Consider the following 142,627-nt stretch of genomic DNA (forward strand, 5'->3'; position numbering starts at 1 on the left):
GGCCATGCGCATATATATGTGTACTGAACAATATATACTACATATTCAATATATATTATATATTCAATATATATTTTATATTCAACATATATTATATATTGAACAATATATATTATATATGTGCATATATAGATATCATATATATATGTATCTACAATAACAGAAAAATAAAAATTAGAAAAGAAAAAAATTAGATGCCTCCTGTCACAGGAAAAGTTACATAAACAAATTTTGTCAATTTATATGATATTTAAAATTTTTGAAAGCTTAAAAAATCATGTTTATCTATAATGTTTGCTCATAACACCAGGAGAAAGAAGAAGAATGCAAAGTTATAAGAACAGAACAACTACTTTGTGGAAGAAAAAAGCCTCTAAGGAAATAAACCAAAATAGTAACTACGGTATGCCTAGGTGGTAAGATCCTGGATGGTTTCTATTTTATGCTGTGGTTTTCAAACGGCCTGTAATGAATCTGAATTGCTTTTATAATCAGAAAAAGGGAGGAACATCTTTTCAGTCTCAGCACCGCAGAGCCCTCTGAGCTGCCCTGCCCTGCAAGCCCTGTAAACGCCCTGGCTCTGCCCCTCCCTTACCTGGGGGCTCCATTCTGGGTGGGTTTTTTATTTTGGTTTTTTTTTTTTTTGTTCTTTTGGCCATACCTTGTGGGATCTTCGTTTCCTGACCAGGGATCAAACCCGGGGAACTCCCAGTGGCCCCATTCTGAATTTACGTCTGACATCTCCTCTGATCTTGGGCCCGGCCCCGTTTTCACTCCAGCTCCTTCAATGCTGTCTTCTACTTGACATGTAACCTTGAACCACTTAGAGCCTCAGTTTCCACATCAGTGAAACGACCACACCCAGCTAATCTCAATTCCCCACCCTCTGTGTCTTAAGATCCTGGCTGTTCCCAGCCTCCGTCAAAGGAGGACCACTCCATAATGGCCCAAGGGGTCCCAGCCTGGGTGACCTCCCGGAGCCACTCTGATGTTCTGTGACTCACATTTCCAAGTGACCATGGCCGCAAGGGGCAGCCAGGATGCCAGCAGATCCCCGGAGGGCTTCTGAATGTGTTTGCTGTAACCCAAGTCAGCTCTTCCTTCATCTGAGTGAACTCCTGCTTCAGCCTCTTGCCTGGGATGCAGAAGCCATCCCTTTACAAACCTCCAACAGAAATGCACTCACCCCATGTGGGTTGGCCAGAGTCCCGGCAGGAAACAGCCAGCATGCTCAAATTAGGATCATTTAGGGAATGTTTAATTGAGGGAAATTTTACAACGGTGTGGGCAGGGTGCAAAGACACCCCCAGGGACCATGTGCTTCTCTGTCATTAGCAACAGCCCACCCAAGGTGATGAGGATGTAGGAAAACAAATATCCCCCCTTATCGCTCTCCTCCTTCCCCCTGATGCCCTGACCAGATGTAAATGGGGACGCCCCACTGGCCGAACCCAAACCTCCCTGTTGGCCAAACCCAAAGGAAGCCAGAGGGCAAGGAGCCCATGCAGGCTGGCCTCCCGGGGCGAGGGGAGCAAAGAGAAGAGATGCTGCCCACCAAGCATTAGGAGATTTCTTAATAATTTCTAACGGCAGCGTGTGTGTTCACAGGGAAGGCCCACGTCAGCCAGCACACCCTGAGCTTCCCTTGGGAAGTTCCCCACCTGGCAGTCTACGTTCCTTAGGCCCCTCTCACCTCAGCAACGCTATTTCTCTCCCTCTCTCCTGCCCTTCCTCCACCTGGTGGCCAGCTTTGTAAACCAGTCGCTCCCTCCCCAGCTGCAAACCCCTCCCTCCTTCATCATGCAGAGCAGTTTAGAGAGCATCCTGCCCTCTGGTCCAAGGGGTCACCACGCCTGTCTTCCTGACCATACAGCGCTCTCCTCAGGAGGCAACCTGGCAAACTATCTTCTCGTCTCATTTCACGTTGCTGTCATTCGCGCTGCACAGCTCAAACTCCTTATTCGCTGCAAAGCCTTATCTGGGGAGTGTTGCAAAACGTATTTTTCCCTAATTGATCTGGATAAACATGTGTCTGTCGATACAGATCCCATCCCTTCATGGATCATTTGCTGCGTCTCCAGCTATACACCCCAGGGCAACGCCAAGCAGGCTCAGTGGATCTGTCTTTGAGAAAGTCCTCTCCGAGACAAGCTGGAGGAACGAGAAAAATAAGCAGGTGCTTGGAGCTGGAAGGAGTTTCATGCTGGTATCATCAGATCTGGTCTGTCCCTGCAAGAATCTAGATCCCCTGGCACCCACCAAGAGACACAGCCCCGGAGCCACCTGCCCGGCGCCACGCCACACTGGCTCTGCAGCCCAGCTTGACCTCATTCTAAGTGACAGCTGTCCTCTGCGCACCCTCCTCTTTCATCTCTGGGTATCCGGCCTTGATCTACAGGCAGTGGGACGTGATGGGCACGAGTCTGAGCTCAGCCACACGGTGGACAGGTGACAGCAAGCTGGGGGCTCCGGGACGAGAGCACGGAAGCTGGACCCAGGGATGGTCGGGGGTCAGACACCAGGAAACGAGGCTGGGGATGTCCAAAGGGGTCCGTGCCCTGAGAAGTGAGGCGAGTCTGGGCTCTAGGTCATGGCTGGCTCACCAGGAGTCATCAGTTACAAGAGCGGACAGAGCTAGAATCAGAGGCAGTGACCTCACGGGCAATCGGAGCGGCCAGGGTGGCCAGGGAGGCAAAGACGGGGAAGGAAGCACTATGCTCCATGGAGGGAGGAGCTTCTTGGAACACGCAAGCCTTTTGTTTTTGTGGCCATGCTGCGCGGCATGTGGGATCTTAGTTCCCCGACCAGGGATCGAACCCGCGCCCCCTGCAGCGGAAGCGTGGAGTCTTAACCTCCGGACCACCAGGGAAGTCCCAAGCCTCCTCTGGGCTTAAAGGAGCTCCCTTCAAATCCACACAAGGGAACTAGAAACCAGAAGACCTGGCCCCAGTCCGACCTGCCACATGACTGCAGGCAGGAAGCTCAACCTCTGTGAACCTGTTTTCTCATCTTTGAAATGGGTCTTAAAGTAAATGGGCTTCAGAGGACTAAAAAGTGAATCAGACTGAGACGGCAGACAGAAAAACGTTTTGCAAATAGGCAGTTGGTAGCTCATATGGTTTAAAACGTTCTTTCCCGCCTAACAGGAGGGCCCCTCGAAGGAGCCGTCAATGCTTTATCCCAAAGTAGGAATGCATGGCGGTTGGGAGGAGGGACGAAGGATTCTGAGCCTGAGTACTGTGAATTTTAGATGTGACTGTGACCCTTACTCTTTAGGAAACCTGGAACAAGACATTTTGGGTTTCTCTGCATCTGTTTCAACATTTTTCGAGTGAGAAAAAGAATTCCAGCTTTCCCTCAGATCTAGAGTGAGGACCAAATGAAGACAAAAGAATTCAGTAAAATACAGTAACAGAAAGAGAGTAGTACCTACCCCTTAATAAGCACTTGCTCTGGGCCAAGCACTGTCTCACCTACGGCCCACAGCAACGCTCCCAGATGTAACGGTAGTAACAACGACAATCGCTGACGCTGGACTGATGACAGTACTCGTTACTGAGCACTCACCATGCACTAGGCCCCGTTCTAAGGGCTTTCCAGGTAATTCCTACCTCTAGCTCCCCCAGTGGCTCTAGGAGGAGTAGGTACTAATTAGCTCCCCATCCTGTAGCTGGACAGGCTGAGTTCACAGGCATTGATAAGCCAAGGTCACAGGGCCAAGCACGGCACAGCTGGGATTCACTCAGATGCAGGGCTGGTTCTCCAATGTATCATAAGTACATTGTGAGCGTGTGTGCTACAGCTATCATACACTGTCTGATACCTAAGTAATTCTAGTCCCGAGAATGATGGGCAAGAGAAGGATGACACGGGTTCTGTCAGTCACCTCGCCCGGGACAATGACACCAACAGGAAGCCACAGACAGGACCCTTATGTGCGTTCCAAAATGAAGCTCTGTTCCTGTGTAGCTGAAGAGGTGACCTGGAACCAACCCACCTGGAGAAACTTGGGGCCCAACCCTCTACCCAAGAAGAACAACTCACTTCCACTCAGCAGCTGCCCCCAGTCACCCTCGGGCTGCTCTGCCCACCCAGCCGAGGGCGGGCCCTAGACGGGGAGCCTGCTGTCGCATTGGCTGCTTTGCACATTTATCCCCAGGAGTGCCGGGGGCTCGCCCCTTCTCACACCCACACAGAAGCATACCAGCTACACCGGCACACTGCATGTGTACCCAGGATCAAAAGACAGCCTGGCTCTACGCCCGTGCTCTGTGACTTTGGGAGAGTGATTTAAACTCTCTGTGCCTCAATCTGCTCACCTGTAAGATGGGGATAAAGAAAGTCCCTCCTTGTAGAGAAAAGGGAACCGTCCTACACTGTTGGTAGGAATGTAAATTGGTGCAGCCACTATGGAGAATAGTACGGAAGTTCCTTAAAAAACTAAAAATAGAGCTACCATATGACCCAGCAATCCCACTGCTGGGTGTATATCCAGAAAAGACAAAAACTCTAATTCGAAAATATACATGCACCCTAATGTTCACAGCCGCACTGTTTACAATTAAACAACACATGGAAGCAACCTAAATGTCCATGAACAGATGAATGGATAAAGAAGACATGGTACATATATACAATGGAGTATTACTCAGCCATAAAAAAGAATGAAATAATGCCATTTGCAGCAACATGTATGGACCTAGAGATGATCATACTAAGTGAAGTAAATTAGACAGAGAAAGATAAATATCATATAATATCACTTATATGTGGAATCTTAAAAAATGATGCAAATGAACTTATTTACAAAACAGAAATAGACTCAGACATGGAAAACAAACTTATGGTTACTAAAGGGGAAAGGGGGGTACAGATAAACTAGGAGTTTGGGGTTAACAGATACACACTACTGTATATAAAATAAACAACAAGGACCTGTTGTATAGCACAGGGAATTCTACCCAATATCTTGTAATATCCTACAATACAGCAGAATCTGAAAAAGAACAGATATATGTATATAGGTATAACTGAATCACCTTGCTATACACCTGAAACTAACACAACCATACTTCAACAATAAGTAATCAACTTATTTCTGAAGTCAGTCAACTATACTTCAACAATAGTAATAATAATAATAAAGTTAGAGTTAAGGCTTTGAACAAGAGGACTGGTTTTCCTAAACAAACAGTACAGTTTAGGAATACCTTAAATAATCAATAGAGAGTGTTGGAGGATTACATTAATCATGATAAAGAAAAAAAAAACTCCCTCCTTCCTAGAACTGTTGAGAAGATTTAGAGTCTAACACGTATAAAATGGTTACAGCAGCACATGATAAGCTTAGTAAAGTCTTATATTTGCCATAATTACTCCCGGTTGCAATCAGTAAAAAAGCGAAACAGGAACTGGGAGGGGTTGCACCACCTCCCAAGGCTAGATTAGAGGAATCTCACAGAGCTTTGTAATATGACTGAGGTGGGAAGAGACAACAGTTCTGTCAGTATAACAAGGTTCAGACACTGGGCTGGGTCTCCTGCATGGAACTGCGATGACTGGCCACAAGCCCCTAAGGTGAGAGGCTTGGATTTCTACCAGGTACCTGGGGGCAGCCGAAAAAAAAAGAAACGAATGGGACTTCCCTGGCGGTCCAGTGGTTAAGACTTCACCTTCCAATGCAGGGGGTGTGGGTTCGATCGCTGATCAGGCAGCTAAGATCCCACATGCCTCGTGGCCAAAATACCAAAACATAAAACAGAAGCAATATTGCAACAAATTCCATAAAGACTTTAAAAAATGGTCCACATCAAAAAAAAAACAACAACAAGCAAGAAGCAGCGTCTCTCTCCTTCTGATCTCTTGCAGGAACCCGCAGCGCCACAGGGAGGGCAAGGATCAGACTGAAGGGTTACCCGGCACCCAGGGAGGGGGGTGAAGGTGGGCAGCTAGTCACCGAGCTACCTTCCTTCACAAGATGAGGGCCCCACTGTCTAGCTCAGGAAGCCGTCAGGAGCAGGCCTGGGGACAAGGAGTGACAAAGGCATGAGTCTCCCATCATGCTTATCGCTAAGTCACGGTCACATCTCCCTCCCCACCAAACAAGACAGAGCATGGGCTCTGGAGCCAGACTGCCCCCATCCAAATGTCCAAATCCCTGCTTCTCCCCTCGATGTGGGACTCTGACTTAACTCCTCTGGGCCTTAGTCGTTCCTCTCTCAAGTGGAGGTCCGGTTCATACTTCCCTTGCAGTACTGACATCAGACGACACGTCAGGAGCCCAGAGAGCATCTGACACGTGGGCAGTACTCCCGAAACGTTCACCACCATTTTGAACACCGAGGGTCCTTAAGGCGAGATCAGGGCCTGATCCACCTCTGCTTGCCCTGTCCCTTAGATTCGAGAGCTAATGTGTTGACCTGAAGTCCTAACTTCCAGTCCGGCATCTCAAGTCTGCCTTCCTAAGCGTCACTATTGACTTCCATGGTGTCTTTTTGGAAGGATAAAGCAGTTTTAACTGCAACCAATGAATAATGGAAGATATACTAAATACACCTCTGAAGAAACTTCCTGGAGCCACCCTGAGTTCCCTGAGATGACCCGATAGCCCAAGGACCGCTGAGAGTGAGGGGCCCTCACAGGTTCTGATTTTACCGGATAAGGCGCTCCTCCCGCGTGCGGGAGAAACGCTCTGAGGTTTCATGCGTGTGCACCTGTGGCACCCTGGTGGAGAGAGTCGAAGGCAGCAGGAAGCCTTGGAAACCGTGGAGGTTGTCTTTCCCACTCCTAACATGAAACATACGTGTGCAGTGCTGTCGTCTGCAAAGCTCTTTCCCATTCCCTGTCTTATATGAGCCTTCAAACAACCCTGCAAGGGAGGTAGGACAGGGATTCTCCCCACTTCACAGATGAAGAAACAGGTTTAGAGAAGGTCAACCCACGGTGAGCTAGGAACTGAAATTTCAGGCTCCAAGTTCTGATTCCAAAGCTGTTTTTTGACTCCAAGTGTCAATTTCCTGTTCTAGCCATTTGTAAGAATCATCTTGGGACGCTGGGTAAAACTACAGAGTCTCAGCCACTAAAACCCCAAATACCTAGGGCTGGGACTGGGAATCTGCATTTTCGACAAACTTTCTAGGTGACACTAAGTGCAGTCAGGTCCAGATACTCGGCCTGCCTTTTGGAAAACACTGCCTGATATCACACCACCTCAGACTCTGTGCTTAGACACCTTCCGAGTTTGTGTGGGTTGCTAGAACAGAGTATCATAGACAGGGCGGCTTACAAACAAAAGAAATGCATGTCTCACAGCTCTAAAGACTGGAAGTCCAAGACCAAAGGGCCAGCAAGTCGGCGTGTGGTGAGGGTCTGCTTCTTAGTTCAGAAACAGCCATCTTCTAGCTTTAACCTCACATGACAAGGGAGCTCCCTGGGGTCTCTTTGATAAGGGCACTGATCCCATAAATGGCAGCTCTGCCCTCATGACCTAAGCATCTCCCCAAGGCCCCACCTCCAAATACCATCACATTAGGGGGTTAGGATTTCAACATATGAATCTGGGGGGAACATTCAGTTTACAGCACCCTCCTTCTGCTCTACCCCCAATGCTAAGGGTCTAATCTCTTCCTCCCAACACGCGCCTCTCCCCGGATCCCCTCATACTACTAACAGCCCAAATCCCTTGAGAACTCGTGTGCCATGCATACCCTGCACACTATTCACTTAGTCTCCCCACAGCCCTAATGGTCAGTACTCCCGTCTTACAGATGGAGGCCTCTGGGCAAGCACGAGTGAGCTGCAAGCTGTGAACCCCAGGCCGTGACCACGGAGACCACACTGTGTGGCTTTGTGCCACCCTGTATCGCCCCATCCTGTGTCCCAGCCCCCTTAAAGTTCTGCCAGATTTTCTGATCATGGGACAAAAACAGATTGTCACTAAAATGACAGTGACTTATTCTGGCCTCAAAGATGAGCTCCCCATGTCCAGGTCCCATCTTTCTTTTAGCAGGAAATCCCAATTCCATTAGCTGATGGGGAAAAAGCAAAGACATGCCCCAGACTTGAAGACATAAAGACCAGCAGCAACACGCTCCTACAGCTTGGGGACCAGGCTAGAGGGAGGGGACCCCCAGTCTGAATGCCCCAGGGCCATTCTGCTCCAAAGTACAGGAAAATTATCAACTGCTTAGAGCACCGCTAGACAGAACATTCTATGGTGCCTTCCTCTACGCATGTTTCACTCTGAGGAACATACAATCAGAACATAAGCTCAGGTCAAAGGTTTAATTCTTTGAAGAAAAAAAAAAAAGACAGAAATTTCTCAGGATTGGCCTGTGGTCTGTTAGAGATGCAGCCCACCTCCCAGAACAGGAGCGAGAGGCTTGCCTGGCCGTGTCCCGTGGGCTCCCAGACGCCGGAGGTTGGAGGCGAGGAGGGGGCAGGTTTCTGGGAGGCCGCTGGGCCCCCCCCCCACCAACCACAGCAGCCCCACTTGATCTGTGAGCCGGGTGTATGTATCTGGGTCCCACAGATTTGCGGGAGAAAAGGTGAAATTTTAAAAGGAAAACTGGGATCAGATGCAACTCTCCAAAGTACACAATGAAAACTGAAGCCCCAGAGGGGCCTGAACGACTCGTCCAGGGCCACACAGCTGACAGGCCAGACTGGAATTAAAATCCGGTATTTTTTGTGTTAAATCAACGTGCGGCACCTCCTCCTAGCCCTTGGGTCACGCTTGGCGGTCATCACTGACACGCACCACTCTCACGTAAGGCAGTGACGAGCAAAAACCCAGCCGCCGGCCGGCCGGTGGTCCAGCGGAGGCCGAGACAAGGCAAATCAGGGACCAGTGCACGCGCACGTGCCCCGAGACATGAGCGCAGAGGAGGGGTCGCTGGATGCCGCCCACCCGAGGGCAAGGTGAAGACGCGGGGAAGTAGTGCGTGTGAGCTGAGCTGAAGGATGAAGAAGGGGAGCTGGCGGAATAGAGGTCACTCGCACTCACTCTGGTGCACGAGGGCCTGCTCACGGGTCACCTGGAGAGGCGCTGTGACAAGCATTCAGGCCCTGCCCGTAGCCACAAAGGAGTTTCCTTCTGGGAGGAGATGGCCTTTCCAGGTACTGAGCACCTACTGAGGCTGAGCTCTGCCCGCCTGATGTCTCTTGAACCCGCCCTGCAAAGCAAGTGGTATCATCCCATCTCACAGAGGAGGTAACTGAGGCTCAGCAAGGTTAAGAGAACTGCCCAGTGTCACACAGCTGATTAGCGGGCAGGGCCAGAATTTGAACCAGAATGTATATGCTCTTTCCACAATCCCTGACTATGAAATGTCAGCAAAAGGAGACTGGAATTCAAGCTGAACGTCCCAGCCACTGAATCTAGAAGGGTCTTTCCTGCTGAGAAACGTAATGCCACAGTCCTGACTGAGAAAACACAATTCTCTCATCACGCTCCGTATCAAGGGTTGCACATGAACTAGAAATTCAAGTTGGCTGTGGTACAACAAGCTGATAGGTGTTGAAGGCCAGGGACAGGGACCAGGAGAGAAGGGAGGAAAACCAGGTGGGGGAGGAAGTCCCTCCTGCCTTCTAAGCAGTGATCCTCTCCCCCTGGCAAGCAAACACACACACACACACACACACACACACACACACACACACACACACACCATGCACATGCGACATGCAATACACACAAATACACACACATCGTGCATGCATACACACCATGTGCACACACATATACACATGTGCACATGCTCATGCACAACTGCATGCACACATACACACACACAGGCACATTCACACACATGCTTGTAACCACTACCGCCATCCTGCCTCTTAGGCATCCTCATCTTGTAAAGCCACCTGACTCCCATGGATTCTTTCCTTATCCTCTGCTTACAGACAGCCTCTCCTCCCATCCTGTAGTCTCAGGGCAGAGACATCAGATCCGCGGGAAACCCTCACCAAGGCCTGAGCGGCTCCGGCCGCCAGGCAGAGGCCCAGCGTCTGCCAGTGACTGGTAAAGAACAGAGCTGGTGTTGTCCTTCGGCAGGGCCACAAAGAAACAGCCAGCCGCTTGAGGCTCACATCCTTCTACAGCAAAACTGAATCGGGACCAGAGCCACCCTGTGCAGTGGCCAGTTTGGGGGTTACAGCTGCCCTTGCATTCTGTTCTCCGCCCTCCAGGGACTTCAGCTGGGTCTGGGCTTACCAGCAACAGCCAACTCAGCCCTAGGATAACAGGCAGAAAGAGCAAATTAAGTCAGATCCTGGCTGCAGCAAAGGTCATAAAAACAGACAACACTGCAGGGGAAACCACGCAACAGTTATCAAACAACCGGAGGACCCAGTAACCATCTGGGATTTTGCCAGAACCACCAGAACTAAGGGGCCCTACGGCTGGTGGCTCACTGAGGCTCAATTAGAACAGTGTCCCCATGACCCACTTTATTCCAGCCAGATTTTCTTGCTGGGTCCAGTTCACATGCCAACAGCGTGTACGGGCCACGTGGCCTCAACCCTAACATACGTGAGGCTCCCTTTTTATCCTAAAATGACATTTAGACATAACCCACTTACAGACCATTTTTAAAAAGCAATTTAATGCCCAAACGGAAACATAAAGGAGAAGTAAGAAGAAAGCAGTGTTTTAATACATGTAGTTCAATCTGTGAGGCTCAAGCACGGCGGCCCGCGGAACCCCAACAAAGGCGCCAGAGGTCCACGTTTGTACGTGAGAGAAGGGGGAGGATCAGAAGCCGTTCCAAACAAGACACACCAGAAAATCAAAGAACAGAGGCGAACACCACATAAAAATCCGCACTGCATTCAGTAATAACCGATGAGACCTCGTAGAAGTAATTCCTCCGTGAGTGTCCGCGGTGTATCTGCTAGCCACGTAACACGTGGAATGCCACTCCACTGCGCTGACGTCCCCGAGCACTGCTGGATGGCCCGCTTTCCTGGGCTCCGTCCACCAATGATGGCAACAGCCAAAAACCGTCCCCTCCATTTGTACGAGGCCCCAGGGGAATGGCCTCAGACCACCCCTCCCCCACCTGAGCCTCCCCCAACCAGGCCTCTTATGTCCACGTGCTTCTACCCTATGGGGGACGAGGGCTGCAGGCCAGCAGGAGCTTGGGGATCAAGAGGGTACGGACTGGCCCTCCTGGGGTGCAGCACTCCCCTTCTGGGTGGGGGCAGGCATTGTGAGATGACAGGGACATCCGGTTACTCACAATCAGGTACACGGTGGCTCACGCAGCCCCCGAACCACCCCTCCAAAGCCAACCGGGCATTCAGTGTGCAGGGTGTCCCCTCCACCCACCCAGCCTCACTGCACCAGGTGGGAGTTCCTGCCTGGGACTGGGTACACAGGGTACCAGGTCACCTTCTACTCGGTGCGCAGGTTCTAAGGTCAGCACGTGATGTAAGAACCTGCATATACCCAAAACCACTCTCTAAAATTTACCCATGCACAGGCACCACGTTAGAGATTAGCATACAGACCCTTGGTCTATCCAACACAGCGGGTTTGTTCTCCAGTCTGGGAACAGATCTCTGTCTCTTTAATTGGGGCACACGTGTGGGGTGCTTACCCTGAGAGCCGCCATGCTGTGAGGAAGCCCACGCCGCATGCGGAGGCCCCATGTAGGTGTTCCAGCCGAAAGCCGCCATCGACCACCAGGCATCTGGGTGAACCAGCCTTCAGCGCCCCTGCCCTTGAGCCACCCCAGCCTTTGATACTTCCAGGTGAGGCACCAGATGTCATGGAACAGAGATAAGCCATCCCACCATGGCTATGTCTGAATTCCTGACCCACAGAATGAGGAGTAAAATGGTGTACATTTTTGCCTAAGTGCACTATTTGGTGTGCATAAGAGGCAGCTAATTTCTGTCTATCTTTCAACATTTCAGAATCACTCAGCTCCACAAAAGGCCCAGACTAGCAGAGACACACCAGAACTGAGACTGACCGAGGGAAAAGTAAAATCAACCCCACGCTCAATCAGGGCTTTAGTTCACAGGCCAGAGGCAAAGCCCCCACTGCTTAAGTTATTTCTCCTAAAGCAATGTGTGTAGATGAATTCTTGTAGCTTAGACACGTGATAGATTCTACCAGACGGGCTCCAGAAGGACTTGTAGCTTGACAGAGGAGCTGAATTCTCTGGAAGGACACACCCGGGTTTGCATGCAATTGTCCAGAGGAGCCAACAGTGAGTCAACTCAGAGACCTCAGCCAATCTCCTGGGCAAACGTAAGTGGCGGGCTCTGGGGGCAGATGTGCGACGTCAGATGATGGTGCAGCCACAGCAGTACCTCTCGGGGTAATCCACCACGTACACTTTGTGGTCGGTGCCGTAGATGTAGTAGACGTACGTCTTTCCTTGGTACCAGTAACGAACTTCCGTGAGGGGGACCAGTTCAATGGTCTGGCGCTGAGGAAACAATTGGCCAAGAAAAACCTCAGGGTTCTGTTCAAGTCACTCGCCTGCTCAAGAACCTTCAGTAGCTCCCTACTACCTGTGGAATGAAGTTCAGGCTCTGGACTTGGCGTTTTGCCTCCAACCTGCTTCCCAGATGTATCTCTTACTACGCCTCTTCACATACCCTAAGCTCTGGCCCAAACCGACTTCTCGTCTTTAACCACCACCTCATTCTAAGTTTCATGAAGCGGTGGGGTGGGGGGAGGGGGCGCACAGGCAATCCCCAGGGGAGTTGCAGGATGTATGGAACTCCACCAGCCAAACAGGACATCTTCCAGAAGCGGTAATTTTTAGATGGGAGGGTGGACAGAGTGGAGTGGAGAAAAGTGGAGGACAAAGTCATTTTAAAAATTTTTCTATTAAAACAACCATGGAGATGTTAGGGAATGTATTATGCAATTTGAATTAAATTTTAAGATAAAATGTTGACACCAAAGAAATTCCAAAGTTTGGTGGGCTGCTTCAGGCTATTTTCTCAGACGCTTCCCTCCCTGCACCAGAGTTTTGCATCAACCCTCCTTTGAGAAAAGTCTTTCTCAAGTTTTCCCCTCCTTTCACACATGGGGAAACTGAGGCCCATGGAATTTCAAGCTTGCAAGATCATCCAGGTCAAGCCCCACCTCCTGGCTGGACCTATTTCAGGCTCAAACCTCCTCCCTGGCATCCCTGTCTACTCGAGAGCCCGGGGCACTCACTCCCCCCATGAAGAGGGGTCCTAAATCCCTTGTTCTCTAGCCCCTTCTCGGAGCACTTACTCAACAATCTTCCAGAATCACGGGGCAGTGAACGGGATGCCCTGCCGCCTCGGAGCTGACACTGACTCCTGCTGAGACACCAGGTCATTGGCTTTGGCACTGATTTGTTACGGAAAACTACGGGTGCAACCCACAGAGCAAAGTGACTCCTCAGCCCCAGCAAAGCTTTCTCGGGACGTACCGTGGGCCAGGCTCGGTGCCCAAACCCTAAGTTCTTGTGCACAAGCTGCTCGCCTGTCCCAGACTCAGATGTGGGGACCCCAACCCCGGAGGGAGGTGGTGTGCTTGGCCCAGGGTCAGACCCTCCTACTTGCAGGAAGATCCCCTCCTTGGGAAAAGAGCCCAAGTCCTCTTGTGGGAGATGATGGTCCTGAGGCCCCTGGGGAAAGTGGGGAACAGGCCGGGAGAGGATGTTGAGCAGAGGGCTCCCTACGCTGGGAGGTGCGGGTGGGAGGGGTGGCAGAGGGAGTGACACTGTAGCAGGAGGCGGGGGACTCAGGGTCAGGGCACGCACTTCCCATGAAGCCGTCTGCGTGACCTCCCACTTCCTCTCTCTGGGCCTCCGTTTGTTCATCTGTGAAATGGGTACAAAAACGTCTATGTCACGGAGTTGTTGAGAAAACCAAATGAGACGGTGAGTTTTCTCCGTGTGCCGGAGAGCGGCCTCCAAGGGGGATAACTACGGAACGAAAAGGTAGACGATCCCTCTTGCCATGTTGGCACAGGAGACCCAACATGGGAACCACGGGGCAAGAGGGGAGGGGAGCCAACCTCTGCTCAGAAAGCCTGGGCCGCGGGTCAGACCACTCTTGTTTCCAAACTCTTCTACTACCCGACACAGAGCAAAACCACAGCAGCCCCACCCCACGTGCCTCCATTTGGATTCTAAAAGTCTCCAGGTTGGGGACCACAGGTTGCCCAGGACATCAACGGCCATCCAGTGGTCATCTCGTAATCAGACGTGTATCTGCTGGAACCCCTTGACTGTGCCCCTGGGACGAGCAGATTCCAGGTCTGAGAGGAGGGGCCGGGGCCCCTCCCTGGATTCTACTCGCTAACTTCCCAACCCTGAACAAGATATCGGTATGAACCTTTGTCTGTAGATCCTGGGCCCAAGGACGATTTAGGACAAAGAGTCACAGAAATGGCCTCTTCTCCCTTTATGCTCCCTTTTAAAGAAACATGCACGTCTGCCCCTGGTGCACCCCTCCCCGCTCCAGGTCTGGTCCACAGATGGCTTGTGTCGCCCGAGACGGGGCTGTACCATCAGGGAAAGCCCAGGAGCCCCAGGGTCTAGACGGAGGCCTGCCGCCAACATGCAGTGTGATCTTGGGCAGGCACTGCCCCTCTGCCAAATGAAGGGTCCAAAAAGGACTCAAAATTGTCAGCCTCAGCAGCAGAAACGTCCCAGGAGAGCACCTGTGTCCGCAAGCTGCTGCAATCCTGCCTCGTCCTCCGGCCAGTCCTACAGTAGTCCTACAGGACACAGCTCACTACTGGGCGGTCTTCACTGTAATGCCCACCAGACTGTACCAGGGCTGCAGAAGCAAGGCCCCTTAGAGACCGGGCTGGGTCCTCCGTGGATGGGGCTGAAGAACAAACGTCAGCTCCAGGCAAACAGCCGTTGAGGTATGGCTGACACTCAGAGCGTCACTACCCTCACCGCCCCCTTGTCTGACCCTCTTCCTGTTCCGGCTCCCCCACCCCTTTACCTGTTTCCCCTGGGAGCCCTTCCTTAACAAATGTCTTGGGCTTCCCTGGTGGCACAGTGGTTAGGGAGCCGCCTGCCAATGCAGGGGACACAGATTCGAGCGCTGGTCCAGGAAGATCCCACACACCGTGGAGCAACTAAGCTCTGAGCCTGTGCTCTAGAGCTCATGAGCCACAACTACTGAGCCCATATGCCACAACTACTGAAGCCCGCACACCTAGAGCCCATGCTCCACAACGAGAAGCCACCGCAATGAGAAGCCCGCGCACCACAAAGACCCAACGCAGCCAAAAATAAAATAAATTGATAAAAAATAAAACAAACGGGCTTTGCTGGTGGCACAGTGGTTGAGAGTCCGCCTGCCGATGCAGGGGACGCGGGTTCGTGCCCCGGTCTGGGAAGATCCCACATGCCGCAGAGCGGCTGGGCCCGTGAGCCATGGCCGCTGAGCCTGCGCGTCCGGAGCCTGTGCTCCGCAACGGGAGAGGCCACAGCAGTGAGAGGCCCGCGTACCGCAAAAAAAATAAATAAATAAACAAAAAATGACTTGCACACGGATCCTCGTCTCAGAGCTGCTTCTGCGGAGCCCAACCTAACGTAAGGTCCAACCGCGCCCCTTTTACAGATGAGGACATCGAGGCCCGTGAATGGAAGGGCCAGGAGCCATGACTATGTGCCAGAGCTGGGAAGCAGGACATAACCTGGGAAGTGACTCGCCCCTGCAGTGTCTGCCAGGCGGAAAGGGCGCTGCCTCGTCCGGCTGATAGCCCTGCAAACCTACGCTGGCTTTCACAGTCGCTTGTGTGCCTTGAGTGCGGCAGATAATAACACTTCCCTTGGAGTTGGGAAATCTGAGTTCTACTCTTGGGCTCTTCCACTGAAAAGCTGTGTGACCTTGCCTAAATTACTTCCACTGTCTGGGCTTCCTCTGATTTATCGGCAAAGTCATGGGTTTGGACTAGACCAGGGGTAGCCGAGGATGCCCACAGGCCAAAGCTGGCCCAGCAGCCCATACAGTGCTCTTAGCATTTTTTAAATTTTGCTTTCAATATTGAAAAACTGGAAGATTTCATGTAAAAATGTGTATTTCAGAAGGTCTGAAATCTCTGCCCCTGCACTGCACAGAGCTGAGGAGAGGCGGGGCCCTTTGGATAAGGGGGCCTCCTACCCACAGCACCCCCCACCGAGGACTTTCAGTTTGCAGTGCCCCCGTTTCATCCTCTCTGAGGTGCATTCCAGCTCCAAGACGGTCATTATTAATTTTAAATTAAATGCATCCTTTTCTCTCCTGCAAACAGGGTAAGCGTGCAGGAAAAGAAGCGGAATACTCATTGCAAAGGGAACGGAAGGCACAGGGACATTTTGAGCACCGGGTTCCACGCACTTAAAGCAAATGATCTCATCCCTACCAAGCCCTCTGAGGCGGTAGTAATATCTTTTTCACGGGTGAGAAACTGAACTTCAGGAAGGCGTTTGTAGCTGGCCCGGGACCACTCTGGGACGTGGAAGAGCCAGGATCTGCGCCCAGTTTGTAAGACTCGGACCCCCGACAGAGCCCTCACGGAGTTGAGGCGCTGGGCTTTCCCTTGCCAACCCCCCGCCCCATCTTCCATCCCAGTTTCCTTTAACCCCGACCCCTGCCGCACACGCCCCGCCCACCGCGGCTCCTGGGGACGCGACGGGCACCACCGCCACCTAGTGGCCAGCAGGATAACAGCCGCACAGCAGCGCGGGCCGTCAGCCCTGCCCTTGGGGGCCTGGGATTTGGGAAGTGCCCCGGGGGGCCGGACGCTGGGTTCCAAACCTGCCTTGCACCCTATATCTCGAGCTTTCCCTCCCCTTCCCTGAATACCGGGGGGGTGAGAATCGAAACGACACTGAGCCACATTCCTGCGTGAAACCCTGTAAGCTCCCTGTCGCTCGCAGGATATAACAGTCCAAACTTCTCCCCGTGGCCTTATGTCTGACCAGCCCTGCTCTCTGACCTCCGGTCACTCTGGCCCCACGTCAGTGCCTAGTACCTCTGTGCTCCTCCGACTGGGGCTCCCCCCTCCCCCCCTTCCTTCTGCCCTGCCACTCTCAAGAAGGAACCTCCCCACAAAGGGAGGGGCCCGTTCCCTCCTTTACGTCCACGGGGACAGTGTCCTGGAGCCCCAGCAGACCGGGCACCTCACCTTCCACCAGCCCCGGTCCCCACCCCACCCCCCTCAGCTCACCTGCTGCAGGACGCGGGCTCGGGAGGCCAGCGCAGCGCTGTGCTCGGCGATACCCCGCTGGGAGGCCAGAGAGATTTCCCGCAGGGGGAAGTCCACGATGGGGTACACCTGGGGGGAGACGCAGACCACCTGACCCGGAGCCTCAGCACCTGGAGCCTTGGAGGGCTGATGGGAGCACGAGGCCGGAAAGGGACGGGCCCGGGCCAGGGGCGAGCGGGATGGGTGGGGCTTGTTAAACCCAAGCGGACCATTGATCATCCACCTTATAGCGTCGGGAACTCCAGCCAATAAACGAGGGCCGTAGACAGACTACCCGCCCACCCGGCGCGCCTTCCCTGCTGCCTAACTCAGGCTAGGATTGGGCGCAGGGTTTCCTAAAGGGGTGATGCCTGAAGTGAGCCTTTAGAGAGCCTAGTGATTGGGGCAAAGAAAGGAAGCTGAGGACTATTATGAAGCCATAAAGAAGGAATTCCTGCCATTTTCAACAACGTGGATGGAAGAGGGCATTATGTTAAGTGAGATAAGTCAGAGAAAGATACACACGCTATGATCTCACTTACATGTGGAATTAAACACAAACTCCTAGATACAGAGAAGAGATTGATGGTTTCCAGAGATGGGGATTGGAGGGGTGGGCAAAACGGGTGAAAGGGGGTCAATTGGTACAAACTTCCAATTATGAGATAAATAAGTCTTGGGAGTGTGAAGTACAGAATGGTAACTACAGTTGATAATACTGGATTGGATATTTGAAAGTTGCTGAGAGTAGCTCATAAAAATGTCTCATCACAAGAAAAATCATTTTAACTGTGTGGTGATGGACGTGAACTGGATTTATTGTGGTGATGATTTCACAGCAATATACAAATACCAAATCATGATATACACCTGAAACTAATAAGCCAATCTGAAACAGCTACATACTGTTAAAAAAAAAAAAGAAGGAAGGAAGGGTGGGAAGAAGAAAGGGAAGAAAGCAAAACCAAAAAAAACTGTCTTAGGATGTCCCAAAAGGCCAAATTCCCTTCCCAGGCCGACAGCAGGGAGCCACAGGGCCAGAGTAAATACTCACGTTTGAAGGCCATAGGGTCTCTGTCTCGACTACTCAACTCTGCCCTCGAAGCACGATAGCAGCCACAGACAATACATAAACAAGTGGGCTGTGCTCCAATAAAACTTTATTTATAAAAGCAGGCCAAGGGCCGGAATTTGCCAACTGCTAGTGTACAAGACCCTCCCTGATCTGGCTGCTGGCACCTGTCATGTCTTAGCTCCTTGCTCCGCCCAGCTCGCTGCCCTCCAGCCCCCTGCCCTCTGCCGCTCCTCAAGGCCTCTGTCGTGCTGCTTCCTCTGCTGGACACCCTGACTCCCATACTGTCACACCATCCACTCCCCCAAGGCACCGCTCTCCACCACCGACACCCTGCCCCTTCCTCTCTACCTTGCTTGTGTATTTCTCAATGGCTGACGGTGTGGTGAAAATGCTCTTATTACCCTCTCCCTCACCGACTGTGAGATCGGAGGGCAGAGATTCTGTTTTATGGTATCCCCATGGCCTAGAATGGTGCCTGGTATAGGAGGAGCGTCTCAAGATTTGTCCAAGGGAAGGAGGGAGGAAAAGAGGGAGAGAAAATGAACAGGGGAAGAAAGGAGGGTTGAATATGTAAAATTCAAGACAAACTGCCCCATGGGGTCCCAGCAGCCTCTGTCCCCGCCCAGCCTTTCTGAATGAATGCATCGCCTGCAGAACCAGAAGACCCGGCCTCACAGGTGGAGGAGGGACCCAGCTCCCTTTAGGGCGGTAGCAAAGCCCTCCTTACCATCGTGTTTTCATCCTTAAAGAGCGTCTCTCCTCTGGCTTTAGCAAGCAGGTCCCCAGGGCAGGCCAGCTGGTGCTCAGACACAAACTCAAACAGGCTGTTCTTCCTGGAAGTGAAGAGGATGAGAGACAGAGCCCGGGGGTCGGGTTAAGCCCTGGGTTTGGAGTCAGGCAGATAGGGCTGGACGGCTTGCCGTGCTACCGGTGGGACCTTGGGAAAGTGCTTTAGCCTCTCTGGGCCTCAGCATTCTCACGCACAAGATGGAAAACTAGTGAAGTACAGACAGTTCTGTTCTAGCAAGGTACCCGATAGGAGAAACCCTTAATGCGTGGGAGCTTCCCTGACGTGGGGCCTTAGGACCCTGGGACTCCGTCTCTCCCAGCAGATCCCTGCACTGTGAAAGCCCCAACCAAGTGGAGCTTCTCTGCAGAAACCAATCCAGGCCACGTCCCCCCCGGCCACCCCGCCAGGCCATGGCATTGAGAGGTGCCACGTACCACACGATGACCAGCTGGAGGAAGTGCAGCAGTTTCTTCTCGCCCTTGCAGGTGGCACAGGTCTTGTTCCCCCTCCCTGAGCATGTGCTGCATCTGAGAGGGGCCCCATCAGTACCACTCAGATGGTCGTGGTGTCCCAGTGGCTCCGGAGGCCCCTGCCTCACATCCTTCCTCGTAGAGGTGCACTGTGGTGGGCACGGATTGCTTCCGCGTGCCCACCATCTAGACCTCCCGCTCCTCGTAGCAGGGCCCCAATCTCCCTTTGGAGACATGGTTTGTGGGCTTGGCCCCATCCCTTCTATGACCAGCTTGGGACCTCAGCCTGGCCAATCAGAGCATTCCATCTCTCTGGCCATAGTGGCTGATACAGAGATTGACACATGACCCAGGGGAGTGCACTGAGATCCACCCCACACTTTTGCTGGAACTATCAGGAAAGGGCCATCCTTTTCCACTGAGGTCACCAAGCTTGGAGCTGCTGGTGGCCTCCTCTGCCACCACAGGAGACAGCCTGCCTGAGGATGAAGCCAACATGAAGGAAAGCAGAGTGAGGGACAGAGACAGATTCCTGGTGACACTGTTTAAGCACCTGGATCCAGCTGTACCTGAAGTCATCCCAGAAATCTATTCCTCGACTTTTCCATCACATGGGCCTATAAATTTACTCTTTTGCTAAAGCCAGTTTGAACTGGAGTTCTTTTACTTGTAAGTGAAAGAAATCTAAGTTTCTTTCCAAATCAAAGAGCTCCTTTACCAACCACAGGTGGCAGGTCCACCAAAGCTTCGCCATCTGGCTTGTTAGAAGGATGGCCTGGGCCTGGATGAGCCACAGGTATCATTAACCCAACACAACTTTGAAGAGTTTCACTCCTCATGGTTTCTTGTTTCCCTTTAAAGATTTATAAATACATGAAAGGACGTCAAGCCCAAAAGGCAGCAACCCACTGTTTGCAAAGCCCTGTGAACAGGCACTTTGTTTAGTCAATCAACCAACCTTCCTTCACTCTTCCTCCATTTAGTCCCTGCAATGGATTATAAATAAGGGTTTGCCCGGGCCCGGATCCTCAGAGAGATAAGAATCTCACCTTGGTGCTCTTCTGTATTCACTTCCCCTCCACGTGAGCACGAAGCGGTCTCCTCTCTTAACCCATGGCCTCCCTTCCTCCCTGCAGACCCTCGTACCTCCCCCCGCCCCCGACCCACAGATTGCTTGATGGGCTCCACTTGGTCTCGAGAAACACTCACTGAGGTGACAGGGCACCTACAATGCACAGAGCTCTGGGGACACAGGGGTGACGAGACAGCGCACCCGCTTGCCTTCCTGAGGGCAGGCAGTAAAAAGCAAGAACGCCCGTGAGAGCACTCAGCTCGGGGCCGGGGAGCCCCGTCTTACCTCTGCCTGCCGGACCCCGAGCACATCTGACACCGCCGGGCGGGCCTGGCTCTGCGCTTGGCCCGGCTGCATGAGGGGCACCGCACCTGCGGACACACGTGGCCTCAGCCCTCGCCCGCCTCCCGGGGAGCAGGCAAAGGGCAACCTGAGACCTGGCTCCAACCCAGCCCGTGACCTTCCCCAAGCTGTCACTTCCCTACTTGCTCTCCCTGGGCCTCGCCCCTTGTCTGTAAAATGCAGTGTATCTTTGGACCCCTCCAGTTGTAGCTTCAGAGACTCTGCATCCTCACATCCCTGTTTCTCCTGAGACCTCAGCCTCTCCTGCTCTTCTCTCAACCCCATGACCCTTGGGACCGTCCCCTGACCAAACAACCACGGCCGGGGCGGGGAGAGGGGGGCAGGCTGGCCCTCCCTGGTGCTGGAGAAGCCCCCAGGGATGGACCAGGCTATGCCCTCACAGCGGGCTCGGGGTGCGCTCCGGAGACATTCCAGGGAAAGCCTGAGGGACAAGGGGGTAAGAGGAGGAGGGGCGGGAGGGAGCAGCAAAGGCCACCAGCGAAGGCCACCGGAGGACACAGAGCAGGTGCAGCCACCGCGGAGCCCCACGGTGCGTGCGGAGCGGGTAGAGGGACGAGCACGCGGCAGGCGGAAGGTGGGTGCAAGGGCGCGTGGGCAGAGAGAGGACAGAGGAGGCCGGTTTACTGCAGCAAGTAGTCAGTGTGTGTCCAAGGGGTTAGGCACAAACGGGGAGGTGGGGAGAGCTGAGAACACGTGAGGGGCGTGGACTTACTGCCGGGAAGGCTAGTAGCCTAGAGGATCCTGCAAAGAACGCTGAGGCCACGAGGGCCTGGCTGGCGCTTAGGGGCCCGCGCGGGGCTGAATAGTATACGTGGTCGTCCTCGCCCGGATTTACATCTTCCAGAACCTCAGAATGTGACCTTATTTGGAATTCATCTTTGCAGATGTAATTAGTAAAGGTGAGGTCATACTGCAGAAGGGTGGGCCCTACATCCAATGACTCGTGTCCCTATGGGAAGCCCGTGAGGAGACAGAGACACACACAGAGAAGCCAGGAAGCAACACGGAGGCAGCGATGGGGGTGAGGCAGCTATAAGCCAAGGACTGCCAGCCGCTGCCAGAAGCCAGGAGGAAGGCATGAGATGGCTCTTAACCCTGCCGACACCTTGGTATTGGACATCCAGCCTCCAGAACTCTTAGGGGATAAATTTGTTGCTTTAAGCCACCCAGTTTGTGGTCATTTATTACGGCAGCCCCAGGAAGCTAATCCAAGGCCGAGTCTATTGTGTCCCTCAAAGGCCCTGAACTTCACTTCTCGGCCGGCACTGGCCCCTGCACTACAAGTGCTGGTCACTTGCCAGTCTGCCCCTCGGACAGAGGGTCCCTGTGAGAAGGACCCCAGGTCTCAGTCCTCCTGCACCCAGCAGGTACTCAATAAATGTTTGTAGGTGGAGCAGAAAAGGAGAGAAGAATGAAAATCATAAACCATCAAAGGGAAATAAGGTCAACAGAGACCACCCACTCCAACATTCCCATTTTACAGGTAGGAAGATGGAGGCCCGGAGAGGGAGGATGACTTGTCGGAGGGCCCACTGTTGGCGCAGGGAGCCCCAGGCTGCCAGCCCAGCCCTCCATCCCCACGTGGCCCTGCTCCACATCACATACTCACCAACGGCCACATGTGACTCACCGTGCCGGCCCCGTGGCAGCTGCTGCACTTGTAGCGCCCATGCCCGTGGCATTTGTGGCATTCCTGAGAGTGAACGCTCTCCTTGGTCTGGTTTTCCAAGTACCAGCAGCTCCTGATTTCACCAACCCCACCCCCATGATGTCAGCATCCCAGGTCGAGGTATAACAATTCAGGCCATGGTGGGAAGACGACCATTTGTGACTAGGCTTCCAAAGGGCCTTGAACACCAAGCCAAGGAGATCACATTACCATCTCCCCGGAGCCTCAGCCCAGTCGGCCCTGGATGCTAAGACGGGGAGACCAGGTCTCCGACTCCCATGTCCTAACTCACACTCCCAGGCGAAACCACAAAAGCCAGTATCCTTTGCCCATTAGGTGGCTAAAGTGGTCTTTGGGAATAGAAGCCATAAAAAAACAAAGGGTGTTTTTGCAAAAGGCAGCGAGCGAGCTACTGGAATTCAATGGCTGAATCAAAACAGCTTTTCCACCCTGGAGAACAGAATGAAACACTTTCTTGATCTCTCAAAGTCCTCTTCGTCTTATGATGCTATGAAAACTCAGAGGGTAAAATGACACGCTTGAATCAAGCTCTAAAGTGAAAACAAGGCAGTTAATTAGATGAGCACAGAACATAAAACATCCCAGCTGTGGTTCTGTAACACATTAGGTTACCCTCACTACCTGTCCTGATTATATTTCTGTAAAACAGCGTGGATGTCAAATTCTACTCCCCTAATGACTTCCATAAAAAAAAATCCCAGGGATGCTTTAACTTTATTTTATATGTTTCATTCAGTTGTTTCCCAACAGGTCAAAAAAATAAAAAAGACAAAAACCCTCAGATGGTCTAGGAATGTGAATGCTCGCTATTTGAATCTGGTGACAATTTCGTACCATCCTGTTGCTATGTGAACGTTCCCTAATTTGCACGGAATTTCGCAGGGGACTACATCCCATACGCTGGGTTTTCTTAGAATTCTGCTTATTTGATGGGCAAGGAATAAACCACCAGCCTGGATTTTGGGTTTCCTTTTCAAAAGGATAAAGTTTGAAGAAACTACGGTACCGGAAAACCAGCTCTGAGAGAAGGGCAGAGACTCCAATGAACACATTACCTTGACCAACGATGAGTGAGGGACTTGGAACTTCCTGGTATCTTCCTGAAACATCGGGGGAACCTGGACCTTGATGTCCCAAAGCCTGGGGGAGGTCCCTCTTTGTGGTCCATCCACGGAGTGGTCTGACAGAGAAAGGGGCTGTTCAAAGAGCAGCAAATGGCTGCAAGGACCAGCCTTCATTTATTCACCAAATAGTACGGAGCCTTCACCTGGTGCAGGCGTTAAGCTAGAACCTGGGGCCGAGGGACTGGTAGGTAAGGGTCCCCTTAGAGCCTGTGGCTAGGCAGCCAAGCGTCGGAGTTGAACAGACCTGGCTGCCTCCCGCTTCTTGTACTTCCTGGCTGCGGAACTCGACACCAGTTCTTCCACCTATATATACCTCTCTGCCCTGCAATCCTCTCCTCTCTAACCAGGGATAACTGTGGCACCTACCATGGAGGACGGTAGTAAAACTGAACAGCAGAAGGCGTATCAAAGCTTAGCCCAGGGCTGGTACATGCCGAGGGAGCAATAAACCAGGATTGTCATCACTACTGTCACCATCCCCACCATCTTCTTTCTCCTCCTCCGTTCAAGGAGAGAGACTACATCACAATACAACAGAGTATGACATGGGAAGTGCTTTGGACAAGAGCTGCATAAGGCGTTCTGAAAAACTCAGAAGACTGACTCATTCTGCTGGGGAGGGGACAGCAGGGAAGAAATCCTCAAAGGCTGCATAAAAGAGGGGACCCTTGAGCTAAGTCTCGAAGGATGAACCAGAAAACAGATAGGGCACAGAGCTTCCCAGAAAGAGAGCCTTAAGCCTCTAGGGGGTCCAGCAGAGGTGACACAGCACACTGAATGGGGTGGGGATCCAGAGACTCGGGGAGGCGCTGGGGGTGGCCCAGGAGGCAGGAAGATGCCTGAGCACACTGGCTGCCTTTGCAGTCTGGCCCCGTGTGGCAGCACCAGCCTGTGGCCAAACGCAAACACTAGACTTTTGCAGGACCTCCTGCAAGCCACTTCCTGGACAGGAAGCGTCTGCTAACGTCAGCCCTGGAAGGTCTCCAGGAGGAAAGGCCACCCTCTCTTTTGATGGGGGATGGGAAACTGAGGCTCCGAGCAGCAGAGCATCTTCCTCGGGGTTGGCGGCTAAGCCACAAGTCCTGACATTCTCCACCAATCCCGGCCATATTCACTCCGAATCAAACTGATTTCAGACAACTCACTTACTGGTAAAGGGCTGAAAAGTCCATTCACTTATCCTGGATTCACTGAAGGTTTCTAGTCGATACTACAAAGGAATAATAGTGTGTTCACACGTGCCCTTAGGAAGACAGAGCCTCATGAGAAAGGATGAAGCTCCCCACCCCTGGGCTCAGCAGGGAGAACAGAAGTTCCCAAGCACGGCCAGCGCCCGAGGGCTGCTCAGAACAGGCTGGCAGCAGCAAGGACTCGCGTCGCAGATGCCCTGGGACATATCTGCCAGGGGTCATTCAGCCCCAGGAAACCTCCCCTGACAGACACACCACTGGGCACCTTCAGGATAATGTGTATAATTTCTTTATACACAGAAATGGTCTATGAGGCAAGTTTTGAAGCAAAAATTGCCCTCTGACAGATGGAGGCTGCTGGAATCAGCCACTCCGAGCACCCCTGGGGGAATGTATCTGCCTGAGGTCGAGATCCTCCTTCTTGATCCTCATCCACGGGATCTCGGACATCGCCTGGCTCCTCCTTTTCCATGTGAGGAAAGGGATGCTCAGAGAGGTCAGGTGACTTTCCCAAGGTCACACAGCTACACAGAGACCTCGTACCTCAAATCCCTGCTCTGACCACTCCCTGCGAGGCTGATTTCTGCAACTGTGTGCCCTCCAGGGGACGGCTATGCCAGTGACACTAGGAAATGTGAACTTCAACTTGTCCCTGTCAAGGCAGAAGGTGACACAGGTGGGGTCACCTTGTGTGGTCTTGGTACCAAGCACAGGACCTCCCTGGAGCCTCCGGCTTGGGGGTGATGAATAAATACCCCTGGCACAGATGAAACTTGGGGGAGGCAGAGGGAGCTGGGATCAGGGGAGGAGACGGCCCGTTCCAGGCCACCCCTCCAGGAAGCAGGTAAGTTGTGTCTTTAAAAACAGGGCTTCGGTGCCCGCAAACCTGTGTTTGAATCCCAGCTCGGTCACTTCTAGCTGCGTGTTTGGGGGCAAGTAACTCCACCTCTCTAAATGTCCAATTCCTCCTCACTGGTGACGATGATACCTACCATGAAGGGTAGCTATGAGGATTCAGTGAGACATATAGGTAATGCGCTATCCATGACGCCTAGGGCATTCGAGCTCTTCTCTGGTGATTGACAACCGTGATTCCTTGTATTATAACTCACTACAATGTCACCGCTATTCACACGCACTGTTCCCCAAGTCTCCTTTCTCCCCGGCCTCGCCAGGCGCCCTCCGGCCAGCCCTCACCCTGCGCAGGACCTGCTGCTTCAGCTCCAGGATGACGAGGTCACCGGCGGCCGCACTGCCGTAGCAGCACTTGGAGTCCACGAAGCTGAGGAGGGCTTCCCGGGCCACCTCCTCTGTCACCACGGGGACTCTGGTGGGGACCGAGCAGAGGGGCGGTGGGTCGGGGAGAGCCTGCGGGCTCACCCAGGCCAGCCAGCCCCCTCACGGTGCCGATGGAAACCAAGGCCCGGAGACAGGGGTCCCCCGGCCGTGTCCACAGCAGTGGTAGAGCCCTCGGACATCCAGCTGGTGAGCGCATCTCCGGCATCAGGAACTGTGTGAACAGATGCCCAGTGGGAAAGTGGCAGGTCCTTCTAGAGGACAGCAAAACCACTTTAGCTGAGGTCTGGAGCTGCGGAGAAGGGCTGATGGGGTCTTAGAACTCAAATGAAAAAACAGAAACAAAACACTGAAAGATGAATTATGCCACTTTACAGATAAGGAAAACTGAGGTCCAGAGAAGGTTTCACACAGCTAGGAGGAGGCAGAGTTAGGACTAGACGAGGTTCCTGCCCTCTGGGACCTTGACTTCAGCCAGAGGAATTGTGAGTAATGCCCAGGGGAAGACCCCAGCCGAGAACCTTCTGACAGTGGCGCCCACAGAGACCCGCCGTGAGCCTGCTGGACGGCAGTGGTGCAGGCTGGGAGGGCAGACTAGGAAGGACCCTTTCTCGGCCCCCTCTCGGGACACCTCTCCTCCTCCTGGAAGACTCCCCTGAGGCCCAACTGCCCTGTCCCTCCTCGGCAAAGCCCTCCCGCCAATGCCATGAGCTGAGGCCCCTTCCTCCGCCCTGCCCCCCATCTTCACATTCTTCTCCACGGCAGCCTGCCTCCAAATGTAAGCCCTCACCAACGCACGCTGTGTCGCCGACACCCCCGGCCCAGCGCACAGAGGGCCCGTGTGCCCACAGACAGTGCCCAGCAGATGCAGGGCGTGGGCGCAGCAGTGGCCGGGACGACTCCACGGAAGAAGGGGCGTCTGCAGGCACGCAGGGAGGGCGGCCAGGGAGGAGAAGGGAGGGGGTCCAGGCAGCAGCGGGGCCAGAAGCACCAGGAAGGCACCCTCGACGGCAGGACACGGCCACCCTGGACCCAGCATGGGCACGGCTCCTCCTCCTGTCCGCCCAAAGCTGGCCGGACAGCCGGAGCTCTGTCTCCAATCAAGCAGACTTTCGGTAAAGGGCGAGATAGGAAATACTTTAGGCTTTGCGGGCCATGTGGCCTCTGTGTCACCACTCAGCTCCTCTGTCACGGGGTAAAAGCAGCCACAGACAGTAAGGAAACAAAAACACACGGCCGTGTACCAATAAAACCTGACAGGCAAAAGGAGGCAGTGAGCTGGACCTGGCCCAGGGGCCGTAGTTTGCAACCCCTGATCTAGACTAGAGTTTTCAACCCTGGCTTGGTAGCCCAACAACCTGAAGAGCTTGGAAAGATACACACTCCCAGGCTCCATCCCTGGAGACTCTGGTCCACTGGGTCTGGAGTCCTGATGCACTGTCTGGGTTGAAATCTGTGGCCCCTGAGATCCCCGAGGAGGGCTGTCGGGGGACAGAGGTGACCTGAGGATCATCGCGCGTGACCCCGCGCAATGGCTCCGTGGGGGCTGTCGGGGCTCACCTGTGCTCCAGAAACGAAGACCAGCACCTTTGTTCCCGGGGCCTCCCCGGGGCCTCCGAAGGTGGGAAAAATATCTGGCATCCTGGGTTCCAAGACCGGCAGCATCCTGGTCGTAGGTGGAGATGGACGTGGTCACGGAATGTCCATGGACACAGGGCCTATGCCCCGTCCTCCCGTTCCCTCCCGATGGCGACAAGGGGCTTCCCAGGGCCCCCAGGGGACAGGGGAGCTCTCCCAGCCCGGCCTGTTCCAGAGATGCCCGCTCAACAGCATAAGCCCCGGGAAGAGGCTGTGGGACCCAAGCCCCCAGGGACACAGACTCACTGTCCCCTTGAAGAAGGCAGTCACAGCTGGGCAGCCTCTCCAGGAGTTCAGCCGGGGGCGCCAGAGGACTCTCGGCCTCGAAGCTGAGGTCCATCACACCTGGGGAAGAACGGGCAGTGCTGAGCCTTGGGGAGGAGGGGGTCGAAGGCGACTCCTGTCAGCTACCTGACGGGTGAGGGCAGGTGCGTCGTAGAGAGGCTCACGGTTTCAGTCAGTCTCACTCCGGCCCCCTCACGACACACAACATACTTGTAGGGCGGCCAGCAATGGGGTTGGGGGTATGACAGTAGCAGTGGTAGTAATAACGATGAGACAAACATTCGGAAGGGCAGCTCCTATCTGCTGGGCACCTACTCTGTGCCAGTCAGCGGGACAGGTGCGGTATAAACAGTATCATATTCCCCAGCCCTAGGAGACAGACACTGAAGGAGACAGAACAACAGATGGGCACACTTCTTTGCTGCTCCTCTCATCAACAGACAGGTCTCCGTTTCCTCCCCTTGAACCTGGGCAGGCTTGTGACCGCTTCACCAAGGGAACACAGCAAGCAAAGAAGAGACTGCAGCTCCTACTTCTGGCCTCCTGAAGCCGTCCCTCTTGATGCCTGAGAACATTCATGGCCGAGAACAGTGAGGGAGGAGGCGGTGTCATTGAAACAAATTAACAACCCTGCTCTACCACCCCTCCCCCATGAGGGGTGCACTTGTCCTCTGATAATAAGCACTACATATGCGTCTCTACGGTTCTGTCTCCTTGCAGGAAACTTCCAAAGGAAGCTGAAATAGAAGAATGTCTGTGGATATAGAGAGTACCTTGCTTATCTTTGTAAGCAAATGATTCTGCCAAGAAGCAGGTGAGAGGCCTGGGACGCATGCAAGTGCGATGTAAAGTGACGTCATCCCAAAGCGGCAATGCCTGCCAATGTGTCCTGAAATCCCCAGGATGAGATTTCCCCCGGAATTATTCTTCGAGCCTAGGTTCTCAATATTGTTTCGCTTCTAATAAGTTTATTAGCATTCTCTGCTACTCCAGCCACCAGGGACCCAGGGATCAGCAAACATTTTCTACAAATAGCCAGGTGGTAAACAGTTCAGACTATGGGCTGTACAGTCTGTCTTAGTTACTCACCTCGGCCGCAGTGCCCTGAAAGCAGCTATAGACAACAGACAACTGAGTAAGTGTGGCTCGTTCCAGTTCAACTACAAAACAGGCGGTGGGTCAGCTTTGGTCCGTGAGGCGTATTTTGCCCACCCTGACCTGACACCCACCTGTGCGGGGGCACTCTGAGGGGATCCGGAAGGTGGTGGCTGGAATTTGAACCTGTCTGGGGCAGGGTCCATGCAGTGTCTGTGAGCGCAGTTAAAAGAATTACAGGTGAGGGGCAGGGTTGGACTGCAGCCAGGGTGGGGATGGGGGTGGCTGCACTCAGAATCCCTGGGCATTGTGTTGAGGAACCCGGGCTCCGATATGCTGCCGTCTGAGCCAGGTAACACATGGCACTGTGCCGGACACTCACCCTCCCAGCGCTCAGCTCCTCCAGCTGGGAAAGAGAGCGGGTGGCATTAGGGCCCACCTAACGAGACAACGTGGATACAGCTCTCAGCCCCGAGCCTGGCATGGAATAAATGTTCGGTCAGTGCCTTGGACCGAGGAGGGCGGGTCTTCCTCTTTCCCGGTGCTCCTTTAAGCCAGTGCACAAGAGTGAAAATGTCAAGCGTGGAAAGAAAGGCAAGGCCATCACAGCCCCCTCCCCTGGGAGGGCCCCCGCCTGCCCGGAAGTCTTGTCTCCGCTGGGGCATCAGTACTCCCCTGGACGAGAAGACGCCACGTGGCTGCTCTGTCCTGCTGGAAACCCAACAACAGTGCAGGAAGACGGGAAGAATGAGAGGTGGGGCGCTCAGAGCTCCATCCATCAACTGGGAGCCACAATGACCTCTGGCAACTCATCAGAGCTAAATTAAACTCCCCATTATGTTGTGGACGAAAATAAAGGCCTCCAGGCTGAAGCACGGGCAGACACGTCATTTCCTGGGCAGATCTCAGCGGGCACAACAGGAATGCGGACGTCACGGGACATTGGGTGGCGCCCAGCGTGGGGTGCTCCGATGGGGGCCACCAGCCGCGTCACCATTTCCATAGTGTTGGGCTGAGTTCCAGGGTGGCCGTCCAGCTGGATCACTGCCCCCTAATTCACGCACTGCCTCGGTGAGGGACGCTCCATGATCTCTCTTGCACCTCATGACAACCACTATTTTCCCCATTTAGTAGAAGGACGAGATGAGGCTCAGAGATGTGATTTGAGACAGCAAAAGCTCACAGGCGCATAGCAGAGACAGAAACAGTACTTAGAACTCAGAGCCTGACTCCAAGCCCCAAGGCCTTTCTACTCAGGTGAATACCCCAGTGCTCCAGGCACACACGTCGAGGGGTTGCCGAGAGAGCTTTGCAAAGTGCCACCCAGGTCGTGTTTCTGCTCACCAGACGCCAGCTATTTTTCTTTTGCATAGGAAGGAATTTTTCTGGTGGAGAAAGGCACAATTCGTGGATAACCCCCTTATCTTTCTCTTTTTTTTTTGGCGGTACACGGGCCTCTCACTGTTGTGGCCTCTCCCATTGCGGAGCACAGGCTCCGGACGCGCAGGCTCAGCGGCCATGGCTCACGGGCCCAGCCGCTCCGTGGCATGTGGGATCTTCCCAGACCGGGGCGTGAACCCACATCCCCTGCATCGGCAGGCGGATTCTCAACCACTGCGCCACCAGGGACGCCCTATCTTTCCCTTTTTAAAATGCCATTCCCTTGATTTCAGGTGATCAAAGGAGTGCACGTCTCCTGCCCCTGATTAATCATTGTTAAAGCACTGAAATCTGACAGAGGTGGTGCTGAAAGTGACTTCCAAGTGGATGCGACACCCAGAATGTCCCTATCCGTGCCTACTTTGGTACCAAACTATGTTACTGGAGGAAGATATTCTCTCTCTGAAGCTTCCCCACACTGTAGACTCAAAAACTAAGGGGACAACACTTTAGTGACTGGGAAGGGTAACTCAACTGGCTAAAGTGGACAACCATCTCTCACCTAAGAAGAGACATTTAAATTACAGAAGTCAGGCTTCCCTGGTGGCGCAGTGGTTAAGAATCCACCTGCCAATGCAGGGGACACGGATTCAAGCCCTGGTCCAGGAAGATCCCACATGCCGTGGAGCAACTAAGCCCATGCGCCACAACTACTGAGCCTGTGTTCTAGAGCCCGTGAGCCACAACTGTTGACCCTTTGTGCCACAACTACTGAAGCCCACACACCGCAACTACTGAAGCCCATATGCCACAACTACGGAAGCCTGTGAGCCTAGAGCCTGAGCTCTGCAACAGAAGCCACCGCAATGAGAAGCCCACGCACCACAACGAAGAGTAGCCCCTGCTCACTGCAACTAGAGAAAGCCTGCACACAGCAACAAAGACCCAATGCAGTCAAAAATAAACAATAAATAAAATAAATTTATTTTAAAAAAAAAGAAAGAAAAAGCTTTAAAAATAAATAAATAAATTACAGAAGTCCCATAGCAGGCTCCCTTTCTGAAACCAGGAGAAAACTTTACTTAGTTTCAGATTTCGTCAATCTTGTTTCTAAAAACTTTCTGGACAATCTCACATCTTGCAGTAGACCCTAAATGCCGGCCTGAGGTTTGATTATGTTGGAAACCAGCACATAGGGTGACCCTACGGCAGAATCAGAGTTTTTAGAATTTTAAGGGAACTAAAAAGAGTTCACCTTCCTCTTACCTTGCTTACCAAAAAGCTTGATGCCAAAACAGAAACACCATGGTGGTAATATTTTCCATTAATAGCAGTTTAATTTTAAAGCTCTCGGGGACATAATCTGATAATTCTCTAGAGTCAACATTTACTCCATGCCTACGCTGGGCTGAGTGATATATTAGGCACTTTACATCCAATTAATCTTTTACCAGTTCTGCAAGATGACACCATCTCTATTTTTATTGGGGGAAATAAAGCTCAGAGAGGTCAAGTGACTTAGGCGAAGTCACCCAGCAATTAGGAGGCAGAGCTTGGATTTGAATCCAGATCTGACATAGCCCATGTCTACTACAACAAACTCCAAGGATAAACTGAAAGAATGCTAATGAGCAGTATTTTTTAAGAGGAAAGACTGCATTCGACTGTTAGTAGAAGCTTATTAGAATAAGACTATGGATACACAATTTCCAATATATTAGAGATATATATCAGAGAGTCCAATATATCAGAGAGTCGGTCCTCCTCAAATACATGCTAAAATATCTAGGTACAGTCTCTCACTTCAATATGAAAAAGGACTCCAACAAAATTTAAACTGAGCTCTCTCAGATTAGCATAGGTTCATTTCATATCCCACTGCAGCTCTGAGGCTTAAAGCTCAGACACCCCAACATTAAGGGCAGGAAAGAGTGTTGGGCCTGCAAAGGACCTTCAAAGTCACCAAGTTCGGTAACTCTGAAAATGTACTAGGGTCACGGGCCTCTCTGGGATTCAAGTGAAAGTTGTGGATGCCTTCCCCTCCCCCTCCCCCTCCCCTCCCCCTCCCCCTCCCCTCCCCCTTCCCCTCCCCCTCCCCTCCCCTCCCCCTTCCCCTCCCCCTCCCCTCCCCTCCCCCTTCCCCTCCCCCTCCCCTCCCCTCCCCCTTCCCCTCCCCCTCCCCTCCCCTCCCCCTCCCCCCTCCCCCTCCTCCCCCCCCACAAAGCCCACATACAGTATTTTGCCTTCACCTTCATGGTCCTCAAATTAAGAACTCCTGACCAATCTCCTTTTACAGATGGGGAAACTGAAGCTCAGAGAGGTTAAGTGACTTGACCAAGATCACAGAGCCAACTCACAGCAGGGCTAGGACTGGAACCCTAGCCTGCCAATTCCCAACCTGATACTCCCCACGTTGTCCATTCCAAACTCACTCTCCAACTTTCTTGTTTTAAAACACAGCACATTTCTTCTTAAAATACCACTTCCTTCTTCATCTCTTTAATTAGTTCTTAGATTCCATTGTATTTCTGTCCCACTAATGACAAGATGGGGTCACCTGGACTATGTTTCCTGAGCAGTAATGAACAAGTGAGCTTTTTGCTAGAGGGAGATCGTGCGTAAAGACCTTTCACTGACATTGCTTTAAAATTAACCTCATCTGGGCTTCCCTGGTGGCGCAGTGGTTGAGAGTCCGCCTGCCGATGCAGGGGACACGGGTTCGTGCCCCGGTCCGGGAAGATCCCACATGCCGCAGAGCGGCTGGGCCCGTGAGCCATGGCCGCTGAGCCTGCGCGTCCGGAGCCTGTGCTCCGCAACGGGAGAGGCCACAACGGTGAGAGGCCCGCGTACCGCAAAAAAAAAAAAAAAAAAAAAAATTAACCTCATCTAAGAACTGATGCAACTCTGACTGAAATAAGAAGCCTGATATCCAGGCTCACATTTGGCTTGGGCGGGGGAGGGGTGACTATCAATCGGAGAAGGAAGGATAGAGAATCTAAGATTTGGACAGTGTTCCGTGGTTAGGGAGGAAAGTCCTCACCCGAGGCACCTAATGGAAGAACAGCCTGCAGGCTGCAAACGGGCTTTACGTGTGAAAGGAAGGAAGGAAGGAAGGGATGCTCTAGCAGCACAGACGCAGAACCAAGACAGCGCTGAGGGCAGTGGGGAGATTTCAGCTCAGCGACCCACGGAGGCGGGCGCCCCTCGCCCTGACAGGTTGTACTTACTGTCACCGTCACTGAGATCCCTGTCCATCGTCGAGACGTCCAGCCAGGGAAGCGTCTGCCCTCCCAGTGGGCTCAGGCTGCTGGGATCTGAGGGACCACCCCAGGCCCCGCCCAGAACAGCGGGCCCATTGTTACCTGATCTGAATACAACAGAGGGAAACATCTGTGGGGAAGCCCCGAGGCCATCAGAGCGGCTGCTCTGGCCCCCGTCTACGGGTTCTTGGGGCTCCTCCTCACAAGACCCTCTACTTGCCGGGCTCGGCTGGCGCCCCTGATCGCCTGCATCCTCACGCAGCCCTGAGAGATGGGCACTTTCATGGAACCCATCTTCCCGAGCTGGGATTCAGACTCTCGTCTGCTTGGCTCTCAGGTCAGAGCTCTCGACCCCCGTGCCACATGGCTCGTCTATAGGGAGGCAGGTTCCAGAGCGCTGGGCAGGCGGGGTGGGGGAGGGGGCAGAGAACGATGTAAAATGCAATAACCGCAGGGAGGTTACCTCCCCAACGGCAAGGGGAGAGGCAGGTGGGAGCTCTCAAGTCGTGAGTGTCAACCTCCCGGGCTCGCTGGGGGAGAGCCGAGGCCGGGATGAAGAGGTGATGCTCCCAAGCTGCTCAGCACAACATGGGCAGAGCCGGCTCCCAACCCAGGCTGCGTGGGCCGCTGATGTCACCACACCAGCCCAGCTCTCTGGGAGACATCTGTGGGTTTCTAAAGGCCTCTTCCTGAGCCTTCTGCATCAGGGCTTGAAACACCTGCAATCCCGACCCTTGCAAGACGACGCAAGATCACCCCTCTCCTCTAGAGGAGTCTAAACCATGAACACCTGGACCTGGGTCACCTGCTGGTGGAGGCAGAGGGCCCTGAGCTGGTACCACCTGCACCGCATCCTTGGCAGTGACGTTCACAGCCGGGCCTGGAGTTCTCTAGCCAGGACAGCCTCGCTCCGTAGGGCAAAGCATGTACCCTATGCCCTGCCTGCCCAGCCCAGCGATGCCCATGGGATGTGTCACGACGCCCACAGTGAAGACTGGCTGTCGCCTTCACCTGGGGAGTGCTGTGACTGATGTGTCCATGGCCTGGCTTCAATGGTCACACTGGGCACAGAGAGGGCTCCGAGGCGGCCACAAAGCGCCCTCGGTCTCCCTCTGCTGCGCTAACCCTCCTCATTGACCGCCCGCCCTCAACAGAATGCTGGTGACAACCGTGAAAGCAGTAGTGATAATTTAACAAACGCTTCTTAAATACAGTCAGATGCTTCAACGCCCACAAATAGGTTTTTACGGTTGATCGGAGCACTAAATTCCTTAAACTTGAGAGTTATATAAGTTTCATTACTGCATGTTCACGACAAAGACCGAGATCCTAATACAGCCTTTAATACCTTTAGACATTAAGCAATGATTTGAAGCCCTTGTAGAACTGTCCCAGGGTAACAGGATCACCATGGATGTGTATGCCTGGGTGTGTATTTTACTCTAAACATAACATGTGTGTGTGTCTATGTCTACGTCTGTGTCTGTGTGTATGTATAGCTGAGCCTAAACACGGTAGATGATAGATAAATACATAGATACATACATGGATAGACGAACTACCTGTGGCTTAACTAAAACAATATACCACTATTACACGTTGAGTACTTTTTAAGAAACAATATATGCATGCCCAAAACCCTCCTCAGCATTTGAAAGAAAGAATCGTAGGAAATTATTAAATGGCAAATAGAAGCACAGAATGTTAAACAGAGCTGAGCACTAAGGGGTCCGGAAGCCTTGAGGCTGCAAAAAGGCAGACAACCATGAGTTGTATCTTAGGAACCAGGGAGTGTTGATCAAAGGCAGTGAAAGTCCCTTGCTGCACACTAGTTAGATCACATAGTAATGGGATCATAAATATCTCTAAAAATACATGGAAAGTGAACAAACCAACTGCTAGACCTTTCTAATCTTGCTTAGGCATCAAGACAGGAATGCTGTCTGCAACTACAATGGCACGCGTGAGTGACTCGGGCCAAACAATGTAACCATCGCCACCTAGTATTCAGATGTCAGGAGAAACGAGCATCATTCATTCTAGGCTCCAGGCCAGCATGAAGCTAACACTGGTTCCCACTTCCTGCTACTATCAGAGGGGCTTCGGGGAGGGAAGGAGAAGCATCAGATGCGTTCTGGACATTTTACAGTCATTCTGTATCTGTGCTATTGGTATCAAGAAGGGGGCGCTTCGAGCTCTTCTTCCTGAACCGGTCCAGGGTAGTCCACGGATATGATCCATCATCACACTCTTCAGGTCTTACACATGGTTAAATACTCATGAGACATTTGTTGAATGAACATAACTGTCTAAGAGCTAACTCTATCCATTTACTGCTGTCTGAGAATCTCGTTTGTTCTTGGAAATAAAGGCTATTTGATCTCATAGTTTGGTCTCTGAGTCCTGAGGGTACCTCATGGCTGTGGGAATCATGTCAGGGCAGTATAGGGCTTTAGAAGAGAAACCAGACATCACAGTGCCTGGCTACAGCTGAATACGATGCTGAGAGACATTCCTAGAGGCAGGGCTCAGCCAGTGCCTGCAAGTATTTACAGGGCTGTCATGAGGAGGTGAGTCTCAGGACGCTCATCCTACGAGCAGGCATGCTGGGAGCCGATCCAGGATGGGGGACCATTTCAACTTATCAGAGAGAAGATCTGTCTAGTGACAGATCCTTCCACTGGGTTGAGCCTCTCCAAAGAATATTAAAGCGGAAGCTTGCCGATGAAACCAAGTGGGCAGTAGTAGAACCCAACGGTTTATGACTTCAGAATCAATGTAAACTGGGTTCAAAATTCAAAGGTGGGTGCTGCAGCACTACAGTCCCTTTCTGGAGCATCCCCAGAGGACAGTGGAAGGAAATCCTCCTGGTGGGGAAAATTCTGAACAGCGCACCTGGTTGTGCATTTTGCCTGAAGGAAGAAATGGCCACAGATAACAGTCTATACCCCTGTTGTATAGCACAGGGAACTCTACTTCACTTCGCTATACAGCAGAAACCAACACAACACTGTAAAACAACTATACTCCAATTAAAAAAAAAAAAGAGTCTATACCAATTTATAGGCTATGGAAAATGGTTTTGCTGGATGGCCAGGAACTTTGGAAGGAATATCACTGGAACACTGATGACAAGGAGGTCTGGGAAACCGGTATATTGATAGATTTCTCTGAATGGGCAAAGAATACGAAAACATTTGTATCTCATGTTAATGCTCATCAAAGGGTAACTTCAGCAGAGGAGGATTTCAATCATCCTTTAAAGTTGAGGTGTGACCCATCCCACGGGGACCAGTCAGGCTCCCTCTGCAGCCACTTCTGCCATTGCCTAGTGGGTCACAGTGGAAGGGATGCAGGTCATGCGTGGGCTCAGCAACATGGGCTTCCAATCACCAAGGCTGGCCTGGCTACTGCTGAGCGCCCAGTCAGCCAGGAGCAGAGACCAACACGGAATCCCAATATGGTGACCAACCAGTTACCTGGTGGCAGGTTGATTACACTGAACAGCTTCCATCAGGGAAGAGGTAGTGCTTTGTTCTTCTGAAACAGACACTCTGAATATAAACGTGCCTTCCCTACACACCATACTTCTATCATCTCCAGACTCTAGCAAAAAGAGCAGAGGCTGCATCCTCTAAGATGAAAGAAATCATCAGACCAGTCTGGATGAGGGACAGAGGTTTCTGGCAAGTAGGTCTCATGTTTAAGTCACCAGGAAGTTCACCAGATGCTCCTTCAACAGTTCAGGAAGTGCTTACTGTGTGCCCAGCCCTGAGAGGTAAACCAGGTAATTCCTGCCCTTGAGGAACTCCTGGTATTAAGTGGGAGACAAATTCATAACCAGGTACTTAAAATTCAGAGGCCCAAAGGCGGCAGCAGAGGAGCAGACAAGATGTTCTGGAACATCGAGGATCAGGTATTACGTGGGATACACACATTGGCACGGTAGTGGCAGAAAATGCACCGCCCACTAGGCACTCGTAACACCTCAACTGTCGGATGAGTACTGGGTGAACTTCCTGGTTACTTAAACATCAGACCTCCCTGTGGGGGACCCTTGCCCCTCAGCCAGTCTGGGCGGTTGATCGCTTTGTATCAGAGGAGGCCGCTTCTGACAAGCACTGGCCCCTGCTTGCCTCCCCCTGTGACTACACCTCAGACCCCCGGAGGCCGTGGCTGGTTTTTCTCCCATCAACATGGCAGCCACCCAGCATGGTGTTTGTCCCTGGCTTCCCAATTAATCTGCTGGGGCTGGTCCCAGGCTCTCGCTTCTCAGTCAATCAACAGGAATCACCAAGGGGTTGTCAATATTACACATCCCCAGGCTCTGTCCCCAGAAATCCTGAGGTGGAAGCCTGGACTGTGTTTCCTTTTATAAGATCTCTTGATGATTCCAACTCAGGTGGTCTACACTTTAAAAACCGCTGACTTAAGCAACAGCAGAATTCAGCATCTTAACTTCCTTCTTACGAGTGTCATTTCAAGATACAATCAGTAGCAGATTAATGAGGCTACCCACCATCTACCTGTCTAAGATATTTTTCCTTTTGATGGGAGGCAGTTTCTTGGCCTCAAGATGAAGACATAATATGGGGTTAAGTTCTTTAGTGAGATCATTCTCCTATCAACCCCCAGGTTTTCATTTTCCTCCCTCAAGGGCACAAATCTTGGGACTCCCCTGGTGGCGCTGTGGTTAAGAATCCGCCTGCTAATGCAGGGGACACGGATTTGAGCCCTGGTCCGGGAGGATCCCACATGCCGCGGAGCAACTAAACCCGTGCGCCGCAACTACTGAAGCCCGCGCTCCTAGAGCCCGTGCTCCACAACAAGAGAAGCCACGGCAACGAGAAGCCTGCACACTGCAACAAAGACCCAACACAGCCCCAAAAATTAATTAATTACTTTTTTTTAAAAAGGCACAGATCTTACAGGGGTAACAGCAAGCACCACAGTGAGAACAGGCGAAGCTTTTTAGAATCACGGAGCGTTTTCAGATGTTCTCTCATTTGGTGGCAGCCTCAACCTGAGGCATCCTAGGACATTCAAATGCAGAAGCCCTATCTATTTCATGTCTCCTCTCCTCTTCTGAGCCCAGAGAGCCGCCATAACCACATGGTGAGTTGATGGCATCAAGAATTCACCCAGAAATTCAAATTACTCAGGATTCAGCCATTCTACACGTAGATAAACAGAAAGGCTCAATTCCAGTCAAAGCAAATTGTTTTCATGAAGGTGGTGGTGGTTATACAGCACTTTAACTTTTTTATTGTGCACGTAACATAAAATTTACCATCTGAACTTTTTTTTTTTTTTTTTTTTTTTTTGCAGTACGCGGGCCTCCCACCGCTGCGGCCTCTCCCGCTGCGGAGCACAGCCTCCGGACGCGCAGGCTCAGCGGCCATGGCTCACGGGACCAGCCGCCCTGCGGCACGTGGGATCTTCCCGGACCGAAGCACGAACCCGCGCCCCCCGCATCGGCAGGTGGACTCCCAACCACTGCGCCACCAGGGAAGCCCCCATCTGAACCATTTTTAAGTGTACAAGTTCAGTGGTATGAAGTACATTCACATTGTACAACCGTCACCACCATCCAGCCACAGAATTTTTTCTTCATCCCCAGCTGGAACTTTGTACCCATTAAGCAGTAACTCCCCAATCCCTGTTCCCCACAGGGCCTGGTAATTACCATTCAGCTTTCCATCTCTATGAATCTGACTACTATAGGTATCTCACAGAAGTGGAATTGTACAGTATTTGTCATTTGGGGACGGGCTTATTTCACTTATCACGTAGGGTCTTTTTATTAAAATTTATTTATTTATTTATATTTGGCTGCATTGGGTCTTCGTTGCAGCGCATGTGCTTTCTCTAGTTGCGGCGAGCAGGGGCTACTCTTCATGGTGGCGCGCGGCCTTCTCACTGTGGTGGCTTCTCTCGTTGCGGAGCATGGGCTGAGGCGCGGGGGCTTCAGTAGTTGCAGCATGCGGCTCATTAGTTGTGGCGCACGGGCTTAGTTGCTCCGCAGCATGGGGGATCTTCCCGGACCAGGGCTCAAACCCATGTCCCCTGCATTGGCAGGTGGATTCTTAACCACTGCACCACCAGGGAAGCCCCTCATATAGGGTCTTTAAGGTTCACCTATATTGTAGCATGTATTAGAATTTCCTTCCTTTTTAAGGCTGAACAGTATTCCTTTGTATGTTTACACTACAATAATATTCCTCTGTATGTTTATATCACCCTTCCATGGACAATTGGGCTGCTTCCACCTTTTGGCTACAGCAAATCATGCTGTTAGGACCATGGGTGGACAAATATCTCTTCAAGACCCCACTTTCAATTCTTTTGGGTATATACCAAGCAGTGGAATTGCTGGATTGTACGGTAATACTATGCTTAATGCTTTAAGGAACTGCCATGTGATTTTCCACAGCAACTGTAACATTCCCACCAACAGTGCACAAGGGTTCCAATTTCTCCACATCCTCACCAACACTTGCTTTCTGTTTATACAGTACTTTACAGTTTACAAATTATTATTACCTCCACTTGACAGATATTTTTAAAAGGCTCAGAGATGTGACGTGACCTGCCCAGGATCACACAGTAAGGAGCCAGGCCGGAGCCTCCTAACTCCTGGTGCTACATTGTCCCCCTGCCACACAGCTACATGTGAGCACTGGTTCCAAATCCAGTCTCACTCTTTCCAGATGTGGGTCTTGCCCCACCATCTACAGAGCTCTCACCACTCACTCACTTGTCCATCCAGTGAATACTCCCTGAGCATCTACTAGGAGCCAGGCCCTGCCCCAGACCCTCTCAACAGCCCATGTAAATAAACCTGAATCCGCCCAGAACCCCCGAGGGAGCCAAGACTGCCCAACAAAGGAACTCTACCCCACAGGGCCTGGCAGCTGCGATAACATTGTTCCTGGCTTATCGGCAGGCTGGGTGGATGGAGACCAGTGGTGCCCATGGCAGGAATTGAGGATGGAGGGGAAGAGAATGGTCTTGACACAAATAAGAAATTTGCCCACGTGGGAGGTTCCTGGAACACTGCACCCGAGCACCCTCCTCTCCCTGGGAGCCAGGGAAATTGGCACATCCCTTCAGGGTCAAATCACGAGCTCCCAGCTGCAGGGACAGAAAAGGGACTGAGATCTTCTGAAGCCTCCCAAATGCCAAGGATGAAGGGAGATGCTTTCATAGGTGTCTTCCCACCTAAACCCTTACAGAAACATGTTAGGTAGATAGTGTTCTCTTTATAGGTGAAGAAGCAAGGGCTCAGAGAGGGTGAGTGACTTACCCAAGGTCACACAGCTCAAGTATGGCAGAGGCAGGATTTGAACAAGATCTGTTGGCACCAAGGCCCTCATGTAGACTACCAACAATTCCACGCATTACTACCTGTCATTGTTAGCATCTGGGGCAAGAGAGAATGATGTGGTTTTCACTGACCTGGCTAGAAAATGGCTCCATCCTTGTAAGCCTGGCTACCCAATCAACCAAACAAGTAAACTACAGAGGAAAGTTTTCATGGAAGAAAGTGAAACTCTGAGGCTGTCAATTCCCTGGCCTTCAGAAGGTCACTCTTCCACCTTCCCTTTTCTCACGGAGTGATGATAACCTGAACCTCTGTCTCCCTGACAACAGAAGAGCCGTACTTCAACAAGTGTCCCTCCCTGGTCTTCCTGCAGGTTCCCGAGGATCACCCACGACGCACTAATCCTCGCTGTGTGCTGCCCCTCGGCACCTTGGCCGGATGCCCCTGGGTTCTCCCTTCCACGTCCTCCGGGTCTCTGCTCACCATCCCTTACCATCTTGACTTAAGTGAGACCCCTCCTTCAAGTCTCTAGAACCGGGCTGTCTCACTTTACAAAATTCAGCTGCAGAAACTATGGAACACAAAGGAAAACCTAACCCGGAAGTCGGACGCATCACAGCTGCTGGGTTCCATCAACCTTGACTCTCCAGGGAACCCCAAACTCGCCAACTCTTGTAACAGACCCTGGCGTGCCACTGTCTTACAAGGCCCTGGCCACGTCCCCCAGTGGATGGGGGGTGGGGGTCGCTGCGCCGCAACCCCAGGTCCCTCAGGACTTACTCCCCAGCCCGGGAGCATCCCCGCTCAATGCCCAGAGGGGGCCCTTCTGGAATGGCCCTGGGCAGAAGGGAGCTGCCCGGCCCCAGGGCATGCCCCACCCTCCGGAGGGGCCCAGGTCCAAGGACCGGTCCATGCAAGGCCGGCTTGCCCCGAAATCGGGGCAACTCTGAAGGGCCCCCCGACCGCGGCCCCTGAGGGAATCAGCTGAGGCCTTCGCTGTGACTGCCCTGCAGCTCCAATCCCCCGCCCCCACGGGCCTGCCGCCTTTGCTCCCTCCCAGGACCTATGGGATCCCCAGAGCACCGCCCTCCATCCGCACACCACCACCCCCTGACCCCCTCCCCCACCCGTCTCTAACTCTGGGGGCCTGGACTCACCTTGTGTCCGTCAGCACTCACTCCTGGGTGACCTCATGTCGCTCCCTGACCACAACCGACTTCCAACCTTGCACCCTCCTCTGAGCTCCAGGCCCCTCTCCAGCTGGGACATGTCCGCTCAATGTAACAGACTCTCCAGCTGAACTCCTGACCTCTGTCCCCCCCACTCCCCGCCTGCAACTCCCCTCTGCTCCCCACGCAGCACGTCACATCTACTGTCTGGGTCGCGTCACCGTGTGGCCACTTGCTCCCACTGTGTACACTGCGCCCCTCCCCCTCCTCCCGGGGTCCTGCTGCTGCTGATGCCTCCCTGCACCTCTCCGAGCCTCTGCTAGACACAGCCCTCAGACGCATCCTTCTATACCTGCAAGTCACGTGACGGCCCTCCTCTGTTCAACACGCCCCTGGCCGCCATCTCACAGGTCCCGAAAGCCAAGCCCTTGCCGTGGCCTGTGAGGGGCACCCTGCACCCCTCCATCGTCCCTGCCCTGGTCCCCACTGTTCAGTCTCCTCCTTGCTCCAAAGCCACACCAAGCACAGTCCCACCTCAGGGCCTTTGCACTGGCTGTGCCCTCTGGCTGGAATTCCAGATCCCACAACTCGCTCCGTCACCTCTTTTAGGCCTTGGCTCAAATGTCACTTTCCCAATGAGGCCATCCCTGGCCTGCTACTTAAAATTGGACACCCCCTGGGGCTTCCCTGGTGGCACAGCAGTTAAGAACCCGCCTGCCAAGGCAGGGGACATGGGTTCGAGCCCTGGTCTGGGAAGATCCCACATGCCGCGGAGCAACTAAGCCCGTGCGCCACAACTACTGAGCCTGCGAGCCACAACTACTGAAGCCCACGAGCCTAGAGCCCGTGCCCCACAACAAGAGAAGCCACCGCAACGAGAAGCTCACGCACCGCAATGAAGAGTAGCCCCTGCTCACCACAGCCTGAGAAAGCCCACGCGCAGCAATGAAGGCCCATTGCAGCCATAAATAAATAAGTTTATTAAAAAAAAAAAACTGGACACCCTGACGCCACCCTCACCAACTCTGCAGCTCCCCAGTCCTACTTCCTGCTTTTGTGTTTCTTCACAGCACCTATTACAATCCAGCACTTTAACTATCTTACTGTTTTAACATCTGTCTCACCACCCTATAATCAGGATATAGGATCCATGAGGACAGATTTTTGTCTATTTTGCTCCCTGCTGCATGCTTAGCACGCTGAACAGAGCCTGGCGAATACCAGGTGCTCCACGAATGAATGAATAAATAAAGGAATGAATGAATGAATACACAGTCAATATTATTACGCAGTAACTTCATCATCCCATTGTTCTGGGCTCTGAGAAGATTTCTCAGATGAGTCTGTTTCATCTATGGAGCAATAGCAAGACAAGGAAAGGAAAGACGACTAGTAATTTTAAAATATCAGTTTGTATGACTTTCTAGACTATGACACTTTGAAAAACAGAGGACCCTGGTCTCACAGTGCCTCGTTACAAGGACAGCAGGAGGAAATTCACTGTGACCCTGAGGCTTCAATGCGCAACTAAGGATGTTTCCCCAGAAGCTGGGAATGAGGAAAGCTCTGTCCCCACGGGGTCGGAACACAGACGGGTGACAGCTCGAGAGCCATCCCATGGCTACAACTCCAAAGGACATTTCTCACGGAGCTCTTTAGCAGGTCCAAGCAGATACGCCACCTGGGTGCTTCATATTCCACCAGCCAGAACCGGCTTCTGCGGCCTGGTTGCCATATGCTCTCTGGGCTAGAACCTGGGGGAGGTTTTCACCCCTGCCTCCTGGCAGGCAAGGAGGACAGAGTGGTGTGTTCCCAGCAGAAGTCCCAGAATCTAATCTCATAGCACAAGGCTGCTGCTGCCAGCAGTTCCCTCCCTTCCTCCTTCCTTCCCACCTATCCAATCCATCTGTCTCCACGACCAATTTGGAATTTTTAAAGGCCAATCTATTTGGTCACTTACATTTTCAAACACAAATTCAATTTGCCCTGTGAGGCGCCGCCAGCGTCCCAGGCCTCAGGACAGCTCCTCCCCCAGCCCGTGTGACCACAGAAGGGGCTTCCACCGTCAAGGCTCCAGGTCCCGCCTGCACCTCCCTGCACGGCCCTGGGTAACAGCTTGGGGGTGGGGGGCGGTGGTCGTCATCGTTGGGGGTGAACACGTGTTGGCATCTCAGAAATCCTCTGGTCCTACCTCCCCACTGTACATGTGGGAAAACTGAGACCAAGAGAAGGGAAGGGACTTGCCCAGGGTCACGTGGCAGGGAGAAGCAAGCCAGTGACCAGGATTTCTTCCACGACAGATACGCCTCGCAATTCGCCCTGTGGTCCCCCAGACATGAAGTGGCTTCTGCAGGCCATGCGGGGAGCTGGGAGCAGGGTGAGGCGCTGGAATCAGGTAGGTACCTTCCACTCATCATCAGTAACAAGCTCCGACCCTCACAGAGACCTTGGCAGGTGCTGGAGCCATTAAGTAACAGCAGACACATCCAGCTGCCTCCCGCAAAGCCGAAAGTGGCAGAAATGATTTCTCCTCCACCCCCTGATGTTGGGCTCCCATCTTAAGTCAGCTGGAGACACAGTCCTGAGGAAGGACAGACGTGCGGCCACGACTCTAATCTAATTGCCTTCCTCCCCAGGCCAGTCCCTCCCTCCTTGGCCTCTTCTGGCCCCATTGCTCCACCATGCCCCCCACCCCACGCCCACCCCCCAGCCACACACACTGGAAACCTCTAGCTTTCCTCATCTCCTGCCTCTCTTCGCCCCCGACGCCTCCTGCCCATCTCTCCTGCCCCATCTCGGCCGCACCTTCCTCATCCTGGCCGTCACCACCCCTCCTCCCTGGGGCCTGGGCCCCCGCTCACCTGCTCTGCAGCGCCAGCCCAGGAGCCCGTCTAAACCATGCGCATGTGCTCCGCGGTGACCCCAAGGGTGGAGGTAACCGGTCCACCGCCAGATTCTGGAAGGGAAACCGAGTGATCAGACGACCCTGAGTAGTTTAGGGTCTGGAGAATGCGACACAAGACTCTTCCCTTTTCTTGCTGAGTCACCCAACCAGCCCACCTCAGCCCCTTCTCCCTGGTCTCCTCCCCAGCCCCGCACCACTACCTCCCTGACACCCGGCGGTCTCAGGTGCTCTGGGAAGGGCTAGGCAACCTTCTGGATCTGGAATGTAAATGACTTCACCGGCTCTACATTCCTCCAAATAAAACCACCACAAGGCCAGCAAACCTTTGCGTCACTAGTAGCGGCCGCGTTCCATAGCATAAGCTCCACGCTTGTAGCATCTCCCAAGACTCTGTCTTTTTCTCCTATTGATGGGAGTCCCTCTCCCCGAAAGGAAGGATGGGAGAAAGGGGGGAAAGAGGGGGAAGGATTAGAAGTTCCTTTCTGCCACACTTCAGTCTGAATACGTTTCCGGCTTCAAATCTTCTATGGCTCCATGTCACCCACAGAATAGAGTCCAAATTTTCAGTCTGGCTCCCAAGAGCTCTCCCAGCTTTATCCCTCACACTTTGCCCGGACCCCCTCACGCCCTGAGTTCTCGGGCACGTTACACTCCTACATGCCCCCAGCAGCCAAGTCAGTCACAACACCAAGACTTTGTGCATGCAGATCCTTCCATTCCTAACGTTCTCCTCCTCCACTCTCTGCCTGTCAAACACCTGCTCATCCTCCAAGGACCATCTCAGATGCCCCCTCCTCCAGGAAGTCACCCTGATTTCCATGGGCAGAACCAACTGTTCTATCCTCTGTGTCTCCACAGGGCCATTATTTATGGATAGGAGCATGTGACTGCCTCCCTGACACCCCGGGACATCTCCCTGAGGGTGTGTGTGTGGGGTGCCAAACTGGGTATCACTTCCAGAATGGCCATCCTGAGTCTCGTCCATGGCGCCTTGCTTCCAAACATCAAACCTGACTTAGAGAAAGAATCCACAAAGAAAATTCAGGACAACAGCCACAGGAATGGACAAGGCTGAACACATTTGTGGGTCTAAATTGAGAACCACAAATGGAGATTTAGGGCCATACAATTCAAAACCTGGACCCCTGGAGGGGTTCAGCCTTAATCACAGACCCCAGAGCAGGAAGGGGGAACTTCAGATATCATCTGCTCCAAACTTCTCACTTATTTGCCCCTTTTATTTACCTTCCCTATCTATCTATCTATCTATCTATAAAGGAAATACCCTGATGCTGTGGAAAAAAATCAAACCTACAAAAGATTAAAAGTTAAAAATTAATAGACCCGCCCCACACATGAAAAAATGCTCAACACCACTAATCATCAGGGAAAAGCAAACCAAAACCACAAAGAGATATCACTTCACACCTGTCAGAATGGCCATTATTAAAAAGACAATAAATAACAAGCATTGGCGAGGATGTGGGGAAAAAGAAACCCTTGTGCACTGTTGGTAGGAATGGAAATAGGTGCAGTCACTGTGGAAAATGGTACGGAGATTGCTCAAAATATGAAAAATAGAACCACCATATGATCCAGCAATTCCATCCCTGGGCATTTATCCAAAGAAAATGAAAACATTAATTAGAAAAGATATATGCACTCTACGTTCATGTCAGCATTTTATACAATAGCTCAGATATGGAAGCAACCTAAGTGTCCACTGATAGATGAATGGATAAAGAAGACGTGGTAAACATATACAATGGAATATTACTCAGCCATAAAAGAGAATAAAACCTTGGCATTTGCAGCAACATGGATGGACCTAGAGGGTATTACACTAAGTGAAATACGTCAGACAGAGAAAGACAGATACTGTATTCTTTCACTTATATGTAGAATCTAAAAAACAAAAGAAATGAGCAAACATAACAAAACAGAAACAATTATAGATACAGAGAACAAACAGGTGGTTGCCAGAGGAGAGGTAGTTGAAATAGGTGAGGAAGATTAAGAGGTACAAACTTCCGGCTGCAAAATAAATGAGTCACACGAGTCACGGTATGAAATGTACAGTGAGGGGAACATAGTCAATTACTAAGTAATGTCTGTAATATCCTAACTAGACTTATGGTGGTGATCATTTTGAAATGTATAAGAAAAAAATCACATGTTGTGTAACAGGAACTAACATAGTGTTGTAAGTCGATTATACCTGAAAAACAAACAAGCAAACTCATAGAGGAAGAGATCAGATTTGTGGTTACCACAGGCAGGGGAAGGGCGGAGGGGGAGCTGGATGAAGGTGATCAAAAGATACGAACTCCCAGTGATAAGTACTAGGGATGTAATGTACGACATGATAAATACAATTACCACTGCTGTATGTTAAATATGAAAGCGGTTAAGAGAGTGTTAAGAATCCCATGAGTTCTCATCAAAAAAATTTTTTTCTTTAATTCTGTATTTGTATGAGATGATGTATGTTCACTATGCTTATTATAATAATCATTTCACGGTGTAAGTAAGTCAAATCATTATTCTGTACACCTTAAACAGTGCTGTATGTCAATTATATCTCAACAAAACTGGAAGAAAAACAAAGAAAAAATTAATGGTCCCCACCTCCAATGTCCATATATAATTTATATATAGATCTGCATATAAATGTACGTGACCTTAGAGCTTTTATTATATTTTTACTAAATGAGATACTATCAATATTGCTCAGCACCTTTTATTAAAAACAAAATATATCATGGATCTCCTTCTGGGTCAGCACACATAGTTTTACCCTGTTCACTTTTTTACTGTTGTAGCAAATTTTACATTTATGTACACTTACCAGGGTTAAGTCCAGGCACCGGGCTTGATACCAATAACAGAGAAATGACTGAAATATTGTTCATGAGTCTTTTGCTTTTATTGTTAATCATTTTTAGTTGGGCAGGTTTTTTTCTTGCTGTTTTATTGAAATAGAACATGCGCCATAATAATGCACAAATTTAAAACACACAGCTCAGTGAATTTTCACAAAGTAAAGGCACCCACGTGATCAACCGTCCGTTCAAGGACAGAATGTGACCAGATCCCAAAGCCCTCTCGCGCCTCTTTTTGGTAACCACTCCCCTGACTTGTAACACCAAAGCTCAGTTGGCCTGTTATTGAACTTTACACACTTGAATTTATACGATAGGGACTTAGCGCTGGTCATCTCAGGCTGCCGTCACACTAGCCTGGTGGCTTACACAACAGACATTTATCTCCCACAGTTCTGGAGGCTGGCAGTCCGAGATGCGGGTGCCAGCATGGTGGGCTCTGGTGAGGACTCTCTCCCTGGTGTGCAGACATCTCCGCTGTATATTCACATGGTGGAGAGAGAAGGGGGGCAAGCTCTCTGGTCTCATCTTTCAAGGGCACTAATCCCATCACGGGAGCTCTAACCTCATGACCTCATTGAATACTAATCACCTCCTCAAGGCCCCACCTCCAAATACCATCACATGAGCATGGCTGGTGCTTCCATGAACGGATCTGGGCCTCTTTTGCGTCTGGCTTTTTAAAAATTAATTATTTATTTATTTGGCTGCATCCGGTCTTAGTTGTGGCGCTCGGTATCTTCGTTGCCGTGCAGGGGCTTCTCTCTAGCTGTGTTGTGCTAGAACACCCGAGCTTAGTTATCCCGCGGCATGTGGGATCTTAGTTCCCCGACCAGGGATAGAACCCGTGTCCCCTGCATTGGAAAGCGGATTCTCAACCACTGGACCACCAGGGAAGTCCGTGTCTGGCTTCTTTTACACAACATTATACTTGTAAGAATTATCGCTGGTATCTCAGCCCCATCCATTTTTAACATTTCATTGCATCCCGTTGTAGGGATGTACTGTGATGTATTCAACCATTCTCCTCTTGATGGACTCCCAAACTGTTTCCTATTTTTTTTTTTTTTGCGGTACGCGGGCCTCTCACTGTTGTGGCCTCTCCCGTTGCGGAGCACAGGTTCCAGACGCGCAGGCTCAGCGGCCATGGCTCACGGGCCCAGCCGCTCTGCAGCATGTGGGATCTTCCCGGACCGGGGCACAAACTCGTGTCCCCTGCATGGGCAGGCGGACTCTCAACCACTGCGCCACCAGGGAAGCCCTGTTTCCTATTTTTTGCAATTATGAAAAGCATTGTGATTTTTTAAAAATCCTTATACATACGCCTGCACTGGCGTGTTTCCACATGTTAAATGATTAGAAATAGAACTGTTGTAACTACCTCATTTCACACACAGATGCCGGGACTCAGGGGGAAAACGTGAACACCTCAATGTTTCAGTGGGTGACCCCCCCAGGTTCACTGTGGGTGACCTCTCCAAGGTCACACTGAGTGAGTAGTCTGTCCAAGGTCACAGTGAGTGGTGTCCCCAAGGTCACAGTGAGGGAACGGCAGAGGCAGGGCTCGCAGCACACTTCCCTAACCTCCCATGCCTGCCCCATGGACTCCACACAGTCTCCGTGGACTTCATTTCATTGAAAATATTCACTTGGAATTATTTATGCACACAACTTCTTGGAATCCCAAACATGCCTCAGGCCAGTTTCCTGACTGACACTAGAGCTGACAGCGCAGAGAGAAAACACTGCTGTTCCTTTATTAAAAGCAAATCAGGCAGCCGAACAGTACAGCCTCTTAACCATTTTGCGTTTGTCCGACTTAATGCCTGACAGGATCTAAAGCAAAAGACTTGGATCTCTGGTTAATGGTAGGGGTTGAGGAGACAAACAGACATAGATGGAGATTCTGAAAGTTCACTGTGTTCCTTTGCAAGGTCAGGACATTGGGGATTTTTCAGATTTCTCCACTGTTTTTCCTTCGCCTCGCACCACTGTGGAGTAAGAGAAATTGAATTTCCAAGGGATATTTTTCTAACTAAACATAAACCTGTGCCACTATAAAAACAGGGTTGTTGGTTTTTGTTTCTTATTTTAATAATAATTTATGTCCCATTTCAGCAATGGTCAAGGGAATAAGACTTTAAGAGAGAGAGAGAGAAAGACTGGATTAGTGCAAATCTCAAACCAAGCACACAACTCAGAAGGCTTCATATTCAGACTCAGAACTGAGAAGCTCACATCTCTGGCAACACACACCCTCACCCCTTCTCATCTGCTACAGCTCATTTCCCATCAACAAGTCTAATGGGAAAGGGAACAAAAGGTCCGGCCCAGGACAAATGTTAGTTAGTATTTATTCCAACAACACCTGGGAAACCTCTTGGAACTCACTGCCACCATCCCTGTCCTGAGTCCCAGGGTCCCTCTGTTCAGGCAGCAGGGCTCTGCTGCTCAAGAGAGAAGGCATCTTCCCTCCATTCACTGGGAAGACACCATTCCAAAGCTTCCAAGGAAAACGAACTGGTTCCGGGAGCTGTGGAATGGTGCACGCAGACCAAGGTGGTAGGGAGTCTCCTGTGGAAAATACGGGGAATCAGGGGATGCAAAGAGCCGGCCCCATGGTGACCTTGCCATCCTCCGCCTCCTTGCAAGAGCAAAAGCAAGTAGGTGAGCCAAAGTTTGGATCTGAACTTTAAATGTGACCCCAGCAGGTTCTGTCCTCCTGCTCTGGGCTTCAGTTTCTCTGCTTGTGAGGTCAGGCTTAGCTAGTTCAGGCAAAGGGGACCTCCAGAAACTGCCCCCTCTCTCCCTAAAAATGTATTATACAGACCAGGGGTAGGAGAGAAATAAAAAAGACTGATCAAGCTGAAGTTTGATGCAGAGGGTCTTTGGGACCATTCTGGCAAAAAGCCTGCTTGCGGATGGATCATTTCAACTCCCAGGCTCTCAGCTCCCCTGGACCAGCCACAGGCAGCCACTGCCTGGGACTCAGGGATGGAGAAACAGCTTCTCCACAAACAGTGATCACGCCCCCACCATGTCCCTGCCTGTGAGGAACGAATGTGATAGAAAGGAGTGGGGGCCAGGTGCCTCACATGCATCAGCTCACTGAGTCCTCACTACACCCTAGTGAGGTGGGAACTACCATTATCCCCATTTTAGAGATAAGGAAACTGAGGCACAGGGAGAGAACTGACTTGATCAAGTCCTGCCGGTGGGAAGTGGCAGAGTATGACTCGAATATGGGTTTCTCTGACTCTCACAACCTTCTCATTCTTAGGATTTACCATCCTGTTTTATCTTTTTATAAATTTATTTATTATTTTTGGCTGTGTTGGGTCTTCATTGCTGCGTAGGCTTTCTCTAGTTGCGGGGAGCGGGGTCTACTCTTCATCGCGTTGCGCAGGCTTCTCGTTGCAGTGCCTTCTCTTGTTGCGGAGCACGGGCTCTAGGCACGCAGGCTCAGTAGTTGTGGCTCACGGGCTTAGCTGCTCCGCGGCATGTGGGATCTTTCCGGACCAGGGCTCGAACCCATGTCCCCTGCATTGGCAGGCGGATTCTTAACCACTGCGCCACCAGGGAAGCCCCACCATCCTGTTTTACAATTGCTTCCCTCATTACCAAGATCCTTTGGTACAGGCTAATGTCTCCCCACATCTCTAACACTGCACTCAGTAAGTATTTATTGAATGGGTGCATGGATAGATGGGTGGATGAGTGGGTGGTGAGTGGGCTACATGGGTGGACAGATGGATGGATGGGTGGATGGGTGGGTAGATGGATGGATGGATAGATGGGTGGACAGCTAGGTGGGTGGATGGGTGGGTGGGTGGATGGATGGATGGATGGATGGGTGGGTAGATGCATGGATGGGTGGATGGATGGGTGGGTAGATGGGTGGATGATGGGTGGATGGGTGGATGGATAAATGCATGGATGGGTGGGTGGGTGGATGGATGATGGTTGGATGGGTGGGTGGACAGATGAATACTTGACTCTGGTGCAGTAAGAAATCACTGAAAGTTGGAGGGCAGGGGAGTGATGTAAAGTGACATGTGACATAAAGAAGCACAAGATTCAGCTTCTACCCTCAAGCAGCCTTTAATCGAGTTGGGAAGACATGGCATGGACACTTGAAATGTCTCTTAACACTGAGAGGCCACTTTCACTGAGGTGCTCTATACTTACAGACAGTGGATGTGACAGGAGATCAGATGGGAGGGACCCCATACTGCTCTGGGTAGGGATGAAATCAGAGGAGGCTGCCTGGAGGAGGAGGGGCTGAAGCTGGGCACTGAAGGATGAGAAGAATTAGATGGATGGGGAGGACGAGGGAACAAGGGAAGACTCCAAAGACCAGGCTGCTACAGATGTCTGTATGCTGGCAGACCATCCAGCTACATCCTACCAGGAGGTGGGTCAAGAAGGGAGGGAGCAAGGGGAAGGGAAAGAGGGAGGGAAGAAAAGAAAAAGAGAGGGAAAGAGAGAGAGGGAGAGAGAAAAGGTTATGAGGAAGGGAAAAAGAGAAGAGGGAGGGAGAAAGAAAGGCAAGACTTCTCTAGGGTAACCCAGAGGATTCAGCTCTGCAGGTTTCTGACCCCAGGCCACCCCTCCCACAACTCGAGCTCATTGGAGATTCAGGCATGGTGACTTGCTCACCCTCGCGTGTGCAGGGGTTCTGGGCCGACATCAACATGCTGCCGGCACTAGCTAAATCTCTGTCCATCCACCCTGCTTTCACGGCCCTCCGCGGCCAGGAGCACAAGCATTAGTTTCTCTGTAAAAACTCCCAGGCACGAAGGAGCCACTAACGTGAGGTCTGGGTCAAGGGAAGACCAGGACAAAGGCCAGCTCCCCGGCTCCTTCCCATCCTCGTCCCCTGAAGTGTGGACCGGCAGTGAGGGAGGCAAGAGGGGCACCCGGCATGCAGCCGGCCGCCTGGGGCCAAACAGCTTCCTAGCTGATTAACCCTGGGCAAGTGACTTAATCTCTCTGAGCCTTGGTTTCCACATCTTGAAAAATGGGGCTATTCCTCATAGAAGTATGACAGGATACCTCTATGATATTACAAGATAAGACATGCCGCGTGTAAAGCAGTCGGCACAGTGCCTGAGACCCAGAAGAATCTAAGTGGAAGACGTTGCTATTTGCAGTAGTATTGCTTTTATTCATATTAGATTAGGGGATGAAACTAAAGCCTATTGCTTCTTGCCTGATGCCTTCAGAAACCCTCTGAGTGAGAATCCTGGTCTCCTAGTTCCGGCTGAGAGAAGGTTGGGGTGGGCCACTCTGGGACCTTCTGGGACACCTGGCCTCCCTGCCAGGGAAACTGGTCCCCAAGGGGCCCAGTGGTTTGCTTCCCACTGACGCCTACAGGAGACCAGCCAGCCTGCGCTGGCGACTGTCTCGGGCTGCCAGGCTGGGTGGGGCTGGCTCGAGGCCTGTGTGATGCATTCTTGGACCCCCCAAGGTAAAAATAGTTTTGCTTTGTTAGACTGGGTGGTTACACACTCTCTGGCCTGACGGCCTGGCAGCCTGCCTGCTGGAAAGGCAAATGCCAGACTATTTCAGGCTGTATAAACAAGCCCCCAGAGAACGGTAATAACAGCCCACTAGCTCATTCTTTCAGGCCAGAAAAAAAAAGGAAAAGAAAGCTCTATGGCTGCATGATTCCTCCTTCTGTTACCCACAATCACAGCAGCCAAAACCACTACAGACAATGCACATGACCTTCAAAGCCATGTTCCCCAAACAAAATGAAACACAAAAAGGTAGCAGCAGGAATCATCATCTTCATCATCTTCCAGCAATTTCTACACACAAAGCACTACAATAGGAATGTTGCTTTCATTCCATCATCCTTTCACGGCAGCCCTGGGGGGTACCTATTACAAGCCCCATTTTCTAGAAAAGAAAAAGGAGGCTCAGAGAGGTGAAGCAACTTGTGGAAGGTCACACAGTGAATAATCAGCGAGGCTGGATTCAGGTCTGCCTGACTTGGAAATCTATGCTCCTTCCTTCAGCCTGACTTTCATTGGTTTTCTGTGTTTTAAGTAAGAAACTCCACTGAGACATTTTCAAAGGCTTTCTGGCGCCTTCGAGATAAATTCCAAACTCCTTAGTGTGGCCTTCAAGGCCCCATGAAGTCTGGCCCCTCCTACTTAGCAGCATTTGTGTTCCCCCCCAACTCATATGTTGAAATCTGAAGCCCCAATGTGATAGTGATAGGAGGTGGAGCCTTCGGAAAATGATTAGGTCACGAAGGTGGAGCCCCCCTGATGGGATCAGCGTCCCATTAGGAGACACCAGAAAGTATCCTATTCCTAGTGAGGACACAGCTAGGAAGAGGGCCTCACCAGACACCAGATCGGCCGGTGCCTTGATCTTGGACTTCCCAGCTTCCAGAACTGTGAGAAATAAATGTTAGTTGTTTAAGCCACCCAGTCTGTGGTATTCTGTCATAGCAGGCTGAGCTAAGACACAGTCCTTCACTGCCCAGCTCCAGCCCACCTCCTCCAGGCAGCCTTCTCTGATTTCTCCCAGCCCAGAGCAGGGTGAGCCTCTTCCTGTCTGACCGCCTATCATAGCTGCTGTGTGTGTACTGGGCACCTCTACAGAGGTGGTCTTTGGGGGTTAGAGATGTCACATGTCCAAGTCCTGTATTCCCAGGTGGACTGGGAGCTGTTGTAAGGCAGAGGTTGCATCTGTGCTTCTGTTCCCATCACTCCCCTGTCCCAAAACTTCAATGGCATAGGGCTTTATATTCACCCCTCTGTCCATGCATCATCCAGCCATACATTTATCCATTCACTCAACAAATATCTATTGTGTGCAGTGTGAGAGAAACGGAAATCAACTAGACACCTACAGTCAGAGGGGAGAGTGGGGGTAAGGAGGTAAGGGAAATGCAGCCTATCAAGGCCACGGAAGGGGAAGCACAGGGGTCCTGGGAGACTTTCCAGGGATGGGTTACCTGAGTGGACTTTACAGGAAGAATGGAGATTGACTAGGTGAGACTAGGAGACCATTCTCGGGCAGGCCTCACGACAGTCCCTCCAGGGTATGACCAGAAGTCCTCATCCCTGTCAGCCACTATATCAGTCACGTCCCAGCAGGGAAGACAGGCTCACTCGAGGGGGACAGTTAACCACACAGGGGCAGATGGGGGAACCACGTGGTCGGTGCGGTCACCTGGCTAGTTGTCATGGAGCAGTTACCACCCGCTAGGCCTGAAAGGGTGAAGACGAGGAGAGTCTAGAGAAATCCAGGAGCAGACAGGTGGATAGAGGCCCCAGGAGAAGAACAGTGACTTATGCCAAGAAGATCCGTACCAACCTCACTCTCCTTTCACCTCCTGATCTCCCACTGGAAGCTCACATCGGCCAACCCGGCTAGAGCAAGGGAACTGGCCTGCCTCCCAAGGCACACAGCAGGGTGGAGAAGGGCAGAGGCTGACTCCAGAAGGGCAGAGGAAGCTGTCCAGCCCAGCCGGCCAAGCATCCCTGATGGCTGTCCCCTGAACCCACCTTGGCCTTCACACCTCCATCCCTTTGCTCACTCTGTCCCCTCTGCCTGGAACGCCCTTGCCCAGCTTCCAAGCCCATCAAATCCTCTGCCTTCTTCAAGCCACACTCACAGCCTGTATCCTCTGAAAGTCTTTTCCTTTCCTACTCAGAAAGCATCCATTTTTCAGTGCTTGTATTATTCTCTCAGGGGTCTTTTTCCCTCCACCCCCTGTAAGGGCAGGGGCTGCAGCTGATTTGTCTGTAAAACCCTGAATCTTTGCCTCCTCTAAGTCATGAGCCTAGAATCTCTCAAGAACTGTGAAAGGCCTGAGATTTGCCCTACTTGCCAGCTCACAGGTTAGCCTGCCAGTTTCGCGGATGCTGGCAAAAGACAGGAGACTCCTGGATCAGAGACAAAGAACTGTATCACTCACAGCAATAGCGGTAGCTGGACAATAAGTCTTTTTGCCCCAGTTTCCTGAGCCCCAATTCCCACAGGACCACATAAAGAGAACGATGTAACTCCTGTACACGTGGTGGGTTACATTATAGGAGAACAACGCTGAGCTAAGGGAACCCAAATATTTTATAGTGGGCAGTAAGCTCTCTGTTCCAGAGGAAGACTCTCTCTCTTCTCGCAAGGATGTCTGCTATACAAACATCCTGGTAAAGGTGGTCCAGAATAAAGAACAGACAGGGAAGCACCAGACATGGGGAAACACCAGAGTCCATTGGAGAATCATCCCCCAACAGAACCTGAGACGTACCCACTGACTGTGATACGCCTGCCCTTGGTCTCACTCTGCCTTCCTGAGAGCAAACATCAGGACTGAGTATCCATCAGAGCCCTGACCTGGTCCTTTCTAGGGATCCCTTCCAGTGGACGCCAGGACTCGCAGTGATATTACCAAGAGAAACTGGGAAGGAGTTGGTGGGTAATAAGGAAGCTTACTGGTTCCCCCAAACCCATGGGACCCTCAGGCATGCATGGGGGTGGGGAAGAGAGGCAGGATCAAGGAGAAGCACGAGAGCAGGCTGGGTCCAGTCCTGCCTCTTACCAGCTGGTGCCTATGCAAGTCCCAGAATTCCCTTCTGGGCCTCCTCTTTCCCATCTGTAAGAGGGGAACAATAATAGGAACTAGTTCACTGGGTGGTTAGAAGGATGAAATGACTTCGTTCCTGTGAAGTACTTAGGCCAGCACATAGTAAGTACTATATGTCTCAGCAAAACAGAAAGAAGGAAAGAAGCCCAGAAAAGCAGAAGCAGGAGAAGGCTGGGCACAGGGACCAGACTGCCTGGCTCTGCTCTGGAACAGGAAGCAGAATCACAGCTGTGATGTGAAAGGTAAAGAACGTGATTACCCACCGACCCTCTTCCCCAGGCTCTGACCGGCACTCAGGTGGATGTAATTTCCAACATCACTGAATCTGGTCTCCATCCGCATCTTCACTCGCAGATGGGACGTGATGTGACAACATGTGATAACACCCATGTGGCGTCCACGAGGACAGATGGATCCAGGCTCCATTGCTTGGGACAAATTACTACCCACTGGAAAACAGAAATGAATAAATCATGTTGGAATCTTCCAACACAAAATAAGTACTGTGCTACTATTCCTATTCTCATTCAGAAATTGATTTGCTCCCTTCAGCAGCCAAGCTATGGACCAAATCATTGGAAGATCATAATGGCATGAAAGAAAACAGCCACTAGCGCAAACACAGTATGCTAACGAACATGCCAGGCCCTGAGCCGGGGCTTTGCAGTGCATCTCCTATCTGACATTTCCCAAGGACCCCAGGGACGGCCATGATCATCATTTGACAGATCAGAAAGCTAAAGCTCATGGAGGTGAAATAACTTGAACTCAAGTTCTAAGCTCAGATGTAAACCCAGGCCTCCCGGCAGGGCCACACTATTACACTGCTACAAGGAGCCATGGGAAGCACCGCTCCCCGCACTTTTGACGTACAGAGGAGCAGCGGTCTGCAGAATAGCAATGCCACATGCTGAGTCGGAGAAAGCGCCTGCAACCAAAACGCATAACTCTGGGTCCAAACTTCTGTCCCCCTGCTCCCATTCTTTGCTCTCTGATAGCTTCATCGGTAATTTATGAGAAACAAACACAAAACAACATAAAATGCAGAGAAAATTACGAAGGTGGGGATGGAGCAGGAAAACCACAGCAGTGTGGCCGCAAGGGCCATTTCCAATTCGGTCAAGTCCAAGAATTCCGCGGTCAATTAGAGCAGTGATGTCCACCAGGGGGCGCTATGACTCTGAACTGATTAGAGGCTCAATGCAAAGTCACAGGGATGCCCTCGCCTTAACAAGGGTTTCCCAAGGAGTACCGCTGGAGATAACACGACGTAACTGTAAAAGGCACACAGATGAACTCGTAAAAATTCTTAATAATTATGTATCTTCTAAGAACATTTCGTTTTCTTCTAAACGCACTTGGCAAAGGAGGGATTTGCTTTCTGCCTGCGTATCAATATTTTCCTTGATTAGAAAGTGAGCGGGGCTTCCCTGGTGGCGCAGTGGTTGAGAGTCCGCCTGCCAATGCAGGGGACACGGGTTCGTGCCCCGGTCCGGGAAGATCCCACGTACCGCGGAGCGGCTGGGCCTGTGAGCCATGGCCGCTGAGCCTGCGCGTCCAGAGCCTGTGCTCCGCCACGGGAGACGCCACAACAGTGAGAGGCCCGCGTACCGCAAAAAAAAAAACAAAAAAAACTGCTACCCCAGAAAGCACTCCCAGGTCTGCGTTTCTATAAGGTGAGAGAGATGGAGAGCCCATGTGGGTTGTTTTGCAGCTCCTGAAAAATGAACCTAGGCAGAGGGGCGTGAGGCATGTTACATCTTCTAAGAGCCTCACATTTTTCTCGGCAATTTTGGGTCATGGAATGCTTGTCCATCGGGAGCAGGCCGCCATGTTGCACAATTCCAGGGGCACGATTCCCATCACGGTCTTCATGAACTAAGGGTCCCCCTCCCCCTGCAGTTGTGGATAGCACAGCCATATTTGGGGGCCCTGATTATAAGTATTCATTCATCCAACCACTCATTCATTAAACAATATTTCTGAGCACCTACTTTTTGCCAGATGCTATGGTCAGCCCTGCTTTTAAAACAACATAGAGCCAAAAGCGCCAAGTGCCAGGGGCAGGAGCATGGAGAAGGGGGGAAACAGTTCTGAATGGGGTTAATGCAACCCATTTTGAGAAACCAAACATTCCCATTTCATGGATGAGGAAACTGAGATCTTCAGAAGCAATTTGCACATTAAGGATGACACACCTAGAAAACAGCAGAGCTGGACTATAGCCCATTTGTCCCAGCTCCTCCCCATGCTGTGGCCTCCATCCCAGGTTGCCCCCCAGTTGGCCACTGATTCTCACAATGTCTCTAACCTGCAGGAAGGAGCCAAGATCATCGCTCCCATTTCACAGAAGAGCAAACTAAGTCATCCAGAAGACAACCTAGACAGGTTATCAAGATCAACATCCATCCAACTCTGAAACATTTCTCAAGAAAGACACCTCCACCAGTCCTCTCCCCACTCCTCGGATTTTCTGCTCCATGTTCAACTGCGGGAATTCTTCTGTGTCAACGCTCTGGACCATTTATTGTCAAAAAGGTGAGACGCTGACTGCAAGCACTTCAGTTTGGGTGCATTTCAGTTGCCACAACAGGAAGAGGAAAAAAAGAAGAAAGAAAGAAAGAGGAACAAGAAAAAGGCATTGGAGGGGAGGGAAGATGATGAAGATGAAGGAAAGGGGGTGAAGGGGGGGAGAAGAAAGGAGAAGCAAGGGAGGGGGAGGAAGCGGGAGGGAGGGTGTTCCGCTAACAAGGACCACGGTCGTCTATCAATTCCCCATCCTAAGGATCCAGAACTGCCAGAGACGCTGTGTCCATCAGCACCGTCTGTTCACACAGGAGGGTTTTCACTCTGCAGTTTCCATCCTTCAAGCCTTGGCCTGAAATCGAAGTTCAATGCGGCTTTCACAACATTCCCCAGTTAAGGGAAAAGCCACTCTGACTTAGAGACAAATCTTAGCTAAGAAAACAAAAAAAGAATCTTACTATCAAAGCATGTCAGAGTAGGGCAAGATCACAGAGATCCCTACCGGAGCCCTCTCAGCTTCCAATCCATATGCCCTTTCCATTACACAACCCCCCGAAAAACAAACCCAAAACCACCTGGTTCCTTTAACGGCACTTGAAATCTCTAAACAGATTAAATATCATTACTAAAAACAAAACAAGGCTATGGCGATTGTAGATCAAAACTATTTTTCCCTGCAAGGGAAACAGAGTCTTTATTTTATTCACATGCTATCAATCTGCTTGCCTGCTCCAGCTTTTCTCTCTTGGGTCAAAAGTGGCAACTAAGACTTCACCAAGATCCTTTTCAACATCCAGGCTGTTGCATGCCATTTTTTATGTTGACAAAAATGGGAAACAACATACACCAATTGCTGACTTGTTTCCAGAAAATGAGAGAGAAAATTTCCCCCACCACACAAAATCTTTAAAGTCAATTTGATGTACGTTGTCTTGGCCACTAAGTGTCAAGCCTGAGTTCTAATAACACCTCTGGGAGCCCTGGTAAAGACTGAATGCTTTTGAGAATGGGGCTCCTTATAGAGTTTCGAATGTGCTCTTCAACCACAGTATCAGAAAAGAAGTGTAGAGTTGGTCCTTCATATCTGCAAAACAACCACGGATCAAAAAATTTTTTTTTATTTCCAGAAAGTTCCAAAAAGCAAAACTTGAATATGTCACACACTGGCAACTAAATTGTAGCATTTTAAGTTGCATTCGGTATTATAACTAATCTAGAGACGATTTAAAAGATGATTTATGGGAGGATGTGCACAGGTTATATGCAAATACTATGCCATTTTATATAAGGGACTTGAGCATCGGTAGATTTTGGTATCGGCCAGGGATCCTGGAACAAATGCCTTGTAGATATCAAGGGACAACTGTATAAACTGAATTCACCCTGCAGACACATTCCATGAAATGTTTTCTTTTTCCTTAAAAGCAAGAACGTCACCAAATTTAAACACTAAGAAGAAAATTTTACCACCAATATACCTGCAGACAAATTTTGGCTATAATTTCTTGACATACGAAATACTAAGAAATGAGGTGGATGTTTATTTCCTAAAGTTTCACAGATCAAAGTATTCAGAGCTTCAAGTACGCCAAGTATCTAAGGTGGGGCTCCCAAGAAGCAGACCCTCGGTGAGGAGGCAGGGCCAAGGGGTTTATTAACGAGAAGCTGTCATGGGGTGAGGAAATCAGGACAGGAAAAGGGGCTATTCAAGCAGGACCTGACCTTGGCCTGGTCCCTTAGGGACCTCTAGAAGATATTACACTTCAGAATTTGTCCCCCTGGCCACCTCCCACAATGAGAGAGCTGGACTTTTATACCCAGCCCTGCAGTCACCCAGCCCCTACGGCCACCCCAGGGGCTATAAATCCCTAGGAGGCACTTCTGCTCTGTGCCTGCGGGCAGAGGGCCCCCGCAGCCCGAGGGTGGTTCTGGAGGAAAACAGCAGGTGTGAGCGAAAGAAGGAAGCATGCAGAAGCTGTGAACCCGTGAATGTTGTGAACCCCTAAAAGAGACCCGGGGCCCCAGGCGAAGCACTGAGAGTGTCCGCTCTACCGAGCTATGTGGCAGGTGAACACTTTGGGAAGTTTGAAGACATTTCCCTGGTTATTCCAAAAACAGAGCGACTGTGACCATTCATTCCAACCAGGTTAATTTCCCTTTGGCAATAAACGAACCTCAGTGTTCTGGGATCAGAACTCAAATCTTCACACAGAAAGGTAAGTGATGACCTGATGCTCTAACACATTCTCTTTTACCAACTGGCTACCTGGACAGCCAGAAGGAGCTGCCCTCACAGAGTTTTCCACTCCCATGCTTGGCTGGGTTTAGACATCCTAAAATACGACTCTTCCCTTGGATTTTTGTCCCAAATGCTGGTCTTGAACCTAGCACTGCTGAAAGAGCATCAGCAGGCGCCCAATTTTATTTATTTTTTTTAGCTAAGCTCATTACCTCAAAGAATTCTGACAATGCTTCAGAGAGAGCATCAATTTAAGGGGCTGTCTCCAGGGCTAAGGACCACAGAACTGCATGTGTAAGCAAGCAACGAGCACAGTTTCCCTTTATTGATGATGAATTAACCTGAAATTTGATTTTCTCAGCAAAGCCCTCTTTTCAGCCTTTGACTATAAAATCAGACACAACAATACTCTGGAATTTAGTCATAATTTTCTCTCCAAATGAAGTTTTGGCAACACTCAGGATTCATGGTTTTCATGATCCTCTTCAACAACATTAAGTTCTTGTCATTCTCTGTTTACATTTAAAAAAAACCATCACCGCCATCTATCTCATCATGAGAAAACATCAAACCCAAATTGAGGGATATTCTACAAAATACCTGACCAGTACCCTTCAACACTGTTAAGGTCGTAAAAGACCAGTAAAGACTGAGGAACGGTCACCCACTGGAGACCAAGGAGAGGTGAGAAGCAGATGTGGTGTGGAATCCTGGATGGGGGGTCCTGGGTCAGAACAAGGACGTTAGTGGGAAAACGGGGGGAATCTGAGTCACGTCTGTATTCTCCTCAGGAGCCTTGCACTAGTATTCTTAGTTTTCATAAATGTGCCATGTTAACATCGGGGGAGGCTGAGTGGTGGGTGTATCAGAGCTCTCGTTGCAACTCTCCCGTAAGTCTACAATTATTTCACCATTAAAAATTTTTAAAAGAAGAAAAAAGTAGAACATGGTATTGTAACAAGTCGAACCAAGTAAGAGGTAGAAAGAAAAACTTCGCCCTCCCCTCCCCACCTAGCCCACCCCTTGAAGTAACCAGTTTGCTATTAACTTTATGGTGACTTTCGCTCATAAGAATATACACACACACACACACACACACACACACACACACACGCATATATATAATGTATATCCATATATACATTTATTGAGGTTTTCCCTTTGCTTTTTATTTGTTTTTAGAAGTGGGTTGCTGGGGAACTCCCTGGTGGTGCAGTGTTTAGGACCTGGCGCTTTCACTGCCAGGGGCCTTGGGTTCAATCCCTGGTCAGGGAACTATGATCCTGCAAGCATGGTGCAGCCAAAAAAAAAAAAAAAAAAAGGGTTTGTTATGAACAGGTTAATACTTACTAATTTAACCTTTACAGAAATCTCTTTAAAAAGCTCCAAATGGACTTTCTGTTGTAGGATGTCCATCAAAGCACAAGGGAACCCCTCTTCACCCTGATTTATTTCGGGAGCTCTTACAGTCCCTGTTCAAAAACCTTCCCTCTATCTCTCCACCATATGCTCACCTCCAAGTTTCTAACCTGCGGTGATTTCCTTCCCTGTTTATTCATCTCACCACCATTGCCCCCTCCCCAGCCCAATAAACCACTTAATTTATGCCAGTCTTCCATGGCTATTCCCTTCTCTTCCCAAAGGAGCCAACTCCTGGCTCCTGCAAATGCCCCAGTCCACTCAGTGGCATGAGCTCCATCACCAGAGTCCAAAGCAAGCAGCAAAGGATCCTTGGAGGCGGCGGGGAAGCTGTGACTTTATCAATATCTTGGTCCTGCCACACTATATTTGACTCAAATGGTTTTCAAGTCAAGAGGGCTATACGGTGACATTGCTCAGTATTCTTAGACATAATCCAACCCGAAGAAATTATATCCCATTCTTTGCGATAAACATGGATCCGTAGTTGATACAAGCCTTAGAAATTTAGGGGAAAGGGGCATTTCCTGCCGTAGTCTGCAGGCAGCACCCCCAAGAGAAGAAGGGACGGAGGTAACAATGAGGAGAGGGCTGGCTGCACTTTGGGGGTGAAGAGTGGTGTCGGTGATGACCTGTGGGGGGCAGAGCGGTCCCAGGAATCCAGCTATCCTTGGGACCAATTCCTCTCAGTCTCCCTGTACACAGAGAGCCGCAGCCTGCGTTCCCGTCCCGCTGTTTAATGGAACCTAAAGGCAGATCCGTGCGCCCTTATTCTGATTTCTTTTGAGGTAGAAGTAGGGGGGATTCTAACTCCTGAGAGGATGTCATCAAAATAACTGTTTTTGATACTCTGTTGCAGCAACCACACACGCACACACAAAATTAGCTTTATCCGGCACCAATCAGCCCTGGCTCTGAATCTCAATCTTCCCACTTACTTGCTGAGCCTATTGTCCTCATATGTAAAAAGGGGGCTAATAATATTATCCACCTAACGTGGTTGCTGTGAGGGTTAAAGAGCTAATGTAGGTAAAGTACCTACACTAGAGAGTGGCATTTTAAAAAGCCTCCATCTTAAAAGGATAAATTACACAAACTATTTACTGAAATTCAATGGATAGACAGACAGACAGAAATAGGTAGATGGATCCGTATGGATTTGGCATTTAGAGATATTTTGGTGATCTGACAAGGTCATATATGTGAAAGTGCTCACCACCCAGTTCTGCTAGAAAAGCAAGCAGATACTACTGCACCGCAAAGCTTCCGCAGGGGCTAAGCAGCGGCTGTAGAAAGTGGCGGGTGGCGCTGGGCTTTTCTCAGGGGACACCTGGAGCAATTCTCCAAAGACAGAATACGGACTGGACGTCACTTCCCATTTCTAAACCACCCCAGTGAGAGCTTCTTTTCCTTAAGAAACCGAGACAGGGAAAAAATACATATTTTGAATAAATATTAGGGGAAATTACGTATTTTGAATAAGTAATCTGTCGCGCTCGGACTCATCCATTCAGTCTCCTTGAATTAGTGGGAACAGGTGAAATGACACAGATCCTACCAATGGTGAAACCCAGCCCAGGACTAAAAGGGAATTGCTGTGTGTTGAGTTCTGTCTTCCACCTGCTACTTGGATTATCTGAATTAATCCTCACAAGGACACTTGGAAGTAAGGACTATGATTATCCCCCTTTTTTAATGAGAAATGAGGCTCAGAAAGGTACAATGCATAGAAATTGCCCAACAAAGAGTGTTAGCACGTAGTTAATAGATATAATGACGACTATTTAACAAGGTGTCACCGCTACTTTGTGGCAGAGCCAAGCTATGTCGAACACACACGTTTGCCTCCTCAGGCCACGTGCTTCCCAAGACTTCGCAGAGTTTACCAGACCCCCTCCTTCCCTTCCCCCTACATTCATGTGACAAATCTTTTCTGAGCACCTACTGCGTCGCATTCCCTACACGCCTGATTATTTGCAGGGCTTTCTCAATTTGACACCTCCTTTGAGTCTCAATCTTGGAAGGTTAGCAGAGCAGAAACTGCTCTCCTCATTATACACGTGAGGAAACTGAAGCTTGGGAAGGTTCTGGGAGGTGCCCAGAATTCTTAGGTACTCACGTGCGCCCACACACACACATCCCAACCCCCTGAACCAAGGGTCAGTGATTTTTTTCTTTAATTTTAGAAATACTATGTATTGATTTACAAAATTGGAAAATCACCAAAGCTCTGATAAAGAAAAATTAAATTTCCAATAAACGTGCTCCTCAGAGAGAGCAGGTGTTGGCATTTTGGTGACTTCAAAAGTGGCAGGTTGGTGGATCAAAGGCCAAAGCCGAACGACCAACATTTTCATTTGGCCAAAACAGTATTTTAAAAAGCATAAATTAGTTGCTAACATTGAAAAATTAAAGGATTTCACAGAAATACCACCATTTCCAGCTTCTTTTTAAAAATCTGAAGAGCTAGCAATCGTTGGCTAGGAGCCTCTTTTCCAGAGGACATGTTCTACACAATTTGCCTCAGTCTCCACCACTCCCTATTGTTTTACACCTGCTCTGAGCCACTAGTTTCGGGGTTTTTTTGGCCTCACCACACGGCATGCAGGATCTTAGTTCCCCCACCAGGGATCAAACCCATGGCCCCTGCAGTGGCAGTGTGGAGTCTTAACCCCTGGACCACCAGGGAAGTCCCAAGCCACTAGTTTCTGTTAACCACAGGCTCCTGTAGTCATCAAAGTTATAATTACTGAGCACACCTTTCCTGCCCTTCATCTATGCAAATAATATTTTACATTTGAGATCACCCTATATTAACAATTTTTCACTTGCTTTTTCAGTTGACCATCAGCAGTTTCCCACATCATTAGAAATTCTCTAAATATTACCACGTTGTACAGTTTTCCATTATAAATATATGTGTCCCTTAATTTATGTCTGACTTTTTGCCGTTATAAATGTGATGATTTTTCAGAAGATATAAATTTGGATTTATTTTTAAACATGTGTGCGCATCGGATGATTGGACCATCTCCCGTTTCAAGTCTCCAATTCTGGGATTCATCATTTTGGTCCCCTTTCAACGCCACCCATGACCTATGACCTTGGAGACAGTGGTTACTGCTTCTGAATAACCCACCACTAAGTGTCAGGACTCAGTTCATGGCCTGAAGAGGTTCTCCATGGAGTGAAGGTATGTACTTGCCGGTGGATGTGAAAGGGGGAATCACCCGGGCCCAGTGCTGCGGGGAAGCCAGGGAGCCAGCGTGGGCCTCCAGGGCCGCCCAGTCCCCGTGCACCAGGCCTCCAGGAACACGGGCAGCCCTGCAAGGGCCCATCTCAGCTGCCGTTCCTTCCCCCGCTTGGAGCCACACTTTTACACTTACCCCCTATGGTGAAGTGTCACTTAATCTGGGAATTTCACCTTTCAGAATATGACTCAGAATACAGAAAAGAGCCAAAAGGGCCTTGGCAAAGTCAACGCCATTGTCATCACCGAGCATGTGCACCAAAGCCGCGCTCGCCGCCACGACTCATACTCGAGACAGAATTTTAACAAGGTTAGTTATCTGATAGCCCAGATCCAGAGGATTAGAAACAGTGACTTCAGAGGGGGCAGACACTAGAGGCAGCCGACAGCAACAAGAAGTGGCAGTTGAAAGTGAGGAAAGAAATGGAAAAGCTATGAAAAGCAGCCAAGAGCTTCAAACACCACAGCAATCTGGGGTCCAGGGATATTAGAAGCATCATCTGGAGGGAGACAGGGCAGAAAGGAACGTGGAAAGGGGTGAGGGCCACCGGCAAGCTCAATGCAGAGCACAAGTTCACTTAGCACAAGTCTGAGCAGGATCTCACTGCCCACGGCCTGAGGAGACACCATCAGCAGGACAGACAGAAGACCAGGGGCCGACCCCTAGGTCCCCAACCACTGGCTACGGCACCCTGACCCTCTCCCCACACTCAGGGTCCTGTGGGAGGTGCAAATGGCCTGGGGCAGCCCGAGAGGGAGAAGCATGTGGAAGAGAGAGATGACATCCCAACCAGATGACCCTGTGGTCTGGGGGTCAGAACTTCCGCAGAATCTGAACATGTCTCGGCCACGCTGAGCCAGCCACAAACCCTGGCTCTGCCCCCAGACATGGGCTTCACCCACAGCCTGATTTGGAGGAATTTCTTAACCCTCTAACCCCCATTCAGCTGTCAAGTGAAGATTTTCGTCCCTGTCCTACCTGTCTCGTGGGCCATCTCAATGGTTGAATTTGTTAAGATGTGAGAGAGCGTTAGAAGCTGTTACTGCCGTGTGTCCACCGCACAATGGTGGGGAGAGGACTGGAACCTGCTGGCTCCGGAGAGCGAGATCACGTTCCACACGGCACTTAGTCGCCCAGCCAGCCTGTGGATTAGCCGGGAAGTTAGCACAGTGACAAACGGATGTGAGAGAAGCTCTGTTCTAGAACAGACCAAAAGAAAAACTACAAAATATACACTCGATCAAATAGGAAGCCTGGAGTTATCATTTTTGCCAGGCACTTCTACGATAAAATATATTACTTTTGCACTTACGCATCTCTTCTGAGAGTTGTAATCTTTATCAACGTTGCAATGAGATTTTAACTTAGTTTATGTTCAACCCAATGGACCCCAGTGGAGTTACTTTTGCTTTAACACTAATGAGGGCTGCCCATGAATGCCATCCCCTCTCTGTTACGACGGGTCAACTGAGGACTGGATATGAAAACTGAGGTCCAAAGAGGTGAAGGGATTTGCCCACCAGGTGACTGGGTGACAAAGATGAGATTCAGACCCAAACTCTCTTTACTTCAAAGACTTTGTAAGCATGATGGAGGCCAGGGGCCTGAAGACTTGGGCAGTTTAACTGACACTGTCCAGCTAAAGGGAGGTGAAGATTGTACCTTCTTAATGAAGACCTAACTTTTTTGGGGAAAATACCCCGATGAGACATTTGGGGAGAAGAGGAGTCACATGAGGCCACGAGGGTAGAAAAAAGGGAGAATCAAACACCATTCCTTGGAATTACCCACGAACGTGCAGACAAGGAAGAAGGGGAAAGAGAAATGGAGATGAGATGGCTGAAAGTGGGACTCTAGAAATGTAGGACACACTCTGTACAGTGCTGCAGGGGGCCGCCCAGGGGCTCGCGCAGAGATGCCCACCACCCACTTCAAAGTCAGGATACAGGAATCCAAGCCCTCCCCTCTCCTCACTCCTTCCACATCTTCACAGGGGAACGCCTACCACATTCCCAAACTGCCGCGCGTGCACGGGATTTTGATTGGGAGAGAAATGTAAGAAGTTTTACTTCCAGGCACATGAAGTGCAAAATAGAGAAAGCAGGATGACCTATACATTAAAGTAGGAGCTCAGAACTGAAAGTCACCGTAAGAAGGAATCCCTCCTGGGAACTCACTAAGACTGAGGAGTTCAGGCTTCCACAGGGAATGATGGAGGTGGGGTTCCAAGTTAATATCACCTCCACGACAAGAGACGGGGTCCCCACCTGACACCGGGGCACAAGGCATTCTACAAAGAATGTGCTCGTCAACTCCCTGGATGATTTCAACATGCCGTAGAGGAAGCAAACACGTAAACCATCAAGTGAAATGGTCTCCCTAAGCATTGCGGACCCACACCAGCCTCACCAGTCAACATGACTCCTTTTCAATTCAGTCAACGACTAGAATGTCTATGCTCTATGAATCGCTCTGAAAATACTGATGTAAAAGTCATTATGCAAGAGGTAAGGCGGAGCCGACATTCAGCCAGTTTGCACTACGCTCCCGTTCCGATTGCTTTTCTTAACCTCTCTGAGGCCGAGTCACCTCCACTGTAAACTGGGGATCAGACATAGAAAGCAGCTTCCTAGGGTGATAGTGTGACTTCAGTGGGATAGTACATGGGACATCCTTCCAGCGGGAGCACCTGAGGACTTTGCTATCATCCACACTCCTGAGATGAGGGGCAGGGGACCAGAGAGGTCGTCAGTGGCCCTCTCAGGATGCACAGCTAGTAAACACGGGTAGGAGTCGCAGCCAGGCTACAGACTCCAAGTGCAGTGTTCCTTCTGCTCCAGCACAAGCTCAAAGAAGGAAGGAGGGGGCTTCCCTGGTGGCGCAGTGGTTCAGAGTCCGCCTGCCGATGCAGGGGACAGGGGTTCGTGCCCCTGCAGGAGGATCCCACATGCCGCGGAGCAGCTGGGCCCGTGAGCCATGGCCGCTGAGCCTGCGCATCCGGAGCCTGCCGTGGAAGAAGGAATTGACAAATTGCCAAGAGGCACAAGCCAGAGAGTGATCGTTCTGAAAGCTCCCCGCTAAGGGTTGTTGTTTGCCTGACTCCCCACGTTCCTTGACCAAACAGATAATGGTGAGTAGACAGAGCCGGCCTTGCCTGGGGCCCTCGGAACCAGGAAGGACGCCTTGGGGAGGCATGGAAGTGTCCCAACAGGTGGTGAAGGGGATCGGGCCCCCAGGGTCATTTCTTTGGCAGTGACCGATGGCGGCAGCGAAGCTCACTGTCAACTTGAGGCTGTGCTTGTTTGGCTCCTCTTCAGCTAAAGAGTTAGAAGAGCTGAGAGGCAAAGGGGAAAACAGGGCAAGGGAGACAGAAAGCCCAGCTGCACAGGTGGCACCCACCCTGAGACATCAGGCACCCAGAAACCCATTCTTGCCTAGACTGAACCTTAAGCCAGTTCATTTCACTGCAAATTAAACTTGCAGTATTCCAAGTCTCTGGCAACACCATGAATTTACCAAGCATCCTAAGTTAGAGGTACACAGAGGTACATGAGTATAGGTCGAGCCGGGGGGTCAATGTGAACCATCAATAAACAGACAGACCTATCAGAGAGTTAATATCTACATAAACAGCCGACACAAATCATTAAAATGTGAAGATGAATGGGAAGAAGGCATGCGGAGGAAATTTCCCAAGGAAAGAACAGAAATAATAAAATACCATAGAAAAAGTTGTTTGGTAACTGCATCACCAGTTACCAAAGAAATGTAAGTACAAACTATGATGTGTCACATGACATCTATTAAATTAGCAAAAATAAAGAATAACAGTAAAGCCCAATGATGGCAAGGTTGCAGGAAAACTGCTAAGTTCAAATATTGCTAGTGGCGGAGTATTTTGGAAAATAATTTGGAAACATATCTTGAGACAGAAAATTATTGATACCTTGTGACCGAATGATCACACTCCATGGAGTTTTTGCTAAAAGAATCCAAAAGTGGAAGGTCCAAAGATGCTAGTACAACAACGAGAAGTTTAAAAGCAATCGAAACGTCCACAGTATGGAAATAGGACAACAAATAACAACGTGTTCACCTAATGGAATATTCTGGAGCCATTTAAGATGACAATTGCGAGGACTGTGTAACAACTTAGAAAATACTTTTAATATACCTAGTGTGCAAAAAGAAAGATATACATTTGACCCTTAAGCAACATGGTTTGAATGGTGTGAGTCCACTTTCACACAGACTTTTTTTCAATAGCAAATATGATCCGAGGAATCCTATACAGAGGAATGCATAGACTGAGGGTATAAATTATACTCAGATTTTCAACTGTGCAGAGGGTTGGCTCCCCTGACCCCCGTGTTATTCAAGGGTCAACTGTATAGAGGTAGGGTTACAATTATGGAAAATTTCTATTTCTAGGGATACAAAAATAAAATAGGTTCAGAATAATGAAAAGTGCTCTTAACTCAGTAGGGTCATGGGAAGTGGCTGATTTTCAGTGCCAGTTTCCTCATCTAGGAATTTCAGCAGCCTCTCTCTGCCTTCCCCTCCCCCTCCCCCAAATAAGGAGGGAGGCCTCTGGCCAGCACCGCTCACACCCCACGTGCTTCTGTCTTCAAGCCCAGTTTCCCAACACACCCTGCTTCCCTCTCCCCACACTGTTCTGGTCAATAAGGGACTCAGGCTTTCAGCACCCAGAGGTTGGTTCAAAAGAAAGAGAAACCACCAGAGCCCCCAGCAGGGAGGAAGCCTGGAAGCCACGAGGTGACACACACTCTCTGAGTTTCCAGTTTATAAAGCAGCTCTGAAGTTCTGATCTCCCCCAAGACTCACCAGAATTCCCTGGGAGGAGGTACAATCGGAGGATATCATTTGAGTTAGAAACTGAGGCTCAGAGAGGTGAACCACCCTTTCCAGGGTTTCACAGCTTGTCAGTGGCACAGATGGCAGAACCCAGGCCTGAGGACTCCAAAGCCCATGTTCTGTTGGCTAAATAGGGAGGTTACTGGCAGAAGCTCAGCTGCCCTTGAAACCTTCATAGCAAGAAGAAATTTTGCTTCACCAGAAACCTCCCAAGAGAAAGAACACTGGTTGTCCAGAGGTTCCTGAACTTGAGCTTGTGTCAGGATCACGTGGAAGGCATCTGAATACGGATCACTGGGCCCATGCTGGTCTGGGGTGAAGCCCAAGAACTCGCATGTCTGACAAGCTTCCAAGGGATGCTCACGCTGCGGGTCCACAGACCACACCTGGAGAACCACTGGTCTGGAAGTCTCGATACGGGCTTGAGATTAGAGGTGTATTTGGGGCAGCAGAGGAGAAACGGTCTCCATAAAAACCAAGGAGAAAAATGCATCCTTCTGCTCCCACGAGGGAAGTGAAATGAGAAAAGAAGATGGGAGGGAGGCTGTGGGTCTGAGACATAACCTCGCTTGCAACTCCACCACCAACTTCCAATAGAGCCACCGGAACCACGCGTGCTCAGTGTTAGTGGTTTAGTGCGTTGGAGGGTATGGAAATTGAGGGGGTGAGTGACTGAGTGTCGTGTGGGAATAGGGGTGAGACACACGGCCAAAGACAGCCAGATGGACAGGCTGGCTGTCTGGATTCCAGCCACCTGGAAATTAGGGGAAGGGCTTTCAACATCCGAGGCTGTGGTATCAGAGGACAAAACTCCTGTGGACAGAGCCAGCTGACATATAAATCTGCTGAACTCATGATGGGGCTGGCCTATTGTGGCCTCTATCATGCGCCGGCATGAGATTCCTGTCGTGCATTTATGAATGTGATATGAATGCAATGGTCTCATTCAGTGGCTGCACCCCTCCAAGGTGGGGGAGGAGCCTGGGCATGGCGACATGAGGATGCAGAAACCGGGCGATCACCCTGAATCACAGCGGCTGGCGTGAAACCCAAGATCCTACCACCAGAGATTAATGCCTTCACGGAAGGCTCTGGCATCTTCCAGAATACTCTGCTAAAATGTCCTTGGAAAGTTGACTCACCCGGTTAGCTCAACAAATATTTACAGAGTTTCAGGCAGATGCCGGGCGATATAAAACCTTTAGACAGTCATGAGCTAATGCTTTAGTGGGTGTTAATTGGCAACCAGCCCGTCTCGTTTTCAGGTAAAATGGTCAGCAGACTGGGGCGGGAGGGCGGTGAGAAGCAACCTGGTGACTTGGGATTTACATTCCAGGTGTCAGCAGGCCGACGCTGTTATTATGATCAGGGCACCTATCAGAGCAGCCAGCGTGCTCCAGGGCAGTCCATGGGCTCCTGACTCATCCCAAGTGTCAAGCCGGAGGATGGAGGAGTGTATCAGCGGAAAGGGTGGGTGAGAGACAAATTGGGAGTTTGGGATTAACATATACACACTACTATATTTAAAACAGATAACCAACCAGGACCTACTGTATAGCACAGGGAACTCGACTCAACACTCTGGTAACCTATATGGGAAAAGAATCTGAAAACGAATGGATACATGTAGATGTATAACTGAATCACTTTGCTCTACACCTGAAACTAACACAACATCGTTAATCAACTATACTCCAATATAAAATCAAAATTTAAAAAAAAGAAAAAGAAAAGAAAATGCTCACTCTGACAAGCGCTCCAGAGAAGTGCATGTAGGATGAACTCCAAGGTGGTGGTGGCGGATTGGGGTGGGTTCTTCTGGAAGCCCACCCAAGACATCCCAGAGGCCTCCACTGTGAAAGAAAGCACGTTTGCAATCAGTTTGAGAGTAGTTCTGTATGTCTCATTGTGCTTAAAGGAATTCAGAAGCCAACCTATAACCCCGAGGGAAGAGCTCTAGGCTTGGAGTCACGAGCCCCAGGTTAGAATGTGGGCTCTGCCACCTATGGGTTGTGAAAACTCAGCTAAGTCATTTCCCCTTTTGAGCCTTATTTTCCTCACTCATGAGAGAAGCGCTCACACCTACATCCTAGTCTCTGAGAGGCCACGGAGAACAGTGGTTAGAGGCCGTGACTCTAGAGCCCGGCTGCTGGGATTCAAACAGTAGCTCTGACACGTACAAGCTGTGTGACTTCTGGCAGGTTACCTAACTTCTCTGTGCCTCCACTGCCTCCTCTGTAAAATGAGGCTAATTATCATTTCTAACAAGATTCCTTGTAAGAATTAAACAAGATAATATGTGTAAAGCACCTAGAACAACTTCTGGTATTTACTGAGGGCTACGTAAGTGTTTGTTTCAAAAGCGGTCAAATAGGATATTTAATTGTCAAACCCATCACCTGCCACTACCTATGGAAGGGAAGGGTGGCGATTTCTGAAGGGAATTTGCTGCAGGTGCAGGTACCATGGGATCCTTTCCAAGCCCAGTGCGGGGAGCCTGGGAGAACCATTTGGGTATGCTCAGGAAGGCTAGCAGGATGAGCACAGACAACCCCTCCCTGGATGATCTCTGCTGAGCTGCAGAAGCTCAAAGGCCACCCTGAGCATTAATGGAGTTCTCCGTGGCACCTGAGGGGAGGTCCCAGAACTTTGGGTGGTATGCAAGGACAGGCCTGGTGCTGGCCCCTCAGAGAAGCCTAAGGTGTGAGCTGGCAGAAACACCCTACAATAGCAAAGCAAGAACAGCCTGCATGCATGGTGGGCCCAGGGCTCTGGACTGAGTTGTGTCCCCCACCCTCAAATTCATATGTTGAAATCCTAACCCCCAATGTGACTATTTCAAGTAAGGATGCAATAAAGGTTAAATGAGGTCATAAGGGTGGGGCCCTGCTCTAAGAGAACCAGTGTCCTTTTAAGAGGAGACACCAGAGAGCTCACTCTCTCACTTCTCTATATAAGGACACAGGAAGAAGGCGGCTGTCTGCAAGCCAGGAAGAGAGCCCTCACCTGAAACCAAAACAGCCAGCACCTTGATCTTGGACTTACAGTCTCCATAACTATGAGAAATAAATGTCTGTTGTTAAACCACCCAGTCTATGGCATTGTGTTACGGCAGCCCAAGCGAAGGCACCCAGGATGCCTGCATGTCCCCAGGTACCCAGGGGACTCTGGAGGGCTGCCTCCAAAGTGCAAAGTGCACACCCCAAGGGGTGTATGCCGGGGCAGGACCAAAGGCAAGGCAAGGAGTGCAGCTGGTGAGACCAGGTCAGAGGCCCCTACCAAGCATTCTGCAGAGAAAGCATAGGTTAGGGATCTGCCATTTGTCCACCCAGAGGGACAGCTATATATAGCACTAGAAGGGGCATGGGCATCACCTGGGCGCTTCCTCAGTGAAAGGAGCCACTAACATCTCCCAGGTGTCTCTGATATTGCCTGGTATTGCTGGATGCCAGCCCACCTACCTCCATCCCCAAATTTCTGGGACTCACCTGAGGAAATCTGACCTATGTCCCCCAAAATGTTACCATCAACCAACACCCGGGCTCTGCAGGGCTGGTTGTTGTTATGGTTGTTTAAAGTTTAACTCCAGACACCCACTGGCCACTGCTGCTGCTCTATCCCATGTCTCTCCCCAGCCCCAGGCTCACCCACCAGAGTCTCCCTCCCCAGAGTTTGATACGCACACAGCTCCGACACAGTGTGCAGCCTCCCATGCTGCTGACCATGTTGGTGTCAGCCCCACCCATCAGGACATCTCCCCAGCACCTCCCCTCCTGGCTGCAGCCCCAAGGCAAGCCTCATGATCTCCCCACCCACAAGAGGGATTGACTCATTAAGGTGAAGGTCTAGAAGGAGCTCACACAATCAGACCCAGGATCTCCTATGTCACACTCCAAGCCAGGACCCTCCAACCCACTTGCAGAAATAGTCCCAGAATCCATGCGTAGCATCTCTGCAGAGGCGGCTCCCCACTCTCCACCAAAAGTCCATCTTCAGTTGCAAACCATAGGTTATCCTATTCTCTTTCAAAGCACCCTGTAACTAGAGGGAAAGCTTTGACATCACCGAGTTCAAATCAGCACCACCACTCAGCAGCTGTGTGACCTCGGGCACATTACTGCACCTCTCTGAACCTCAGTAGCTCCCACCTTCTGAGTTATGATGGAGATCCAATGAGAACTAACAAATGTTACCCCTCCCTCCGTTTGGAAAAGCATTACTACTATTGATTAGCAGTAACAATAACTAATATATCAAGCTCTCTCCATGTACAAGGCACTACGGTGCTTTTCCATGCCTTAATTCATATGTTCACTCGCTTAATCCTAGGAGTTAGAAAACACAATTACGCCATTTTACAGAGGAGCCAACTGAGACATGGTGAGATTAAGTAACTTGCCTGAAGTCACTCTGGGTATGTAGCAGAGCCAGGATGAACCTGAATTTATACAGCCCAATTTATATCTCCTCTTCTCAAAAACACACATCTCAAGATTTCCTGTGCTTGATATTAAATGTCAATTCAAAACTACTCGGAAGCCAGGTGAAAGCTGCTCAGATATCTTGACTCAGCTGTGACATGAGTCATTCTGTGCGCATAACAAGAGCCACTACTAACAGCTTCCGGAACTACGTAAAGCCTTGATTTGCTGTCAGCTGCTTCCCTCCTGGTGGAGCAGACATTCAGCTTGACTGGAGCTGGACCCTCATTCACAATCCTCCCCTTCTGTCCATGGAAAGCCAGCCCAGAGATGCCAGGGTCCTAGACCTGTGTACATCACATTAACATTTTTAACAAAGTTTTTTTTCTATCATCTGTGAAAATTCATTCGCAGAATTTTCTGGCTGAGCATTTCTGCTCTTCTTCTCTCCCCAGACATGAATCTGCGTGGTACTACTTCCATTTATTCGCTCAACAAATATCTAGACAGCTCCTGCTGGGTGCCAGGCGCTATGCTCCAAACAGTTAAATTCAAAACAACAACTTATTCCCAGTTCCTATTCATTTCCCATGAATCAATTTCTCAGTTAATTCCTTAGAATCTACGTTCAGAAACCTTGAAAGTCCTGTAGGCTCCACAACTCCAGGTAACCTGACTTGATTAAAAGAAAGATTGTCCTGTTCCAACCCCTTTAGATAAATCCACCCCCCAACCCCCCCCGACCATCCCCAACACACCCGTCCCGGGCAGCGTACGTGCATGTGTACCAGGCCACTGCTTCCCCTCCACACTTCTCTCCCTCTCTGGCTCCATCCTCCTCTCTGAGTTTGCAAGCTCTCTCCCCCCATCTCCCTGGGTCTCCTGCCCCACCTCCAGAGCCGCTTTCTCCTCAGCACCGCTCCAGGGCAAGATGCCGAGTCCCTCCCTCCAGTGTGTATTTTGCCCCCAACACCAAGCAGTTCTGCAACCCCAGCTGGGTGTCCGACAATTCAACTGGGCTTCTGATCAACTGGCTATAGACCGGAGGTCCCCACGACCCCATCCTCGCGTTTGGTTAATTGGCTAGAGCGGCTCACAGAACTCAAAGAAACATTTTACTTACTAGATTACCAGGTTTTTGGTTTATTATAAAGAGAGAGAACTCAGGAACAGCCAGATGGAAGAGGTGCACAGGGCAAGGCACGGGGGAAAGGGGGCACGTGGGCTTCCATGCCTTCTCTGGGGCACCTCTCTCCTGGGACCTCCCCGCGTTCAACAACCCGGAAGCTCTCCCAGCTCCACTCTTTGGGTTTTTATGGAGGCATCATTACACAGGCATGACTGACCATCACTGGCCACTGACCACTGCTCAATGCTCCCCTCCAGGGAGGCCGGGCTGTGGGATTACGCCAAGAAGGGGGACAAAGGCCACATATGTATTTGTTATTATACATCACAGCGTCACGCTGTGCTGTGTGCCCCTTTCCCACATCCCAGCCACCGCCTTCTTCCCCAGCTTCGTTGGCTCCAGGAACCAACCAGATGAACCACTCTTTGCCTGGTCCACTAAATGGGATAACACTGAGGTCTATAGAAAGGACGTCCCATTTTCCCAAATTAGACTAGCTCTGCCTATGCTACGGTACACAAACTGTGGATGGAAATATGCACGTTGCCTAAAAGTTCTCCTTACAAGCCCATGCCAGCACCGTAGCACATGAAAATGAAATACTATAGGGCCATCCTCACATGACTGAGCGAAACAAAGCCCTTGTCTACCTGAACACAGTCAGGCCAGTCTCTAACCTCAAAAGTTCTATTCCAGTAAGAATGGCTTTTATTTACCTGGCAGAAGTGCCAAGTTCATCAGATAAATGCAATCTAATGAATCCGTCTCCTTGGCTGCCTCAGTTTAATGATCCTATTAAATGTCCCCAAATGTTTTTTCCAGGGGTGATCAAGGACATTTTTTTTTTTAACACTCCATTAAACTTCTGACAGTCATTTCCCAAACAGCCTATTATCTCTGTCTCCTTTGAGCCAGTCAAGGTTAAATTTTAAGCCAGAGTTTACCAAGCTCATAGCGGATGGGACATTTTATTTCACGTTGGATCCTCAGCAACTAACCCTGCGCTTCTAATGCTGACACCGGCCACTTGCTCCGTAACTCCTGAAGCCTGTCTTCCTAATTTCCAATCTATCAAGATCCTTTCTCACTGTAAACATACATTGTATCTGAGTTTTGAAAAAGTTTATACTGTTTCCCGTAAACGACCAGCCACAGCTAAGCAATTTCACAAGAATGCTGGCCTTTCGTCCTCGGGCAGCTGCCCTTCTTATCTGCAAGAGCCGTTTTAGCCCACATCATTTTAATACTGAACTCGGCCACTTCCTCCAAAGCCCACGATAACAGGCACGTTGGGACATGTGAGGCTTTATAAAGACAGTGAGGGGTCACAGGGGAAATCACACAGCCGACAGCACTCACCCCCAAATCCCCACCACAGACCCCTTCTCTCCCCCAGTCTCTCTCCCTGGCCCCAGTCACCAGGGGGCCCCATGGCCTTGTCCTCTCCCTCCCCACTGCCAGACTGCTGGTTATGAAACTGGGAACCACTGACCTCAGTGTTCATAGCAGCACTATTTACAACAGCCAAGGTATGGAAGCCACCTAAGTGTCCATCAACAGATGAATGGATGAAGAAGATGTGATATATATATATATATATATATACACACACACACACACACACACACACATATACATACAATGGAATACTACGCAGCCATAAAAAAGAACAAACTTTTGCCATTTGCGGCAACATGGATAGACTTGGAGGGCATTATGCTAAGTGAAATAAGGCAGACAGAGAAAGACAAATACTGTATGATATCACTTGTTTGTGGGACCTAAAACATATAACAAACTAGTGAATATAACAAAAAAGAAGCAGACTCACAGATACAGAGAACAAACTAGTGGTTATGAGTGGGGAGGGGGGAGGGGCAGTATGAAGTGGGGGACTGAGAGGCACAAACTACTCGGTATAAGAGAGGCTTGAGGATATATTGTACATGGGGAATAGAGCCAATATTTTGTAATAACTGTAAATGGAAAGTAACCTTTAAAAACTGTATAAAAATTTAAAATAATAAAATAAAAATAAAGATTAAACGTATGTTAAAAAATAAAATAAAACTGGGAATCACTGAGAGAAGAGCTCTAAAAAATGACTGGTGCCAGGTTCTAACCTAGAGATACTGACATAACTGGTCTGGGTGTGCTCTGGGCATTGATTCTTCACAGCCCAGGACTATAGCCCCAGACCGCGTCCACTCAGCCCCTCCTCACTTAGCCTGAGCCATTCAGCTCCATCCTCAAGCTTGAACACCCGCCTCCTCTGTGAGGCAGTGGGGCCCGTGAGCTCCAGTTTTCACAGTCCCCACCACCCCCTATCAAACCCCACACTGAAGCTGAGCTTCCCTTGGGTAATCATTAATGTTTGCCCCATTAGTTTCCCTACAGCTAAAAAAGAAAAGGGTGTGTTTCTTGTCCCCAGGTCTTATCAAAAGAGAGATGTCCACCAAAGCCCTGCGTTTTTTCCACCTGGCCTGCTTTGCTCACTTCTCTTGAGGACATTTAAGTCTGGGACCCTGGTGTTGTCCTCGTTTCATCCTATTATCACCATTCCTATGTTCTAGGGGAGAAAACTAAGGCTCAGACTCATACAACTGGTAGATCCTCTCAGATCAACTTGACTCAGAAGCCCAGGATCTTAAGATCTACAGGATTCTGCCATCTCTGGATGAGCTGTCTTGGTACACCACCCTACTCTATCCCCAGAGAGCTCTGGCTGTTGGAAAGTCCCTCCTTATGTAGAGTCCCAAATCTGCTTTTCATCTGCAAATATTAACATGCATATAAAAAAAGAGGGACGGCAGGAGAGTCTCATATAAAAAAGAGGCAGGGAAGCAGAGTCTGGGAGCTAGATGCATTTTGGCTGACGGGTAGGTTCTGCTCAGCTCGGGGCCAGCTGAGCCTCTGCTGTCTGGAAAGACTGCCCTGGGCTGGGGGGCCCAGAATGCCCATAGAGCCAGATGCTGAGGGCTCCAGAGGGATCTAGGTGCTCATACGCTAACAGGCGAGAAGCAAAGCGTTCCAGGAGACCAGAGTGTGGGGTTGGAGGGGGGCACTGGGTGGAGGCAGCACAGAGGGGAGGAGAGGGCCTGGCACACAGGCTCTGATTTGGAGCCAAGGTTGAAGGGATGCAGGGGCTCAAAATCAAGGAACACGTGGGGCTTCTAGAAGCTAGAAAAGGCAAAAAAAAGGACATTCTCCCCTATGGCCTCCAAAAGGGATATTGGCCAGCTGACCCCTTGATGTTAGGAATTCTGACCCCCAGAACGGTAAGAGAGAAATTTCTGTGTTATTTTAAAATAAGTTGTGGTCATTTGTTACAGCAGCAAAAAGAAAGTAATACAGTTAAAGGTTCGGGTCCTTCTACCCCACTAGTTGCCTAGGGCTGCCGCAGCAAAGTACCACAAACAGAATGGCTTACACAGCAGAAGTTTATTGTCTCACAGTTCTGGACTCTACAAGTCTGAGATCAATGTGCCTGCAAGGCCACATTCCCGCTGAGGGCACAGGGGAGGATCTGTTCCAGGCCACTCTCCCAGCTTCTGCTAGGTCCTTGGCTTGTAGCAACATAACTCGTAGCTTCACATCACATCCTCCCTGTGTGCACATCTGTTCCTGTGCCCATATTTCCTTTGTATGAGGACACAGTCCTTCAGGATGGGGGCCCACCCTAACGGGCTTATCTTACCCTGATCATCTGCAAAGACTATTTCTAAATAAGGTCACATTCACAGGTACTGGGGGTGATGCCTTCCACATCTTTCAGGGGGGGCACAGCTCAACCCATACACAATATTACTCCTAAAAGCTGCCCTGCTTTAAAAGAAAACCCGGGGCAGGAGGGCAATGATTCCTTCCCGGCGAAAACAAGCCGTCCTCACTTCCTCCAGCTGCTCTGCCGAGCCCACAGCAATGGCCCAGGAGCAGAGGCCGGATGCTCAGGTAGAGTGTCCACCCTCAGCTCCCTGCAAGTTCATCACACTCCGCGGGGTCTGCAGTGCTGCGGGGCCTCCCGCATCCCCTACCAGGCAGCAAACTCCTCCAGGCGGGGACCACGTGGATCCCCACCCCCCACAGCCCCCAGGACCCGCCGCCTGCTGCCACGTGCCGCTTTAGGCCGGACCCTGCATTGGTCACTGGCTTTTCGTGTCTACCTCTCACGGGAACTGTGCAGTCGGCTCCGGCTCCTGGGCTCTTCCCCGCTGCGTCCTCAGCACTGGCCATGAGCCAACACACCCAGTAAACGTTTGCTGAGATAGCGGGTCACTCATCTGCGGTCACCATCCACTGGGCACAGCCACCCCAGCACCAAGTCGCTCCGTGTTGAACGAAGAAATGGCCCCAGGAAAGCTCCCCTAGATACAGAGGAGCTGAGCTGGCCCGGTTTTAAACGCTGTCCATGAGGTGGGGGCATTCTCTGAATCACCAGGGCTTGCCATGCAGCTCGCTTCCCAAGCTCAGGTGGAAATTACGGCGGGGTGGATTCTTTCCGGAGCAGAGACCTGATCCTATAGGAGACAAAGCAGAGATGGGGCGAGCAGAGGGTCTCTCTCTCTCATCTTAGCCCCTTGTGATGTTCCAGATGGAAACATCTTCAGGGCATCCAGTCAATGGAACATCAGAGGGGCTCTGGACCAGCCACCACACAGCTCCAAGGCAGATGCAGAAATCCCTGCCTGCAGAATCCCCTCTGGACAGCAGGCCTCTCTATTAATGAAGCCACAAGGCCCAAGGCCGAAGCTCCGGCTGCTCTAGGGTATCAGGGCCTGCTCTGGGTCCGAAAGAAAACGGTGACTGCTGTTCCCACCACGTGCACGCAAACCCTCCCCCAGAGCCGCTCCAGAGTGGTTTCTGAACAGCGCTGTCACTGCTGGTCCTTGAGGCCGGCAAAGGTTCATCTCTTTTCTCTCACCTGGAAGCCAGGTGGGCATCACCTGAGCAACGGCAGGGGCCAGTCTCCCTTATTTTGGTAACTACCCTTGCAAAGGAACAGGGCGGCTTATTTTTATAAATAAAGTTTCACACAAACATGCTCCTTGATTTACGTACTGTCTGTGGCTGCTTCCAGGCTTCGCATTGCAGAGTTGAATCAGTGTGACAGAGACTGTATGACCCACAGAGCCTGAAACCCGGGTCAACTTCCTGGAAACGCAACCCACAGGATCCCAGCTTCGAAGATGCCACGAGCTCGGTTTAATGTTCCGCTGCCACCACCTTGAAATTAGGAATCTCTTTTTAACGAGGGGCGCTGCATTTTTGTTTTTCACCGGATCCTGTAAATTCTGTAGCCAGTCCTGCCTAAGTGTTTACTAGCCGGCCCCGAAGTCTGCCCAGCTCTCTACTTTTCCAATCCTTGACTCCCTTTCACTCTCTGACTTAACAAGTCTGACCTCGCGAAGCTCAGCCCTTTCTGGAGCAGCCTATCAGCTGAGAGTCAGTTCTTCCTTAAGAGTAACCCTCCCAGCTATCACTATCAAGAGAGCCTACAACGAGCCAGGCACTGGGCTGAATGAAGCCAGAGTGCGGCAGTGTGCCACTTATGTACCCGTCCTTGGGACCACCCAGGACAAGTCTCATTCCTTAAGTCTTCAGGGACTTAAGTAAAGTTCATCTGTTTCTCCCTGCTGAGCCTTCTCTTCTCCAATCCAAAATTGTTCTGTTTCTCATTAAGACATGTTTCAAGCTCTTACACCATCTTACTCACCCTCTCTAGATATCATCTAGTTTCCCAAGGCCCCAAACAAGGCTCCAAGTGTAGTCTGACCAGTGCAGAGTTTGGTAGCTTGGTCACCTCCATTATTCTAGACGATATATCTCTAATAATGCATCCTGAAATCACACTGCCCTTTTTGGAAATGATTCCAAAAAATCCCCAAGATCTCTGGCAGGAGAATAGCAGAACAGAAAGATGGAGGGCTGGTGCCTGATGACGTCATGCAGCCACCACCATAGTTCTGAACTACCTATTTGTGTTATGTGAGAGAGAGAAAAAAAAAGCCCCTAACTTGGACAAGCCACTACTATTTCACATCTTTATTATAAGTAGCCAAGTATAGTTACTGAAAGAGCCTTTATCACCTCCAGCTTTTCGATTAGTCTTCCTGCCTCAAACCTCACACAGCTCCAATCAAATCAGCTCCAATCAGCTTCCTCACATGCAAATCTACTGAAGACCCTCTGCTGTTTTGAAGTCTTCAATGGCTTCCCAGCACTTCTAGATAAAATCTATACTCTTTAGTATGACATTTGAGATCCTTCACACCCAGGCCAGAGTCAAGACTTATCCCCTGCCTCACCCCCAGACAGCATGTGCTTGAGCCACTACACAATTCTTAGCATTCTGGCTCCTACCAGCCCTCTGACACCTGAAATGTTCCATGTGGTGAACTCCTGCTTGTCTTTCAACACCTTACTCTAAAGCTACCTCCTCCAGGAAGCCTTCCCTGATGTTCTCAGAGTAAGTCATTGCCTCCTACGGACTTCTCAGGCAAGTTCTTTGTAACATAACTCTGATGCAGCACTTGCCACACAGTATTACAATTCCTTATTTTCTGATCATTCTGTCCCCCTAGGCTGTGGGCTCCCCCAGGCAGGGAGGGACCTAACCTGATGGGTCTGTTTATCCCTAGCTGTTGGCAAATCCTAAAGAGATGAGTCTGTCAGTGATGAATGGATGCACAGACCCTGGAGACTCAGAGTCGTCACCCTTCATGCGGCGGGGGCCTTGGGTGATGGCTGACCTGGAAGAGGACGCAGGGAAGCTAAGCAGATACCTAAGAGAGGGCAACCCCACCGATGCCCGTGCTGTATCTGGGGCCCATGGATATCTGGGAAGCTGTCACTAAGCTGTCCCTGGGGACAGGGTGAAGGGTGGCAGAAACGTGGACTCCAGGTCCCCTCCACGTGGTATCAAAAGGCAGAGGAGGGTGGTCTGCGTCCGGTCTCAGCCCCAGACCTACCCCACACCACAGTCCATCAACCCCTCCGGGGAAAACCCTAGAAGTGGGAAAACCTCAGCCCTGCTTCAGGCCATCAAACAGCAGGGCAGGTACCAACTGCTCCAACGAGAATCCCCACCAGAGAGCATTTCCGTTCTGAAGCATTTTCTCCCACGAGCTCACCTCCTCCTTTCCACGAGGGTAGGCAGAGCCCCGATCGTTATTATTATGGCCCCATTTTACAGGTGGGGACATGATAGCCCAGAGAGGCGAGGTGTGCCCAAGCTCACACACCCAGCAAGAGGTTGAGCTGGGGGCTGAGCCCACCTCCTTCCCACAGGAGCCCAAACGCAAATACCAGGGTCCCACAGCAGCAGCCAACCGCGGGGGCACCAGGAGACACCAGGCCCTTGGCTCGCGCATGAGGCCCAGCGCCCGTGCAGCCCCCTTTAAGGAGCGCTGGGCCTTCCTGCAGGTCTCCAGTCTTAATTTTAGCTTGGAGGCCTGCCACCGGAGCCTTCAGCCAGCAGCAGGCTGAAGTTATGCGGGACAGCTGTCAGCCGGCACGCTGGGTGGGGCCTATTTAGCCACCAGCGGCACAAGTCTGGGGACACTGTTGTCCCTGCCCTGGGTCTTTTCAGCCCCGCTGGCCACACGGCTCCGATCTCCTCTCGCAGGTCACCCAGCTCCACGATGATGGCCGAGGAGCACACAGACCTGGAGGCCCAGATCGTCAAGGACATTCACTTCAAGGAGATCGACCTGGTGAACCGGGACCCCAAGAACATTAACGAGGACATAGTGAAGGTAGGCTCGAGGGCCTGCCCCGGCGCCCCCCGCCTGGAGGGTGTCAGGTTGGGTGCTGGAAGGGGCAGGCTCTGCTCCCGCGCGATCGGCTTCCCTGAAAAGAGACCTGTTCCTCTGTCTTCTCCAAATCCCACCCACCCACCCCCGTCCCGCAAACCAGCTTGTACCCCCAAAGAGCCTTTAGTGTCAACAAGAGCAAAGAATCAGCTGCACATACAGGACCATCGACCGGGGCGGGGCAGGCGAGTCGCAAAGGAAACTTTACAACTCTGTAGCTCTTCCCGTGTGCTCTTGGCCCTCGGCTGGGGACAGACGAGGCGGCCAAGTTGGGCCCTTTCCATGCCAGGGGCATTTTGCGGTCTCCACAGTGGGTGTGGGGTTAATCCCCAGAGGGCGGTTTCCAGCAGGGCTGCTGGCCCCTTGCAGGGGCCCCCACTGCCCCAGGCTGGGGGGCTGTACCCAGCACTCATGCCTGCTCCTGGCACGTGCAGCATCCAGGCCAGGCCAGAGGCCACTCAGAGGGCACCGGGACCCCTGTATGAGGGTTACCCTGCCTTCAGGGAGTCTCCTTCGCGGCCAGGCCTGAGTCAGGCCTCTTTCCTCACCCGATGCCATCAGCAGCCCGGCTGCCTCCAGGGCCACCCCTCAGTCCAGCCTCCACCTGGTAGCCACAGGGATCTTACTACAGCAGAATTCCTGGGAGAAGGGTACCCACCAACCAGCATCAAAGTCACTGGAAGGGCCTTTAAAAGGGCAGGTGCGGGGGCCTCCCGGGTGCTCTGTATACATCAGAACCACAGACCAGTGGTGTCCAGTAGAAATATAATGCGACCCATTATACAATCACCCTATGTCATTTTAAGTTTTCTAGCAGCCATGACTTTAAAAAGGAAAAACAAACAGGTAAAATTAATTTTCAAGATATTTCTCATTTAAGCCAGTATGTCCAAAATAGTATCATTTCAACGTGTAATCACTACAAAACAATTACTGGTGAACAATTGTATAATCTTTCTTCATCTTCAAAATCTAGTGTGTATCTGAGACGTGGGATGCATCTCAGTTCAGACTCCAAAGTTTTTATGAGAAACCCTTCTGTCTTTAGATTTCATATAATAAACAGTCGAAAACTGATTCACAAACCCAAACTGTGCCAGACATTCTTACAAGTTTCCCAGTCACAGAATTAACTATCAGTTTTTACATTTTAATTAAAATTAAACACAATTTAGAATCCTTCAGTTGCACTAGCCACAGGTCAAGTGCTCGTACATAGCTCAAGGCCACTGGATTAGACAGCGGGGTTAAGGGCTTGTTCTAAAGGACAGCCCTGCGTGGTCACCTTCAGTGGGACACCTCCCGTGCTGCATGAGTCTAACTTCCCCCCATGGCATTCGAACCCCAGCACATCTGGCCCCCACCTTCCCCTTCCACCTCCAGCTCCCATGCCTGCTGTGTCTTTGCCAGCAGCCAGCCTCCTCTCCTCCACGTGGTGGACGCCCACTCAGCCTTCGAGACCTGATTGAAATGTCACCTGCCCAGGAGGCCTTCCCCAACTCCTCCAAGCAACCAGGAGCTCCTTCCTCTGTGCCCTTACCTCACTCAGGGCATTTCCCTGTAACAGCTCATATTATGCTATTATTGTATTTATAAATATCATCTGTGGTGCAGAGAGGGCCATCACAGCACAGTTGGGGAAGTGCGGCAAAATTAGGGAATGAACGTTCCGAACTGAAAAGCACCATACGCACGTCAAACAGTATTTGTCGTGGTTTGTGCAGTGTGATCTAGACGCAACGGTCCCAGACTTGACACTAACAGATGTGGTTTGAAATCCAGACTCCTCTACTTAAAAGCAATGACACTGGCCCCCCTGTAAAATGAGCACAATTTATTCCCCCAGGGTAAATGGATCTCAGAGCAGCGCTGTGCAATAGAAATAGACCGAGAGGATTGCATGAGATAAGAGGTTTGAAAGTGCCTACGAGAGTCCCTGGCACACAGCAAGGGTGTGCAAATGTGAGCTGATTAGGAGCCTGCAGGACAAGAGAGCTAAGCCAGGGCCGGCGTTGACACTCAGGCTCCCCTCTGGTGGGCCCTGGCGGCTGCGGGAATGCAAAAGAGGACCCTTAGGGAGCATGTGTTTTCTGAAGGATCCCGCAGCAGGTGACAAGTGGAGAGGGGCTCTCGGGTCCCAGTGAGCCAGGAGGGAGCTGGCTCCAGGCTCGAGGCCCAGATTATAATCCAAGGCAGGGATGGGGGCGGCCACACGGATGCAGCTGCTTACGCAGCCTCCCAGGGGGCTGGGAGCTACCCTCTCCTGGAGGCCCTGAGCCCCAGAAAACCATGCCTCCAAGGTGAAGCAAGAGGCCCACAAATGTTCTTGTCGAGAGGAGATGATTATTTGGTGTATTTACTGGACATTCCCTGGTTTGGGAACTTATTTGACTTTTCCTTTCATTTTTAATGAGAGATGAAAACGTTTTGAAATTTAGAACAGGGATTCTAAAACTGAACCAGATAAATACCACAGACAGGTTCAAGAAGACTTCAGGTTGGTGTAATGGGATGTGAAAGAATGAAGAAAAGGAAGAAATAGGAGAGAGTGTGGCTGAAAGAGAGACGTCCATCTGAACAGGCTGGCCTTTGGGTCACTTGGATGTCTTTCATCGACCAGGGAAAGGACCGGGGGGTGGGGGGGAGGACAAGGGACCGAGAGGGTGAGGGGGACAGAGATGGAGAGAAAGAGAAACAAGGTCAGGCCAAGATGAAGGCTGGAAAGGCTCCCGTCGGGGTGGTGTCACATGTGGGAACAGGCTCCACGTGTGTGAGGATGACGCCGTAAGACGGTAGAATAAGACAGGCTACAGAGACCCAAGTCTAGTCCCAGCCCTGACTCTAGCTTGCTGTGTGACCCTGGGCAAATCCCTTTCCCTCTCTGGGCCTGAGTCCCTAGTGTAGACAGAGGCCGGGTGGAGAAAAGGGAGACCCGTCCCCTCCACCGACAGCTGCTGAGGCTTCACACAGAAAAGACCAGGGTGAAGAACAGGAGACGCACCCACCGGGCCCTTGGATTTGACCCTCAGCAGAAGGAGGTGCTCCCTCTGGATTTCTAGAGTCAAAACGTCCCCAAACTTCCCTGAGCAAGGCCTGGTGCTACCCTTGAACCCAGGCTGGAAAGTGAGTGCCAACAGCTGAGGGAGAGCTCCGCACAGCCCAGCAGTCTTGACTGTAATCTCCCAGCTCCGGGCTGGGCCTGGGCAGAGGAGAGGCTCACCTCATTCCCCTCACCCCCACCATCACCACCATTCATGGAACATCGATTCCACGAGTCATTCCTGAGCACCTGCTCCGTTCCAGGCTCTGTGCTGTGGCAGAGGACGTGGCAATGAGCAAGTGAGACCCACTGCGTGTAGGGCCCATGCTAGGCTCTTGGGGGGCGGGAAAGGAGGCCAGCGGTCCCTGGCACTCCAGCCGGTCAGCGAGGACACCATTCCCTTCAGACCCAGATTGCAAAGCCTCCAGCCCCTTCCTCGTGCATTCCTGCAGGCCCCCAGTCCCACCCCAAAGTCCACCAGTTATTTGTGAGAGGTCTCGGGGCTTTCTCATCAACACCCCTCCCCCTCCCCAACTCACACTTAGGCAGCCAGGCCCTAGAGCAGGGACATATGAACCCCTCGGCAGGCAGGTCCTTCAGCTTCTGGTTTCAACCACTCCCCTCAGGCACTCAGGGCCAGCCCTTCAACCAGGGCCGAGGGAGAGACCTGACCCCAGCCCATCACACTAGTTCCCACCTACCTCCAACCCACATCTGCCACAAGACCCTCCCCCTTCAGAAAAGCACACAGACAGCACCTTCTGCCTCTCAGCTTAGGCTAACAAACACCCAGAGGACCCAGTAACCCTCCTTCCCCCAAGGTCTCCAAACTCTGCTCCCACTGTGGGCCCATCTGGACACCCTGTTTCACAAAGATGAAACTGACCTGGTGCTTCCTCTTGAGAAGAATCCAACAGATTCCAAGAATCCAAGAATTCCAACAGACAGAGAAGATGAGACTAAAAACAATGAGAATGCACAGGTGGAGGTGATAAATGCCTTAAATCAGTGCCAGATGAAGGGTCACAGGAAGGAGGAAGACATCACTTTCATCTGGGAAAGTCAGGCACCAGCTTCATGGAGAGGTGGTATCCAAGGTGCATAAATAATAAGAAAAAAGTAAAATGTGGAAAGGGGGCATCAGGCTTTCCAAGAAGAGGGAACAAAATAAGCAAAGGCCACAACATAGAGGAGAGTGATGGGCAGAATCAGAAAACGTGAGGAACGGGTATTGCCACTCCCCTGCCTATGTCCGTGGCGGACTTTACTAATGGATCACAGCACGTTTCCAGGAAGCCATGGACCATCAGCTAGGCTGAGTTGGCCCACAGGCGAAACCTCTTTGCTACGCTGTCTGCAGGCGAAAAATGGGACTAGGAGAATCTGAAAGGGAATTTGTGGGATAGGAGGCAGAAAGGGCAGGTTGAGGCTGAATTAGGAAAGGTCATGACCTGCCAGGCATACCACACTGGCAATTCCTTCATTTTGGAAAGTACCCCTGGCAAGTACCTCTAAGAAGGGCTATACCCTGGATTAACTCACACTGAGGTATTTACAACACAGTGTTGGAGGGACTCCTGTGTATCAACTAGAGTTTTTAAAAACATCCACTTTCTTGGGGAGCTTGTGAAAATGCAGATTTCTGGGCCCTGCCACCAGAAATTTTATGAGGCAGGGCCAGTGAATGCTTTGTACTTTAAAGTACAAACAAGTTCCCCTTGTCCTATAGAAGATAACCCTGCAGTCCAGAGTTGTCACCAGTTTCCCCTAAAGACACAGCGTATCAGTTATCCACTGCTGTGTGACAATCACCCTAAAACTCCATGCTTAAAGCACCAAGGCTTTGAGGCTCTCTCGGTTCTGTGGGCTGAGCAGCCTCAGCTGGGCAGCTCTGCTGGTCTCACTGGCGGCCTCTCATGAGTTGCAGCAGCATCTCCTCTGCAGCATTCTGGCGGTTAAAGCGAGTCACAGGGCAAGCCCAGACTCCCTATGGTCTGAGACTGTGTGCTGAGAGGCATGACCAATCTGGGGTCATCTTTGGAGACTAGCTAACTTCCCCCCAGAAGCTGGTGCACAGCTAACCTACAGCTCAACCCAGGGCCATTCCTACTACTCTCCAGTCCACCGCACCAGCCTTCCCGAAGGCAGAGACTAAGGGGGCAGGGAGGGAAGGGAAGAGACGGGCAAGGACAGGGCTCTGAGATCTGATGAGGGCTCCTCTGGTGGATCCCTTCTCTTCACACACCCCCCACCCCGGTCACCCTCTGTTATCTTGGTCTCTTCACAGTTCCTTTATATGAACCCAAGTGTCCTTACCTCCAGGCCAGGTGCCCCAGGCACCCCCTGTAGGATGCCCTGGACCCCAAGATCCCACTAATCCCTGGCCCCCCTCTTCCTGCCCTCAGAACCAGTCTGTGTTGCATTCTTGCCTCACCTCCTGCTGAGGTACCTGGTCCTGCGATGACCCTGATCAGGGAGACAGCAGGAGAAATTCAGGCTCAGGCTTTGATGTCAGGCCAGCGTGGGCTCCACCCCTGCTCGTCCCTTACAGGCTGGGCGAAATGCTGGATGTAAGACACATGGCCAGAAACAGACACCTACAAGGGCCAAATTGTGGGCGCTACTATGGTTATCCCAGATTGTATAGAATTCTATTTTTTAATTAATTTTTTTGGAGTACAGTTGATTTACAATGTTGTGTTCGTTTCCGGTGTACAGCAAAGTGAATCAGTTATACATATACATGTATCCACTCTTTTTTAGATTCCTTTCCCATATAGGTCATTACAGAGTATTGAGTAGAGTTCCCTGTGCTATACAGGAGGTCCTTATCAGTCATCTATTTTATATATAGTAGTGTGTATGTGTCAATCCCAACCTCCCAATTTATCCCTTGCCCCCTTTCCCCCTTGGTAACCATAAGATTGTTTTCTACATCTGTGACTCTAGTTCTGTTTTGTAAATAGGTTCATTTGTGCCATCTTTTTACATTCCACATATAAGCGATATCATATGGTATTTGTCTTTCTGGGTCTGACTTACTTCCCTCAGTATGACAATCTCTAGGTCCATCCATGTTGCTGCAGATGGCATCGTTTTGTTCTTTTCTATGGCTGAGTAATATACCATTGTATCAATATACAGGTACCACATCTTCTTTATCCATTCCCCTGTTGATCGGCATTTACGTTGCTTCCATGTCCTGCCTATTGTAAACAGTGCTTCAGTGAACACTGGGGTACATGTATCTTTTCAAATTATGGTTTTCTCCAGATATATGCCCAGGAGTGGGACTGCTGGGTCATAAGGTAGCACTATTTTTAGTTTTTAAGGGACTACCATACTGTTCTCCATAGCGGCTGTTACCAATTCACATTCCCACCAGCAGGGTAGGAGGGTTCCCTTTTCTCCACACCCTCTCCAGCATTTATTGTTCGTAGACTTTTTGATGATGGCCATTTTGACTGGTGTGAGGTGACACGTCATTGTGCTTTTGATTTGCATTTCTCTGATAATTAGTGATGCTGAGCATCTTTTCACGTTATTGCCAATTATAACACGTGAAGCAGAGCTTTGCCGTTTCTCAGCTATTCTGCAGCTAAAGCTTTAACTTTACAGGCCAGTGCTTCTCAGGCTATCTGGGTGAAAGGTCAGTTTTATTATTATTATTCCAATCTGTTGTACACGAATCGTAAAAGTCAATAAAAATTAACTACTAGAGAGATGAACGGAAAAATAGGCATTGACAATGTAAGCTCCAATTTTTATTATTAGTAGAATCAACAGACATAAAATTATTGGCTCACATCACTGTGACTATTTCCAAATGCCTACTCTCAACTTCTGTACTTGCCTTGTTGGGAAGGGGGCAGTGACTGTGGACCACTCTTTAAATAGCAAGGTAATAGGTGAGAAAACCAAGACCCAACAAAGCTAAGCCACTCCTTTGGGTCTTGACTCCCGAAACTAACTCCGTGTCACTAGGGATGTTGGTCCAATCCTCTCGGCAGAGTTAAAACAAACAAACAAAAAACTGAAAACAAACAAAAAACACAGGCCCAGAGAGGGCAAGTACCAGGTCTCAAATCACACAGTGATACGCTGAACAAGTGGAAACTGGTCCCAGATATCTGTCCCCCTGCCGAGAGCCGTTCCCCCCACCCACAGAGCGCCTGTCTGAACTGCGCAGGGCCCTGGATGCCCAAGGACTGAGTCACGCAGGAATGCGGGGGAGGCATTTTTGAAGTGGGTGTGGCGTCTGGCCTCCCCCTCAACCGCCGCCCCAGCTCTGCTGTCCTGCACCTTCCCCACCCTGTTGGGGACGGCGGGAGCGGCGCTGGCCGGTTCCGATGAATCAACTGGCTGTCTTGCTGTTCCAAAAATAAATATGCCAGAGAAGGGGACACCAACCTTACGAGCAGCCCCTTTCTCCCCTTCCCACAGCCAGCCCCGCCTCCTGAGGCTCCGCCCACGGCCCGAGCCCCCTGCCAGCAGCCATCTCCCCTCCACTTCCAGAAACGAATTAAGAAATGAAGTCACCGTGCGCCTCTGATACACTGGCGCGTCTGCCCGGGGCTGCCTGAGCCGGCCTTATAAATATCTCCCCAAACTAGCGCGGTGACCAGAGAGCGGTCTCAGTGCTCAGTCCTGATTAGGAACGGCCTCCTCCTCCCAGGACTACCTGTCCCTCTGAGAGCATATTTTCGCATTCACAGACAACGGAGCTGTTGCCCTGTGCACAGTGCCTAAGGCAATTACTTGAAATAATTCAAATGCCAGCAACAACAGCTTCTACCTTGTGCAAAAAAAAAAAAAAAATCATTAACAGGCAGAGAGATCCTTGGGGGCAGGATTATTACCATAGCAGAAAAGGAGGGAAAAGAGGACCCCATCCATCTTACCTGCGCAGGCTGAGTACCCACGCACACACACATTTATGACCAGGTAGGTTGGAGAACTGTCGTATTTACGATCTGGGTGTCAGCAGCTTTTCTGAGATATATTTTCATAGGAACTTCAGAGCAATTGAACAAACGATTACTGTCACTGGGCAGCTACCGTGTATTGTACTAAGCACTGCCCAAGAGGAGGTGTGCCTAGCACAAGGCGGGTGCTTAATAAATAGTTGTTTGGATGGATGGATGGATGGGTATGAATTGGTGGATGATGGATGGATGGATGGATGGATAGACAGGCTGATAAATAGGTAGATGGATATGAACGGATGGATGCATATGGATAGACTGATGGATCCATGGATGGATGGATAGGTGGGTGGATGGATGGGAGAATGGATAGATAGATGGATGGGTAAATGAACAGATGGGGGGAAATGGATGGATGGAAAAGAAATTACTTCTGTTCTTCATAACAGAGTTGTAAGAAGTAGCAAACACATTTTACAGTTGAGGAAATGAAGCTCAAAGAGGTTATCTGCCAAGGTCACTCATCAGATCAGCAGCTGCGCTGGTGTGCAAACCCACCTTTGGGACCCTAGCTTCCTGTTGAGGAAAGCGCTCTGTAACGGCCACCAGCAGCTAACAATTAGTGATCAGGGATTCTGTGCCAGGCCATGTTCTGAGTATTTACATGTCGTATCTTATTCAATCCTCCGATAAACCTAATGAAATCAATCTAGGAAAGCGAGGCATATGAAAGCTAAGACACTTGCTGAAGGTCACAGAGCCAATAAGAGGCAGAGCTGGACTCAAACCTCAGCACTGCGACTTCAGTCAAGGGCTCTTTTCCACTTTGCCGCCTCTTAGAGGCCAGACACAAATCATCAAACGTGTTGAATGGAGGAATAAGTGAACAAAGCAGGCTGGGCTGCCGAGGGGCAGGGGAATTGCTGCCTGCTTGGAGCAGAGTGGGCGGCTGCGAAGAAGGGGCTGGGGGCCCTGCCCTGGGGCAGGTCTCTCTGGCCAACAAGGACCAGACCTCAGAGGGGACAGTCACCCTCCCTGAGAGCCAGCAACTGCCTCGGGGTCTGACCCTGGCTGGGGCCGCGTGAAGAGCTTAGATTAGAATCAGGACGCCCAGATGCACCTGTCTGCCCAGCTGGACGTGAGGAGGCAGGGCTGGGTCATCTGTGAGTGGGGAGACACGGTCCTAAGGAACAGTCGCAGGAGGGGCAGTAGCGGCCCCAGGCGCTGAATGGGAGAGAGGAGGAAGGAGGGAGAGCCTGCTGGATAAAGGCGGGGAGCACGCCTCCACCCAAAGGCCTCCCTCTGCTACCCAAGTTCCTGGGGGCACACCAGGATCCAGAGCCCAGCCCGGGGGCTAGGAGGCAACAGGCACAGGCCGGGCACGGCCATGATAGGGGAGGGGCGGGCTTCAGAGGTCAGAACACCTCAGTCGGCAGGATCCAGGCCCTGGGGGTTTGACTGAATCTCCACAATCATGGTGCATGTACCAGGTCAACGTTGGGATGGTCCCCCAGGGCCTATAGTCCCCAGCTTCTTGGATCTGCAAGCAACAGCAACTCTGGATTTCTGCCCATATAGACCAGATGTAGAAAGATGCCAGCCCTTTCCATCCACTCTCCAAAGCCATGGGACGTTCCCCAAGCAACTTGGGCCTTCTTTTACAAACATCCAGCACACTACTCCTGCTCTTGCCTCCAAACCCCCAGCCCCCCAAACTCCCAGCCAGACACCACCTCCACCTCCAAGAAGGCCTCCAGGAAGCAGTGCCACCCTTTCCAAGGAGATGAGGACCATATTCATATTCCTCCTTCCAGCCCTTCCCTTCCATCCAGGGGCCATCTGAGAGGTTATGTGACCTCTGCTAAACCCCTTCAGAGAGAAAGCTGGAGGTTGAGATGTACGAGCGGGTCCCGGAAGGACCTCTGCCCACCCAAGTCAGCTTCTGAACATCGCCTGCAGCCTGAAATCTCACCCCGTGAACTTTGCTCCACAACAACGTACCATCCCCAGGGTGGGGCTGCATCCTCAGCTGTCTCCAGGGGAACCCAGGGATCTGAGGCCTGGCACAGGAGCTCAGAATCCAGCCACACGAGAAAAACAGGCCTCAACACTGGACATACAACATGGTCATGTCCACTCCCCCCCACCAAAAGAGTTACACTGGAAAGAAAAACACCAAAGCAATAATAATTTTAGTACTAGAGAAATACAAATGGGAGATGCTTGTGTTTTGTTTTTGCTATTCCCTTAATTTTCTGCAATGTGGCTATGTTATAAGAAAAAGTAATTTTAATAATAACTTTAGGCATAGAGGGGATCCCCTTCCCCTCAAAAAGTAGGAAAACGGTTCACTTGGGAGTTGAAGTTTGAGCTCTGGCATCACTGGTCCCCACTCCCCCCGCCAATTAGTCTGATCCATCATGCATTCATTCAACCAACTACTATGAAAACAGCCCAGGAACACACTGCCCCCATGTTACAGACAAGACAGCTAAGGCTCAGTGCCACTAAATGAAATCACATATGAGAAAGTAGCTATGACGGTGCTTAATGCACAGCGGGGATTAGCGAAAAGTTAAGTGACTTGGCTGAAAGCAATCTTTTGTATTTCTTCCGTCTTCCCAAATGGGGCCTCAGTCACCATTTCAGTGGGATGCGTGAGCAGGATTCTCGCAGCTGCAAAGGAGGGATGGGGTGGGCAGCGGCAGAGGAAGGTCTGAGGTCGCTGCAGGACCAGCGTGGGGAGAGCAAAGCCTGTGTCCTCCACGGGTGCTGCGCTCAGACACCAGATGCCTCCACCAGCCAGGACGCCGCGGCCCTCACCTCACCACGTGCTGGATCCTAACACAGCTCTCAGGCCGCTGCACCTCCCTCTAAACACCTCCATGACCCCAAACCGGGCGGGATTCGGCGACGGCTCCCAACTCGCCCCCCACGTGCATCCTCACAGCTGCGGCAGCCAGAATGAGCCACTCAGAACTCAGATCAGAGATGCAGAGGACAGGCGGGTGGTTTCCAGAGGCGGGGAGAGGGGTGGTGAAATGGGTGAAGGGGCTCAACGGGTGCAAACTTCCAGTTATAAGTAAGTCCTGGGGATGTAAAGTGGAGCATGGTGACTACAGTTAACAACACTGTACGCAGCGTCTATTTAAAAGGTGCCAAGAGAGTAGTCCTAAAAGGTCTCATCACACACACAAATACGTAACTATGTGTGGCGACACACGTTAACTACACTCAGCGCAGTGATCATTTCCCAACATATACAAAATCAAATTATGTTGAACACCTGAAATGAATATAATGTTAGATGTCAATTATACCTCAACTGAAAAAAAGCTCAGATCCAGCCGAGCCACACCCTGTTCAAAAGCCCTGAGTGGCTCTCATTGCACTCAAGCCCCCATGCGTGCCCCGCCTGGCCTCTCCAGCCTCCCTCCGGCCTGGGCCTGTGCTTGGCCTTCCAGAAGCACCTACATCTCCCCAGGAGCACACACTGTCTATCCCACTGGGTCGCAGCAGCTGGTGCCCCAAACGCTCTTTTCCAGCCCACAACTCCTCCCTCCCCCTGGCTACCTCTAGGTATCCGCTTAGCTAGATGTCACCTCCTCCAGGAAGCCTGACACCCAGGCTAAGTTAAATGTCACCCTGTGGGTGCACACGGCCTGTCCTTCCCTTACCGGAGCACTGGTCACTGTGGTGTAACTGCCTGCCGCAAGCTCCAGGAGGGCAGGAACCTTCGCCTGTTCATCATCCTATCGGCAGGCACCCGGTACATTTTTTCAGGATGACTGTCCAATTCCCTAGGATCACAAAATAATAGAATTTCAGAGCCACGGCTCGTGGCCTGTCTCTAACTTAGTTTCTTTTAGTAAGTTACTCAACTCCTGGGGGCCTCTGATCCATCCATGAGAGAGAGAAGTGGACCGGCTCTTGTTCCTCTCTGCTCTGGGACAGCACTGGCATCACCTGGGACTTGTCAGAAATGCAGGATCTCAGGCCCCACCCTGGACTCACCGGGGTCAGAATCCCAGGGGGTGGGGCCCAGCCACCTGGTTTAACAAGCCCCCCAGGGGGTTCTGACGCTTGAGAAGTGGGTGGCTGCTGTGACTTGAGGGTTCCCCCTCCCACCCCTGCAGGTGGATTTCGAAGACGTGATCGCGGAGCCCGTGGGCACCTACAGTTTTGATGGCGTGTGGAAGGTGAGCTACACCACCTTCACCGTCTCCAAGTACTGGTGCTACCGCCTGCTGTCCACACTGCTGGGGGTCCCGCTGGCCCTGCTCTGGGGCTTCCTGTTCGCCTGCATCTCCTTCTGCCACATCTGGGCGGTGGTGCCCTGCATCAAGAGCTACCTGATCGAGATCCAGTGCATCAGCCACATCTACTCGCTCTGCATCCGCACCTTCTGCAACCCGCTCTTCGCTGCCCTGGGCCAGGTCTGCAGCAACATCAAGGTGATGCTGCGGAAAGAAGTATGAGGCTGGGTGGGCAGCAGGGGTGGCGGGGCAGGGGAGCCCCGCTGGGCTGGCCCCACCATCAGGCTCTGCGGGGCTGCCGGCAAGCTCTTTCTCCTTGGGGACCGCTGCTTCCCCCCAAGACGGGAGCACACAGAGCAGGGAAGCCGGAGAGAAAAGACAGCCCGCCACAGAAGCGCAGTGGCCTTCCCTCCGCCCCCTGCCCCACCACAACACCCCCCATGACCGGGTGCCAGGAAGATCATTGGCTAAGAGGCAGCTACCGCAAATCTTTGCATTCACTTGTACTGTAACGGCACAATCCAGCCCTCAGCTCCCACCTGGACACACCCCCTCCCCCCCAGGAAACCACCAGTGACTGCTGGCGTTAGCAGGGTGGCTCCAATAAAGGGTTTCCGGCTGCATCTGGGAAATGCTGTGTTTTGCATGTGTCCATAAGGTGGGTGCGCGTCCTGACCAGCTCCAGAAATATATTTCTCTGCCCTGAGAAACAGGAGGGGCAAGCTGGTCGGCCCTTCTCTTGGCCAAATGCAACAACCAGATTTTGGTTTCTCTGGGAATTCTTGTTTGCTGGGTATCTGTTCCTTGGGAGATTATTTCCCGTTGATTTCTGTTGCCCCTGGGCCAGCCAGGGGTCACCCACAGAAGAAAATGGCCGCTGGGTTAGAAGGGGAAGGTGATACTCCCTGGGCACCACTGAGGGCAGGGCCTGGGTTCAAAGCTCCCCTTTGGCTCAGACACTGAGCCCCTGGCACTGCCTCTTGGCATGTACACCCTCAGCCCCGCAGATGTGGTGATGGCATAAGGCCCTATTCAAGCATATGTGGACTCACCATGGAAGTAAAATGGAAATAAACGGCAGTGGAAAGGATATGTCCCACCTCCTGCCCACCTACACTCAGCAGCAACAAAACAACAACAAAACCCCCAGAAATCTTACATTCTTTAGGGATGCTTTTCCCAAGGGTGTTTCCAGAACTAAGTCCTCAGAAAAAGGAGGGGGGTGGCTTTTGCGCTTAAATTTGTTTGGAAAATGCTCCATATTTCTCTTAGAGATTTTTCAATAGACATTAGTACATTAAAGGCTCTGACAAGTCCCGCAGAAAAGAAAGCTGTTTAGGCCAATAGCCCCCAATCCTATATGACCCTTTTTTTTTTCATGCAACACCCATTTAAGTCTCATAAAATTCAGGTTCCAAAACACTTGGCCTGTTTTCAGAGGCATCACCTCACTGGCAGCCGGCCATGCGCCCAAGGGTCCTGGGGCAATGAGGTAGAGGGAACGGCACATGAACCAGAGACAGGGCACAGGCAGCCTTGGTTCTGCCTCTCCACCTAGTTGCCTTCTCTGGCCTCAGTTTAATCCTGCATGAAATGATCTCTAATGTCCATTTTAGCTCTTTTTACCCATTTTCGTTTTTTCGAGTATTTTCGTATGACATTTTCAAACAGCGAGGAATGTTGAAAAGGTTTGCCGTGAACACCTATCTACCCGCCATCTAGGCTCTATGATTCAGTTCCCTGCTCCTCTTTTGTTGCATCGCCATCCATCTATCATCCACCAATCTCACCTTTCTTTAGGCATTTTTAAATAAGCTGCAGATATTGGTATATTTTCCTCCTGAACACTTCATCATCATCCCTTACTTTTTGCAAACAAGGAAGTCACCGCCCAGAGAGGTCAGCCGACTTGCCAAAAGGTACACAGCTAGCCACATTCGTGCTGTGGTTCCAGCCCACTGCTCTCTGCTCTACCTGGGGCTCTTCATGTTCTCAAGTGGACGCAGAGCCCAGGCTCCTCCCACTAACAGGTATAAGCCAACATCGCTTACTCCCTTGCAAAGGGCCTCCGCATCAAACGTCTCTCACATTGTTAGGCCATCCGTTTCAGACTTGGAATCTTGGGTTACTTAGACTTTTGTTTTGTTTTGTTTTGTTTTGTTTGCGGTACGCGGGCCTCTCACTGCTGTGGCCTCTCCCGTTGCGGAGCACAGGCTCCGGACGCGCAGGCTCAGAGGCCATGGCTCACGGGCGCAGCCGCTCCGCGGCACGTGGGATGTTCCCGGACCGGGGCACCAACCCGTGTCCCCTGCATCGGCAGGCGGACTCTCAACCACTGCGCCACCAGGGAAGCCCTACGCAGACTTTTGACCATCGCCGCATTTGCTGTGACCTGACTTGACCCTGACGCCTATTTTTCAAGCTGGCTCTCCTTCTCTAAGGGCCAGGCTACGGCAGGTGCTCCATCCCCCGTGAAGCTCACGGGGCTGGAGAAAGGACACACATCCAGATGCATGTATGTCTGAGGTGTTGTTCCTTCTGGGGACCCCCGGCCCCAAGAAGTAGCTGGCAGGACAGCACGCTGGGGGCGTGATGAAAACGGGCCAGAGGAGGGGGTGGCATTCTGCTCTCTCTCATACGCGACGTCTGGCTCATCAGGGACTCTTGTTTAAGACGCAGGTTGTGATTCAGTAGTGGAGCCCAGGAACAAACACAAAACCACTTGTGATTCTGCAGGTGGCCCCCATATCCCACTGGAAGAAATATCCCTTCAAGGTGACAATCTAGCCCATTACGTCTGGAGTTAGACAGTGGCACACGGTGGGTGTGGCTACACCGTACAAGAGGTTTGTTCCTGGCTCTTAGCGCATCTTCCGACAGAACTCTGATAAGTCAGAGTACCTGTGACCCAAGAGATTGGGACCAGGTCCCCTCCTGCCCCCACCCCCTACCTGCCACAGCTCAGATGCACCTGTGTCATAATCAGACAGATTTATGGCGATTCAAGTCTGTAAGCCACCAGATGTGGTCACTGTTCTCAGGTTAAAGAAAGAAGGCAAAGCAATCTATGGAAAAAAATATGTTTATTAAGTGCACCTTCTATAAAGCAGCCAATGAAGCAGGCATCTCATTACCGGGCACATCATTCACCAATGAGCACAGAGAGCAGGTGCCACAGAAAGTCACCAACTAGAACAAGATCGAGGAATTCACATTCTGCATTTAGGGGCATTTCATCGCAATTAAACACAAAAGGTCGAGCACTTTGAAACCAGGATCTTCTTAAAAGGCAGCTTCCTGCAGTCATAACCCATAGACCCATCCCCCAAGGGAGACCAAATGGTGTGACAGACTTTTTTCAGGGCCTAAAGAAATAAGGCTCTGAGTCCTCAACTGTTCGCATTTCACTTTTCAACATCAGAACAATGAAACATTCCGGAAGAAAATCTGCACGCTCCAATTTATTGGCACCTCCAGGCACGTGTTAGGTTTGTAAACAGGCCTGGAACGGTGGGCAAAGGTGGCTGGAGGACCTTAGGAGTGGGGTCCAGAGGAGGACAGAAACGACCAAGCCCCAGGCAGCGTCCTGGACCCCTACTCTCCTTCTTCCAGACTTCGGTTGGGGAAGGAGCAAGCGATTGTGAAAATACTCTCCAGGACGAGACTGGGAGTGGACGGGCGTGTAGCCAGCGGCGCTGCTGGAATCAAATGTCACTGACTGGCTACAAAAGACTCCTGTGCCATAATGAGAGCCAAGGTCCCAACCAGAGCTTTCACGGGAGAAGAATGAGGAAGGTGTCCCAGTTGGTTCTGGTGCCCAAGAACCTTGCAACTCCTGGGTTCTCAGCAAGGTTGTGCCCGTGGTCAGAAAAATCTATTGAGTGGCTGTCTCCTTGATCCCCAGTGGCCTCTGGCGGCTGCTAGAATGGCAACTTTCCGGGGAACAGCAGAGAATGGGGCGTCTCTGGCTGGTGAGCAGAGAGGCTCAAATGCCAACAGACCCCACCACTGCTGCACTTGCACCCAGGGTGCCCAGTGTCCTGGATGTGGGCACGGAACCCCAAACCAGAACCCTGGTAGCTTCCCAAAGAGCCAGGACTGGCTGGTGTTGACACTAAGCGCCCGTCACAGCAACACTGCACTGCCTCCGGGCTCAAAGATGACATCGTCCTCAGTCTCCAGTTATACTGAAGATCTTATCCTAAATGCTGGGGTTTCGAACACTGGCATTTCAGTGCACGCCTCTCTTCTCCCTGAACATCCAGACCCTGCTAGCTCGTTCTACTGTGTGCGTATGTGCACGTGTGTATACAATGCAGTGTGGAGGGAGAAGAGGAAAGTGTGTGTGGAGATCTGGGGCTTTGGGAAATGCTCTTGCTGTGTCACAGTGAGTCCAAAAATATATATGTGCAAATAAAAAAAGTGCCCCAGAGTGCCACTGAGCTGGCCAGTCCCAGTCGGAAAACCTCTGATCTATAACGGCCTGTATTTAACGACTAAAGGTGTTTCCTGGACACAGTCATGTTGTACCTCAAGGCTGAGAGGACATCTGACGACACGTTTACCGGGTATTATCACTGCTGGTACTTTTGCTGAAACCGGAAACACCATCTCTCGCAGGAAAACTGAGTAAGAAAACCATGGATTCTTCTGAAATGGTGAGTCAGTGAGAAACAAAAGTTCTGGGAGGTAAGAGATTCCAAGAAATGCATCCTTCAAGCTGGTTGCCTCTGAATTCAGCTCGTCAACATTATTTTAAGTATTTAATTCAGTGGCTTTTAGCATATTCTCAAAATCGTGCACATCACTAACCAAAGAAAATTTTCATCACCACAAAGAAAGCCCATATGGCGCTCAGCGGTCACGCCCCACCCAGCCCAGCCTCCAGCCCCTGGCAACCACTGTTGTATAATTTGTCTTGGTAATTTTGCCTATTCCGGGCATTTCATATAAATGGAATCATGGAGTATGTGGCTTTTCGCAAGGCTTCTTTCACTTAGCATGATGTTTTCAAGGTTCCTCCATGCTGGAGCCTGTGTCAGTACTTCCTTTCTTTCCATAGTTCAATAATGTGCCATTGCATAGATACACTACGTTTATTTATCCATTCATCAGTTGGTAGGTATTTGGGTTATTTCCATTTTTGGCTATTATGAATTATACTGCTATAAACATTTGTGGACAAGTTTTTGTGTGTATATATGCTTCCGTTTCTCTTGAGTAAATACCTAGGAGTAGCATTTCTGGCTCACATGGTAATTCTATGTTTAACTTTTTCAGGAGCTGCCAAACTGTTTTCCAAATTGGCCGCACCATTGTGCCTTCCCACGAGCGATGGAGGAGAGCTCCAGTTTCTCTCCATGCTCGCCAGCACCTATCATTGCCCATGATTAGAGCCGTCTTAGTGGGTGTGCAGTGCTACTTCACTGTGGTTTTGATTTGCATTTCCCTCGTGAGTTAATACTGAGCACCTTCTCACGTGCTTATGGGCCACTTATATCTCTTCTTTGGAGAGATACGAAAATACGTCTATTCACTTGTTTGTTCAAATATGTTGCCCATTTTTTAAACTGGGTTATTTGGCTTTTCATTCTTAAATCGTAAGAGTTCTTGATGTATTCTAGATACAAGTATATGGCTTCCAAATATTTTCTTCCATTCCATGAGCTCTCATCACTTTCTCGACAGTGCCCTGTGAAACACGAAAGTTTTGCGCCCCATTTTGATGAGGTCCAATTTATCTATTCTTCCTTTGACTTCTGTTTTGGGTGTCATTATCTAAGAAACCATGGCCTAACCCAAGGTCACAAATATTTAGCCCTATGTTGTCTTCTAAGACTTTTATAGTTTTAGCTCTTACATTTAGGCTGATGCATTTTGAGTTAATTTTTGTATGTAGTATGAGGTAGAGGTCCAACCGCATTCTTTTACATGTGGATATCCAGCTGTCCAGGCGCCATTTATCGAAAAGACAATCTCCCCAATTTAATTCTCTTGTCACACTTGTCAAAAATCTTTTGGCCATAAACATAAGGGTTTATATCTGAACTCTCTATTCCATTATATTGGTCTATATATCTGTCTTTTTGTCTATATCACATTCTTTTGATTACTGTAGCTTTGTAATAAGTTTTGAACCAGGAAGGGTGAATCCATCAACTCTGTCCCTGTTTTTCAAGGTTTATTTGGCTATTCTATTATTTGTACAATTTCCATGTGAATTTTAGGATCATCTTAGCAATTTGTGCAAAGAAGCCAGCTAGGATTTTGATAGGGATTACACTGAATCTATGAGATCAACTTGGAGAGTACTGTTATCTTAACAATATTTAAGTCTCTGAGCCATGAACACAGGATGTCTTTCCATTTATTTAAGTCTTCTATTCCTTTCAACAATATTTTGTAGTTTTCAGGATGTAAGTCCTGCACTTCTTTCATTAAATTTATTCCTTTTCTTTCTGATACTATTATAAATGAAATTATTTCTTAATTTCATTTTCATACTGTTCATTGCCAGTGTAAAGAAATACACTTGATTTTTGTATTGACCTTGTATTCCACAACATTGAATTCATGTATTAGTTCCAATGCGTTTGTGTGTGCATGTGTGTGCATGAATTCCTTAGAATTTTCTATATACAAAATCACATCATCTGTAAGGAGTTTTACTTCTTTTCCAATCTGGATGTCTTTTATTTCCTTTTCTTTCCCAACTGCTTCTAAAGTATTAGCTTCTTAAACATTTTTTTCCTCTTAAATATTTTTAACCCAAGTTTTAATTGGCTGCCTGTGCCAGACAGTCTCCTAAGAGAATCTCCTGCTCTAGGGCTACCATCTGACAAGCTGGCGCTCAAGGACGCTAGCACCAGTCCACTCAAAGGCAGAAGCACTCTGAGGCCAGGAGGATATCAGCACCATCACCACCAAGGTCCCATTTCTCATCCCAAGCTCAGAACACTAGGCTTCCGCACCCATCTGGTCACCAATCCTATACTTACTACCTTTCACAAGACCCCAGGATAAAGGAGCAAAATGATACTGGAGTGAAATTACAGGTCCAGGGGAAACAAAACAAAACAAACCCACAACCCATCCAGCAGCCAGATGAAACAGTGGGGTCGGGCAGCAGGAGCACCCGTGGGAGCCCAGGGTAGATCGGGGCTCGGCTGATGGCTGAGTCACCCTATCACCTTCCCCCATGGAGACCACTTCCCCACCCCACTCGAGCCCCACAAGGTGCGGAGGGGCACAAACTGAAAGGTACCTTATACACACACGTACACGACCACCAATGGCCAGACTGTCCCTGTTGTACAATCCAAGCCAAGAGGGGTGGTCCTGGCCCCGCCGGTCACACCGTGGACGGCTGCGAGCAGTCCCTCTGGCTGGAGCTGTCCGGGCTCAGGACAAAGGTCGACGAGTTGCTCTTTTTGCTGACGCTTGCCTCCCTGGGCCGGCGGCCCTTCAGGCAGCTGGACGAGCAGCAGAGGAAGCGCTGCACGAGTTCGTGGAAGAGGTGGTCCGTGAAGAGCATGTAGATCCAGGGGTTGCAGCAGCTGTTGAGGCTGGCCAGCAGCATGGCGATGATGAAAGCCGAGGCTGCAGCGGGGGGAGGGTGGGGAGAAAGGAGGACAGGGCATCACTGCTGGGGCATGGAGCATCACCTCCTGAGAACAGAGGCCACAGGCCAGTCACAAGACAGAGGACCAAAGAGACCAAGTCTGCCTGCCTTCCATATCCATGCTCTGGGTGTGCACTCAGCCTACCCCCCACGCCTCCCCCAGCTTAGCCCAGCCCTGGAACATTCCCTGTCCTTTCTCCCAAGCGAAGGTTACCCACCACGGGCTTCCATCGGCACGGCCGCCTGTCCGTCCATTCATCACTCACCCCGCGAGTATCGACTGCGTCCCACTCAGAGTATCCAAGAGCTCAGAGACAGAAGCTGCCAGATCTAGTTTGTATTCTAGCCCCGCCAGCAACAAATACTTTAACTCCCCAAGAAACGCTGTTGCCTAACCTTTAAATGGGGATAACAAGAGTCCCCAGATCTCCCGGGAACACTGCGAGGGTGAAAGAGCACCTGCTACCTGAAGGATGCTTAGGAGGTTCCCAGGCAGAGAAGGGAGGAAGGGCGCTTCGGGCAGAAGGAACGGCGCAGGCAAAGGCGCAGTGACAAGAAGGCGTGTGCTGCCTTCACAGCTGAGAACACTGAAAGTGTTTCTGTGAAGATACGCCTAAGAGCACTGCTTCAGCCGACAAATAAGACTTGTGCAGGAGAAGGGGACACTAAAATTATGTGAGGCACTGTGCAGAAGCTACTACACTGAGGATTTACTGGATTTCAGGTAAAATTAATGATCAGAAATCAACTTCAAGACATTGCTTGTCACAAATTTAAGCTTCAGGGAGGAAGAAAAATTCCTAATCCTAAGTACCTCCAAATAGGGGGTGGGGTGGGGAGCCTGGGTTTCCTTCAATGGTCTTAATCTGACAAATGTACACACTCCCAGCGGCAGAGGAGGACACAGGCAACCCCCCCCCCAGAAACCCACATGGAAAACGGTGTTCCCAAGAATGCTGTTCACGGCCACACCCTTACGAGTAATGGTAACTGCAAGAAGGCTTGGAAAATCCACTAGTCCGATATTTTCTGCAACAAGTTTTCAAGGAAGAACTCCAGAATTCAAAAGCTCAATCCAGGAAAGAATTTCTCACAGGCCAACTGGAGTTGCAAGATCTAGACACCACTGTGGACGCAGACAGAGCACAGAGATGTCTGTCAGCCACGTCTCCAAGCACCAAAGGGGGAGGGTGACTGTTTAAGAGGAATTCAGTGGTTCTCAAAGTGGGGTCCCCAGCTCACCTGGGAACTTGACAGAAGTGTAAATTCTGAGGCCCCACCCTAGATCTAGTGGATCAGACTCCTGGGGGTGAGGCTCAACGATCTGCTATAAACAGTCCTCCAGGGGATTCTGACGCACACCCAAGTTTGAGAACATCATCTGCTCTAATTACCTGGTGCACCTGCTGGAACAAAAGAAAGCTAAAACATGCAAAGTCCACAAGTCCTGCAAACGAAAATGTTTAGAAAGCAAAGGATTAGAAAGTAAACCTAATCCTTAGACTAAAATAGTAAAGATAAGTGAAGGGTGGGGTGGGGGGAAGCCAGTACTGTTGAATTCTATGAAAGAGAATGGAAAAAAGTATTTGATTTCCATGTGTAAAAAAGGATGAATTTAAGTTTAGAAACCTGGTGAAATATCACAAAGTCTAAAAATATCTCAAAATTGTAATTAAACATATAAAATAAAAGAGACAAAATAAACACATAAAAGTCAAAATTTAAGAAGGCATCGAGGGACTTCCCTTGTGGTCCAGTGGTTAAGACTCCGTGCTTCCAGCGCAGGGGGCGCGGATTCGAGCCCCGGTCGGGGGATAAGATCCCACATGCTGCACGGCACGGCAAAAAGATTTAAAAAAAAATTTTTTTAAAGGCATTGAGAAGTAAAGTGCCAGACACAAGGGAAGAACACAGGCGTACAGAGCTGTGAAATGGGTAGAAGGACGTGTCGGGGACGCAGTTCTCACTTGAACAGAAAGGCAGCATGTTCTACCTCGCTGAACAATTACAAGGCATTATCTTAGCTATTCATGTAAGTTACTCGCCTCACTCTGGACATTTGGATCTTTTAACTTATTTATCCTATTTTTTATAAACAACCTACAGAAACAGTAACCACAGAAAAGTAAACAGTTAATGAATTCCTGAGCAGCCCCACCCGAGTTTTCCCACCTCCAAGTGGCCAGCCTGGATGGGAGGAGTTGGGACCACGGCCAGCACCTCTATCCCCACCTGGTGGCCACAGACACGAATGACCGGCCTGGCCTGGCTCTCGGGGAAGGATGACCCTCTAAGCTGAACCTGCTCGTATCAAGTTGCCAAATGCTAAGGGCACATTTGGACTTTTTAAAAATGTGGCAATATCCTAACCAACCAAAGACATGGGTTCCCAACAGGGGAATTTCAAGCTATTTGGGAATAAAACACAGGCTATGGAGGACATTTCAAAGGAAGGATGTTGCAGAAATAAAGGTACAAAGGTGAGACTGTCCAACAGCATTCAGGGGCTGCCAGAGTTGGGGGCGGGGGTGGGTTCACAGGAGAGGAAACTGGAAAGAGCAAGGCTGAGGAGGAGGACCTTGAATCCAGGCGGAGCACGAACTTAAATCTACAGGCACTGGGGAGCCATTGACGGTTTCTGAGCACAAGGACTAACTGCCCCTCATCTACTTCCTGCACTTACTTCATCTTCTTTAGGCTATAACATCGCCCTTTGCAGTGGCTAGAAAGGCTTCCTGGAATTGAAGAAGGAGAGGAACAGAACAAAGCATGGAAAGCGTCGTCCTTGGCATTTCATGATGCTGCTTCCAAGGGGGCATATGACAAGGCAGCAATGTCAACCATGGGAATCACGGCTCAAGCTTGCACAGAGGAGTTTTCAAAGCGGTCTCATCTCCATTTTATACATGAGGAAAGTGAAGCTCGGAGAAGGAAAGTGCCTTCCCCAGGGACACACAAGTCACCCTGTGTTCCCACCTGAAAGTAATGAAGCTGGATGCCTTTTAAAGCTAGGTCAGCATTCATACTAGTCAGCTTGACTCCAGTGAGCAAATCCCCTCACTCCCAAAGCAGAGACATGGGCTGACTGGGCAACTGCCCTCATATGATTTGAAGGACAGAGTCAGAGAGCAACTTTCTTTTCCTAAAACAGATGTAGGCCCCCTCGGAGGCTAAGCACTGCCCACTCCCCAGTAATGGTCTTTTATATTATTTTTTTTAATAAATTTATTTTATTCATTTATTTTGGGCTGCGTTGGGTCTTTGTTGCTGCACGCGGGCTTTCTCTAGTCATGGCGAGCGGGGGCTACTCTTCGTTGCAGTGCGTGGGGCTTCTCCTTGCAGTGGCTTCTCGTTGCAGAGCACGGGCTCTAGGCGCACGGGCTTCAGTAGTTGTGGGTTGCAGGCTCTAGAGCACAGGCTCAGTACTTGTGGTGCACGGGCTTAGTTGTTTCGTGGCATGTGGGATCTTCCCAGACCAGGGATCGGGCCTGTGTCCCCTGCATTGGCAGGCGGATTCTTAACCGCTGTGCCACCAGGGAAGTCCCGTAATGGTCTTTCTTTTTTTTTTTTTTGTGATATGATACGAGGGCCTCTCACTGTTGTGGCCTCTCCCATTGCGGAGCACAGCCTCCGTACGCGCAGGCTCAGCGGCCATGGCTTATGGGCCCAGCCGCCCCGCGGCATGTGGGATCTTCCCGGACCAGGGCATGAACCCGTGTCCCCTGCATCGGCAGGCAGACTCTCAACCACTGCGCCACCAGGGAAGCCCCTGTAATGGTCTTAAAATCCGGGAGGGGAAACCCATTGCCTCCTATCAGATCACCATCCTTCCTGGCAGAAATGTCTCCTGGTCTGGACGAGGGGCCAGCAAACAGCCCATGGGCCAAACCCCACCTGCTGCTTGTTTTGTAAATGAAGCTTTACTGAAACACAGCCACATCCATTCATTCATATATCGTCAATGCCAGCTTTCGCACTACAAGGGCAAAGCTGAGTAGCTGTTACAGAGACCTTATATCCTTGCGAGCCTCAAATATTTACTGTTTGGCCTTTTACAGAAAAAGTGAGCCAATCCTTGACCTAAATGCCTGTAGGAGAAGATGTTAAAAAGCAGAAGAAAAGGGCTCAAAAAGGGGAGGGGCAGACCCACAGGGTAAGCTGAGCTCACTTCTCCCCACGCCACCAGAAGCAGAAGTGGGTGATGCCTTTACTTTTAAGTACCCAGACCTCCCACAAACCCTGGCTCGGCCACCTTGCACCTGGGGCCAGAGGGTAACACCCTGTCCCGAGCAGCCCACGTCCAGTGCCTGCTGCACACCAGGGCACCAAGGTCCGCCCCGTGCCTGCGTGCCAGCTGCTCTGAAGAGCTACCGAGCTCCTGGCGACAATGGCCCCAGCCACATTTTCCATAAAGCAGAGCGACGGTGACGTCAGTGTGGATAAAAGGCGGCCCTGGAAACCAGAATCGACAGACTCATCCAAGAGAGGTGTGGTCAGCAGCCAGCACCTCTTGGGGGGGTCTGGCCATCGGGGAGCCCCTCACAGAGGATCCGGACGCAAACCCGTGGGGTGTGAACCCCCCTCCCACCCACTCATTTCTCTGAGCCACATCTACTGTCTGAGCTTTAATATCCTCATCTGTGAAATGGAGGTGACGCCCTCAAGGACTTGGAGAAAATCGAAAAAAAAAAAAAGTGTGAAAGGGCTTTGTAAACGGCAAAGTGTTTGTTCAGGTTATCGTATTATTACTTACAGATATGAAATATGATCAACTGTGTATAACTTTTTATCACCCAAGGTTGGGGACGCCTAATCTAACGTTGATTCAAGAAACTGTCCTTTACCCTCTTCTCCCCGACTTCAAAATTAAAAAGAACGAAACAAAACAAAATGAAAACCTGGAGCCCTGGGACTGGATTACATGACCCCAGAGGAACTCTAGATAGTCCGTTTTGGAAAAACCCAAAAGGGACGGGGGCTGCAACCACGTGCAAGAGCGGGATTTCAGGGTCTCCACCGGGAGAGCTGGTTCTCATCCGTCTCTTCCACTCCACTCGGTAAAAGGAACACTTGTCCCCCAGGACTGAGCCCTGAGGGCCTGCAAAAAGCTCTCTCTGGTCCTGGCAGAGAAGGAAGGTCGAGTGGGAGGCGCCGGGCCAGGGATCGGCCCTCACACCTGCCTGGCCAGGGCTTAGGGCATGGGGCAGGGGGTGGGGGGTGGAAATGAGGAGATCGATGTTCCACTCAGTGCCAGCCACCGAGTTGGCCCTGGGGACATGCCCTCAGGGGATTTACAAACTCAGGTGGGAAAGAGAGAAGCACAGACAGGCCCTCCAGTCAACAGGGAGCTGCAGCACTCGGGGAGGGGGGGGCCCAGGGCTGGGGACTAGGGGTGATCTTCAAGCGGGGGCTCCTACATGCCAAGCAGAGGCCTGAGCGGGAATGGCCACGCGCCAATGGCAAACGTCCCCTCCTGGGCACTGTACCCCCGGGACACAGACACCACGCTGAACTTCCACCTGGCGCCCTCACTCACGGAGGAGATGGACAGCCGAGGGCCATGCGAGGACAGGGTGCCCCCAGCAGTCACCCACCCACCAGTCCGGCTTTACTCAAGCCCCAAGAAGTCCCCTGTTCGGATTTCCCGGCACTGCCCCCGCCCGTCACCATCGCGTCACCCTGGGCTCAAATTAGCCCAGAACAGCTGACGGGGCACCTGGCCATGGCCTCTCCGGCTGCGCCGTTCCTGAGGCAACGAACACGTGTCACATACAATTCAAAGACCGGTGGCTCAGCTGACACCTCTCATCTGAATCAAGCTCATCCACTCTCCTAAGAGGCTCTCACTCCAGAAACCAGTCACTTGGTTCAAGGTCTCCGCCCCGCCGCCCAGATCCTGAATCAGGTCTCCCTCACAAGGAATCTAAATCCCTATTCCTTTAGGAGCTACATGAGAATTTGGGAGTTGTGGCGTACAGAAGGCTTTTTTACAAATGTTTTTTGAATGTGCACTTACATAAGGATTGAATACTAACATGTACTCCAGGGCACCTTCTTTGAAAAGACCACCATTTTACCACACTGGAATTGTAGAAGTCACAGATGTGTGATCTCACCATGTGTAAGATCAGGAAGAAGAGCTAAATTTGTGGGCTACAGAGCTTTAAATGGTCTGTGATGTCACTGCTCAAATCTGGGGATATGTGGGGCCCACCGGGCAAGACCTGAGGAATAACCACATCCTAGAAGCAGAAGAGCTGGGGCTTCCTGTGAACAACCAGCCCTTCTCTACCCTTCAGAGAATGACAGGGCCCTGCCGCCAACTTGGGCCACACGTGTAAAGGCAAGCCACATGTTTTGGTCACAGAGATGATACATTAAAGCCTCATTAGTCAATGTGCAGTCAACAGGCCAGCTGCAGGGGCCCTGCACAGGCATCACCTGGGAAATTGTTAAAAATGACAATGGGAGATGGGCCCCTAACAAGATGACTGGACTCAAATGCAATTCCCTCTGGGAAATTAAGTTCACAGTCAGATATCAAGGTCAGGAAGGTGCTGGCAGAGGGTGCCTCTCAGTGGCCAGGAATCAGGATCACCGGAACCAGGAATCAGGGGCTGGGACCACGAAAGACCGTCACACCTCCTTCCCGCCCGTCCCTCATGCAAGGGTCCCCTTGGGTTTCCAAACCCAGAGCTAGACCCTCCCCACCTTGCCTCCTACTGTCTCCTCCAGGCAAGGCCTTAACTTCTCTTGACCTCTTAACAATGCCGTTGTTCCCAGCATCCCCGGGCTTGCCATCACTCAACAAAGACTGCAGCCCCTCAGTGAAAATGTGCTCCTGAGCTCACGACAACCTGCATTCCCTCAGCTGCACGCACTGACCCCAGGACGCTGAAACATCTTGAAATTTCTCTATTTTTAAAGCATTGATTGAGCACTTACTACATGCCAGGCCCTGTGCCACCAGCACCCTCCACCCGGCCCACAACCTAAACCCTATTCTTAACCCCAGCAAACAGTCCCAGACAGTTCCAGTCAGCCACCCAGGGGGACGGCTGCTGCTCCATCTGGCCACACCCGGGGACAGAACCATCCCGGCAGAAGCTGGGGGCGTCCCTCCCAGAGACCAACCTTGGCCTCACTGTCCCACGTCTATGCATGTGCCAGCTGCTAGCCACAGGAGGGCAGGGGAGGGACTGGGGAGGGGTCCTTGCCAACTCTCCTCATAGGAGGACAAATTGAGGCAGAGGTTGTGTGGACAGGACCCTTGGGAGGCGCTGAATCACTGCTTATAGAATGAACGCACTGGAGGAGGAAGGAGACCCTCAGGTGGGGGCAACAGGGAAAGCTTCACGAGAGTCAGAACTGGATGAAGCTGCCGTGTCCAATTGTTCAGGTTGTGCACTGCACAGCTCCTAGGAATACCATTCTCACAGACCATTCTCATTCTCAGGTTCCTTAAATGGAACGCCCTGGAGTTATGCACAAAGCAGCCCACACAGTGGACTTGGGCTCTGCTCTCCGCCCTATCATCAGGTTATCTGACCAGCAGGCCCCTCCAAGGTATGTGGTCCACCCACACCTCGGGCACAGCGTCCTTGGAAAGGCAGGCTGGGCGGGCAGCCACACTGGCGGGGCCACAGTTCCACAAAAACCGGGAGGTGCTGGCAAGCTCGTTTCACAGACGGCGGAAACACTTAAAACTAGGCCTCCTGTGCATTTCCACCTTCCTCCTGGTACCCTCCCGGGCAGAAGCTTGATTGCTCCCAGTGCTGGGGCGCTCACTTCTTCACCAAGTAGCCAACCCTAAGGCCAGAGCGCCGCCTAGAGAGCTGTCACTTCTCTTGAGTCCAGCTCTGTGCACCCAGCCCAGCCCCGTGACGGGCACCTTCCTCTTCCCATGCCCTACACATGTGTTCAGCAAGCGCCGCTTGAGCTCGGACAGGTGGCCCGCCCTGTGCTGGGCACTGGGCACACACCAGTGAACAGGACAGGTGGTGCCCCCGCTGTGACAAGGCTCACAGTCCAGCTCTCCGGCTTTCACGAGCTTCTCCACATACCAAACCTCCCCGGACACCCCGCCTACCGTCCAGCAGACTCTGCTGCCACCCCAGGCCCCTCCACCCAGGCTCTCAAGAGAGAAACGTCTAGCTCCTCCAGCTCAAATCCCTGCCGAGATTCTCAAAGTCAATCCCACGAAGGCAAACAAAACATTTAACAACTAGAATGAGGGGAGGAGAGAAGAGTGACATTGACCACGTGGCTCCCCCAGGTGCCACGGGTCACACCATGTCATCCTCGTATCAGTCCCACGAATAGACTTGCTATCCTCATTGTAAGAGAGGAGGAAGAAGCTGAAGCTCAGAAAAGGGAGACCACCTGCTCGAGGACACACAGGAGAAAGCGGGAGGGCGGGCTCCAAACACAGGCCAGTCACGTGGCTCCAACACCTGCTCCTTCCCTGCACGGGGACCTGGGAACCTACAGCGCCCGCCCACGGTCTCCACCAAGTGGATCCATCATCCATCTTCATCTCCTCCCTGAGAACCACTCCTTGGGGCCAGCAGCAAAGCAAGTTCCACGGAGTTCAAGGGAAAAGGCCGGTGCCAAGTCTTTGGCTGTGCAATTCGATCCTGAAAGTTCCATCCGGGGCTTGTCCAAACCTGCCAGGGGTGTCTGGTCCCAGCCCTCCTTCTGCAGCGTGACCAGTCACACCAAAGCAGGGCCCTACCAGCATGTGGCTGCTCTGAAACGGGGTGGGGGGAGGGGGGCTCATTACATTACCACAACCCTCCCCTTGCTTTTTTCTCCCCTCCCTGCTTTTCTCTCTGAACAATGCAAATACTGAAATTGAGAGTTCCCCTCTTTGCTTTGGCTCTTACGAAAGGAAGCCCCACGTGCAGCTCACCCCCTGCCCCGGACGGAGACTTCATAATTGCTATTACTGTATTACCATTTCTCTAACCTTTTCCCCCGTTCTTCCCAGCTTCCTCACGTCCATTTTATCTTGCTGTGGCACCCGAATCTTTGGGCCCCCCCTCAAATTATTTTTGGAACAAGGTGAGCTCTAAACCCACAAAGGCAGCACTTGGTGTGACTGAAGGTGTACAAGGGGAGAGATGGGAAAAGCGTGCTGGATTTTGAGGGAATCTGGGGGGAGGGAACCCTAAGGAAGGAGGGACCTGGAGTCCTGTGGTGGCCACGAGGCCAGCTGCCAAGACACGTGTGACTTCTCCAGCCGCCCTGTTGGCCCCGACCCATGGTCAGGGGTTAAGGCGCTGCTCGCTGGCCCAGAGGCTTTCTGTGATGAAGCTGACAGCAGGAACGAGGCCCCACTCCTGCGTCCCTGAGGCTGCCTGCCCCCGGGCTGCTGGGAAGAACGTCTCGCTGTTCACAAGGGCTCCCTGGATTTCCACTCGCCAGGAGATGAGCAGAGCCAGGGGCCCTGATCTAGAGAGTTTGTGTTCTGGTAAATTCCCTTCCTCCTGGACAGGAAAGTGAGGGCTGTGCATCAATTCCACTTTGCTGATCAAAAGCTCAGGTAGCTCGAATGTCCCTGTCTTTTTCCTTCCTTACTACTTGCCCAGAGCCTCGAGACTGAGTCACGTCTCTGAAGTGACTGTAAACGCAATTGTTCTGATCCCAGCCTGCTACTCGTGATTATCCAGGTTAAGGCCAAGTGGGCACAAGGCGTGCTTCTGGCTCAGCCCACATCCCCGGACCCTGCAGCCCTGAGGCCGAGGCGCGACCTGACCAGGCCAGCGGCAGGTGCCCAAGTCCTCTGTGGTCGGTGAGCCGGGAGCCCGCTCCTGACAGCACTCGGGGAGGGAGTGCTGGCAGCAGCGGCATCAGGACTCTCCTGCCGTCTGCGTTTGTGCTCTTCTCAGAGCAGCCAAGGCAGAATGCCAAGGGGGACCCAGAAGACCTGGGTGCTTCACGTGCCACCACCCTTTCCCCTGAACCAGGAAAGGAGCAAAGAGAAACAGGACCTGAGGCTCCTGGAGCCCGAGTAGAAGCCCGTCTCTGCTGCACGTCTCCCCTCCCACCCCCCAGCCACCCCCCCAGAAATCCTCAGGTGGCCACATGTACCCAAAATGCCTCTGGCCCCACTTTAGCTGGGAACTCCCTCTCGCTCTCTGTTCCTGTATCTTGTTTTTAAGACAGGAAAATGAATTGTTCGATAAGCTTTTCAAGTGTAGAAAAGATCTAAACTTTACTGAATAACCATGATCTGCGTTGACCACATACTCATTCTCTAGGGAGGAAAGTGAGGAGCACAGGTGCAGTCATGGAAGTCATGGGGGAAGGGAGAGGGGAGGGAGGAGAAAAGTTAGCAAGGAGAAAATGAACAGGAGAGGCGAGGGGACGGCAAAGAGAGGAGCAGACTATCTGCAGAATGGATGAACTCGAGGAGAGAGAAGACCCTTCAGTGAGTAAAGGCTGCAGGGAGGCCTAGATGCCAAGTCTCCCCAATAGCTGCTCTAAGGGTCTCATTTCCTTAAGGGCTGGTGTCTGAGCTCCTCAAGACCTGGGTCAAGTAGCTCTTCAGATCCCACGCAGGAAACAGGTGTGGCCTGATGCCTTGTCTAGAAACACCCACTCCTGGCTTTTGCCCAACCCAACTCCCTAGTCACGTGCTCTTCAAAAGAAGCCTGGTGCTGGGGGGTGAGGTGGGGGCAGGAAACCCCAGTTCTAGTCTGCCTCCCATCTGCTGTGTGATCTGCAGCCAGTGCCTTCCCCTCTTTGGACCGCCGAACCCCTTCTGCAAGGTGTTCCCAGGGGCTGCACCATGAAGCCAGGCTGGCTTTGCTGAGTCTTCACAGCAATCCTCACCTGCAAACCACCCAGCCGGGCATACCCCAGGTGCTCAATAAATGCTGAATGATAACTGCTCTGGCCACTAAGGCAAACACTAGGCTAATTGGGATGGCTGGGGCAAGCAAGGAGTCTGAGGTCTGGGGAAGAGAGCAAAGCAAAGTTATCCAACTGCATGAAGGAAGATTTCAGCTTCCACGGAGTGGCTGTGTTGGAGACTACTGTTAGCAGTAGTGATTCTATCCAGAAACGGGACATTTGCGCTATCTCAAGGACAGAATAGGTGAAAGCAAACCCCTCGGGTCTTTCCTTACAAGCGTTTGAGCCGCGGGCATCCCAGCGCAGTGTTACGTGCTTACCCTCAAACCAAAAGGTGTAAGTCATTCACCACCACTGATCCCTCCTATTCTTTGCTAATGAGCTACCTGAATTGTCCGTGGTGAAGGCTGAAGGCGGGAGCTGCCTGGGGGTCCCAGCCGCAAAGCGACGGCTACAAGTCGGACCCGAGGCGCTCTGCTTCCCCAGGATCCCTCCCCACAGAGCCTTCCATTCTACCCTCTCCTCCCGGTCTCCCGGCCACCCTCAGCCCTGACCTCCCAGTTCTTCAATCTGGAGAGGGCGTTCACCGCCTCCCGAAATCCCCCAGCCTCCCCAGTCAAATGGGAAAGTCTGCGTCCCCTTTCCCTTCCCTGCCCGTCCCCGCCCCCCACCCAGGAGAAGCGCCATCTCTGCTCCTGAGCACCGCCAGCCCCGCACCTGCCCGCCGTCCCCGCGGTACTCACCTCCGCGCGGCACAGCTCGCCGTCTCCACTGGGCGACGGGCTCAGGACTAGTCTCCGCACCCTGACGGCGCCCCGCCCCGCAGCTTCTCAGCACTTGCTGGGGAGGAATCCAATCGCCCACCTCCCCCTGCTCTGATCCAAACCAGACCTCGGGCTCAGGTTGACTTGAACTTAAAGTGGAAGCTCAACGTAAAGTGAACTTTACGTGGCAGGAGCTTGAGCTTGGGCCTGGGTTGGAAACTCGGCTCCCCCGCTTCGCTAAGCAGGTGGAAAAGGCCAGTCACTGGAACCTCAGTTTCCTGGTCCATAATAGTGAACCAAATATGTAGCCCAAATACTGTGCTAGGGATTTTCCGTGCATTTCCTCATTTCATTCCCCTGCTGCTGGGGAGAGCTAGTACTTTTTTCATTTTTGCTATTTTACGGAAAGGGAAGTCAAGGCTCAGGGAAGTTACGCCCCAAATCACTAGGCCAGCGGATGACGGGGCCATGACTCAAATCCCCCCATGAGGCCCCCAGAACAGAACGGCCCCTGGACGTTCAGATGCAGCAGGACCACGGCCCCGCCCCGCCGCGCGCCCTCCTCCCGCTTTCCCGCCAGCGCTACCTTCCTTGGGCGCCTCGGCGTCCCAGACGCTCCACATCTGCACGAAAAAGAATGGCGTCCAGCACACGATGAAGGCCAGCACGATGATGAAGGTCATTTTGACCGTGCGGATCTTGGCCTTGGAGATGAGCTTGACGCTGCTGACGCGGGCCAAAGCCCCGCGCCCCGCGCAGTCCGCCGCCGCGCCCTCGGGTCCCGCGGCCGCCTCGGCCGCCGCCGCCGCCGTCTTGAGCCGCAAGTTCTGCCAGATCTTGAAGGTGATGAGGCCGTAGCAGGCGGCAAGCACGAGGACGGGCACGATGTAGACGGCGAGCGTGATCCACGTGATGTAGGCCTTGGGCCCCCAGGGCTGGATGAAGACGGCCCAGCAGTCGAAGACGCCATCGGCCACCTCGCGCAGCGAGAAGATGTGCACCTGCGGCGCGCTGGCCACCAGGCAGCCCAGCCATGTGGCGAGCACGGCCAGACGGTCGGTGCGGCGGCGCAGCACGCGCAGCGGCTGGCAGATGGCCAGGCAGCGGTCGAGCGACATAAGCAGCAGGAGGTAGGTGGAGGCGAACATGCCCACCACCTGCAGGTACTTGACGAGGCGGCATAGCAGGTCGGGTCCGTAGAAGCGGAAGGTGATGTCCCACAGCAGCTGCGGCAGCACCTGGAACACCGCCACCACCAGGTCGGCTATACTCAGGTGCTTCATGAAAAAGAAGAGGCGCGAGTGCTTGCGGCGCGTGGTGCGCAGCGCCAGCAGCACGCACGCGTTGCCGCTCAGCGCCAGGAAGAGGATGAGGCACAGCACGGCCACCTCCACCCGCGCCAGGGCCTCGTTGCGCTGTGGCGGCCCAGCGGTGAGGTTGCCCTCGGCCCCCGGGGGCGCCGCGCTCCCGTTGACCGCCTCGGCGCTCCAGTTGGCGGCAAGCGCACCCTCCATGACGGTGGCCGCCGCCGTGCGCCCCAGGCCTTCGAGCCCTTTAAGGCGTGGCGCGCGGGGCGGGGCCCGACGCGCAACCCGGGCGTGCCTGGGGGCTCCTGGGTTCCACTCCCTGAGACTCCGCGGAGCGATCTGACGGATCGGCCTCTGAAACAAACCCCGAGGGCCGTGAGAAAACGCACGCTTCTCTGCCGACGCCTGTGCGGCTCAGCTGTCCCCTTCCCAGGAACCCCAAACCATCTAGGACTAGGGTCACAACCGCCGGCCCTGGGGTTGCTCAGCCGCCGCCCCAGAAATCCCCGTTTCAGGTACCACCCTCTGAGACACGAAATGAGCGGGAATGCCGGACCCGCAGTTCCTTGAGAAAGTCGCTTCCAATGAAGGAGACGGAGACGGAGGGTTAAAATCAGTTTCCTCCGGGACTGGGACATATAAGCCAGCCACCTCCCCTAGGGATCCCCCCAACTAGCTACCCACACCCCAGAACCCACAGCACAGCCACCTCTCCTAGTAAACCCTACTCCAGTTGCTCCCGCCGGAGACCCCCCAAATAGCCACCTGCCTGGGAAACCCAGCTCAGCACCAGCCCCCTCCAACCCCTCGTTTCTAAAATGCCTAGCCATCCACCCCTGAACTTCCACAACAGCTGCTTCTTTGGAACCCAGTCCAGTGGTCCATCCTGGAGGCACTCCTGGCTCAATACTACCCAGGACGCCCAAACGCTGTTCCCAGTACCGCTCTGGCTAGACACCTCTCGCGGGTTTCCTCCCCGGCCCAGCATCCTGGAAAGTTCGGGAACTCGACACGTGTCTTGGCCCCCGACAGCCGAGGGAGGCGGCGCCTCCAGGAACCAGAATCGCAAAGCACCCCTCCACCTCCACCCGCGTCCCAGGGGCCCCACCAGCCCCAGCCATCCCGTCCACCCGTGCGCAGGACCCAGCTACCTGCACCGAGTCGTTAGGCGAACCTAAAGTTGTCTCCCTGGGGAAGCTGCACCGCCGCTGACAGCTCCAAAGCCGCTTGCGCTCCCGGCCCAGGTTGAGGTGGCTGCTGCCGGTACCCAGTCTGATAGGATGCTGAGGGCCCGGACTCTGGAGCCTGGGCTGGAATCCCCTCGCCCGCAGCCTGACTGGTCGCTGGATAGGGACTGGAGGCGAGCAAAGAGCGCTGCCGAGGCTGTGCGCGCTGACGGCGTCAGGGTGCGGCGCTGCCGGCCGGTGGCCCGCTTTCCTGCAGCGGGTGGCACGGGCTGCACCACCCCACAGGTCCGCTAGGAGGCGCGGGAGGCCGGCCTTGCCGACCCCCGCCGAGCGGTGTAAACTCGCCCAGCCTTGCCCCGGCGCGGTAACAAACAGGCTAATTGCACAGCGGCTTCAAGCAGCAAGAGGGAAGGAGCTCGTAAATAATCCGCTTGGTTTCTTCCTTTCTTGGTTTAGAAGCTCCTGACTCTCAGGCAAATGGGAGGCTTGGATAGCAGTGTCTTCCTGTTGACAGTGATGAAGTTACAAAAGCATTTAACTGGTATTTCCCAATCATCAGGTCAACTTCAGGGCCTCCCCACCGACCCCTTCCCCGGAGCTTGATGTAATAGATTCAGCTCTGAATTCAAGTTATGTCCTTGCTTTGGAATACTTTTGCTCCTATTTTCATTCATAGGGAATTAGAAATACTTTCTGTTCCAATCAGCACTGGGAGAGGTGTTCATTCTTCAGGTAGTTTTAGGGGAAGATCTCAAGCTAAAAAACAACTATCTTCATTTTAAAGTGATTCTGCTCGTCTATGGCCCAAAGCCATTTCTGCCTCTTTGCTATGCTTCAAAATTAAAATCCTAAAAAGTGTCAAAGGAATATGAAATGTTAAAGACGTCTTCTCTGACTCCTAGCTCTTTTTCTATTCTAAAATCATTTTTTGAAGTAATTTACAGTGACCAAGAATTAAGGCAGGAAAACAAAGTGAGGATTCAGAAGTGGACAAGGCTCTTTAAAAATTATTAAATGCACATCTCCTCCTGACATTCCTCTTACCTCTCTTTTAATCTTGTGGCTAGAATAGAGTTAGCCAAGGACAGGGTTTCCACAATTACAGCTCTCTGTCAAGACATCCTGGGAAGAGACCACTGCTGCCATCCTGGGCCCAGGGTTCTAGGTGAGAGAGCATTCCAGGATAGGCCTGGGAATTTCAGCACCATCGTGAAGCGGTGAGAGACAGAAGTTGTCTTTTTCTTGCCCTAGAGAGTTGTGTCATAATATTGTTTAAAAACAAAACTCAACTGAATAAATGTTAAAGATTTTACTGGCTTTATTCAATGATTCGTGAGTTAGGCAGCATCCAATCTAGCGCATATAAAGGAGCTCTGAGGAGCTGTACAAAATGACAGACTTTTATAGGCAGAAGGGAGTGGAAACAAGGAAGTTATGCTAGGCCAAGAGCAGACTGGTTATTGCAAGGTTACTTTGCCTACAGAGGATGGCAGGGGTCAAGCAAGCGGATTACCTAACTCGAGCTGATCAGGTGATTCCTGCTTGACTGGTTTAAAATTCCATCTCTGGGACAGCCAAAACTATATTTAAGTTAAATCCCAGTTTGGTGACTTGAGGCTTAGCATAAGTGACTCCATTTTGGTCCGGATGTCTTGTTTTTAATAGTATTAATAATAGTAGTGTCACGTAAATTACAGGTTAAAGTTACAGACCACTCAGGTGAGGATTAAGTGATCCTGACCATCTCACTCTGCCTCAGTTTCCCCATCTGTAAAATGAGGGGGCTGGTCAAAATAGCTTATCTCTGAGATCTCATCCCTCTGGTTTTCTGGAATTTGATGATCTGTGCCATCTGACAGTTTAATTCTACCGAGTAAAACACATCTGCCCCGCTCCATGTGGGATGAGGAGGGGTTTTTCCTAAGCACTCCTGATGGGTAAATTCAGGGTAGAAAACATGGCATCCAGAAGCCAGCCTGCCCCTCTTTCTCCTGGAAGAGAGCTGCCTTCAGGGAGCAGATTTCCTGGACCACTGAACTCTAGAAGGATGGAGGGGAGGGAAGGCAGACAGAGGGAAGGAGAGAAGAAATAAAAATCCCCATGGGCAGTGTCACTCTTGAGTGGACAAGGCCACCTAAGGAATCTTCCCACCCAGAGGATGACCTGTCCAATACCCACACCTACCTCCAGGAACTGGATGTTGAGTTCTAGCATCTTTGGAATTTTCCAGCTCTGGTACATTTATTTAGAGATGGGTCCAACCAAGCCCAGGTGGCCCTGCTCTTTAGTCCGGGTAGAAATGAGCCATAAACGCATTTAGTCCACCCCTTACCGCCCCCCTTCCCCGCCCCAATGACCTCTCAGTCTCCACTGGGGCTTCTAGCACAGGACAGCATCAGAGACACACTCAGACATGAAGACAGAGGACACATCCTAGCAATAGCCTTGCTGCCAGCAAGCTTGCTCCCTGGTGTCCTTACATTTACCGATGCTGTCCAGATGCAGGACCATCAGGGCATGTGGGATGGCCTGGGAGGTTCATGAGGCCGGGCCAGGGCGGCAGCTTACAACTCTCACGTACTTCCTCCGGCCCGCATCGTTTTAGGCCGCTTCTCAACATATGTTTCATTCCCCTGTTCCGTGCAGAGAGGAAAGCATGTTTTCATCTTGGAAAGCGCTGTGAACTTGAGCAGTAAATGCTAGAGTCTGGGTTTTACCACCTACTTACCTCTGTGGCCAAGTCACGGAGCCTCTGAGACTCACTTTCCCTGGGTGCTGACCTCATGGGGCTGTGAGGAAATAAGACTTCACTGACGTGAGGAGTGCTTTGCAAACCGTCAAATCCTGTACATCTGAAGCTGTTTCCTCACATTGGCAATTCTCACCCCAGGACCATCCTATGAAAATATATTTTCTCATCCAATAAACCTCCATCTTATTCATCTTCCAGATCAAACTCTTGTGTCTTTTCAATTCAGTAAGACCAACTGTGTGTGTGTGTGTGTGTGTGACAGAGAGAGAGAAACTGTGCCAGGCAAGGAAAGTAACTCCTTTGAACCCCAACTGGTGTGATGAGAATTTGAGATCTTTACCTCCTCAGAGAAGCCCTCCCTGACCACCTCAGCCCACTGAGAAATCCCCATTTTCAGAAACGCTGGTGCCTGACTACAGACTTCACCTGTAATGTGAACATGTCCAGTCTCCCCGGTGCTGTGTTAAGTGCCTAGAATAAGTCCCGCACACCACAGACCTTTATATATTTACCATTATCTTTCCTATTGCACATACCTGTCAATAACAATGTGCTGAGAGAACAATGCTGGATTACCCAAGAACACCCCTCAGCAACTTAACCACTAGGGTCAGTCAGTCCTTTGTTTCCCCGGAACAATCTCTCTGGGGAAATCTGGCTGAAAGAGGGCTCTTTGTGACAAAGTGTGCTATTCAGACATGTTCCCTGTTCTTCCCAAGAGGGAGTGATGGCAGAGATAAAGCGTGATGCTTCCAATTCCACAAACATGTCCACTGACCGTGGATGTGACAACACAACCCCTATTAGGGAACTACTGTCAAGACATGCATTCCCCACTTGCAGACACCAGTGGCCTAGGTTAAGGCATGACCAGAGAGAAAAGGCCTTCTTCGGAAGGAACGGAGCTTGGAATGAAAGCAGGGTGTTCTTTTTTTTTTTAAGTAGGCTGTTCTTGGGCAGAAGAAAAGGTTTATTGAGAATAAGGGGCTTTGGAATGTGTGACTTCTTTTGGAAAAGTAGGGCCTAGAGGAGCCAAGAGTCACTTAAACCTGGGTGTTCTCTTCACAGCACACAGAATGCCTGGGATTCTCATGATGTCTATTCTACAGAGGAGGAAACTGAGGTTCAGAGAGGGGGAGGGGCTTGCCCAAGGCCTCACAGCTGGTTAAAGAAGGCCAGCGTGGCTGGCGTAATGCCTGAGGCAGATCTAGCCAGGGGCAGGCACTAGCCCCCCAGCCTGGTCGCTGTGGTGACCAGAGTGCCTGGCGGCCTGAGTGTTTTACCTGAGGGAGACATGTGACCCGTGATTAGGCAAGGGGTTGGCAAGGGGGTTGGGTATGAACCGCACGGAGGTAAGAGAGGTGACTTGAGACAGTCCCCTGGAATCACTGGAGAGTCAGTCCAGATTCACACAGGGCACACGAAGGAAGCAAAGCTCTTCTCCTGTCTGCATTACCGCCCCCTGCCCCGCTTCGATCAGTCCATCTCTGGTGGAAGGAGAAAACCTGAGGGAAATTCCAGTGACCTGACAGCTCCGACCGCAAACCTGTCCCAAGCCCCAGGCAGTCCTGTCTCTCCATCTCCACCAATTCCAACAGCCCTCTCATTTTCCTTTTCCATTCAAAAAAAAAAAAAGGGAGGGCATTTCTTTATGGAAGTCTGACTTTCCTCCTGGGATGTTGAGCACACCGTGACAGAGCGCACTCTGTGCTCTCTTGTGCACAAACATTCATTCAGTAAATAGTTTTCTAAGCACCTACTGTGTGCCCGGCAGGGTGACCCTGGATGGCAGCACTGAGTCGGGAGGCGAACTCCACCAACCAGTGACCCTGCGCTGGAGGAAAAATCAAGACAAGCAGAAGGACTGGGATCCCGAGTTATAATTCCACCAGGAATGCACAGCCCTGTGTGGCCAAGGGCAAGTCCCCACACTCCCTGGCCTTGGGTTCTTCCCCTAAAAATGAGGGTACTGGACAATCTCTGAGATCCCTCACAGCTCTCCCTGTCTATCATCCTCTAGGTCTAGTGAGCAAAACACACACAGCGGAGCTGCGAGCACAAACAGACCGTGTGATGGAGCATGCTCAGTGCCACCGACGGCTCGGGCACGCGCTAGGTACTCGGTAAACACTAGCAGAAGGACCGAGTACGGACGGTGAGGGAGACGCTAACGCACTCGACCAGGAGAGGGAGGCTTCAACAACTGAAACATCACTTTTCACCTCTCAGCCTGGTGAAAGTGAAAGAGAAGGGTGCCTCATGGGCTCTGAGGCTCTCGAACATCGCTGCCACGACTGTGTTCTGGAAGAGCCTCCTTGGAAGGAACCTGGACAAGAGGTATCAAAAGCCTTAAAAACATGGCTACCTTTGGGCACAGCAGCGAACGCTTCTAGTGAGGTAACCTGGAAACAATCCTGTAAAAATGCCAAGAGATAGGTACACAGACGCTAACCAAGCGTTGCTGGTAACGGTCACGAGGGATGAGTGGAGTAAGACTGTTGGATGTGCATCCAGTGAAAAACCACGTGGAGGGGAAAAACGACAGAATGGATCTGTGCTAACTGACAGGGAATGGTCGTGTGTGTGTGTGTGTGTGTGTGTGTGTGCACGCGCACGTGCCCACGTGAGGAGGGGGAGGACGGGGGGAGAAGGAGGACGAAGGGAAGGAAGAGGGAAGGGAAGAGGAGAACTGTCCCCGCAGTACATGACAAACACATAGGGGTGGTTTGACCAGTTTTACTACCTGTATGTTCTGATTCTCATAGTACGTAGGGATTATCTTTGCAATGTGAAAAGAGAGACTCTATTTCCAAAAGCCTCATCACAGACCAATGGAAGCACCTCTGGCCTCCACTCTCTGCCCTGCCTGCACATGGAAAGTGCCCCCCAGCTCACATGCTGGTGAGCTCCCCAGCGTCCCCAGTCAGCTCGGGCTTGAGTGGGGCTGGGCAGCCAGTGGAAAGGCAGAGGAGCCCCTCACAATGTCAAGCACGCAGCACCTTCCCCCACCTGTAAGGCGCTGGTGACACTCATCAACAGCGTCCTAGAAAGGCCACTCTCCAGCAACATGTCCTCACGAGACGGATGCAGCAAACCAGGCGGGACAGCCAAGGTCCCCGCAGCCTGTGTTTGGGGCGAGCCGAGTGCAGAAGCTCCTCCTGAAGGAGCAGCCTCCCAGAGCTGACCCAGGATACCTGACGCGAGGGCAGGACCCCGAGGATTCTACAGCCTTAGGACGTGAGGAACACAGACACACATGTACGTTCATTTCACACAGGATGACTCTGAGGTGTGGAACAAGGAAGGTGACATTGTTCAATGTCACCCAACGAATCAGAAGCCGAGCTGAGACCAGGACGCCAGGCTCGGGGTGCTGAGTACGTGCCCCACTGACTAAGCCACCTCTCCAATACGGCACAGACACCAAACTCCTAGTTCTTAACAGGCTGCTTCAGATCCCACCCTGCGGCCCCTTCCAAGCCCCTGGTCCATCCTGTCGGCCTCCCCTCCACCGACACCGCCCTGCTCCCTGGACCAGGCATAGCTCCCGGGGCAGTGCAGGTCTCCCAATACCCCCTCCTCCCGTGCATTCCACCTCTACGCCCTTGCTCAGCCCCTTCCCCTGCTAGGACTGTCCCGCTGCTCCAACTATCAAATCCCATACCTTGCCCACTTCACAGATGGAGAAACTGAGGCTCATGACATTAAGTGATTTGCCTAAGACTGCCCCACTAATTGGTATCAGACCAGATCCCTGACTCCCTCCTGGTCTGTCACCCATTTTCTGAAAACTGTGTGTTCTGGAGCTACGGACCAGGGTGCTAGAGAGTGGATGTGCCCTTTGCTTGTGAAACAGTGACTTGGACAGGACTTGGCAGTGACAGCTCGTCTCTGCTCTGTTCAACATCGACACAAAGGCTGGGGGCTGGAATCATCACCCTGTGGCTTGTGAAGGCTTGTCTGCCCACAGAGCATCCGATGCTGGCCAGGATCCTAGCTGTGGGTCAGAAGGCCTGTGCGTGGGTTCCCAGGCTGCCTCACCACAGGGTGGCTGGGTTCCAAGGGCAAGCACCACAAGAAAGAGTAGAGACAGACAGTAAGCCAGAAACACAGAGAGACAGTGAGCCAGAGACAGAGACAGACAGAGACCCAAGAAGAAGGCACACCGCCGTTTGTAGCTTAGTCTCAGAAGTCGCAGCGCGTCCCTCTGCCACATTCTGCCCCACAAAGCAGTCACGAAGCCCCACCCAGGCTCAGGAGGAGGAGTACAGACTTTGTCCTTTGCAGGGAGCGGTGAGGTGCTGGAGGCATGTGTGACTAAAAGTACTGCTGTGCCACTTGGGGAAAAAACACAATCCCACCACGTCAGTGAGGCGTTCAGGAAGCTGCAATGAAAGAAGAGGTGAAACGGTGCCTGGTGAGCATCCAAGAAACAGGAGCTAGGATGTGGCCACTGCCTACAAGGATGCCCAGGAGTCTGGGGACCACAGGTCAGGAAGCAGTGGCCACGCCCAGAGGACTGAGCTGGAATCTGTCCTCTGCACCCCAAGCCACAGAGCTCAAGGTTCCCTTCACTGTACCCTGGTCTGAGTGAACCAGAGGCCTAGGGCACGAAAACCACGTTAGTGAGCGTTTTCCCCACGTGCCCCCCCACATCCATCACACCCCAACATTATAGCCCAAGGCCCCAGATTAGGAGCCAAGGGTATTGGTCCTAAAGAAACCACACATCCTAAACAAGATGCGAAGTACTGAGCAAACCGCTGAGAAATGAAAACAGAAACCTCTGCAGGCCGCAGGGCCAGTGGAGACGCATGCAGCTTGCAGAAACAGAGGCTCAGATGTCCTCCTGGCCAGCAAAACGGTCCCTGGCAAGCCGGGCGCTTCTGGCCCACCCTGGGGACCTGCGCCGCCCAGCTCTGGGCCAAACTGTCACCGGGGGTCTGTCCTCTCTCTCCTCCCGCCCCTCCAGTGAAGATCACAGCACAGAGATTTCAGCGGAAAGCGGCCACAAGTATCACTGCTCCCAGAAGTGGTTTTCTGTTCTTGGTGTTGTTTGTTTTTTACATCTCGGTACATTTCTCTCTAACGGTGGGAAGTCAGGCACAGCGTGACAGAGAAGTGACAGAGAGGACAAGCAAGGGTCCTGCGGAGCCCCTCCAGGCCAGCGTCTCCATACACGTCCCAGCAGTCCTGAGGGCCGGCACAGCCTATGGAGAGGCCGCAGGAACTCGGAACAAAGACGCAGGAGAATCATAAAGACATTAAATGTTGAGCCAAAAAGGACTCCAGAAATCGTGTCTCGCCATCTCCCTGCTTCTTAGAGAATAAAAGTGAGCTCCAGAATGGGGTCAGGACTGGCCCCGGCTGCTGCTGCTTCCTTGCAGGGCCAGGCCCCTATGGCTGCAGCTCTGGCCTGTTTGCAGCTTCATGGCTCGGGGCAGTGAGCCCTCCAGGTCCAGGGCCTGCACCACCTGTGCCAGAAGAGCTGCTTCTGGACCACCTGGAGGTGGGGGGAGGGGGCTTAGAGCCCCAGTTCCAGCCCCAGGGCAGGTCTAGGCACCTAATTTGCAAGGCCAGGTGCCAAGTGACGATGCAGAGCCCCTTGTTCAAAGTTGCTTAAGAAAGTGACAGAAGCCTGAGCTAACGGAGGGGCCGTGGGCCCATGAAGCCCACCCGCCCGCCCACCACCCTTCGCACGGTTCCCTCCATCCCAAGGACTATCTGACTTACTCCCTAGGTATCTTGTGAAGCTGTCTCCCCCTCCCCCATCTCCCCAACACTGCTCCACTCCAAGCTGCCAGCCACACACACTCCGGACACTGCAACCCCCTTGTCCCCTCCCACCTGCACTCCATACAGCAGCTAGTTGCCTTTTAAAATGACACTTGTGATGATGTCATCCTCTGTGGCAAATAGTTCAATGTCCTCCCCCTGCCCCCAGGGGTAAAGACCAAAGGCTTTACGGCAGCCAGGGCACCCGAGTGGTCCAGGCCCTGCTGCCCACACCAACCTCGTTTCATACCACCCTCTTTCCGGTCCCCCGAGCCTCAGCCACTGCCCACACACCGCGGCCAAGCGACCTCCTGCTCATGCCTCTTACCCCAGCAAACCCGCCACAGCTTCCTGACTCCATCAGGACCACTCGTCCTGCAGACCCCTCCTCCTTAGCACCTTCCACGGGTGTGATTGCGTGTACATTTGCGCGGGTTTCTGGGTAATGCCAGGTCTGGTTGTGGTCACCACTGGGTCCCTGTGCCTAGTATGCTGTGCGTGCACAAGACACGTGATCAATGAGTTGGCCAATGAACCAATGGCTGTCTCAAACGTGCAGATCCTGGGACTGACAATGTCCCCGCCTGGTCACGAGGGGGAACAGGGAAGCCTCCTAAACTGTAACAATATGACTAGGTGACCTTCCTCGAATGGATGCTGTAAGGATAAGACTGTGCTGAATGTTAAGTGAAATCATTATCCTGTACACCTGAAACAGTGCTGTGTGCCAACTGTACCTCAGTTAAAAAAAAAAGAGAGACTGTGTATACAAAGCAGCTGGCACAAGAGCAATGTTCAACAGTGTCTATTAAGTGCTTGTGGAGGGACACTGTGAGGTCCAGGGACAAGTGGACATCAAGGGAGCCCTGTCTTTCCCATCCCGTCCCCAAATATCTGGGATTCTACGAAGAAACACTTAGATTCACTTATTTCTACGATGCATTAGAGATTTCATGCATCTCCCCTACCTGAGGGATATGCATTTAAAGAGGGGCTTCTGATGCCAGCTCCGGTTGCAAAATACCCCTCCCTGGTCAGGCACAGCGAGCAGGCGTGGGAGGGAGTGGCTGAAATCCATCGGGGGCGAGTTCCAAACCCAGGTCACATGCTTCTACACCGGGTCGCCTTTGGGGGAGAATGTTTCACCTAAATTAATTAACTTCACCCTGAATTAGACCTAGCCTAAACCCTAATTCTAATCTAAATTAACTAACTTTCAGAATGGAGAGAAGAAGCAGGTGGACACCCACCCTACCCACAGGTAGACAGCTGCCCCAGGCTTCGACCAGCTTTCTTGCACCTGAAAAGCTTCTTGAAGTTCAGACTCAATGAAAAGATGATTAAGCGGCCTGGTCAATTCAAACAGAAGGGGAGCTGCCCTCCCTGCCAAGCCACCCACCAGGGATGGGAGTAGCGTGAGGGCTCCGTTCATTTTCTCCTCCAGCCTGACCTTTGGTTTGTCCTCCCAGGTGGGCTTTGCAGCGCCCAGGGGTCCTGTCTGGCCTAGAGACAGCTGGGCATTGGGAGGCCCCCCCACCAGCTACCCAGGGCATCTAGAGAGGGGACGGCCACCACGGCAGCCAAATGAGGCTCCAGGCAGGGGGACTGAACCTCAAAGCAAAGCCTGGCTCCCCAGACCTTCCCTAACCTAATTCCTCTGAAGGATCTGGGCAAAGTAAACGGACAACCTTCTGGAAAGGATTCACCATTCTAGATGCCATTAAGAACATTCCTGATTCATGAGAAGAGGTCGAAACACCAACATTAACAGGAGTTTGGAAGATGCTGATTCCCTCATGGATGACTTGAAGGGGTTTCAGCCTTCACTGGAGGAAGGAGCTGCAGATGGAAACCGCAAGAGGAGTACAATTAGAAGCGGGGCCTGAAGATGTGGCTGAAATGCTGCAATCGCATGACAAAACCTGAACAGACGAGGAGCTGCTTCTAACACATGAGCAAATAAAGTGGTTTCTTGACATGGAGTCTATTCCTGGTGAAAATGCTGTGAAGACTGCTGAAATGACAACGAAGGGTTTAGAGTACATCAACTTAGTGGATAAAGCAGCGGCAGGGTCTGAAAGCACTGGCTCCAGTTTTGAAAGAAGTTCTGCTGTGGGTAAAATGCTACCAAACAGCACTGCATGCTGCGGAGAAATCGTTCACGGAAGGAAGAGTTCATGAATGTGGCAAACTTCACTGTCGTCTTATCTTAAGAAATTTCCAGAGCCACCCCACCCTTGAGCAACCACCGCACTGATCAGTCAAGCAGCCATCACATCAAGGGAAGACCCTCCACCAGCAAAAAAATGGTAGCTCACTAAAGGCTGAGATGACGGCTAGCATTTCTTAGCAATCATTTTTAACTAAGGTATGTAGAGCTGAGCCCTGAACGACAGATTTTCGAGTGCACAGGGGGTCGGCACTCCTAACCCCTCCATTGTTCAAGAGGTTAAAACATAACTTTTATATGCACTCTAGGAAACCAAAAAATTCGGGACTCGCTTTATTGCAATATTCACTTTATTGTGCTGGTCTGGAATTGAACCCACAATACCTCTAAGGTACGCCTGGCACAGGTTTTGTATAGACATGTATTTTCAGTTTTCTCGGGCATATACCTAGGAGTGAAATTGCTGGGGCATATGATAACTCTCTTGAACCTTTTGAGTTTTACATCCCCACTAATACAGCATGAGGGTTCCAGTTTCTCCACATCCTTGAGAACACTGGTAACATCGCTCTTGTTGGATTCTAGCCATCCTACTGGATATGAAGTAGTATCTCAGTGTGGTTTCCATTTGCACTTTCCTGATGTCTAATGCTACTGAGCATCCTTTCATCCTTTCATGTGCTCACTGGCCATTTGTGTATCTTCTCTGAAGAAATGTCTATTTACTCTCTGCCAATTTTTTAAATTGGGTTGTCTTTTTATTATTGGATTTTAAGAATTCATTATATATTCTGGATACAAGTCCCTTATCAAATATACAATTTGTAACTATTTTCTCCCATTCTGTGGGATGTCCCTTCATTTTTTTTTTAACAACTTTATTGGAGTATAATTGCTTTACAATGGGTGTGTTGGTTTCTGCTTTACAACAAAGTGAATCAGTTACACATATACATATGTCCCCACATCTCTTCCCTCTTGCATCTCCCTCCCTCCCACCCTCCCTATCCCACCCCTCTAGGTGGTCACAAAGCACCGAGCTGATCTCCCTGTGCTATGCAGCTGCTTCCCACTAGCTATCTATTTTACGTTTGGTAGTGTATATATGTCCATGCCACTCTCTCACTTTGTCCCAGCTTACCCTTCCCCCTCCCCGTATCCTCAAGTCCATTCTCTAGTTGGTCTATGTCTTTATTCTGGTCTTGCCCCTAGGTTCTTCATGACCTTTTTTTTTTCTCTTAGATTCCATATATATGCGTTAGCATACGGTATTTGTTTTTCTCTTTCTGACTTACTTCACTCTGTATGACAGACTCTAGGTCCATCCGCCTCACTACAAATAACTCAATTTTGTTTCCTTTTATGGCTGCGTAATATTCCATTGTATATATGTGTCACATCTTCTTTATCCATTCATCTGTTGATGGACACTTAGGTTGCTTCCATGTCCTGGCTATTGTAAATGGAGCTGCAATGAACATTTTGGTACATGACTCTTCTTGAATTATGGTTTTCTCAGGGTATATGCCCAGTAGTGGGATTGCTGGGTCAAACGGTAGCTCTATTTTTAGTTTTATAAGGAACCTCCATACTGTTCTCCATAGTGGCTGTATCAATTTACATTGCCACCAACAGTGCAAGAGGGTTCCCTTTTCTTCACACCCTCTCCAGCATTTATTGTTTGTAGATTTTTTGATGATGGCCATTCTGACTGGTGTGAGATGATATCTCATTGTACCTTTGATTTGCATTTCTCTAATGACTAATGATGTTGAGCATTCTTTCATGTGTTTGTTGGCAGTATATCTTCTTTGGAGAAATGTCTATTTAGGTCTTTTGCCCATTTTTTGGATTGGGTTGTTTGTTTTTTTGATATTGAGCTGCATGAGCTGCTTGTAAATTTTGGAGATTAATCCTTCGTCAGTTGCTTCATTTGCAAATATTTTCTCCCATTCTGAGGGTTGTCTCTTCGTCTTGTTTATGGTTTCCTTTGTTGTGCAAAAGCTTTTAAGTTTCATTAGGTCCCATTTGTTTATTTTTGTTTTTATTTCCATTTCTCTAGGAGGTGGGTCAAAAAGGGTCTTGCTGTGATTTATGTCATAGTGTTCTGCCTATGTTTTCCTCTAAGAGTTTGATAGTGTCTGGCCTTACAATTAGGTCTTTAATCCATTTTGAGCTTATTTTTGTGTATGGTGTTAGGAAGTGTTCTAATTTCATTCTTTTACATGTAGCTATCCAGTTTTCCCAGCACCACTTATTGAAGAGGCTCTCTTTTCTCCATTGTATATTTTTGCCTCCTTTATCAAAGATAAGGTGACCATATGTGCATGGGTTTACCTCTGGGCTTTCGATCCTGTTCCATTGATCTATATTTCTGTTTTTGTGCCAGTACCATACTGTCTTGATTACTATAGCTTTGTAGTATAGTCTGAAGTCAGGGAGCCTGATTCCTCCAGCTCCGTTTTTCTTTCTCAAGATCGCTTTGGTTATTCGGGGTCTTTCGTGTTTCCATACAAATTGTGAATTTTTTTGTTCTAGTTCTGTGAAAAATGCCAGTGGTAGTTTGAGAAGGATTGCATTGAATCTGTAGATTGCTTTGGGTAGTAGAGTCATTTTCACAGTGCTGATTTTTCCAATCCAAGAACATGGTATATCTCTCCATCTGTTTGTATCATCTTTAATTTCTTTCATCAGTGTCTTATAGTTTTCTGCATACAGGTCTTTTGTCTCCTTAGGTAGGTTTATTCCTAGGTATTTTATTCTTTTTGTTGCAGTGGTAAATGGGAGTGTTTCCTTAATTTCTCTTTGAGATTTTTCATCATTAGTATAGAGGAATGCAAGAGATTTCTGTGCATTAATTTTGTATTCTGCTACTTTACCAGATTCAATGATTAGCTCTAGTAGTGTTCTGGTAACATCTTTAGGATTCTCTCTGTATACAATCATGTCATCGGTAAACAGTGACAGCTGTACATCCTCCTTTCCAATCTGGATTCCTTTTATTCCTTTTTCTTCTGACTGCTGTGGCTAAAACTTCCAAAACTATGTTGAATAATACTGGTGAGAGTGGACAACCTTGTCTTGTTCCTGATGTTAGAGGAAATGGTTTCAGCTTTTCACCACTGAGAATGATGTTTGCTGTGGGTTTGTCATATATGGCCTTTATTATGTTAAGTTCCCTCTATACCTACTTTCTGGAGGGTTTTTATCATTAATGGGTGTTGAATTTTGTTGAAAGCTTTCTCTGCATCTATTGAGATGATCATATGTTTTTTCTCCTTCAATTTGTTAATATGGTGTATCACATTGATTCATTTGCCTATATTGAAGAATCCTTGCATTCCTGAGGTAAACCCCACTTGATCATGGTGTATGATCCTTTTAATGTGCTGTTCAATTCAGTTTGCTAGTATTTTGTTGAGGATTTTTGCATCTATGTTCATCAGTGATACTGGCCTGTAGTTTTCCTTCTTTGTGACATCCTTGTCTGGTTTTGGTATCAGGGTGATGGTGGGCTTGTAGAATGAGTTTGGGAGTGTTCCTCCCTCTGCTATATTTTGGAACAGTTTGAGAAGGATAGGTGTTAGCTCTTCTCTAAATGTTTGATAGAATTCGCTTGTGAATCCATCTGGTCCTGGGCTTTTGTTTGTTGGAAGATTTTTAATCACAGTCTCAATTTCAGTGCTTGTGATTGGTCTGTTTATATTTTCTATTTCTTCCTGGTTCAGTCTCACAAGGTTGTGCTTTTCTAAGAATTTGTCCATTTCTTCCAGGCTGTCCATTTTATTGGCATAGAGTTGCTTGTAGTAATCTCTCATGATCCTTTGTATTTCCACAGCATCAGTTGTTACTTCTCCTTTTTCATTTCTAATTCTATTGATATGAGTCTGCTCCCTTTTCTTCTTGATGAGTCTGGCTAATGGTATGAATTTTGTTTATCATCTCAAAGAACCAGGTTTTAGTTTTATTGATCTTTGCTACTGTTTCCTTCATTTCTTTTTCATTTACTTCTGATCTGACCTTTATGATTTCTTTCCTTCTGCTAACTCTGGGGTTTTTTTGTTCTTCTTTCTCTAATTGCCTTAGGTGTAAGGTTAGGTTGTTTACTTGAGACGTTTCTTGTTTCTTGAGGAAGGACTGCATTGCTATAAACTTCCCTCTTAAAACTCCTTTTGCTGCATCCCATAGGTTTTGGGTCATCGTGTTTTCATTGTTATTTGTTTCTAGGTATCTTTTGATTTCCTCTTTGATTTATTCAGTGATCTCTTGGTTATTTAGTAGTGTATTGTTTAGCCTCCATGTGTTTGTATTTTTTACAGATTTTTTTCCTACAATTGATATCTAGTCTCATAGCATTGTGGTCAGAAAAGATACTTGATACGATTAGAATTTTCTTAAATTTAGCAAGGCTTGATTTGTGACCCAAGATATGATCTATTCTGAAGGATGTTCCATGAGCACTTGAGAAGAAAGTGTATTCTGTTGTTTTTGGATGGAATGTCCTATAAATATCAATTAAGTCCATCTTTTTTAATGTATCATTTAAAGATGGTGTTTCCTTATTTATTTTCATTTTGGATGATCTATCGGTGAAAGTGGGGTGTTAAAGTCCCCTGCTATGATTGTGTTACTGTCGATTTCCCCCTTTATGGCTGTTAGCATTTGTCTTATGTATTGAGGTGCTCCTATGTTGGGTGCATAAATATTTCCAATTGTTATATCTTCTTCTTGGATTGATCCCTTGATCATTATGTAGTGTCCTTCTTTGTCTCTTGTAATAGTCTTTAAAGTCTATTTTGTCTGATATGAGAATTGCTACTCCAGCTTTCTTTTGATTTCCATTTGCATGGAATATCTTTTTCCATCCCCTCACTTTCAGTCTGTATGTGTCCCTAGGTCTGAAGTAGGTCTCTTGTAGACAGCATATATACAGGTCTTGTTTATGTATCCACTCAGCCAGTCTATGTCTTTTGGTTGGAGCATCTAATCCATTTATGTTTAAGGTAGTTATCGATATGTATGCTCCTATTACCATTTTCTTAATTGTTTTGGGTTTGTTATTGTAGGTCTTTTCCTTCTCTTGTGTTCCCTGCCTAGAGAAGTTCCTTTAGCATTTGTTGTAAAGCTGGTTTGGTGGTGCTGCATTCTCTTAACTTTTGCCTGTCTGTAAAGATTTTAATTTCTCTATCGAATCTGAATGAGATCCTTGCTGGGTAGAGTAATCTTGGTTGCAGGTTTTTCTCCTTCATCACTTTAAATATGTCCTGCCAGTCCCTTCTGGCTTGCAGAGTTTCTGCTGAAAGATAAGCTGTTAACTTTATGGGGATTCCTTTGTGTGTTATTTGTTGTTTTTCCCTTGCTGCTTTTAATATGTTTTCTTTGTATTTAATTTTTGACAGTTTGATTAATATGTGTCTTGGCATGTTTCTCCTTGGATTTATCCTGTATGGGACTCTCTGTGCTTCCTGGACTTGATTAACTATTTCCTTTCCCATATTAGGGAAGTTTTCAACTATAATCTCTTCAAATATTTTCTCAGTCCCTTTCTTTTTCTCTTCTTCTTCTGGAACCCCTATAATTCGAATGTTGGTGCGTTTAACGTTGTCCCAGAGGTCTCTGAGACTGTCCTCAGTTCTTTTCATTCTTTTTTCTTTATTCTGCTCTGCAGTAGTTATTTCCACTATTTTATCTTCCAGGTCACTTATCCATTCTTCTGCCTCAGAAGATTACTTCTCCTTTTTCATTTCTAATTCTATTGATATGAGTCTGCTCCCTTTTCTTCTTGATGAGTCTGGCTAATGGTATGAATTTTGTTTATCATCTCAAAGAACCAGGTTTTAGTTTTATTGATCTTTGCTACTGTTATTGATTCTGCTATTGATTCCTTCTAGAGATTTTAAAATTCCATTTATTGTGTTGTTCATCATTGTTTGTTAGGTCTTTAGTTCTTCTAGGTCCTTGTTAAACATTTCTTGTATTTTCTCCATTCTATTTCCAAGATCTGGGATCATCTTTATTAACATTACTCTGAATTCTTTTTCAGGTAGACTGCCTATTTCCTCTTCATTTGTTTGGTCTGGTGGGTTTTTACCTTGCTCCTTCACCTGCTGCGTGTTTCTCTGTCTTCTCATTTTGCTTAACTTACTGTGTTTGGGGTGTCCTTTTCGCAGCCTGCAGGTTCGTTGTTCCCACTGTTTTTGGTGTCTGCTCCCCGTGGGTAAGGCTGTTTCAGTGGCTTGTGTAGGCTTCCTGATGCAGGGGACTGGGGCCTGTGTTCTGGTGGGTGGGGCTGGATTCTGTCTTTCTGGTGGGCAGGGCTGCGTCCAGTGGTGTGTTTTGGGGTGTCTGTGAACTAATTATGGTTTTAAGGCAGCCTCTATGCTAATGGGTGGGTTGTGTTTCCATCATTCTAGTTGTTTGGTATGGGGCATCCAGCACTGGAGCTTGCTGGCTGTTGGGTTGATCTGGGTGTTAGTGTTGAGACAGAGATCTCTGGGAGCGCTCTTGCCAACTGATATTACGTGGGCCAGGGAGGTCTCTGATGGTCCATTGTCCTGAACTCTGCTCTCCCACCTCCGAGGCTCAGGCCTGACACCAGGCTGGAGCACCAAGACACTGTCAGCCACATGGCCAGGTACGTGGGGATTTTCTTGCCTTTGGGGAAGTCTGAGCTCTTCTGCCAGCATTTGGTAGGTGTTCTATAGGAGATGTTCCAGATGTAGAAGTATTTTTGATGTATTTGTGGGGAGGAATGTGATCTCCACGTCTGACTCCTCTGCCATCTTTTTTTTTTTTTTTTTTTTTTGCAGTACGTAGGCCTCTCACTGTTGCGGCCCCTCCTGTTGCAGAGCACAGGCTCCGGACGCGCAGGCCCAGTAGCCATGGCCCACGGGCCCAGCCGCTCCGCAGCATGTGGGATCCTCCATGTCCCCTGCATCGGCAGGCAGACTCCCAACCACTGCACCACCAGGGAAGCCCTCTCTGCCATCTTGAAGGTCCCCCCCAAGCAGACTTCTAACAGCAGTGTTTGGGCTGCCATGACTGATGAGAATCCTGAAGACTCGCACCCACAGACTGGGTCTGTACCCACTCACCACCTCTTACCCTGTGAACCTTCAATGTATGGGGGCAGAGAAGGAGAGAAGAGAGAAATCCATGCTGCCGTACATCAGGCTGAGATCTCTCTCCAAGTGCAAGGTTCCCTCAGAAGGTGAGGGATGGGCAGGAGAGCTGAGGGAAAGTCTATAGTAAAATGGAGAACACATCTGGTCTTTGTCCCTGATTCCTGGCACAGAGCTTCAAAAATTCTTTGAATTTCCTGAGTGACAGAACTCTTTGTTTTGCTAATGAGGTGACTTATGGTGGACCTCCAGAGAGCTTCAGGATGGGAGCTGGTTGCCCAAAAGACAAACCACATGATTAGACAGTTGGAACTCTGGGCCAGCATGACCTCAGCGAAGTGAGGGAGGTAGAAATTGAGTTCAATTATACGGCCAATGATTTAATCCATGCTGAACGGAAAGTACTGATTCTGCCTTCAAGTAATGTGAAGCCAATGGTGAAATGAATGAAAGGAAGGCTAAAACAAAGTCCAAACACTGCTCAATTTCAGATCCAACCAAGTCAGCCCCTGCTCTAGCAGCCTGACAGAACAGTGTTCTTCTTTCTATGTTCTTTAATATAAAATGTTTAGCATGCAACCGAAGATAACAAGTCATATGAAAAAGCAAGAAATGTGATCTATGGTCAACAGAGGAAATGGTCAATAGAAGCAGACATAAAGATGGCCCAGATGTTGGAAAGATCAAACAAGAATATTGAAATAGCTATGATAAAGATGCTAAAATATGTAATGGAAAAGATGGATAGTATATGTGAATGAATGGGAAATTTAAGGAGAGACATGGAAACAAAAAAGAATCAAATGGATGTGCTAGAGATGAATAATACAAAACGAGAAATGAAGACTTCATTACATGGACTTAACAAGGTATTGGATACAGCCCAAGAAATAATCAGTGAACCTGAATACAGGTTAGTAGAAAGTATGCAAATTGAAACAAAAAGGAAAGTATACAAATTGAAATACATAAAAAGACAGAATAGAGAAAAGGGGATCTGAGGGAGAATATAAGAATGTCTAACACATACAACTGGAATCCAGAAGGAGAAGAGAGATTAGAATAGAATAGGATAGAACAGGGTAGAAGAAATATGTGAAGAATAAAATGGCCATAAACTTTCCAAACTGATTAAGGCATTAAAGGTTATGGTCACCAATTCCAGTGCATGTGGGGGTTCCCACACACCATCAAGCAATTTCCAAACTCCAACTTGGTGTTCTACAATTCAACTCAATTCTGACACTATATCCAGAGATAGTTTCAAATCCCACATGTTAATGGTTCAGTCCTATGAAGACTGGCCCACCCACCCACTTCAGACATCAACTGCAAGTCAAAGTTGTCACCTGTGTTTACTACTGACTAGCTATAGATTGAAGGTTCTATCAAGAAAGTGAAAAGATAACCCACAGAATATGTTAGCAAATCATCTCTCTGATAGGGGACTTGTGTCCAGAATTTTTTTAAATTATAGGGACTTCCCTGGTGGCACAGTAGTTAGGAATCTGCCTGCTAATGCAGGGGACACGGGTTCGATTCCTGGTCCGGGAAGATCCCACATGCCGCAGAGCAACTAAGCCCGTGTGCCACAATTACTGAGCCTGCACTCTAGGGCCCATGCTCCGCAACAAGAGAAGCCACGGCAATGAGAAGCCCACACACCACAATGAAGAGTAGCCCCCGATCGCTGCAACTAGAGAAAGTCCACACACAGCAACTAAGACCCAAAGGAGCCAAAAATAAAAAATTTATTAAAAATTTTAAAAGTATTAAAACTCAATAATAAAACAATTTTTTAAATGAGCAAAATATATGAATGGAAATTTCCACAAAGAAGATATCCAAATGGCCAACAAGCACATGAAAAGATGCTTAACATCATTAGCCACCAAATCAAAACCACAATTAGATACAATTTCATACCCACTAGCATGGCTATAGTAAAAAAGACAGATAATAACCGGAATGTGCAGAAATCTGAACCTCACACACTGATAATTAGACTGTAAAACAACCCAGCCACTTTTGAAAATAGTCTGGTAGTTCCTTAAAAGATAAAACACAGACTTAATAGTGCTCATTCCGGCAGCACATATACTAAAACTGCAACGACACAGAGAAAACTAGCATGGCCCCTGCGCAAGGATAACACGTAAATTCGTGAAGCGGTCCATGTATTTTAATATGCGAAATCTAAAAGATAATACAAATTAACTTATTTACTAAACAGAAACAGACTCATAGACACAGAGCACAAACTTATGGTTACCAAAGGGGAAGAAGGGGGAAGGGATAAACTAGGAGCTTGGGATTAACAGATACACACTACTATATATAAAAGGGATAAACAACAAAAGACCTACTGTATAGTACAGGGAACTCTATTCACTATTTTGTAATAACTTACAATGGAAAAGAATCCGAAAAAGAATATATATATATACACATATATGTATGTGTGTGTACATATATATATATATATGAAACCGAATCACTTTGCTATACACCTGAAACTAACACAGTATTGTAAATCAACTACAGTTCAATTAAAAAAAAAACACAGACTTAATAGACTTAGTATATGAGTCAGCAACCCCCATCGAAGGCAAGTGAAAACATGTCCACACAAAAACTTGTACATGCACGTTCACAGCAGTATTATTCATAACAGGCAAAAAGTGGAAACCCAAATGTCCATCAACTGATCAATGGGTAAGTAAAATGCCTTGCATCCATACAACAGAATATTATTCAGCCATAAAAATGAACGATACATGCCACACATGTATGAAACTTAAAAGAAATACATGCACTAAGTGAAAGAAGCCAGTCACAAAAGACCATATATTGTATCATTCCATTTACATGAAATGTTCAGAACAGGCAAATTCATAGAGACAAACTACCATACGACCCAGCAATCCCGCTACTGGGCATATACCCTGAGAAAACCATAATTCAAAAAGAGTCATGTACCAATATGTTCACTGCAGCTCTATTTACAATAGCCAGGACATGGAAGCAACCTAAGTGTCCATCGACAGATGAATGGATAAAGAAGATGTGGCACATATATACAATGGAATATTACTCAGCCATAAAAAGAAACAAAATTGAGTTATTTGTAGTGAGGTGGATGGACCTAGAGTCTGTCATACAGAGTGAAGTAAGTCAGAAAGAGAAAAACACATACCGTATGCTAACACATGTATATGGAATCTAAGAGAAAAAAAAAAGGTCATGAAGAACCTAGGGGTAAGATGGGAATAAAGACACAGACCTACTAGAGAATGGACTTGAGGATATGGGGAGGGGGAAGGGTAAGCTGGGACAAAGTGAGAGAATGGCATGGACATATATACACTACCAAATGTAAAATAGATAGCTAGTGGGAAGCAGCTGCATAAAAAAAATTTTTTAATTAGAAAAAAAAAATGACCAGCTAGAACTGGTTACCAACCAGTAGTGTGATATATTCTACTAATTCTACTTTTTCAATAACTCACTGTTTAACGAATTGACTCTTATTTGGTCCCCCCAGATGTTCTGTTTTGTTTTGTTTTATTCAATGTAAAGATACCACTTTAACGCTCTTTAGCTGGCGAATGAAGAGCCCTGCCTCAACCTCGTTCCTTTGCCAGGGGAGGAAGGTAGCCCATGATGAGGTATGATGACCACCTGTCAGGAGCAAGAGGTTGTAAAGGGTCAGGAAATGCAAGTGACATCATCTGAGTGGTGAGGACATCTGTCTTCTGCAGATGGGGCCAAAGGCTCCACTCATCTCCCATCCCAAGACAGATGGGCTGCAGGGAAACTGAGTACCCTTGTGTCACAGAACAGGCGTCTCAGAGGTTCCAAAAGATCACCTGGCTGGCTCCATTTCCTGTAGTTTGTCTTACCATACACCAAGGACTGACTCACAGACAAGGTCCCAAGTAGAATGAAAAAAATCTAGTGTGACAAATGCCAAATGGTCTGTGGGGAAGCAGACGACTTGCGACCCCACCTTGAGCATCTTTGGATGGTGTTTTCAGAGCCCTGGGTCTCAGTTCAAGCCAGCTTTGCCCAGAGCCTGAGCTACTCCCATGGTCTATGTTAGGAGGCAGCAGCTGTTGCATTGACTCTTCCATGTGAAGTCCCAGCCTTGCCTCGCGCTAGTTCTATGACACTGTGCAAGCGACAAAAATCACCGAGCCTGTTTTTTCATTTTTAAAGTGGTGATAAGAATAACGCTGAGGGCTTCCCTGGTGGCGCAGTGGTTGAGAGTCTGCCTGTCGATGCAGGGGACGCGGGTTCGTGCCCTGGTCCGGGAAGATCCCACATGCCGCCGAGCGGCTGGGCCCGTGAGCCATGGCCGCTGAGCCTTTGCGTCCGGAGCCTGTGCTCCGCAGCTGGAGAGGCCGCAACAGTGAAAGGCCCGCGTACCGCAAAAAACAAAACAAAACAAAAAAGAATAACGCTGAGCTCAAATTGTTGGTGCACGGATTAAATCAGATACCTGTACAAAAGACAGTGCTTAGAGAAGATAAAGAACCTTTCATGGATGGTGAGAGTCGGGGAAGCTTTCTGAAGTGTGGGATTGATCACCTGTGACACTGTGAAAGCCCAGATGGACCTCCCGGAGATTTGGGCACCACCCTCATGTGACTCTAAACCATCAGTATCACAGAATCCATGGTATATGAACTCTGGAAGGACCCTTCCAGAAAACCCAGCCTAACTCACTCATTTATGGATGCATTCTCATCCACTAGAGAAAGGAAGTTATTCATTCATCAATGTTAAAACTCAGGACAGAGACCCTGATTTTTTTTTTTTTTTTTTTTATGTCTTTGCATTACGTGCTCTGCCCACTTCCCTTTAGCCCATGGCCTGGACAAAGTTTCACTCAATAAACGTTCACTGAATTTTGTTAACCCGTCCAAGGACAGAGAACTCAGAAGAGACAAAGCTCAGACTAGAATTCCATTTTTTCAGGCTTATAGAGAAGAGGGAACTGCAGTAGGTAAGAGGAATCCAGACCTTGGTTCAAACCTCAGCTCTGCCCTGAAGTTGGGGACCTCAGGCAAGTTATTTAACTTCTTATCAGTAAAGCGGGGACCAGCACATCCACATCTCAGTGTTGTTTCAAGAATCAAAGGAGATACAGATATCAAGCACCCGGCTCTCTGTTACAAAAGACCAAATACTAACAATGACCCCGAGGAAAAAATAAGTCAGTCAAACACCTGGATATTCAGTTAACATCACATAAAGCCTGTATATATTTGCGAACAGCTAAGGAAATGGAATTTCCAGGTTTGCAATCATGTCCGTGTTTCACAGATGGTGTCCTGGGCTTACCCACATCCCCTCTCCCAGGGCAGTCACACCTGACACATCACCCAGCCTTCGGGGCCTCAGCCGCCCTCCCTGAGCTGTCAATACCACGCTGGCAAGAGTGCTAGTCAGGGCTCAGGAGATGGGGGTTCAGAAAAGCTCTACCATCTTGACAAACGACACGCCCCACTCCGAGCCTCCATTTCCTCATCTGTGAAATGCCAATAATAATGTCTTCCACGCAGGGATACTGTGAAAAAGACGGATAGAATGACGACTTTGGAAAGTATGCAGCACTTCAGCAACAGGAGGGGGTGTTTTGTGTGTCAATCAAAATCGAGCTTTGGTCTAACTACAATACTGGCTGAAAGTTCTTGGGCATTTCTGCAAGTTAAAAACCTAACTTGGGTCTGAAGCAAAAAAAAAAATTCTCATTAAAAAAGAGTACTGAAGCTATTTGTTTCCCCACCATCACCCCGCCCCCAATCCACTGTGGAAGCCACCTCTAATCAAGCTGACATTTTCCCAGAGAAAGATGGCTCGGGTTATTGCCGGCAGGTTGAGATGAGAGAGGCCGGCCCACCCAATGGCGCTGCCAGGGATAATGACAGCACACCGGGCGTTTCTAGAGCTCGTCTCGGCCTCCCAGGAACCACGGTGCTTTGGAAAGTCAATCACTCAGCAAGGCACAGAGAAGACAAACCAGTGAACAATTGGAATGATAGAAAATCCAGAGCTCTAATGAACACTAGCAATCTGAAAAATGAACCTTGCTTGTTGGCTTGAAAAGACGGGTGGTTTGCGCCCGCCTGTCCTGTGTCAGAGGTGCCTTATCGCCATGTCATTACGTCAAGTAATTACCGCACTTTTCTCAGGCTCTGTGTGCAGCACTCATGTGGCTGCTCAGCTTACTGACTGCAAAACTCAACTCCCTCCACCTGATCTGGGTACAAATGGCACTGCTGGGGGTTGTCTTCTGCCCAGTGTCCTCTCGGGCCTGTCCTCGGTGTGGGCAGTGCCATTGGGAGCAGCCAGTTTGACTCTGCAGACAA

General features: G+C 50.4%; 3 protein-coding genes and 1 non-coding gene across 11 annotated transcripts; 2 read left to right on the plus strand and 2 right to left on the minus strand.

Annotated features, from left to right (window-relative positions):
* Positions 1–10,271: 10,271 nt before the first annotated feature.
* On the minus strand, positions 10,272–76,399 carry SSUH2 (ssu-2 homolog). 6 transcript variants are annotated; one of them, XM_060022955.1, is made up of 16 exons: positions 76,297–76,399; positions 72,863–72,970; positions 57,075–57,256; positions 45,274–45,368; positions 33,887–34,026; positions 28,146–28,244; positions 27,822–27,927; positions 26,163–26,292; positions 24,925–24,985; positions 23,707–23,831; positions 22,592–22,654; positions 20,884–20,969; positions 19,491–19,583; positions 18,994–19,099; positions 17,174–17,281; positions 10,272–12,443 (listed from the first exon to the last, which is right to left on the minus strand). In XM_060022955.1, exons 1-16 carry the CDS (start codon positions 76,370–76,372, stop codon positions 12,297–12,299), a joined length of 1,725 nt encoding a protein of 574 aa, XP_059878938.1. In that variant the 5' UTR covers positions 76,373–76,399; the 3' UTR covers positions 10,272–12,296. The 6 variants fall into 6 exon arrangements, with proteins under 6 accessions (XP_059878938.1, XP_059878936.1, XP_059878935.1 ...); XM_060022953.1 differs by lacking the exons at positions 10,272–12,443; positions 72,863–72,970; positions 76,297–76,399 and adding exons at positions 12,450–13,820; positions 44,816–44,993 and having other exon boundaries at positions 57,095–57,209; XM_060022952.1 differs by lacking the exons at positions 10,272–12,443; positions 72,863–72,970; positions 76,297–76,399 and adding exons at positions 12,450–13,820; positions 44,816–44,993 and having other exon boundaries at positions 57,071–57,186.
* On the plus strand, positions 68,416–97,322 carry CAV3 (caveolin 3). 2 transcript variants are annotated; one of them, XR_009520908.1, is made up of 3 exons: positions 68,416–69,372; positions 72,454–72,587; positions 74,076–74,835. XR_009520908.1 is itself a non-coding variant. In XM_060022962.1 (3 exons), the coding sequence occupies exons 2-3, from the start codon at positions 84,308–84,310 to the stop codon at positions 96,919–96,921; spliced, it is 456 nt and encodes a 151-aa protein (XP_059878945.1). In that variant the 5' UTR covers positions 68,416–69,372; positions 84,292–84,307; the 3' UTR covers positions 96,922–97,322. The 2 variants fall into 2 exon arrangements, 1 of the variants encoding a protein (XP_059878945.1); XM_060022962.1 differs by lacking the exons at positions 72,454–72,587; positions 74,076–74,835 and adding exons at positions 84,292–84,421; positions 96,580–97,322.
* OXTR (oxytocin receptor) lies at positions 72,891–117,455 on the minus strand. 2 transcript variants are annotated; one of them, XM_060022960.1, is made up of 3 exons: positions 116,528–117,455; positions 103,964–104,298; positions 72,891–72,970 (listed from the first exon to the last, which is right to left on the minus strand). In XM_060022960.1, the coding sequence occupies exons 1-2, from the start codon at positions 117,453–117,455 to the stop codon at positions 104,051–104,053; spliced, it is 1,176 nt and encodes a 391-aa protein (XP_059878943.1). In that variant the 3' UTR covers positions 72,891–72,970; positions 103,964–104,050. The 2 variants fall into 2 exon arrangements, with proteins under 2 accessions (XP_059878943.1, XP_059878942.1); XM_060022959.1 differs by lacking the exon at positions 72,891–72,970 and adding an exon at positions 96,813–96,903.
* A 20,874-nt stretch (positions 117,456–138,329) lies between these two features.
* LOC132433048 (U6 spliceosomal RNA) lies at positions 138,330–138,436 on the plus strand. The gene has a single exon (XR_009521086.1). It is a non-coding gene; the product is annotated as a U6 spliceosomal RNA (small nuclear RNA).
* Positions 138,437–142,627: the final 4,191 nt, after the last annotated feature.

The sequence above is a fragment of the Delphinus delphis genome, chromosome 10 (genome assembly GCF_949987515.2).
Source record: "Delphinus delphis chromosome 10, mDelDel1.2, whole genome shotgun sequence".
In the NCBI taxonomy this organism is placed as follows: domain Eukaryota; kingdom Metazoa; phylum Chordata; class Mammalia; order Artiodactyla; family Delphinidae; genus Delphinus; species Delphinus delphis.

Bases quoted from the DNA above. Each gene is read 5' to 3' on its own strand.
- SSUH2 (XM_060022953.1), bottom strand. From the start codon at position 44,898: ATGTGTCTGCTGTTACTTAATGGCTCCAGCACCTGCCAAGGTCTCTGT. The intron at 27,928-28,145 runs GTGAGTCTGTGT...ACCTACGACCAG, and splicing joins CTGCCTTCTTCAAGGGGACA to GATGCTGCCGGTCTTGGAAC. The intron at 26,293-27,821 runs GTGAGCCCCGAC...GGTCCCCACCAG, and splicing joins TCTTCGTTTCTGGAGCACAG to AGTCCCCGTGGTGACAGAGG.
- CAV3 (XM_060022962.1), top strand. From the start codon at position 84,308: ATGATGGCCGAGGAGCACACAGACCTGGAGGCCCAGATCGTCAAGGAC. The intron at 84,422-96,579 runs GTAGGCTCGAGG...CCACCCCTGCAG, and splicing joins TTAACGAGGACATAGTGAAG to GTGGATTTCGAAGACGTGAT.
- OXTR (XM_060022960.1), bottom strand. From the start codon at position 117,455: ATGGAGGGTGCGCTTGCCGCCAACTGGAGCGCCGAGGCGGTCAACGGG. The intron at 104,299-116,527 runs GTAGCGCTGGCG...CCCCCGCTGCAG, and splicing joins CGCCGAGGCGCCCAAGGAAG to CCTCGGCTTTCATCATCGCC.